Source organism: Takifugu flavidus, chromosome 14 (genome assembly GCF_003711565.1).
Source record: "Takifugu flavidus isolate HTHZ2018 chromosome 14, ASM371156v2, whole genome shotgun sequence".
In the NCBI taxonomy this organism is placed as follows: Eukaryota; Metazoa; Chordata; class Actinopteri; order Tetraodontiformes; family Tetraodontidae; genus Takifugu; species Takifugu flavidus.
In genome coordinates, this window is record NC_079533.1 from 3,922,478 (window position 1) to 4,063,796 (window position 141,319).

Genomic DNA, 141,319 nt, shown 5'->3' on the forward strand with positions numbered 1-141,319 from the left:
CGAGGCGAGTCCGTCATCAACATAGAAATTTCTGAAGATGAAATGCTTTGCATCCGTGCCATGTTCGGTCTCTCCCTGTTCTGCAGCTTTCCTCATCCCATATGTTGCTACAGCTGGGGACAGGCTGTTCCCAAACACGTGGACAGTCATCCAGTAGTCAATGATCTCCTTGTCTGGGTTGTTATCTTTGTACCACAGAAATCGAAGGAAATGGCGATGATCTTCTCTGACCTTGAACCCACAGAACATCTGTTCTACATCGGCAGTGACAGCTATTTGCTCCCTCCTGAACCGTAGTAGAACACCAATCAGTGTGTTGTTGAGGTTGGGTCCGCTGAGGAGTGCATCATTCAACGCTCCTTTATACTCAGCGCTGGAGTCAAAAACAACTCTTATTTTCCCAGGTTTCTGGTGGTGGTATACACCAAAGGTCGGCAAATACCAGCACTCCTGCCCTAGCTGTAGTTGAGGAGCTGGTTCTGCCTGGTGGTTGTCGATGACCTTCTGCATGAAGTCAAAGAAGTGTTCTTTCATGTCAGGTCTCTTTTTGAACGAGCGCTGGAGAGACAGAAGTCTCTGGAAGGCCTGTTCTCTATTATTTGGAAGGAGCTGACGGGGGGAACGAAAGGGTAACAGCGCCACCCAGTGGTTCTCATCATCCACGTATACTTCATTGTCCATAATTTTGAGAAAGTTATTGTCATCCACTGACATAGCTAGTTTGTCATCTTCAGCCATTTTTTGAAACACACTTTCCCCCAAACCATCTTTACAGGTCTCCTGAAAGATCTCCTTTACATGGATGTTGCTGGTGCATGGCTTGAGGAAAGAGGAGCGTCCATTTTGAAGGATATGAGTTTTATAGATATTGTCTGTGTAAATTCTCAGTCATCCAGGTCATTGTATCCAAGGTAGTTTTCTCTGTCAACTGGACTGGGTTTCTTCTTTTGAAGACGTTTCGCCTTCTATCCAGAAGGCTTCTTCAGTTCTGAAATCGCTGGGGAGAGAGCTTGAAAATATATAGCCCCTGTGGACCATTTGCATGCTAATGATCCGGGTGGTCACCTGAGAGTCGTTAGCAGGGTCGTTGGTCGGGTCGTTCACCTAGTTTCTGTTGAGGTGTCTCCCCTTTGTCTGCTGGGTCACATGGTGATGAGTCACTGGGTCTCCTGGAATGGTGTGAATGTTTGTTTTGCTGTTGGAAGGAGTGGAGGACTGCATTGTATGTGGGTGATAGGAAGTGCCTCAGGCCACCACCTCTGTTCAAGGATGGTTTCTCCAATTTAACATGGATAGCTTCCTTGACCCCCCTTTCAAACCAGCGGTCTTCTCTGGCCAGTATCCTTACTTGGCTGTCCTCGAAGGAGTGCCCACTCTCCTTTAAGTGTAAGTGGACTGCTGAATCCTGACCCGAAGAGGTGGCACGTCTGTGTTGTGCCATTCTTCTGTGGAGAGGTTGTTTGGTTTCCCCAATGTACAGTTCCTTGCATTCCTCCTGGCACTGTACAGCATAAACAACATTACTTTGTTTGGGTCTTGGTGTCTTGTCCTTTGGGTGTACTAACCTCTGTCTGAGAGTGTTGCTGGGTTTGAAATGAACCGGTATGTCGTGTTTCTGGAGGATCCTCCTAAACTTCTCCGAGACTCCAGACAGGTAGGGGATGGAAACGCTGCAGCGTTTGTTTCTCTCCTCCTCTCCTTTGCTGAGGTCTCGCTTTCTTGAGGTCCTGGTGAAGGCCCAGTCTGGGTAGCCACATGTTTTGAGAGCTGTCTTAATGTGGTCCTGTTCCTTCTTTCTGCCTTGGGATGTGGTGGGTATTTCTCTGGCCCGGTGTTGGAGAGTTCTGATCACTCCCAACTTGTGTTCCAGTGGGTGGTGAGAGTCAAACTGGAGGTACTGGTCAGTATGTGTAGGTTTTCTGTAGACTTCGATGGTGAGATTTCTGTCCTCAGTGATCTTGACCGCGCAGTCCAGAAAGGCCAGACTGTTTCCTTTTCCATCTTCCCGGGTGAATTTTACATGCTCGTCTGTTTTGTTGAGGTGATCGGAGAACGCTTCCAATTCTTGTGTTTGAATTTTGACCCAGGTGTCATCAACATACCTGAACCAGTGGCTTGGCACAGTTCCTGTGAAGGATGTCAGGGCCTGGGATTCCACCTTCTCCATGTATAGATTGGCAACTATAGGGGATACTGGTGAGCCCATGGCACAGCCATGTTTCTGCCTGTAGAAGCCTTCTCTGTACTGGAAATAGGTGGTGTTCAAACACAGGTCCAGCATGGTGCAGATTTGGGCTGGTGTTAAGGTTGTTCTTTCTGTAAGGTTCTTGTCCAATAGAAGGTGCTTGTGGATGGTGTCTATGGCGCTGGCGGTGGGGATGCACGTGAAGAGTGACGTGACATCATAAGATACCATAGTCTCTTCTGGAAGTAGTGTGAGTCCAACGACTTTTTGAGCAAAGTCTTGGGAGTTTTTGATGTGGTGTGGGGTGTTGCCAACCATGGGCGACAAGATGGAGGCCAAGTATTTGGAAATGTTGTAGGTTACAGAATTGATGCTGCTTACTATGGGTCTGAGAGGGGTCCCTGGTTTGTGGATCTTGGGCAATCCATAAATGCAAGGGATGGTTTCTCCTGGATATAGACGGTAGTATTGTGGTCTGTCAATGGCTTTATCCTTTTCCAGCTTCTGTAGTAACACAAGAATTGGAAGCGTTCTCCGATCACCTCAACAAAACAGACGAGCATGTAAAATTCACCCGGGAAGATGGAAAAGGAAACAGTCTGGCCTTTCTGGACTGCGCGGTCAAGATCACTGAGGACAGAAATCTCACCATCGAAGTCTACAGAAAACCTACACATACTGACCAGTACCTCCAGTTTGACTCTCACCACCCACTGGAACACAAGTTGGGAGTGATCAGAACTCTCCAACACCGGGCCAGAGAAATACCCACCACATCCCAAGGCAGAAAGAAGGAACAGGACCACATTAAGACAGCTCTCAAAACATGTGGCTACCCAGACTGGGCCTTCACCAGGACCTCAAGAAAGCGAGACCTCAGCAAAGGAGAGGAGGAGAGAAACAAACGCCGCAGCGTTTCCATCCCCTACCTGTCTGGAGTCTCGGAGAAGTTTAGGAGGATCCTCCAGAAACACGACATACCGGTTCATTTCAAACCCAGCAACACTCTCAGACAGAGGTTAGTACACCCAAAGGACAAGACACCAAGACCCAAACAAAGTAATGTTGTTTATGCTGTACAGTGCCAGGAGGAATGCAAGGAACTGTACATTGGGGAAACCAAACAACCTCTCCACAGAAGAATGGCACAACACAGACGTGCCACCTCTTCGGGTCAGGATTCAGCAGTCCACTTACACTTAAAGGAGAGTGGGCACTCCTTCGAGGACAGCCAAGTAAGGATACTGGCCAGAGAAGACCGCTGGTTTGAAAGGGGGGTCAAGGAAGCTATCCATGTTAAATTGGAGAAACCATCCTTGAACAGAGGTGGTGGCCTGAGGCACTTCCTATCACCCACATACAATGCAGTCCTCCACTCCTTCCAACAGCAAAACAAACATTCACACCATTCCAGGAGACCCAGTGACTCATCACCATGTGACCCAGCAGACAAAGGGGAGACACCTCAACAGAAACTAGGTGAACGACCCGACCAACGACCCTGCTAACGACTCTCAGGTGACCACCCGGATCATTAGCATGCAAATGGTCCACAGGGGCTATATATTTTCAAGCTCTCTCCCCAGCGATTTCAGAACTGAAGAAGCCTTCTGGATAGAAGGCGAAACGTCTTCAAAAGAAGAAACCCAGTCCAGTTTATAGATATTGACTTCCTCTGTCTTGTGAGCGCCGCCTAAGCATAACTCCCCGACAATGACCCAGCCAAGGTCAAGGCGCTGGGCGTATGGTGAGTTTTGGGGCCCGTTACGCTGTTCGCGTACCTTGTGCAAACTCAAAATGTCTCTGCCTAACAGAAGCAGGATGGGAGCACTGTCATCTAGTGGAGGGATCTTGTCAGCTACTGATTGGAGGTGAGGAAAATACTGGGTGCACTCGGGGGTTGGGATCTCAGATCTGTCATCAGGTAAGTAGTTGCACTCCAGTAAGGTGGGAAGTGTCACCTTGGTTTTCCCGTCGAGTGACTCCACTATGACGTTAGTTGCTTTCCTCCCTGAAGTCTCGACTGTGCCGGAGCATGTTTTTAGAGTGTAGGGGGATGCGACGCTGTCAATGTCCAAAAGACTGAAGAACTCTGATTTTACCAAAGACCGATTGCTTTGGTCATCGAGCACTGCGTAGGTTCAGACAACAACACTGCGGTGGAGCACAGCCTGCATGTGACACGTACTGTAGATGGCTTCTCAAAAACAAACTCGTGGTAGGTGTAATGCCCTAAGACGCCAGTGGGGGGTGCTAAACATAACACAAACACTGACAGGAGTCAGAACACCTGGTCTTGTTTCTTTTCTTGCTCACAGGATTTACACTTTGATGCCTGGTCTTGCCTCTTTTCTTGTTCACAGGATTTACACTTTATTACCTGGTCTTGCCTTAATGATCTCACAGGAATTCTTGTCGTAACCTGGTCTTATTTTAATAAATTCACAGGAATTCCTTTGATGTTTACTTATATTTGTAACCTGGTCTCATCTCAAAGGGCTCACAGGATTTTCGTATTTAATTAAGCTGTTTGGCAGCACTCGCCGGTTAGCAGAGTAAGGTTAGCGTCTATCCTACGCAGGAATTCGTTCCAAATATTAGGATAAATACATCTTACCAGTTTAAATTCAGCCATGGAATTCGAGGAATCCTATGACCGTCGATCGGGACCGACTGGGTCCTCCTCCTCCTTAAGATTGCGTGGTTTGAGGATGAATCGCCTTTGGTGGATTCAGGTGGCCAGCCCCTCGGTCGGGTCCCGACGGACGTACCAAGGATCCCACTTCTGACACCAAGTTTGTCGCGGAATTTTTAGCCATTTTGAGAAGTAAACAATGAATCTAAGTTACTGCATAGGAGATGGTTTTATTCCAGTCAGTCGGTCAGGATACACACATGGAAGCATGCGGAGAGATCTCTATTGAGTGTTCACAGTTCTGAACTTATATAGCCGAAGGCCCGCCTCTGAGGCGCGGACACAGGACATCTTCACAGCATGTGTGTGCTGCATGCACAGGACACAGGACGTCAACACAGTAGGTGTGCGCTGCATGCGCCGTAGGAGTTTGGTGCCTGTGTTCGGGCTGGTGCAAGAAGTTGAATGACTGAGAATGTCCCCCCCTCAGTCGTTTGACGCTGGTCTTCTTTGAACCTCAGGGCACCTTTGTTTCCTTGTAAATGAATGAGGAACCAAACGGACTTCATCTGCTCTCCTAAATTTCCATTTCAACCCTTCCTTTTGCACTCAGATAGTCCAAAACTGGTTGATGTTTTTTGAGTCCTCCTCCTTGGGTATCCGAACTCCCTCAGCACACCTCCACTGGTCGGCTACTGTCCCCCTTTGCCAGATCACTTTCAAGGCCTTCCACAGATGCCGGAGAATTTCTGGACAGCGCTTGTAGATGAGGTAAGGTACACCACTGGGGCCCGGGGAAGATGCAGAACGGGCTGCGTTGATGTCTTCTTCAACCTCCTTCAAACTAGGCTCTGCCAACTTGAACTCTGCCGATGGTCGGGCAGGGCTGATGTGCGCTCTGTTGGGTCCTAGGTCTTGACCCCTCAGTGGGTCGCTCATGGTGTTCTGGAGAAAGTGATTCACTTCCTCCCTTGAGCACTTAAGTCGGCCACTCCGCTTGTCCCCGAGCAGCTGTTTAGAAAACTGGAAGGGATTGGAAATGAAGGCTGCTCGCTTCCTTGCTCTCTCTCTCCCACGCCTTGAAATGGAATTTGATTGTGGAATGTAAATTGTATACAAAAGGAGGAAATTGAAATGGTATTCTATTGTGAAATGTAAATTGAGAACAAAAGGAAGGGTGTGATGGAGACTGGGAGAGCAGACGGAGTCCATTTGGTTCCTCATTCATTTACATGGAAACAAAGGTTGAAGGAAGACCAGCGTCAAAGGACTGGGGGGGGGACATCCTCAGTCATTCAACTTCTTGCGCCAGCCAGAACACCTGCTGTGAAGGCACCAAACTCCTGAGGTGCATACAGAGCACACCTACTGTGTTGGCGTCCTGTGTCCTGTGCATGCAGCAAACACATGCTGTGAAGACGTCTGCACCTCAGGGGCGGGCCTTCAACTATATAAGATCAGAACTGTATACACTGAGCAGAGATCTCTCTGCATGCTTCCGTGTGTGTATCCTGACCGACTGACTGGATTAAAACCATCTCCTACGCAGTAACTTAGATTAATAGTTCTTCTTCTCCAAACGGCTAAAAATTCCGCGACAGCCTCCTGTGCCACTCTGCTCTGCGGAGAGTTTTCATCTTCTTCCGCAGGATGTTATACAGCTCTTTTAAAGCTTGCTTGTCCCCATCAGCAGCTCTCTTGAACTGTTTCTTGAGGGTTCGCAGCTCCTTGCGCAGTTGGAGACCTGCGATTCATGGTGTAAGAGGTGATCCTCTCCTATCCTCTCCCCCTCCCCTCCTCTCCTCTCCTCTCCTCTCCTCTCCTCTCTCTTTACCCAGCCGGCCATCAGCAGGAGGGTCCCCCTACATGAGCCTGGTCCTGCTCAAGGTTTCTTCCTGTTAAAGGGGAGTTCCTTGCCACTGTTGCTTGTCTGGGGTTAGGCCCTGGGATTCTGGAAAGTGCCTTGAAACAATTTTGATTGTATAAGACGCTATATAAATAAAGATTGATTTGATTTGATCTCAGTGCTGCCCTTCTCGATCCGTCCAAATCTTTCTGAGCCATAGCTGACGATGATGGTACTTATTGCCTGGAGTCTGCTGTCGACATCTCCTTTGGCTATGGCTTGGATGATGTTGGACACGTCCTCATCAAACTGCAGCCACTCACTCCGTCTATTTGCTGGGGGCCACTTAATCCGCTGCTATTGAACTACTCTGTTAGGGTTGGAAGGCTCCGGTACGTGGAGGGACTGGGATCTGTGGGTTGCCTCCTGTCCGGGCTGCTCCTGCGTCTCACCAGGTCCAGGACCTGTGCGTTGCACCTCAACCTCCCGCTCCAGACATTTCATTTTGGCCTGATGGATCTTTAAGCCACGCTGGTTCTTGCACAGCTTGCTGCAGATACATGTCACTGTCGTAGTCATTTCCATTGCAGGGGTCATTAACATTAGGTTTGTCCGATTGGGGATCTCATCCTCCCCCCCTCTCGGGATCTCCTGGGGGTGTTTCTCTGTAGGGCTTTCTGTAGCTTGTTTGGGTTCCTTCTCGCGAAAGATACAGGCTGGGGTGCTAACCCATACTGTCCCGGGTGCCGTCTTTCCGAGCTGCCAAACTGTCTTTCCAGTAGTCGACCAAACTGTTCTTGGTTGTCACCTAGTCTTTCCTAGGGGTCACTGGCTAAATGTAAACTTAAAGATACATCTCCTGGATGCACTGCGACACATCATCAGTGATGTATCCTGGGTTCATAGGGTGTTTCGGGTCTCACAACATCGTACACCGTCTTTGGGAAGTAGCCCAAGCCTGTTCTTCCTGTTGCCACAGCCCCAACTAGTGCCTTTTGCCTTAGGCGTGACTCAGTCACCTCCACTGCCTTTTCTGCCTTCCACTTCCTTCCTGTCTTCACTTCAATCCCGGCTGATGACACCTTGCAGTCCCTGGAATCTCTGTACTGTAGGGCTTCTCTTGTGCGTGCTACCTTAAATTCTTCAGTGAGCCCACTGAAGGGTAGCTGCAGGGTGTTACTTGTCCCATACAGCACTGTTAAGGCTGCGAGGAACACCCAGCCATCTGCGCAGAAAGCTGCTGATCTTCCTTTCAAAGGATTCCACCGTTGTTACTGGGACTGCAAACACGAGGAGAGGCCACGGGACTCTGGGAAGGATGGAGTGCTGGTAGATTCAGGCTTTAAATCTACCAGGCAGGCCAGACTTGTCCACCTTAGTGAGCCACTCTCCAAGCTCTTCCGTAGACTTCTGGATAGCAGCAGTGTCCTTCAGGCTGGAGTCAAAGAGCTTTCCCAGGCTCTTGACTGGTTGCTCCGTGATCGATGGAATTACGGTTCCTGAGATTGAGAATCAGAATTTGTCCACCACTTTCCCCTTCTTCAGTACCACGGACCTTGACTTGGTGGGTTTGAAACTCACCCTGGGCATAGGATGAGTCTCTCCAAACCCTGCAAGATCCACCTACACCCTGGGACTGATGTTGTTGTGACAGTAGGGTCGTCCATGTAGGCTCTAATGGGGGGCTGTTGAACACCTGATCTGGATAGAGGCCCTCTGCACTCCACCTCAGCTGCCTTTACCACCATATTCACATTCTTCTTGCAGACGAACCTATCAACACCACTAAACTATGCTGTCCAGTTTTACGATGGGTGTTTAACACTTTCAGCCTGACTGTCTCCCCTGATTACAATTATCTAAACAACAGTCATGTCAAGGGAGGGTCACTGACTGCTTATCTTTATTACACTTGCTAGGAAGGGTCAACTGACTGCTCATCATTTTTACATTTGCTAATGATTATATTATCCCTAACTTCTAAACTAATTGTAACATAAAACAGAAACATTTACAAAATAAGCAGACAAAATTCTCTTCAACTTCCACTTCCTGTAGCCTCACCACCTGTAGGGAGTTCCATGAGGTGAAGGTGCAAAGTGGTTTGTCTGGCAGTCGTGGCAGGAGGCCCCGACGACCCGATCTTTGGGCTAAATCTTTGGCTATTGTCACAGTGTGTGTTTTGGGGATCATTTCACACATCTGCTCAGAATCAGCAATAAGCTCCTTTATCCTATTCCCTCTCTGCCAGATCGTCATCTAGCATTCATGCGAGTCATTCCAGCGTGTCCCTACGGATTGATCACCCGGTACCGACCCTGCCTGTTTTTGATCATCCTGCCTCACCTCTGTCCCGGTAAAAGACCTCCGCCTTCCGTCTCTGACACCAAGTTCATGGAGATCTCCTCTGGGTTCTGTTTGCTCGTGGCCGGCCAGTCTTCTTCTGCTTGGTTCGCTCCGCCGGCTCACCTGGATCACCTTCCTGAGCATGACATGTTTGGGTCTGATTGCTCTACCCATTTTCAGTACAATCTGGCCACTAAGAATGGATCCAGCGCATCGCCAGAGACTCGTCTGGAACTCATTGAGAAGACGATGCAGGAACACGAAGCTCGCTTTGCTATGGCTGCCGCAGAGATCCAACAGGCCATGACGTCGCAAGCCGAGGGATTGGCCGCATTAACGTCCCAGGTCCAACAGCTTATGGCGGCATTCAACACAGTCACTGCGGCCACCCTTCCGCCTCCACCAGCTCCAGCTCCAGCTCCAGCTCCGACACTGTCACCTCCGATTCTCAGTTCTGGCCCGGAGCCCTGGGTGGGCAATCCTAAGTGTTACGCTGGAGACCCGGAAGGCTGCAATTCATCCATTACGAACTGCTCCATCATTTACACTCTGCAGCCCCAGCCCTTTGCCTCTCTGTCATGCCAAGCTTCTTTTGCATAGCGGCTTGCACACATTGGCCACTTTCATTGACTCTGGCGCTGACATCAACCTCATCGATGAGGATTTAGCCCAGCAACTGGGAATCAATCAGATTCCTCTGTCCAATGCTTTCTCCGCCAGCACTCTGAATGGACATTTGCCGGGGACGGTCATCCACCTGACGGAGCCCATTCACTTGTTGCTGTCCGGGAACCACCACGAACCCATCCAATTCCACATCCTGCATTTTCCCCATCTACCACTGACTGTGGTTGCAAAACATAATCCACATGTAGACTAGGTCATGGGAGCCATCCTGTTGTGGGGTCCATCCTGCCATCAGGTTTGTCTGTGCAATGCTGTGGTTCCCCGACCATCTCTCGACTCTGGTGCTCCTCTGGACCTCACGGGAGTGCCTACTGAATATCGGGACTTCGCTGAGGAGTTCAGCAAGACAAAAGCTATGTACCTTCCACCACACCAGACGACTGTGCCATAGACCTCCTGCCCGGCACCTCCCCTCCACTGGGCCATTTGTACTCCCTGTCGGCTCCCGAAAGGAAGGCCATGGAGGATTATATTAACAACTCGCGGGTGGCAGGCATCATCCAGCCCTCATCATTACCAGCAGGAGTGGGGTTCTTCTTTGTGGAGAAAAAGGATAATTTACTGATTACCATGGCCTGAATGAGCTCACTATAAAGAACTGGTACCCTCTTCCTCTAATTTCCTGTTAAAGGAGAGTTTTTCCTTGCCACCGTTGCTTGTTTGGGGTTAGGCCCTGAGATTCTGTAAAGCGCCTAGAAACAATTTTGATTGTAAAAGACACTATATTAATAAAGACTGATTGATTGATTGATTGATTGATTGATTGGTTGATTGATTTCCTCGGCCTTCGAACTCCTGGATGGGGCCACAATATTCACGAAGCTGGACCTGCGCAACGCCTACCACCTGGTCCGTATTTGTGAGGGGGATGAGTGGAAGATGGCGTTCAATACTCCCACAGGACATTACGAGTACCTGGTCATGCCCTTTGGCCTCACCAATGCCCCAGCAGTTTTCCAGGTATTGGTCAATGACGTACTCCAGGACATGTTGAATCAGTTCGTGTTTGTATACCTAGATGACATCCTGATCTTCCGCACGAATAAGGATGAGCATATCCATCATGTTCAGACTGTCCTTGGAGACGCCTCTTGGAGAACTCACTCTTTGTCAAGGCCAACAAGTGCAAGTTCCATGCTCTTTCCGTCTCCTTCCTGGAATTCATTATGGGAGTGGGGAGCTTGCAGATGGACCCTGCCAAAGTTTCTGCCGTCACTTCCTGGCCCACACCCCCTGGTAAAACACCCTTCAACAGGTGTGTTGGGGTGGGATCTAAAAGACACGTGGTGGACTTGGATTTCTGAATTAGCGATGACGCCTCAGAAAAATATATAGGGCTGAAGGAGTTTAAGGGCTCATTGGAGAACCTGTATGTTCCCACAGTCAGCACATCTGGTGATGGTCCAGTTGTTGGGATGGTCTGGTTAGCTTTTTCTCTGATAGCCAGAACTTTATCAGTGAAGAAGCTCATGAAGTCTTCACCACTAAGGGAAGAAGGGAAACGTGGATCTAAAACACTGTCACTCTTGGTTAATTTGGCCACAGTGCTGAAAAGAAACCTGGGGTTGTTTTTATTTTCCTCAATTAAAGAAGAAAAATAAGCTGTTCTAGCCTTGCGAAGGGCCTTTTTGTAAACTAATAGACTGCCTTTCCAGGCTACATAATAGCTATCTATTTTACAAGAATGCCACTTCCTTTCTAGTCTGTGCGCTTTCTGCTTGAGGGTCCTAATGTGTGAACTATATCACAGGGCACACCTCCTCTGATTTACTATTTTCTTTTTCAGGGGGACAACAGAATCAAGCGTGATTCTCAGTGAGGTTGCTGCACCTTCCGCAATAGAGTCAACCTCAGCAGGGATAAGATTATAATGATTTATCCCTGGGGAAACACACGGTGGTCGACCCGTTGTATAGTGTATTTTTGTGTGTGTTTCTGTGCTCTGTGCCTCTCTCCTCTCCTCTCCTCTCCTCTCCTCTCCTCTCCTCTCCTTCTCCCCTCCTCTCCTCTCCTCTTCCCCCTCCCCCTCCTCTCCTTCTCCTTCTCCTTCTCCCCTCCTCTCCTCTCCTCTTCCCCCTCCCCCTCCTCTCCTCTCCTCTCCTCTCCTCTCCAAAAGATTGATTTGATTTGATTCCTTAAACTTAGCTACAGCATTATCTGAAAGACATCTGCTATAGTAAGACTGTGTTCTGAGGATAGAAGAATCCAAATTTAAAAGTGATCAAGGAATGGTCTGATTGGAGTGGGTTCTGAGGGAACACTGACAGATGTTCTACCTCAACACCATAAGTCAGAACTAGATCTAAGGTGTGGTTTAAGCTATGAGTTGGTTGGTTTATCTGCTGGAGGAAACCAACTGACTCAAGTAATGAAATGAAGCCATTTCTAAAGCTGTCATTTACAACGTCTACATGGATATTAAAGTCTCCAATGATAGTGACATTGTCCATTCTAAGCACCAAGTCAGATAAGAAATCAGAGAACTCGGAAAGAAACTCTGAATGTGGCCCAGCAGGTAGCCGATATACAACTACAAACAAAAGTGGCTTTTCTGTCTTCCAGTTCAGATGGGTGATGCCGAGAGTCAGGCTTTCAAATGAACTGGAGCCATGTTTTGGTCTGGGATTAATTCATAACTTGGAGTGATAGATTGCTGCCACTCCCCCTCCTCAACCAGTAATACGAGGAATATGATAATTAAGATGGGTAGGAGAAGTTGTTAGGTTCAAACTGTTCATATAACAATGCTGTAACTACTTATTATCACTCCTGACCAGAACCCTGACCTACTTTAGCTGATGTTCTATCACCTCAGGATAGCAGGAGACAACCTGAACGTCCATCCCCCATTTTCTCATATGTTCCTGTTGTATATATCATGCTTTGTTTTTCCTGTGATGCTTAATCATATGACACTTACGCTTATTGTAATCTTACATGTTTGTGTGCTAGTATAAGAATAAACCTCACCAGGGCCCACATTTGTAGCTCACACTGCAGACGTGTGGTTGCCCTTGCAGCAAGTGAACTGAAGTCTCATTCCTCTGATGGCAACAGCACGGGAAGAAAACTGATCACTTTCTCCCCAACATAAAAATATTCGTTTAAGCTAACATACTCCTCCTCCTGAAGCCAGGTCTCAGTAAGACAAAATAAATCAATGTGATGATCCGCTATCAGGTCGTGCACTAACAGGGATTTACACAAAAGAGATCTAATATTTAACAGTCCACACTTAATTGTGATATTAGTTTCCCCAACTTGTGCTTTGGTATTAATTTTAATAAGATTATGGTGATTGACCACTCCCCTGCTCTGTGCTTGGTGAACTTTTAACCGTGGAACAGAGACTACCTCTATAGTGTTAAATATATTATTTTTGGTGGATGAGGGTTCTATGGAAGCAGCAGAGAGGTGTGTAAGACTACAACTCTGCATCCTGGTCTGGACCCTGGATTGTCAGGTCACTTTGGGTCTAATAAAATTAGCCAAGTTACTATGAGAGAGGCACCATCCCGTGTGGGATGGACACTATCTCTCCTGATCAGACCAGGTTTTCCCCAAAAACTGCTCCAATTGTCTACAAAGGCCACCTGGTTTTCGGGGCACCACCGTGACAGCCAGCGACGAACCGACGACATGTGACTAAACATTTCATCGCTGGCCAGATTGGGGAGGGGACCAGAGAATGCTACGGAGTCCGACATCGTTTTTGCGTAGTTACACACCGATTCTATGTTAATTTTGGTGACCTCCGAGTGACGAAGCCGGGTGTCGTTTGCTCCGACCCGTGAATGATAACTTTACCAAATTTACATTTACTTCTCGCCAGCAGCTTTAGATTGGCTTCTATGTCGCCCACTCTGGCCCCCAGAATGCACTTAACTATGGTCGCTGGAGTCGGCTTCACGTAGCGCAAAAAAGAGTTGCCAATTACCAGGGTTGGTTTCTCAGTGAGTGTGTCGCTGAGTGGGGAAAAACGATTAGCCATGGGAAGCGGTGGTGCACCGTGGGCCTTTGGTTTGGGATACGCTTCCTGCGAACCGTCACCAGCCGCCCTGGCTAGCGGCCTGCTCGGCTGCTGCCAGGGGACCGCTAGCTGTAGCTACGCTAGGCGGCTCCGCAGCAGCTAGCTTCTCCTGGCTACCTGACGCAACTCCAGCTAACTCCAAGCTGCGGAACCGCGTCTCAAGCTCACTAAGTCTCGCCTCCATAGCTGTAAATAAACTACATTTTCTGCACCTATTCCCTTCACTAAAGGAGGCAGAGGAGTAACTAAACATTTCACACGCTGAACAGACAAAGACACCGGGTGAAATAGATGGTGAGGCCATGCTAACGCTGATAATCGGTGGAGCCTTGTATTTGTTTAATATGGGTTATTTCTCACTGTTATCAGGTGACTAGAATGTCCCAAGGTTTCAATTTTAAGTAAAGTGAATACAACACACCAAGTGTTCAATTTTAAGTAAAGTGAATATAACACACCGTGCACAGTGCAACCAATGAATGATTGAGAAGACAGGAAGTGACGCAATACGTTATGTGCTCACCCAAGCTCCACCACACCCTTCCTAATTTCCATTTCCACACCTTTCCTAATTTCCATTTCCACACCTTTCTTTTGCACTCAATTTCCATTATACCCTATCCTGACTATGCCGGACCCAGAGACAATTGGTCATGGAAGTAGATGTGTTACAGAACAGTCAAGGAGGCCAGGACCCAGATGCAGAGTAAAAAGTAAAAGGTTCGTTATTGATAACAACAATGCAAGGGGAAGCAGTTCACGGAACGAAGGTTCAATCGAAGTAGCAACAAAAACTCTAGAAAAGTAGCAACAAAAACAACGAACTAATAATCACCAAAAAATGGGGAAAAACCGTTGGGAAAAAGTTCAAACGAAGAACAGTGACAGGGCACTGGAAAAAACTCACAACACTGGGAGTAAAAGCTGGGAGTAAGCACGGGATAGCGCGAGGTGAAAAACTGGAGATCTCTGATGGTTGGTGCTAGGTGCTGCAGCAAGAACAACAATCCGGCACTAAAGGCAAAGAGAGGAGAGCTTAAGTAGACGCCGAGTTAGGGTAACGCGCTGCAGGTGCGCCAGAGGCTCAGCGCTCTTCAGAGATCGGTCCGCCCCTGACCCTGCAGGTGGAGGAGGAGGCGAGAAACCCGAGCCATGACCAGAAACCGAACCACAACAAGATGCCTCTGAGGTGGGAGTGGGGGCCGTGCTCTCTCAGCGATCGACAGAGAACCAGAAGCTGCATCCCTGTGCCTTTTTCTCTCGGAGACTCTTGCCTGCAGAGAGGAACTACGACATTGGCAACCGCGAGCTTCTGGCCGTCAAGTTGGCGTTGGAGGAGTGGCGTCACTGGTTGGAGGGGACCAAGCAGCTGTTCCTGGTGTGAACAGACCACAAGAATCTGGAATATGTCCGTACAGCCAAGAGACTTAACTTTCAATGCCCGGTGGTCCCTTTTCCTCACCAGGTTCAATTTTACCCTTGCCTACTGGCCAGTATCCCATAATATCGAGCATGACGCATTGTCCCATCAGTTCCTGAGGGACGAGGATATGGTCTCCGTCCTTTCCACATCGCATCTTTTCGCTCCTCTCAGGTGGGAGATAGAGGTCAAGACTGCACAGGAGGGTCAGCCGGGGCCCAGCGCATGACCAAAGAAGCGGCTCTTTGTTCCTCCTTCACTGCACTCAGACGTTATCTAGTGGGCCCACAATTCCCGGCTCACTTGCCATCCTGGATTCTGGTGGGGTTCCCTGAACGAAGACACCCGGGGCTTCGTCAAGGCTTGCCCCATCTGCAATTGCCCCAAGGCCTCCCACCAAGCTCCTTCAGGCCTCCTGCATCCCCTGCTGGTGCCCCATTGTACCTGGTCCCAGAGCTCACTGGACTTTGTCACTGGTCTGCCTCCGTCCTAGGGCCACACCATCATCCTGACAGTGGTGGACAGGTTCAGCAGGATGGCTCATTTCATGTCTCTGTCCAAGCTTCCCTCTTCCAAGGAGACCGTGGAGTTAACACTGACAAATGTTTTCCGCCTGCATGGGCTTCCGGTGGATTTGGTGTCAGACCGAGGGCACCAGTTCACATCCTTTGTATGGAAGGAGTTCTGTAACCTGGTGGGAGCCTCTGCTCGTCTGCCATTCGGGTTTTATCCCCAGTCCAACGGTCAAATAGAGAGGATGAACCAGAAGATGGAAACAGCTCTTCGCTGCATGGCTTCACAACCCCCGTCATCCCGGTCTCAACAGCTCCTGTGGGTAAAATACGCCCACAATACGTTGACCTACTCTGCCACCGGACTGTCCCCCTTTCAATGTGCCTATGGTTTCCAGCCCCCCCGTTCCCTGACCTGGAAGAGGAGATCTCTTGCCCGTCAGTCCAGGCCTTTCTCCACTGATGTCGTCAGACATGGGCTCGAGCCAGAGTTGCCATGCTCCTTTCCTCTGATTGGTACTTGGAGGCGGCCAATCGCCATTGCTCCCAAGCTCCCACTTACCAGGTGGGCCAAATGGGCTGTCCACCCGGGATCTACCCCTAAGAACTGAGGCCAAGAAGCTGGCGCCTCAGTTTGTTAGCCCATTTGAGATCCGGAAGATTATTAATCCTGTGGCTGTCAGGCTCACGCTCCCGAGATCCATACGCATCCACACTACGTTCCACATCTCAAGATTCAAGATTTACTTTATTCATCCCCATAGGGAAATTGAATTGTAGTAGCAGCCTATTTTAGTGTAGGTTTTGTATTTACAAAGTATAGAGATAAAATAAATAAAATACAAATAAGATTAGAACATTATAAGCATTATAAGCATATATACAGAATATATTATAAGCATATATATAAAATATACAGAATATAATATATACATATTATAAGCATTATAAGCATATATACATAAAAATAGAATAAAATATAAATAAAATTACAACATAAACATTAAACAATTATTGTTATTGAATGGGTTTGGATAAATGAATGGGTTTGGATGAATGAATGGGTTTAGATGAAATGATCTCCAGGATCAAACCAGTTTGTGAGAGCCCTCTTTGTCCTCTCCCACCCCCCCGCCACCGCCCCGCATCATTGATGGAGGTCCTGCATATTTCGTCCAACGCCTTCTGCGCTCCCGATGCTGAGGGAGGGGCGTCCAATATCTTGTCGACTGGGAGGGGTACAGTCCCGAGGACAGATCATGGGCCCCCACTCGTCACATCCTTGACAGCGGCCTCCTCAGTGACTTCCATCAATGTCACCCTGACGAACCATCCAAGCCTCTCGTCCCGGGCAACGGGACATCCGGCAGACTCTCTGCCAGGAGGGCTGGCTCAGAGTCTCCTGAGTACTAGCCCTCCTCCAGACCCCCGCCACTCTTCCAGTTTGGTGTGGAGTTTTTGGGACGTCTGGAGCCGTCCCTTGAGGAAAGGGGGTTCTGTCACAGTCTGTCTTCAGGGGATCATTTCACTCACCTGCTCGGAATCAGTAATTCAGCCTCCCATTCCCTCTCTGCCAGATTGTCTCCTGCATTCATGCAAGTCATTCCAGCATTTTCTTACGGGCTGATCACCTGGTACCGATCCTGCCTGTTATTAACCATCCTTCCTCACCTCTGTCCAGTGAGAATATTTATTCTATTATTATCGCCTAAATGCATTTGTCTGTTTAGCTGTTAGAATCATTATAATAAAGTAATCTAGACAAGTGGATAACTGATTATGGATTCAAAGGACAGCTACACTCGCAACAAATAACAGTCTTACAAGATAAAATAAAACAGCAAACTAAAAATAATCCGAAAAAGATGAAAAAATGTGGTTATGAGGATACCGAGTTTTGGCTGCAAACAGCATTAAAAAGAGAAAAGGGACATCGCAGTTCAAAAATAGAAACAAAATTAGAGGTGGAGGACTAAGACATTGGAGAGTTGATAGAAGAAATCTGCTAGTCCTGTGTTTATTATTTTGCTCATAAGAAAACAAAGTACTGGTGATCAAGGGACAAAGGATGGGTTTCATCCCTTAAAACTAACACCGCTGTTCAGATAGTGCACAGTAGAAGGCTGTGTTAGTGTCCTCTCTTTGACTGTGTGCCAGATAACTTTTCTGTGAGACCACATAGTACAAAATGCCGCTGTTTACGAAAAAGGATTTCCAACTTGAGGGGGATGTAAAGTTATGGAAGGATATGCAGAAGGTTCGGGGAAAAATAAGTCAAGAAAGGTGGAGAAGAAAGTTCAATTTTTCAGGCAAACTCTGCACTACAGATATTCTGGAGTTGCAGACAAACCTGAAAATTGAGGCATTAAGTATAGACAAAAAGAAGAAGAAAGAGAAACATGACAAACGCAAGGCAGAATATAAATTGTCTGATAAATGGTTGGAACAAAGTAAGTTGAGATATATAGCCAGACAAGGAAAGGCACAAAACAGGATGATGGAGAACCACATCACCGTCAAGAATTAGCTGAACAAACTGCAAAAAGTGATTTAAAAGATCAACCTTTAAAAACTGGAGCAGTTTTGTTTGTAGACGGCTCATCAAAGAAGATTGAGTTTGGTAAAACACAAACGGCTATGCAGTAGTAACACAAACAAATGTTAATAAAGCCTGCCATCAAATTATTCTGCACAAGCAGCAGAATTAGTGGCTCTTACCGAAGCATGCAAAGTAATGACGGGAAAAGATGTGACCATTTACACAGATAGCCAATATGCATTTGCTACAGTGCACATCTTTGCTCAGCACTGGAAAAACAGAGGAATGGTAACCTCAGAAGGAAAACCAGTAACTCATGCAGTACAACTGCCAAGACCAATAGCTATCTGTAAATGTGCAGCACATACATCAAAAACAGAAAATGTTTCACTAGGCAACGCATTTGCTGACAAAACCGCAAAAGCAGCAGCAGCAGGACAAGTTAAAGAACTCCTGCTCTCAGATCAAACCTCAGTGGACAGCGACACGCTTAAAGAAATGCAACAGCAAAGTCCACCTGTCACACCTGCGGGTTAAGTTGGCTTTTTTGTCCTGTCTCCATGTTGGTTTTGTGACTTCCTGTTTTATTTTGAAACTTACTCTCCTCTCGTTTCAGGCCACTCGCCCTTCCTGATGTGTCACCAGTCCAATTGTCTTCCCTGATTCCCGATTGTTTCCAGTTGTTCCCCATTACCCCCCATGTGCTTATAGTCCGGTGTCTCCCTTGGTCCTGTGCCAGTGTATCGCATCCCTTGTCTTGATCACCAGCTTGTCCTTCGTTGTCGCAAGACTTGAGACTTTCACCACCTTCGTTTGTCCGATCCTCGTAAGAGAGTGCATTTTGTTTGGCTTGCCCTATTTTTTGGATTACTTTAGTTGTTTCATCCCTCCTTGGAGGCGTTTTGAGTTTGAATAAAGACTGTTACTTCGTGAAAACTCTGCGCACGAGTCCTTCCAGTGAGTATTGTCACCACCTGTCGAAATAGATCTATGGATTAAAAACGGAGCAACCTTAAAATAAGACATCTATGTATGACCAGCAGGAAAACCTATCCTACCAAAAATTCTGTATAAATGGGCTGCTATATTGAGCCATGGTGTAACACATGTCTCAACAGGAGGGACGGTAGGACAGATACAGCAGCACTATACAGCCTATCAATTTAATTCTTATTCCAAAAATTTTTGTAGAACATGTCTGACATGTGCAAGACACAATTCACAAGGAAATCTGAGACCAAGGAGAAAATAATGTCCTGCTCCCCAATATCCATTCCAAACTATACATATGGACTTCATAGAATTAAATAAAAATGAAGGGAAAAAATACTGTCTGGTCATAATAGATGCATTCTCAAAATGGATAGAACTATTTCCAACAAAAAACCCATATGCGCTAACAGTTGCTAAAGCACTCTGCAAAGATATCATACCCAGATATGGTGTCCCAGAAAAAAATTACTGTGATAATGGTACTCATTTTGTAAACCAGGTTGTTAAAAAGATCAGTGTTATGTTTCACATTGACTACATGATGGGTCACCGTCTGATGACCCATTACAACACATAGTGTGGTATCACTGGTCAGTTAAGCAGCATTCACTATGACCTCACTTAGACAGATCTGGATGGACAAGATTTTAACATACACTCATGAAGGGATCAATATTGCAGATGGTATGGGAGAGGGCAAACCACATAGATGTGAGGAGAAAGTGAAGAAAGTGAAAAAATCAAAGTAGATCTCAAGGCGGAGCCGTTAAAGGATCCAGATGAAATACTATACTGCTCACAAAAATTAAAGGAGCACTTTAAAGAAACACATTAGATACATCAGATCTCAATATGAAGTTGGATATCTATACAAATAACGACAGGGCAGTGTCTTGGGAACAAAAGGATGCCAAGTCTTTTAATGGAAATAAAAGTTTTCAGCCTACAGAGGGCTCAATTGTGTAGACACCATAAAATCAGAGTGAAATGAAGATGTGGCAGGCTAGTCCATTTTTTCCAAAACTTAATTTCTGCAAATCAAAATGCTTTTCAGTATCTTGTGTGGCCCCCACAAGCTTGTATGCATGCTTGACAACGTCGCGGCATGCTCCTAATGAGACGACGGATGGTGTCTTGTGGCATTTCCTCCCAGATCTGTGTGAGGGCATCCCTGAGCTGTTGTACAGTCTGAGGAGCAACCTGGCGGCGCCTAATGGACCGAAACATAATGTCCCATAGATGTTCTATTGGGTTTAAGTCAGGGGATCATGAAGGCCATTGAATTGTTTCCTTCATCCTCCAGGTACTGCCTGCATACTCTTGCCACGTGAGGCCGGGCATTGTCATGCATTAGGAGGAAACCAGGACCTACTGCACCAGCGTAGGGTCTGACAATGGGTTCAAGGATTTCATCTCGATACCTTATGGCAGTCAGAGCACCATTTCCTCAGCAATAGAGGTCTGTGCGTCCCTCCATGGATATGCCTCCCCAGACCATCACTGACCCACCACCAAACCTGTCATGTTGAACGACGTTGCAGGCAGCATAACGTTCTCCTTGTCTTCTCCAGACTCTTTCACGTCTATCACAGGTGCTCAGGGTGAACCTGCTCTCGTCTGTGAAAAGTACAGGGCGCCAGTGGCGGACTTGCCAATTCTGGTGTTCTTGAGCAAATGCCAGTCGAGCTCCACGGTGCTGGGCAGTGAGCACAGGGCCCACTACAGGACGTGAAGTCTGTTCCTGATTGTTTGGGTAGAGACATTCACACCAGTGGCCCTCTGGAGGTCATTCTGTAGGGCACGAGCAGTGCTCAGCCTGTTCCGCCTTGCACAAAGGAGCAGGTATCGGTCCTGCTGAGGGGTCAAGGAACTTCTACGGCCCTGTCCAGCTCTCCGAGAATAACCACCAGTCTCCTGAAATCTCCTCCATGTTCTGGAGATTGTGCTGGGAGACACATTAAACCTTCTTGCTGCAGTACGTGTGGATGTGCCATCCTGGAGAAGTTGGACAACCTGTGCAACTTCTGTAGGGTTAAGGAATCGCCTCATACTGCCAGTAGAGATAATTACGCAAGCCAAAATCAGCACGAGTGGAAAACCAGCCAAAAAAGATCAAGAGGGAGAAACTTGAAATGACCTCCACATGTAAAACCAGTCCTGTTTTGAGGGTTTTCTAATTGTTGCCACTGAAGTGCACCAGTTGTTAATTCCATGAACAGCAATACAGCTGAAATTGATTAACGAGGCCCTCAGCTGCTTAACCAACCAGAAAATTATCCAGACAGGTTTAATTCAATTCATGCCAGGCCCAATAAAAAAAAGTGTTCCTTTAATTTTTGTGAGCAGTGTATATACCCGGGGTGGCCAACCAGTCAGAGCCCAAGAGCCACATTTTTTACTGCGTTACCGCAAAGAGCCACATCATACACATGGGCACACATGAACATCACCTCATCCCTTCCTCACACACACAGACCTCTGCTTAGCCAGATTTATTGTAAATGTCACACACCAACATGATAATGACAGAATTTGACTTCTACAGACCACGGGCAAGTCATTTTCAACAATGAACATTGTGTGCACTGTCTCACACACACAAACTCTCAATTTAACTAAGTCCACAAACAAAAGTAGAATAATTAAAATATCTTTTTTTTCTCTTACTCTGCATGTTGCTTAGTGGGACTTCTGGCATTCCTTGCTTTGAACAATCCTCTTCAAATCTGGCTTGTATTCAGTTGTTGCCAGGCGAAGCAACTCTTTCACATGGGTGTCAGTCAGAACAGATCGATGCTTTGGTTTCACATGTTTTAGGGTAGAAAACACAGACTCGCAGACGTATGTTGACCCAAATATTGACAGTATCTTAAGCGCAGCCCGTTTAATATTGGGGTATTTTTCTATTGGCACACTTTTCCAGAACTTAATGGCCCCTTCCCTTATAGCAGGTTTCAGTTGGTCCTCCTCACAAAGATCAATAATCTCCAACTCAGCTGCAGCCTCATCTGTGACTAATGGGGCTTTCCAACAGTGTGTCTCCACATTAAAAGGGGCAACGAGGAATGCAATCTGTGGCCTTTTCAGTTGTAGATCACGGAACCAAGTCACGAAGCTTTCGTGCAGGTTTTCTCGTTTGGCTGTGCATTTTTTCCCTGCCATTTTGAAGGCGAACTTGACACTAATTGTATACTCATACTGAGAAACTTTGCGGTATTTTCATCTAACGCGTATGCGAACACGCACATTAAAAAAACACAAAACTTCGATATGAACATTAGAGCCGCATGAAACCAGGCAAAGAGCCGCGGGTTGGCCAGGCCTGCTATATACAGACGGCTGTTGTTTCAGACACCCACAGGAGGGGCTGAAAGCTGCCTATGCAATAGGCAACGAGACCATCCTTGATCCAGAGTGCGTGTTGGGCAAGGTCTACTGGCAAGTGGAGGCGGAAGTACAGGGAGCTCTCCAGGGACAGTCGGTCCCAGACGGATGCCCGCTGGGCCGGCTGTTTGTCCCGCAGTCTGCCCGGTCGTCAGTGCTCACATGGGGGCACACCTCCTGGATAGCCTGCCACCAAGGAGTTCACCGCACACTGGCCCTCATCCAGCAGCGCTTCTGGTGGCCATCCATGGCGGCGGACGTTCGGACCTTTGTCGCTGCGTGCTCCGAGTGCATGCGCAGCAAGCCCTCACACAGGCTCCCCGCAGGACTCCTGCAGCCTTTACCCATTCCCCCTCGTCCCTGGTCCCATATCGCTTTGGACTTCATTACCGGTCTGCCCCCCTCCGAAGGTAATGACACAGTACTGACAGTGGTCGATCGCTTCTCCAAGGCGGTACATTTTGTTCCCCTCCCCAAACTTCCCACCGCCTTGGAGACGGCAAACCTCCTGGTCCAGCATGTTTTTCGTTTACAGGGAATCCCTCAGGATATTGTGTCTGACCGCGGACCCCAGTTCACTTCGCAGGTGTGGAAGGCGTTCTGTCAGGCCCTGGGAACCACCTCCAGTCTCACTTCAGGTTACCATCCCCAGTCCAATGGGCAGACAGAGCGGGCGAACCAGAGTCTGGAGTCCTCTCTGCGCTGTGTGGCCTCCCGCCTCCCAGGCCTCACACCTGCCCTGGGTAGCATACGCCCACAACTCCCTCATCAGCTCAGCTACCGGTCTATCACCTTTTATGGTTAACCATGGTTACCAACCTCCGTTGTTCCCTAGCCGAGAATCCGATGCTGCGGTACCCTCTGTCCGCTCCCAGTTCCGCCGGATCAGACAAGTGTGGCGGGACACCCGGGCTGCACTGGGAAGGACGGCAGAGCGTAACAGACGTCTGGCGGACCGCCACCGAGCACCGGCCCCCAACTACCAGGTGGGCCAGCAAGTGTGGCTCTCATCCCATGACCTCCCCCTCCAGATGGAGTCCAGAAAACTCGCCCCTCGGCCCTTATTCCGTGGTAAAAATCATTAACCCCAGTGCAGTTCGTCTCCGTCTCCCAGCCTCCCTGAACGTCCACCCAGTGTTCCACGTCTCCCTCCTCAAACCGGTTACGGAAAGCCCCCACCAGCCTCCTGCACCACCACCCCCCCCCCCCCCCCCCCCCCATTAGCTCCAGCTCCAGCTCCCTGAGATCGCCTGTCCTTCGCCTCATTGTTCTCTAGTTTTGTGAGTTTTTTCCTGTGCCTTATCACCTTTTTCAGTCGTTTTTTCCCCCATTTTGAATGGTGATTTTTTGTTCGCTCTTTCAGTTGATACTTTTCCTGATTTTGTTGTTACTTTGTTTGATCTTCTTGGATATTGTGCCAATAAAGAACCTTTTGCTTGCACTCTGCGTCTGGGTCCTGGCCTGCCAAACCGTTCCGTAACAGTAATCATAGTATTCCTGATAATCATAATAGTTATACAAAGTCTCCAACTCAGTTGAAACCAAATAAGTTTAAATGACTCCCAAGTGACTACAGAGTGCAATTAAATGGTGGGGAGCGTCTGTTTTCTTCATATGCGTGTTTTATTTGTATGGTACCTTTGGAAACCCCCAGGTCTAAGATTGAACATTACCAAAATACGTCATGACAAGCGAAGCGTAAATAACAACCTAAAGGACCAATGTGGCAACAGCAGCGTTCCTTCGATAGCACCACAGGTGTGTCTGCCATCAAATGCAAGCACAACCGTAACAATTCCTTTCACCAGCCTTAGCAGACCTAGCATCTTTGGTAAAAACTAACTACCAGCAGGTCAGCTCTTATGCTGTATTTGACCTGTAAGCTTTTCATTCACCTGAAGCTCACCAGCTCCATTATTTCAGTTTCACTTCTTTAACACCTCTTTAATTGCTTGTTCATTCTGAAAGTAGTTGTGATACAATTTTCAATGCAAAATGAAAAACTGTTCTTACTGTAAAATGATATATTTTTTATTTGTTGGACAGTTCAGCTGCACCCTGCATGCATTATAAGGTTCTGAAGTTGTGTCTCTGTTATTTATTTTATTTCTGGTAGTGGTGTGGGGATGAGGGACTGTTTGATACATTGCCTATGAGAGTTACAGGACTATGTGCTTTGGTAACACTTCTCATGCCAATTTCCCTACGTCAGCTGATCAATTACTCATTCACACGCATTGTAATAAAAGATCTGCATGACAATCTCAAAATGATTCTACATATATTGACGCCATCGGTGTGCCACATAGTGTTCCAGATGAGTATAAATTAGTGGATCAAATAGCTGCTGGCTTTGAATGTTCTATTTGTTGGTGGTGTACAATAAATAAGAACGTAGACAGAATCAACTAAATCCATTACAATGTTCATTGTTTAGAAAATTGGACTCCAAGAACGGTTTTGAAGCTGTTCACAGACAACTGTCAGCAACTTCCCTTGTGGCATTCCAGAACAGAATCGCAGTGGATATGTTGTTAGCAGAGAAAGGTTATGTGTGCGCTGTGTTCGGAGATCAATGTTGCACCTTCATTCCTAACAACACTGCGTCGGATGGTAATCTCACACTGGCCATAGAAGGCCTTCGCACACTGAATAGCAAAATGAAAGAGCAATCAGGAGTAAATACTGCGATGTGGGACGAATGGAAGAATGTGTTTGGGAAGTATAAAGCATTAGTTACATCTATCCTGCTTTCTGTAGCTGTTTTTGCTGCAATCCTTACTTTGTGTGGATGTTGTTGTATTCCCTGCCTGCGTCCTCTTATTACCCGTCTTATTACCACAGCTATCGCTCCCATGGAAAACTGTATGGCCGAGTTGTATCCCTTAATCGACAGACAAGAGCTGGACTTGAATACAGACTCTGAAGACTATGAGGGAATTGAGCTAACTTTCCTCTGAGTGTAAATGTATTTGTGTTCTATACATGACTTTGAAACCAAAAATCTACTGGAAGAAGTTGTTAAATGACTATGAGAATTTGAAGCAAATATGTGATAAACAGGATAGAAATGTTAGAATAATTATAATAAAGTTATCTCTTATTTGCTTTTACCTTATTATATTCTTTATTCTTGTTATATTGTTTCTCATTACTTAATGTTTCTTATTATTTGCTAATGGTTAATGTTCGTGATGCTTGATGTGTGAACTCGTACCCCTCTGTTCAAGGACGACAGAAATGCAGCTGCCGTAAGGAGCGTTAGGAAGTAACATTGACTGGAGATAGAGCTGCAGAGCATGACGCAGGAGGTGTTCTTCTTTTCATCTGTCTGATATGGAAGACTGTGGTGTGTGTGAACCAAGCTAATCAAATCAGTGAAGATCTACGCATATTCTCACCATTATGGTTTACGGTCTTTGCTTTGTATGGGACCTGCTATCTTGTGTTTCCCCCTCCCTTTAGGCACATTTGAATTCTGTGTAACTAGGGACCCCCTAATCTCAATAAAAGAAGGATGGTGGAAGATGTGCCTCAGGACGTGTTGGAGATCTGTAACTGAGCACATCTCTCCGTCTTACTTGCTGCAAGTAAAACTTAAAGCTGTTTTCTTTGCCTCATTTGTTTCTCTCATGTTTTAGGTCGTTCAAACCTAACATTAGCACCTAAGCAGATGAAGAAGAAACAGAGTTTCACTTTTCTTGATTCAATACACTTGTTCAGAATACCAGATATATTGTGAGACTGCTTATCTGAAACCTTGAGAATGTCTAGGGAGTGGGTGAAATACCACAAAGTGATAACAAGCTGATGTGAATAAATGGAGGACGTTTGCAGCTGAGCAGCAGAATGACGGAGGGGGTTCCAGAGTGAACTGCTGCTTGTTCTCCCTTGCAAGGTTACCCGTGTGTCTGTGTCTTTTGTTTATTCATGCAGGGTTTTGCTGAATTGCTCTGTTTCAACTCTAACATAATTTGGTCTTTCGAGCCAGAGTCCAACATCTGTGAGAGAATCTCGTCAACGGGATGTCGACCACCGAAGAGCACAGCCAGAACCCACCAACGGCGATTTTGCATCAAAGACCATCCATCCATCCATCCATCCTCTACTGCTTATCCGAGGTCGGGTCGCGGGGGCAGCAGCCAAAGAAGAAAAGCCCAGACTTTCCTCTCCCCAGCTACTTCCTCTAGCTCGTGCGGGGGTATCCCCAGGAGTTCCAAGACCAGTCGAGAGACATAGTCTCTCCAATGTGTCCTGGGTCTTCCCCGGAGGGACATGCCCTGAACATCTCACCAGGGGGCATCCTAACTAGATGCCCAAGCCACCCGATCTGGCTCCTCTCAATGCGGAGGAGCAGCGGCTCTAACTCATGCTCCTCGCAGATGGCAGAGCTTCTCACCCTATCTCTAAGGGAGAGCCCAGCCACCCTACGGAGGAAGCTCATTTCGGCCACTTGTACCCGTGATCTTGTTCTTTCGGTCATTACCCAAAGCTCATGACCATAGGTGAGGGTAGGAACGAAGATCGACCGGTAAATCGAGAGCTTCGCCTTTTGGCTCAACTCTCTCTTCACCACTACGGACCGGTTCAGAGTCCGAATTACAGCGGACGACGCACCGATCCGCCTGTCGATATCTTGCTCCATTCTTCCTTCACTCGTGAACAAGACCCCGAGGTACTTGAACTCCTCCACCTTGACCCGGAGAAGGCACTCCACCTTTTTCCGGTTGAGAACCATGGCCTCGGATTTGGAGGTGCTGATTTTAATCCCAGCTGCTTCACACGCAGCGGCGAACCAATCCGGTGATCGTTGGAGGTCACGCCAACTGGACCACATCATCTGCAAAGAGCAGAGACCCGATCCTGAGGTCACCAAACCGGACCCTCTCAACACCATGTCTGAAATTCTGTCCATAAAAATTATGAACAGAATTGGTGACAAAGGGCAGCCCTGGAGGAGACCAACCCTCACCGGAAACGAGTTCGACTTACTGCCAGCAAGGTGGACCAAACTCTGACACCGATCGTACAGGGAGCGGACGGCCCGTATCAGGGGGCCCGACACCCCATATTCTCGGAGGACCCCCCACAGGACCTCCCGAGGGACACAATCGAATGGCTTCTCTACAAAACACATGCAAACTGGTTGGGCAAACTCCCATGCACCCTCAAAAACCTGCTGAGGGGGTAGAGCTGGTCCACCGTTCCACATCCAGGATGAAAACCACATTGCTCCTCCTGAATCCGAGGTTCGACTATCCGGCGGACCCTCCTCTCCAGTACCCCTGAGGAGACTTTACCAGGGAGGCTGAGGAGTGTGATCCCCCTATTGTTGGAACACATCCTCCGGTCCCCCTTCTTAAAAAGAGGGACTACCACCCCAGTCTGCCAATCCAGCGGCACCACCCCCGATGTCCATGTGATGTTGCAGAGTTGAGTCAACCATGACAGCTCTACAACATCCAGAGCCTTGCATCAAAGACCTCAGTCATGAATTCGGTGCAAGGCAGTCGGGCGGCCCCCTCCTGGGCTACCACCTTATCGTGGTGGAGGGGTTTGCATTTCCCAATGATCCTAGGAGCTCTGTTGTCTGGGGCTATATGCCCCTGGTAGGGCCACCCATGGCAAAGAGGTCCTAGGTGAGGGATCAGACAAAGCGTAGCCCAGGACCCCTCATAATGAAAAACAACATTGGTGCCAAGTTTCCCTTGCCTGGATGCAGGTCACTGGGGCCCCCTCCTGGAGTCAGGGCTGGGGGTGTGGCACGTTGGCAAGCACCTGGTGGTGAGTTGGCTCCGATGGTGGGGAAGGATGCCGGACAGACCCAGTAGGCCCAAACGTGGTGTGAGGGTCTGCTGGGAACGCAGAGTTTCCTGTCAGAAGGAGCTTCAACTCACACCTCCGGGAGAGCTTTGACCATGTCCCGGGGGAGGCGGGGGACATTGAGTCCGAGTGGACCATGTTCCGTGCTTCCATTGTTGAGGCGGCGACCGGTGCTGTGGCCGCAAGGTGGTTGGTGCCTGTCGTGGCGGCAATGCCCGAACCCGCTGGTTGACACCAGTGAGGGATGCCGTCAAGCTGAAGAAGGAGTCGTATCGGACCTTACTGGCCTGTGGGACTCCTGAGGCAGCAGATAGGTACCGACAGGCCAAGCAGAGTGTAGCTACGGCTTTTGCCAAGGCAAAGACCCAGGCATGGGAAGAGTTTGGTGAGGCCATGGAGAACGACTTTCGGATGAACTCGAAAAGGTTCTGGACCACCATCAGGCGTCTGAGGAAGGGGAAGCAGTGCACTCTCAACACTGTGTATAGTGGTGATGGTGTGCTGCTGACCTCAACTCGGGATGTTGTGGATCGGTGGAAGGAATACTTCGTAGACCTCCTCAATCCCACCAACATGCCTTCCAGTGAGGAAGTAGGGCCTGGGGACCTGGGGCTAGGCTCTCATATCTCCGGAACTGAAGTTGCCGAGGTAGTCAAAAAACTCCTCAGTGGCAAGGCCCCGGGGGTGGATGAGATCCGCCCAGAGTTCCTTAATGCTCTGGATGTTGTAGGGCTGTCGTGGTGACTCGACTCTGTCTGCATCGCGTGGACATCGGGGGCAGTGCTGCTGGATTGGCAGACCGGGGTGGTAGTCCCTCTTTTTAAGAAGGGGGACCAGAGGGTGTGTTCCAACTAGGGGGATCAAATCAAATCAAATCAATCTTTATTTATATAGCGTCTTATACAATCAAATTGTTTCAAGGCGCTTTCCAGAATCCCAGGGCCTAACCCCAGAAGCAACAGTGGCAAGGACTCCCCTTTAACAGGAAGAACCTTGAGCAGGACCAGGCTCATGTAGGGGGACCCTCCTGCTGATGGCTGGCTGGGTAAAGAGAGAGGAGAGGAGAGGAGAGGAGAGGAGAGGAGAGGAGAGGAGAGGAGAGGAGAGGAGGAGGAGAAGGAGAAGAGGGGGAGGGAGAGAGAGAGGAGAGGAGAGGAGAGGAGAGGAGAAGGGAGAGAGGGGAGAAGGAGAAGGAGAAGGAGAGGAGAGGAGAGGAGAGAGAGGAGAGGAGAGGATCACACTCCTCAGCCTCCCTGGTAAGGTCTATGTGTTTTGTGGACTTGGAGAAGGCATTCGACCGTGGGGGTGTCGGGCCCGCTGATACGGGCCGTCTGCTCCCTGTACAATCGGTGTCAGAGTTTGGTCCGCATTGCTGGCAGTAAGTCGAACTCGTTTCCGGTGAGGGTTGGTCTCCGCCAGGGCTGCCCTTTGTCACCGATTCTGTTCATAATTTTTATGGAACACAGTCATGGTGTTGAGGGGGTCCGGTTTGGTGACCTCAGGATCGGGTCTCTGCTTTTTGCAGATGATGTGGTCCTGTTGGCGTCACTGCATGTGAAGCGGCTGGGATGAAAAACAGCACCTCCAAATCCGAGGCCATGGTTCTCAACCGGAAAAAGGTGGAGTGCCTTCTCCGGGTCAAGGAGGAGATCCTGCCCCAAGTACTCTCAATTTACCGGTCAATCTTTGTTCCTACCCTCACCTATGGTCATGAGCTTTGGGTAATGACCGAAAGAACAAGATCACGGGTACAAGCGGCCGAAATGAGCTTCCTCCGCAGGGTGGCTGGGCTCTCCCTTAGAGATAGGGTGAGAAGCTCTGCCATCCGGGAGGAGCTTGGAGTAGAGCCACTGCTCCTCCGCGTTGAGAGGAGCCAGATGAGGTGGCTTGGGCATCTAGTTAGGATGCCCCCTGGAAGCCTCCCTGGTGAGGTGTTCAGGGCATGTCCCTCCGGTAGGAGACCCCCGGGAAGACCCAGGACACGTTGGAGAGACTATGTCTCTCGATTGCTCTGGGAACACCTGGGGATCCCTCCGGATGAGCTGGAAGAAGTAGTTGGGGAGAGGGAAGTAGGGCTTCTCTTCTTAGGCTGCTGCCCCCGCGACCCGACCCCGGATAAGCGGTAGAGGATGGATGGATGGATGGTCTTTGATGCAAAACCGCCGTTGATGGGTTCTGGCTGTGCAGTCTTCAATGGCCGACATCCCGTTCACGAGATTCCCTCACAGATGTTGGACTCTGGCTCTGGCCGGGCGGCCTCCTCGGATGAGAAGTCCTCTGGTGACGGAGTCAGAACCACATTCTGGTGAAACAATGACACAGATGGGTAAGGAGCGTTCCCACAATTGACCAAGGTTCATTCGGAGGGAACCAAGACCCATCAGGGGTCTTGACAAAATTGTTGTGGGGATCCTATTCTATCCTCCTGAGTTGGAAGCAGAGGCAAGACTTGTCCGCCTCATTGAGGTAGAAGCCTGACAAGTACAAACAAAGGATTTTAAAAGGAAGTATAGAAGTCTGAGATTATACATCCTGTAGGCAATTACATAACTCAGAATGGGACAAGGACAGGCAAAAGACCAGTTCGAAATCCCTCCATGTTGCAAATACATGGAACAAATTATATCCAGGGTCAACAAATTTTGTCAAAATATGGCATGATAAATTTGGATTTGGTGGACAATTGGATAAACCAGAGAAATTAAGGCCGTGATGAAAGAAATAAATAAAAGAAAAAGGCAGAATCTGATCCCAAAAAAGAGGATAAATATGGCCTCCATTTTGCCAAAGTCTGGTACGATGAGTCTGTTAAAAGACAAAAAGGTCACAATAAAGGAAAGAAATCATTAGAAAAAGTGGAGGAAGGACCAACACCTTATTCTTGTCTTCCTCAATGTATATATCCTTCGTTAACCGCCTATGCAAGACCCTAAGACGATGAGACGGGCGTTTCCGGGCAAATACACAGAATGGCAAATGTACCTGCGTAGAAACCACTTGCACCCACACCACATAGTTCTATGACTGACACCCTTCAAGGGACAGAAGGAGGAATCAGTCATAATCCTTTCCTCCAAGAAGGACATGACACACCTCAATTAGGACCCAATACACGTTCACAATATGACATGAGTAATATGAATTGGAGTAGACATATTCCTGGGGCATTCAGTCCAGGACCCCCAATAGGCTATGGTGATTCGTTCATTGCAGTAGCAGAACCAAAACCTGGTGTCAAAGATGTTTTCCTAATGATAGAAGTCGCCAATCCAAATAGTGGTGTAGGACCTCAACCCCCCACAATACTAGTGTACAGGACCTGGATGCCAGGGGATTGCAAAAAAGCTTGTGCTGAAATTCCTAAGCCTGACGCAGATGTCAAAGCTTGTATAGAGGGAATAAATGTGTTAATGAGAAGTTACCAGATAAATGGGGCAGAAACACAACAAATACTGATAAGTGTCTTAGGCCCTAAATGGTCAATTCAGAGGAAAATGGACTCCTATAGATCAGGCAACAGGACGGCCCTGGGCCCATGACACAAATGATCTCAGAACTCAAATTGATGGTGTATTTGGGAGAATGAGAGGTAAATTCACACACCATGCTGATTATAGTGCCAAAGGAAGGTGCAAGCAGATAGAAAATGAACCAACTGAAGAATATTTGCATAGAATGAGTGATGTTGATACAGTCCTTCTTCTCCATTATCTTCCCAGGTGGCCAGATCAAAGTTCCCATTCTTCTTGCAAATAAGATCATCAGCCCCACCCTGATGCCCCTTTTATGATGGGTGTTTAACACCCCCTGCCTGACTGGCTCCTGAGATTACAATGGAACAACAACAACAATCCTGTGAAAGGAATGTCTCTAATCTTTGTTACATTAGCTAATGAGTCTACCATGCCTAACTTCTAAGAGAAGACAGGAACATATGGCAAACACAGCAAGATAAAGACAATTCTCAACAAGAAGAACATGATAGGATTCTCTACAGCATCTGTAAATGAATATGAAAACCATGCCATGCATGCAGGAAGGCACATGAATAAGAAGAAAAGGGGGAAAGAAAAAGTAGTGAAATATTTCTAGAAGATGAAGTCGAAGCATATTACCACGAACGAAGAGGAAGAGGTCGTGGCAGAGGCCATGGCAGAGGCAGAGAAAGAGGTCAAGGTGGATAGAGTAGAGACAGTTGTCATCATTGTCACAAGCCAAGTCACTGGGCAAGAGATTGCAGGAAAAGGAAGGCGGATGAGGAAAGACAGAGAAGAGAGAATAAGGGGGATTATAAATCTCATCCATGGGACACATGACTAGATGAGGAGGTAGAAGTAAATCTTGAGATTTTCAGTGTAAATATTAAAAGACCAGAAATTCAGTTGGAAGTTAAAGGAGTTTTGTTATGGTTTCCTGTGGACACTGGGGCAGGAAAGGCAGTTGTATAAGATGCTGTTCCGCACATTAGGAACTCAACAAACACAATGGGAGTGAGATCAGCAAATGGAGTTGTAAATAAAGCAAGACTGTCAGAAGATGTAAATATTATAGACCCGGTGTCAGGGTTACAAGCTAAGACTCAAGCTATTCTGTGATTCTCACAATGTCCAGTCAATCTATTAAGACGTGAGTTAACCTCTCAGTTGAGGATTGCATTGTTACCAGGGAAGAAAGGACAAATTAAAATCCACCACATGACTACAGAATTAAATGTGTTGGAAGGCCTGGATGAGCCAGTACCCTATTGGACCTTAGATGTCGTAGAAAATGCCGGTCCAGCAAATTTCGTCAGATTTGTAAAAGACAAAATATGTGAGCTTGTGCTAGACACAGCCGAATGGCACAATCCACATACACTACATGTAACCATGCGATATGGTGGACCGCCAGATCCAAAGTACGACAATAAGTTTGCTCAGCTGCTAAAGACAGTTACGGGTGTGGCACAAGATGTCTATGTTCATGAAGAAACTGCAGTGATAATGGTAAGCTGCCTGCCGTCATCGTCAACAGCTTTGTATCGCGTTCCAGGCTCGGTCACACACATATCGGTAGCTAAGCCAAAAGATGGTATGTGAAAACAATTAGGACATCAAACCAAAATGTGGTCAGCCTTGACTGATTGGAAACAGGAGGGTTCCGACAGATGGTACAACAGTAGATACAGAGTGTGGAAGGTCACGTTGAAACAAAGAGTGGCTTTCACACCCTCGCAACATCTCAGTATTGAGCATGAACAAGCATGAGGTTTGTTTTTGCTAACAGAAAAAGAGGAAGAGAATCTAAGTTCACCTCCTAAAATGTGGTCAGAAGGACCTGCAGATGTAGGAAGAAATATGTATAGATGGGCAGCTATTGTAAGCCGTGGGCCTAGCCATGTCTCAACAGGAGGAATGGTGAAGGTAGTACAATCACAGTTCTATGCAATAGGATTTCAATCTTAATCTAAAAATATTTGTTTAGCGTGTCCAATTCTTTTGAAGCATAGTCCTCAGGGAGGTATTAAGCCACAGAAAGGTAAAACACCTATACCATTCTATCCTTTTCACACAATTTTTACAATTTTACATTGATCTTGATCCCTGTGAAGGAAAGAAATATTGCTTAGTGTTAATAGATCCTTTTACCAGATGGACTGAACTTTCCCTACAGTAAAAGCAGATGCAGTAACAGTAGCAAAAGTGCTATGTAGAGAAATAATACCTAGATTTGGAATTTCAAAAGGCATTAGGAGTGACAATGGATTACACTTTGTAAATTAAATAATTGACAGGGTAGGACAAAGAAGATAACAGCGTTGGTGTAGGAGACTACATGTGGGTGAAGTGCATTCAAGATTCAAGATGTACTTTATTATCTCCGTAGGGAAATTGAATTGTAGTAGCAGCCTAACGTGGATTAATATAACTGTAGTGTAGGTTTTGTATTTACAAAGTATAGAAATAGAATAAATAAAATACAAATAAGATTAGAACATTATAAGCATATATACATAAATGTAGAATAAAATAGAAATAAAATTACAACATAAACATAAAACAATTATTGTTATTGAATGGGTTTGGATGAATTATAGAGTCTGATGGTGGATGGCAGGAATGACTTCCTGTACCGTTCCTTAGAGCAGCAAGGCTGCAGGAGTCTGTTGCTGAAGCTGCTTCTCAGTTTGTCCACAGTGTTATGGAGTGGGTGAGAGGGATTGTCCATGATTGTCCGCAATTTCAACACCATCCTGTCCCTCACCACTTCATCCAAGTTTGCAATTTTACAGCCAACAACAGACCCTGCCTTTTTAATGAGTGTGTTGAGTCTGTTGGCATCCTTAGCTTTAATGCCTGCTCCCCAGCACACTACAGCAAAGAAGATGGTGCTAGCCATGACAGACTGATAAAACATGTGGAGTATCCTGCTGCAAACACTGAAGGACCCGAGTCTCCTGAGAAAGTAGAGTCTGCACATGGCCTTCTTGTAGACAGCATCGGTGTTTGTGGACCACTCCAGTTTATTGTCCAGCTGAACACCCAGGAACCTGTAAGATGGGACTATTTCCACATCTTTCCCACTAATGCAGACTGGGGAGGGTGGGGACTTGCTTTTACTGAAATCCACCACCATCTCCTTTGTTTTGGACACATTGAGCTGCAGGTGGTTCTCCCTGCTCCACCTAACAAAACTATGACTGTGTCATCCAAAGAGACAAGTGGACTGATCCATGCTGGGAAGGTCTGTTCCAGATTCTGTTTAAGACACCTACAGCGGTGCGGATAGCGGAACGACCCTCGTGGGTACACCTTTATCACTGTAAGAAACAACGGACACTTCCAGGTGAAAATGAGGGAGCAGTGACGGTTTGTCCGTAAATGGCTGACGGCCTGTATAGGTCCAGCACAGCTGAACCCCGTCAGAAGTTGAGAAGGAGAAGAAAAAAAAGAAATGACATTGTTCTTCCTGATTGTGATGAGTGCTGTGGCAGTGGGACTTGTGGGTTTCGGCCTTTGGAACTTCCAACAGGAGGGAGGTAATCAGGGACAGAATATTACTTTAGAATGAAACAGCCAACATGCACATCCAAAACGTACAGTAGTCAACCACTTAGAACATTCATGGTTACATCCCAGTAGAGAGTCGTCACATACTTACAGCTTGAAGACATGCTGGTGTGATGCTAACTTCAGAGTGCGCACCCAAAACAATTCAAATTGATATGTATGCTCAATGCTACCGGTCTCCGTACACAACCCACGGGTAACCGCCAAACCAAGGAAGGACCCGGAAAGGTGTTGTTTTGTTTACGTAGGAGTGGGCATTTTGGGAGTGTATAAGATTCAATTAAGCAATGGAACACAGTACATGCGTAAAAATTGTACCCAAGAACCCGAGAGAAATGGCAGGAAAGATTGAGCAACACAAAATCCCTGTGCAGATCATGGGTAATCACAGATACTGTTATGCGCAAGAAGGTCAGATACAACTAGGATCGCTACATGCTGACACTTGCAGGATCATCTATATGCCCTGCGAGGTAAGAAAAGATCCAGATTGGGAACGATTTACCGACCGTCCTGTCTAATGCGAACCAACTACAATTATACAGCCCAAGATTGTCATTGTGATTCCTATATGTTTAACAAGACTACGCCATTGTGCCCAAGTGGCTATAATTGCACTTGCACTTATTCACAAGGTGCACCAGAACAGAATAGCACTTATTTGATCAACAACGATTGGTGGCTTTGTGGACACAACACATATGCTCACTTACCAGCAAACTGGTCGGGAGTGTGCGCTGCAGTCCACCTCAATGATCACACAGTCATAATTTATGCTGTCCCTGCTACAACCGTTCCACAGTCCACAGTTCCACGCAGGAGAGACTTAAATATAGATTTCAAACCATATGACTCAGTGTGGGGAACAGATGTACCGCAAGAGTTTAAACACTGGACCGAAGGAGAAAAGGTTGCTATCAGTCTGTTCCCTTGGGTAGGTGTGGCAAAGAACATATTGAGATTAGAAACGGTTGATTACAGACTGAAAGTGTTTACTAATTTGACAAAGGTTGCTCTTACATGAGTTAAAGAAGAACTGGCTGTGATGAGACTAATAACTATGCAGAATAGGATGGCCTTAGATCTTTTGACAGCATCTAGAGGAGGAGTTTGCGCGATGGTAGGAGATTACTGTTGCACATTTATCCCGGAAAATGATGCAGATGGCCATTTGATAGATAATAGGGATAGTACTGATAGTTTTTGTTTTGTTTTCTCCCACTTATCCGGATCCAAGTCACAGGGGCAGCAGCTTCAGGAGGGATGCCCAGACAGCCCCCTCCCTGGCCACATCCATCAGCTCCTCCGAGGGGACCCCCAGCCGCTCCCAAGCCAGGCGAGAGATGTAATCTCTCCACCTAGTCCTGGGGCGGCCACGAGGCCTCCTCCCGGTGGGACATGTCCGGAACACCTCTAAAGGGAGGCATCCGGAAGGCATCCTAGCCAGATGCCTGAGCCACCCCAGCTGACTCCTTTCAATGTGGAGAAGCAGCGGTTCTACTCTGAGCTCCTCCTGGATGTCCGAGCTTCTCCCTATCTCTAAGGCTGAGCGCAGCCACCCTGCGGAGGAAACTCATTTCAGCCACTTGTATCCGCGATCTCGTTCTTTCAGTCATCCCCCAACGTTGATGGCCATAGGTGAGGAGTGGGACGTAGATCGACCAGTAAATCGACAGTTGAGCCTTCCGAATAATTATTATATTGTTATCATTTAAATGCATTGGTATGTTTAGCACCTAAGTACATGAAGAAGAAACAGAGTGTTTTTCACCTCCCTTGATTTAGTACACTTGTCCAGAGCACCAGATTTACTGGTATCTGAAACCCTAAAATCATCTTGGGAGCAGGTGAAAATTCCACATGGATAATGAGCTGATGTGAATAAAGAAAGGAGGTTTGCAGAGCAGCAGCAGAGCGACGGAGGGTGTTCCAGAGTGAACTGCTGCTCGCTCTCCCTTGCAAGGCTACCTGTGTTTGTGTCTTTTGTTGATTCACACAGGGTTTTACTGGGTTGCTCTGTTTCAACTCTAACACTACCTCGGCAACTTCTGCTCCGGAAATTGGATGGTCCACCTCCTGGTCTTCCGATTCTGTTCCTCCTTGAGGATACATGTTGGTAGGATTGAGGAGCTCCTGGAAGTATTCCTTCCACCGCCGGATAATTGCCCCAGAAAAACTGTTTGAAACGTCTTAAGTTGCACCCACATTGAACTCTGAGTGTAAGAAATGTATTATGTTTAGGAAAATGAAGTAATACATTTAAAGTTCATAAAAGTGAAAAGATGTATTATGGATGATGAAAATCTAGATGCATTCAACGATAAACAGGAGGGAAATGTGAGAATAATTATTCTATTATTATCACTTAAATGCATTTATATGTTTAGTTCCTAAGCAGATGAAGAAGAAACAGAGTATTTTCACTTTTCTTGATTTAATACACTTACCAGATTTATTGTGATACTACTTATCTGAAACCTTGAGATTGTCTAGGGAGGGGGTGAATTAACAGAAAATGATAACAATCTGATGTGAATAAATGGAGGAGTTTGCAGCAGAGCAGCAGAATGATGGAGGGTGTTCCAGAGTGAACTGCTGCTTGTTCTCCCTTTGCAAGGTTACCCGTGTGTCTGTGCCTTTTTTTGATTCACACAAGGTTTTGCCGAGTTGCTCTGTTTAAACTCTAACAGTCCCGGTAAAGACCTCTGCCTTCTGTCGTCGACCACGAGTTTCGTGCCAATCCCTTCTAGGTTCCGTTTGTTTGTGGCCAGCCAGTCTTTTGTTGCTCGGTTTGCTCCGCCAGCTCACCTGGATCACCTTCCTGAGTATGCCGCGTTTAAGTCCAATTGCTCTGCCCATTTCACTGGGAGACCCAAATGTATTGTGAGGGTCTGTTGGGAATGTCTATCTGAGCCCTCTGCCAAGGAGATCTTCAACTCACACATCTGGAAGACCTTCACTCAGATCCTGAGGGAGGCTGGGGACATTGAGCCAGAGTGGACGATGTTCTGTGCCTCCATTGCTGATGCAGCAGCTTCGAGCTGTGGACGAAAGGTCTCTGGTGCCAGTTGTGGCGGCAGGCCTTGAACATGGTGGTGGACACCAAAAGTAAAGGATGCTGTCAAGCTGAAGAATGAGTTCTATCAAGCCATGTTGGCCCATAGAACTCTCTAAACAGTAGACAGGTACCAGCAGGCCAAGCAGGTTGTAGCTCGGGCTGTCCAGATGGAAAAAACTCAGGTCTAGAAGGAGTTCAAGGAAGCCATGGAGAAAGGCTTTTGGTCAGCCTGGAAAAGATTCTGGCAGTCTGGCACCTTAGGAGGGGAAAGCAGTGCTCCGCAAGCACTCTCTATGGTGCGGTCGTGGACCTTCTAACTTCAACTGGGGATATTGTTGAACGGCGAAAGGAATATTTTGAGGAGCGCCTCAGTTATGTTGCCATGCCTTCCACTGAGGAAGTAGAAGCTAGGAATTCTGAGAAGGACTCTGTCATCACCCAAACCAAGGTCACCAAGGGAGTTAGTAAGGTACTTGGTGGCAGGGCGTCAGGGTTGGATGCAATCCGCCCTGAGTACCTCAAGTTGTTGGATGTTGTAGGGCTGTCCTGGCTGACATGCATCTGCAACATCGTGTGGAAGTCAGGGACAGTGCCGCTGGAGTAGCCGACTGGGGTCATGGTTTCCTCTCCTCTCCTTTCCTCCTCCTCATCAAGCAGACTAGTTATGCTGATTCCTGTCTAGTTTTTCTGTTTCTCCTTCCCCCCCTTCTCTATTCATTTACAGGTATTGCCGCCTTCGGAGCTGCATGACGACCTCCGGCCCCGCTGACCCGCTGTATAAATAGTGTATTTTTGTGTGTGTTTCTGTGCTCTGTGCCCGTCCTCTCCTCTCCTCCCCTCTCCCATCCGTCTCCCTCTCCTCTCCCTCTCCTTTTCCCTCTCCTCTCCTATCCCCCTCCCTCTCCTCTCCTGTCCTCTCCTCTCCCTCTCATACTCCTTCTCCCTCTTCTCTCCTCTCCTCTCCTTCTCCCTCTCCTCTCCCTCTTCTTCTCCCTCTCCTCTCCTTCTCCCTCTTCTCTCCTCTCCTCTCTCTATACCCAGCCGGCCATCAGCAGGAGGGTCCCCCTACATGAGCCTGGTCCTGCTCAAGGTTTCTTCCTGTTAAAGGGGAGTTCCTTGCCACTGTTGCTTGTCTGGGGTTAGGCCCTGGGATTCTGGAAAGCGCCTTGAAACAATTTTGATTGTATAAGACACTATATAAATAAAGATTGATTTGATTTGATTTGGTACATCTTTTAAAAAGGGGGACTGAAGTGTGTGTTCCAACTATACAGGGATCACACTCCTTAGCTTCCCTGGCAAGGTCTATACCAGAGTACTGGAGAGGAGAATTTGGCCGATATCCGAACCCCGGCTGGCTGTGGAACACTGGACCAGCTCTATACCCTCTGCAGTGGTCTTGAGGGTTCATGGGAGTTTGCCCAACCTGTCAACATGTGTTTTGTTGATCTGGAAAAGGCAATCAACTGTGTCCCTTGGGGAATTCTGTGGGGATGCTCCACGATTACAGGGTGCGAGGGCCTCCATTAATGACCGTTTGTCTCTGTACCACCAGAGCAGTTCGGTTTGCATTGTCGGCAGCAGGTTAGACCTGTTTCCTGTGTATGTTGGACTTCAGTAGGGCTGTCCATTGTCAGCAGTTCTGTTCATAACCCTTATGGACAGAATTTCTAGGTGTAGCCAAGGACTGGATAGAGTCTGGTTTGGGAACCACAGGATTTCATCCTTGCTTTTTGCAGATGATGTTGTCCTGTTGGCCTCCTCAAACCAGGACCTCCAACATGTACTGGGGTGGATTGCTACTGAGTGCAATGCAGCTGGGATGATAATTAACACTTACAAATCTAAGGCCATGATTCTCGACCAGAAAGGTGGTTTGCCCACTCCAGGTTGGTGGTTTTGCCTCAGGTGGAGGAGTTCAGGTATCTGGGGGTCTCGTGTACTAGTGAGGGAAGGATGGTGAGATTGACAGGCGGATCGGTACAACTTCTGCAGTTATGCAGTTATAAATTGAGAGCTTCGCCACAAGGTCAGTCCATGCTCCTTCTGTCATCTATGGTCATGAACTTTGGGCAATGACCAAAAGAACAAGATGGCGGATACAAGCAGCTGAAAAGAGTTTCCTCAGCAGTGTGGCAGGATGCTCCCTTAGAGAGTGGGTAAGCTCAGTCACTCGGGAAGAGCTCAGAGTAGAGCTGGCTGCTTCTTTGTGTCGAAAGGAGTCAGCTGTGGTTGCTCAGGCATCTGTTTCAGATGCCCCCTGGACACCTCCCTAGGGAGGTGCTCCAGGCAAGTCTCACTGGGATGAGGCTCCAAGGCAGTCCCAGGACATGCTGGAGAGATTATGTCTCTCAGCTGGCCTGGGAGCGCCTCAGAATACTTCCCCAAGAGGTGGAGTCTGTTGAGAGGGAAGTCTGGGCATCTCTGCTTAGGCTGCTTCCCCTACTACCTGGTCCCGGATAAAGCGGTGAAGATGAGATGATGCTACATCAGAATTTTCTGAAATTTAATTCTGAGTATCTTGGGGTGGAGGCTGGAATCTTTGAGCAATAGCTAACATCCCCCCCCCCCCCCCAAAAAAAAAAAAATGAGGTAATTTCCATTTTTGAGTGAGGTTTATTTTGAAATGCTACATCGGAATTTTCTGAAATTCTGTACAGAGTGTCCTGGCGTCCAGTACTATCAGCCTTCCTAAAATGAAATATGAATGTTCCTAAAATATTTCATCGTTCCCAAAATTGCTTATTAAGAAAGTATTTTTTCACTCTGGTATACATATTTATTGTTCCGATTAATATACCATGAAGAGCTTCAGAATTACCGAACGAATTAAATTCAAGAGAAAGCCGCTTCCTCCTCTCTATGCCGTTCACTAATCATTTACCGTAATGCCTAGTATACACACACACACACAAGTGGAATTCGATTGCTTGCTGGTTGTTCTGCTTCTGCTTAAGTGTTGGTTGGCTTGACCGCTGTAAAGGGCCGTTACTATTTGAGGGGTAGCCTTGGTGAGTGCCAGAGGCAGCAGATTATCGACTGTGATTCTGATTAGACCATCAACACTTCAACAAAGATCCGATTCCTTCAATAGAGGTTGCTGAATTTAAGAGTGAGGCCACCAGTAGGAGAGGACATAGTAGTGGGCAATAATAGACATTGCATAACATTACAACTCAGACTGTTCAAAATAATAGTGTTTAAAAAAGTGAATAAAGCACAAAATATAAAAGCTTCTAAATTCATTCATGAAAATCCTTTTACAAATGAAGAGGAATAATAAAATGTATTATTTTACAGAAAAGAGAAGTCAAGACTGTTCAAAACACCACCAATGTACCCATTTTTCATTAAAAACTCAAACGATGACTGTAAAATGAAAATGCTTGAAGATTTCATTTTTCTACAAATCACTTAATACCCATTTCTCACAACTCCGGTTTCCATGGAGATGACACCAGAACAGATATTCCATCCCAGGACAACATTCCACAATTCATCTCCTTTTGTCTGAGAAAGTGTTTTATTTTTTTGTTTGTTTGTTTGTTTTTTAAATGTCTTCACACATTTTCGATGGGCTTAAAGTCTGCCTGCTGGCCTGGCCATTCCATAACATTAATCCTGTTGGTTTGGAACCACGGTGCTGCTCGCTCGGCATGCTTGGGGTCATTGTCTTGTTGAAACACTTATGATGGCATTCCTCTTTGGAATAATGAAACATGATCCCTTCAAATATTTGTATTTACATTACACCATGCTATGTGAAAAACAGGCGCAACATAACAGTATACGAAAGAGCCCCAGCTCACAGTGCATTTAACAATGTGCTTGACGTCTTCACCGTGGTTTGACTTGAGTGTTGTCTGACAAACTGTCCATATTTGCCCCATTCATAAAATTAATAATTTGTATTTGTGTGACAATACATTTAAATTGTATTGAATGATATTGCTGTAACAAATTCCACATCCCATTCAGGTCATTTTGATTGACTTTATCACTGAAACATGTATGAGACAACTCTGGATTGTAACCTGTTTTAAGTGTTACCTGCAGGAATATTGGTAGGAACCAATAAGTGGAACTAATGTGCCGATGTTGGTAACTACTGGTAACGCCCATTCCTCTCTTGGCGGTATGTTTTACGTGCTTGCTGAGTACCCATGTGTGATTAAAGCAATAGAAAGGATACACTCGTCTTGTCTCTCAGAGATATATACAAAGTATAGAGAATTGCGACATCACCTTTGACAACAGGTCACACCTACATAATTGAGTCAGAGCTCTTGACTGCCCTATGTATATGTAATTCTTGGTTTTATTTCAGATCATAATCTGTGCAAAACAAAAAAAAAAAACATTTGTTCATCTTATTTGCAGTCAACTCATTTTGGTTTCTGCATGAACCCAAGTATGTTTACATTAGTTCAATCACATAGCTTTCGTCATTAGATTTTCTAGGAGTATCAAAGCTACAAAAGAACTGGGATACAACCGATCACTTGAGGCACCGAGGTGCCTTTAAATATTGCTTATTTTCAATTTCACCCAGAAACCCATTATTTTGCAGTTATTCCAATAAATACATCATTGCGATTGGAAAATTGACTCAATTTAACATTTTATTCAAGCAAACAAAATTTGGTCATGTTTCAGGTCGACAGGTCGAAACAATATAGTATGCAGCTTTATGGAACCATCAAGGTAAATATTAAAGAACAATTCTATTGACCACCCCTCAGACGCAGGACAAGGTGGAGGGTGGACTCCTTCTGGATGTTGTAGTCGGAGAGGGTGCGGCCATCTTCCAGCTGCTTGCCAGCAAAGATCAGCCTCTGCTGATCAGGGGGAATGCCTTCCTTGTCCTGGATCTTGGCCTTCACGTTCTCAATGGTGTCGCTGGGCTCCACCTCAAGAGTGATGGTCTTGCCAGTCAGGGTTTTTACAAAGATCTGCATGCCCCCCCTCAGACGCAGGACAAGGTGGAGGGTGGACTCCTTCTGGATGTTGTAGTCGGAGAGGGTGCGGCCATCTTCCAGCTGCTTGCCAGCAAAGATCAGCCTCTGCTGATCAGGGGGAATGCCTTCCTTGTCCTGGATCTTGGCCTTCACGTTCTCAATGGTGTCGCTGGGCTCCACCTCAAGAGTGATGGTCTTGCCAGTCAGGGTTTTTACAAAGATCTGCATGCCCCCCCTCAGACGCAGGACAAGGTGGAGGGTGGACTCCTTCTGGATGTTGTAGTCGGAGAGGGTGCGGCCATCTTCCAGCTGCTTGCCAGCAAAGATCAGCCTCTGCTGATCAGGGGGAATGCCTTCCTTGTCCTGGATCTTGGCCTTCACGTTCTCAATGGTGTCGCTGGGCTCCACCTCAAGAGTGATGGTCTTGCCAGTCAGGGTTTTTACAAAGATCTGCATGCCCCCCCTCAGACGCAGGACAAGGTGGAGGGTGGACTCCTTCTGGATGTTGTAGTCGGAGAGGGTGCGGCCATCTTCCAGCTGCTTGCCAGCAAAGATCAGCCTCTGCTGATCAGGGGGAATGCCTTCCTTGTCCTGGATCTTGGCCTTCACGTTCTCAATGGTGTCGCTGGGCTCCACCTCAAGAGTGATGGTCTTGCCAGTCAGGGTTTTTACAAAGATCTGCATGCCCCCCCTCAGACGCAGGACAAGGTGGAGGGTGGACTCCTTCTGGATGTTGTAGTCGGAGAGGGTGCGGCCATCTTCCAGCTGCTTGCCAGCAAAGATCAGCCTCTGCTGATCAGGGGGAATGCCTTCCTTGTCCTGGATCTTGGCCTTCACGTTCTCAATGGTGTCGCTGGGCTCCACCTCAAGAGTGATGGTCTTGCCAGTCAGGGTTTTTACAAAGATCTGCATGCCCCCCCTCAGACGCAGGACAAGGTGGAGGGTGGACTCCTTCTGGATGTTGTAGTCGGAGAGGGTGCGGCCATCTTCCAGCTGCTTGCCAGCAAAGATCAGCCTCTGCTGATCAGGGGGAATGCCTTCCTTGTCCTGGATCTTGGCCTTCACGTTCTCAATGGTGTCGCTGGGCTCCACCTCAAGAGTGATGGTCTTGCCAGTCAGGGTTTTTACAAAGATCTGCATGCCCCCCCTCAGACGCAGGACAAGGTGGAGGGTGGACTCCTTCTGGATGTTGTAGTCGGAGAGGGTGCGGCCATCTTCCAGCTGCTTGCCAGCAAAGATCAGCCTCTGCTGATCAGGGGGAATGCCTTCCTGTCCTGGATCTTGGCCTTCACATTCTCAATGGTGTCACTGGGCTCCACCTCAAGAGTGATGGTCTTGCCAGTCAGGGTTTTTACAAAGATCTGCATGCCCCCCCTCAGACGCAGGACAAGGTGGAGGGTGGACTCCTTCTGGATGTTGTAGTCGGAGAGGGTGCGGCCATCTTCCAGCTGCTTGCCAGCAAAGATCAGCCTCTGCTGATCAGGGGGAATGCCTTCCTTGTCCTGGATCTTGGCCTTCACGTTCTCAATGGTGTCACTGGGCTCCACCTCAAGAGTGATGGTCTTGCCAGTCAGGGTTTTTACAAAGATCTGCATGCCCCCCCTCAGACGCAGGACAAGGTGGAGGGTGGACTCCTTCTGGATGTTGTAGTCGGAGAGGGTGCGGCCATCTTCCAGCTGCTTGCCAGCAAAGATCAGCCTCTGCTGATCAGGGGGAATGCCTTCCTTGTCCTGGATCTTGGCCTTCACATTCTCAATGGTGTCGCTGGGCTCCACCTCAAGAGTGATGGTCTTGCCAGTCAGGGTTTTTACAAAGATCTGCATGTTCTACCTATGAAAACCCAGATGTTTCACAAATAAGTTAAAGTGTGAGTTTAAAATGCATTCCTCATCATAGGACATATGAATTAAACATTATACATTTCCTCAATTGGTTGGAAAACTAGAGTCCAGATAAATTGGGACTACAATAAGTCACTGGTAAAAAAAAAAAACCCCACTACATTTAGCTTAAACTGTTCAAGTGAAAAGAGTGCTATTTGCAGATTATAAAGTATGCTTCAAGAAACAGAACAAAGATCCAAAGAGTCTTACATTAAAGAAGGTTACTAAACATCAGTGTGAAATTAATCACTATTAGTATAGTACATAGTAGCAGGCAGTGGTAATACAAGGTTGAATAATCAAAGCCTCTTTTTCTTGAGCCTTGGAAGATGAAGGAACGGCTCATCTAGCAATAACCCCATTTTGATCGTGGCATTTGTCGTTTGCCCTCATTTCTGCGTGAGGCCAGGCTTAGATTGAGTTACTCAAGCAGTTTTCAACAGCAGTTTGAAACCAGTAGGTGGTGCTCTTGTACTTTAGCCAGTAGGGCTTTCTCTTGTGTACTATGCGCAGCCAATCCAGTGCTGCTTGAGCCGCCATTTTGAGATACACTGCTTTTCCTTTTGTTCAGCACGCTAACCGCAAATGGACGACACTGAAAATGTTGAGTCACCCCTATTCATTTCCGAGAAAAATCACAATTCCACAACGAATGGCTAGATTAACGCAAAATTCATTAAAAGAAAAAAATGGAGGTACATTCATTAGTCGATTAATGTTGGTCTCTAACCCAAATTTTTGATAGTTGTTCATTACTAATAAAACGTATAATGCCAATACGAAACAGAACAGCTACCGCAAATAAGAAACATCCATAAACAAAGGTAGGCTTACGTTTAAGCGTCGCTGGTAATTCTCGAGAAAAGACGTGGACTTCTTTCAGTGTCGAAGAAATTCTAACAGTTGCTTGGTCAAAGTCCCTATTTATCTACCAGCCATACGTCATTTGCTCGTATCCATCCGCCACTTAAATTTGGTAGTTCCTAGTGATACAAAGCCAAGTGTTTAAATGTTGAATTTAAATTATGTCGTGTTGTGATTTATCGCTATAACGTAACACGTAAAATAAACAAACGGTCATAAATTATATATATATATGAAATGATACGTAAATAAATCTTCAGTGGCGGAAGGATACGGCAACCCATTGCCTTTAGAATTTGCTGGAATCAACTTAGCAACAGGGCCCTTCCCTTAGCGTCTGATTGGATTATACAGATGTTTGTTTGATCAGCGATTGGTCGCTGTCTAATGATACGTCATCATTATAACATGGACATTTTCGAGAACGCCAATGACCCAGAAAACCAAAATTTTAGTTTAATTATTGATTAAATCGATGAAAATAAAAATGAAGAATACATGGCTTTTAAAATACCAATAGCTAACATCTTTGATTTACGGTAACCTACTGAATGAGAATTCATTTTTTTGTTTTCAAAAGACGGTTTTTCAAAAAACGGAACTTGCAAATCCGAAAAGGTGTCAGCAGTTTTGGACACAAGGGTAAAGTACTGTGACAAGAAATGATAGTTGTGACTTAAATGACTTCTCCGCTTTATTATTCATAATAAATCGATGACAAGTTATTGGTTGCGATTCAGCTTAGACACGTGAGGTCCAGCTTTCTGGGTGTGTAAATATGAATATCCTTGGCATGAAATATTTAATGATCCAGTTGTCCAGCGATAAAAAGCAGCTCACATGGTGGATCGTGATCTACTGGCTTCTATATTGGGATCCTAGATATGATAAGGTAGTGATAGTCCTAATATAAATGTAGGTCGCAACATTTCAGCAGCAGCACCCTGTCATATGACACCCATGATTCACCACATGCTCATCAGAGCATGTGAAGGCGAGTTCACCCCGTGAGGAATGTGTTTTTCCCAAGTCTGACTGTACTTTGCCCTGCCTCCTGCTCATAAGGATCTTGAATTGTGTTGGAATGTTCCAGGAAAATCTCTCATTCGGGCAGGATATAGCGGAGCCCTGCGTCGGCAGACCTATCTTAACAAACATGTGTTCCCAGCCCGGTCACGTAAATTACAACTCGGTTTCTTTTGTTAAAGTCGCTCAACTTTTCTATACACATATCTTGCATCTGGGTCAAATGCTTAAATAACAAAAAGGTTTATAAAGCATGTGATTATTCAAACGATCTTTGGCCTGGGTCATGACAGATTGATAGGGCGGTTACCAAGTCAGCAGGTTTCATAAACGCATCACACTGTTGCACAGCAACAGCCTGCAGGTCAGGTTCATTCCATTGTACTTGAACTTGAGGAAGTAAATCTTCATGCACTGACAAAACTGTTAGTCATGCTCCTGTGAAACGATCACGTCTGTCTCTGTTTGATTTACAGATGGAGCTTGTAAAACATGTGGGTGGATGTCACTGTGGCGCCATTAGATTTGAAGTCTGGAATTCTCCTGACCTTCTTGTTTTTAACTGCAAGTATGTATGACAATAATTGATATACCACTGTGTCATAGCTGATATTTGTACTTTACAGAAACCATCAAAAATATGTTACAATACAGTAAAACTGTACACTAAACCCTAAACAATATTAAAGACAATATATATAAACTGTTTTCTAGCTGTAGCATTTGTACGAAGAAACAAAACCATCACTTCATTGTTCCAGGAAAGTACTTCAAGCTCTTGCAGGTAAACCAAATACTTAATTCAATTAAATGATGAAAGCATTTCATGCCATTTACCATGCCATGATTTGTTTTTCCTTTCTCCCAGGGGTCAGATAATCTGACCACATACACGTTTAACACTCACATTGCGAAACACACGTTCTGTAAGACGTGTGGGGTTCAAAGTTTCTACACACCTCGCTCTAACCCCGATGGATACGGTATGATAATCTATTCTAGTCTCTACTTTAGGCATGAAACAGCTTACACCATACTCCACACCAACTTCTGTGTTTAATCTACTGCATAATGTCCATTATTTTTATTTATAGTACTATCTGTTGAAAACAGTAGTTCTCTTAGTATTTTACATCACTGCCATATAAGAGGTTCATGTTTATTGGTGAACTGCGCCACTTTGTTTCTGCAGGCATTTCTCCACAGTGTTTGGAGCCAGGGACTGTCCGCAGTGTCATAGTGGAGGAGTTTGGTGGGGACAACTGGGAAGAAAGCATGAAGGCTCACAAGAGTATCAAAAACATGTCTGTGGCAGCAGCTGACATATAGCAGAATAATAGTGAATAAAGACATTGATACAAATATCAGGTCTGTTTAATCAGCAGTAGGTCACAAATATTGTGGAGGTTTAACATGCAATGGAAGTATAAAATCATGACCTAATCAATCAAGATTTAAATAATTCATTTCAGCTGAAAATAAGATTTTTTTTCTTAGTTCCCACAAGAAGGCCACAATGGTTAAAGGTATTTTAGCTTCAAACACAGAATTCAAGTTGTCAAACAGCAGAGCATCATTTATTTAAAAGAAGTTAATCCAAAGATAAAAAAAAATGTAATACATTTTTTTTTACATCTGCTCAATTCTACCATTTGTCTTCTGCAAAAGGCTTTGATTACGAATGCTACAGTGCTATTTTTCCATAAGGCTCTAAAAATGAAGATGAGTTTCATTTGATATTTAATCTCTTCATTAATAGATCTTCAGATTCCTTGGTGCTTGTGGGATGCTTTGGAATGTGTTTACGTACATGTACCGAGAGAAAGTGACGTAGAGGTAACGAAACCAGAGGAGCTGAGTGCGATGGCAAAACATGGCCTCCTGAAACCAGAAAGGATTTCCATCAAATAACAAGACAAACTACGCACACCCTTTTTGATAGAAGATGCTTCGTGAAAACTTACTTTGGCGAGCCTGTAGCCATGAAGGCCCACGCAACAGAAGAGAGAAGAGGGCATTAGCCAGCTCAGAGGAAGTTCCAGAAAAGACATGTACTTCCTAAAGAGGCCCACAGTCACCAATTTGAGAAAGCAGCAGTCTGGAAGAACAGAGACCTAATTAGCTCACTGCAGCAGCAGACGAATAACTAGGGCACCCTTTTGAGTCGTCCAGTAATTAATGTTTCTGTTGTAAAACAGTCCATCTGATCAAAACATTACAAAACCAGTGCACCTTTTGAAGAAAGAGATTATGGTGCATCAGGTTACACTGTTGACATATTGCAGCAGCCCTCTGCTATAAACTAAAAGCAGCAGAAGTTTGTATGCACAAGAGGATTAGGCCAACTACCGGTACTAATTAGCAGTCTTGATACAGCCAGGTGGGAAGACTATTCAGTCCTGTTTGGCCTCATTCTTTGCTGCCTTGCTGAGAGGCTATAGTCAGACCAGTTAGACGAGTACATGCATGGAAATAGCATGTTTCATGTCACAACTGTTTTTGAGCTTAACATTCAAATTGTCACCATAAACAAAATAATTTTGGCTGTGGCCTCAATGTTTGGAAGGTCATATGCCTCCTTTGTTTAATTGTACTGTACACCCACCCAGATGACAGATAGGATAAACTACAGACATGTCCTGCTTATTTCTTATCTTGGTTTCCACTCAAATATTTACATGGGTGTGATTCATATTTGTGTCACCAACAGAGCAAGACACACCATAGCCTGTCATAATGCACTACGCAACATCAGTGCCTGTTATAACACCCTCCACTCTGACCTTTTCCTTATCATATTACGGAAACTTATAAAATGACCACAATGAGGTAATCAAAAATCTCATCTCAGTCTTTATTCCAGAAAACCGACGCTAAAAAAAAGACTTGTGTAAATCGATTTAAGCAAACCTCTGCATTTTGCTGTGATGTAGTTACCCTCATGCTGCCACCAGGCTAAAAAATGGGGAAAGAAATCAGCCTTAATGCAGCCTGAACAGAAGAGGGCACTGTACATCAACATAAACTCCCCAGTCTGAGTCAGCACTCAACAGACTTTGCAGGACTTTTCTACACAGCCATTGCAGTGGTTCACCTGCCAGGACACTATTTCTGTATGTCTGATTCCATAATCTGTATCTGGATTTTAAAACCCATTAACATGTGGTAGAACTGAGGGTAGACATCTTACATATGAATAAAACAACACAAAATTTTGCTGTGTCAAACTTACCATTGGGTACTTGTCCAGTTAAAGCAAGGTGGCTGCAAAGAATAATAATATTAAAATGTAGACAAGATATTTATTGTAATGAATAACCGAAACACTTCCAGATGTGACTTTTTGTCACTTAAGCTACTGTAAGGTATGATGTGATAGTTCAACCTTCCACTGTGTTTCCCAGATTAGAGCATTACAGTAGCTCTAATTTATAAAGAAAGAAAGAAAATCTACAGCTGCCATTTCATGTGTCTGGTAGGTCTGTCACAAAAAGAGCTTGGGACTTGGGAAGGAAGCAAAAATACCCCACTGCACTGCAGACTGTTTCAGCATGGGGGCACAAGTGCACAGCTTTCTCAAGGTTCTGTTCTAATGGAAATCATGTGTTTTGATGCAGAGAGATCCAGGTGCAACAGCAGTTGAGGTCGACAAATGAAGAGGGAGAGAGGGAGAGAGAGAGAGAGAGAGATACAGACTCAGTGAGACCATGACTAATGTTATAGACAATAAAGGCCTCAGTGCAACATGGGGTCAGTGGCACACATCATTTAGAAAAAAGCAACCCAAGAACCCCCAGAAGTCTGATGCAATGCGATTGGCTGGCCAGTCTAAGCGAGAACTGCCCCCCATCCCCATCCCCATCCCCACCCCCACCCCCCATACCACTTCAGGGACAGGATTTACTGCTGCAGCTCCCTGGGAGCAGACCCAAGTGCCTCCTGTGTTTGGATGACCTCTCAGCTATGCAACAGTGCGTGTGTCATTGTGGGGGAAACATTTAGAAAGACGAATAATGATGATGATATGTGTCCTGTATGATTTTGGAATGGGCTCACTTCAACGTGTGGATAAAAGCCACATAGCAGGAATGTACAATTGGGTTTAAGGGTGGGAAAAAACAAATGAAATCTTAAAACTACTATCAGTACCTGACAGCTTTATGGATGGCTATGTGATTGGCATGACTGCTCACTCCTCTTCCATCGAAGGTCAGCACCTGAAACAACAAAATATTGTATTATGTGAGTGAAAAGCAAGAATCCACAAGAAAAAAAAAATCTAACTTAACAGAGAGAAAGGCAGAGGGAGAGGCAGTGGTTTGGCAGCTGACAACTGATATTTAAAAATCTCTCTATTTGCCTGTTTAAACTCCGGGGGAGGGGGGAAGAGAGAAAATAAAGCTCAACTTGAAAACTTGCACTGGTCACACATTTTCAAAGTGTTCTTGGAATAAAGCATAAATTTAAGCACATGCTCCAAACTGCGACATAATAAGTTACTTATAATCCTTCAGTTTTTGGAGGGCTTAGAGAGGAATACATTTTAACTGGAACAACAGTAAATAAATGTTCTTATATATGGATGTATTGGCTGTGGCCACATTGGCATGAAAACAAGTGAGAAGACTGCAATGACTGAGTAGAGGTAGATGGACACATTCCATTACTGTTTACTTGTACTTTGGCAGTCCCAGTTTCTCTCCACTGATGTTTACAACAGTGTGTTCATTTGATCATTTTTGCAAGCAGAACTTCAGTCCATGTTCTTAGTTACATTCCATTCACTGATTACTGCTGCTTAGTCTAAAGGTAGTTTAGACTGCTGAGCCTTACAGGATAGGAAGAGACGTTTGTGTTCTCTGATTAAATGACACAACAGAAGAACAAAGCTTCTTTCATTTTGAAAAAAAAAATTCTTGCTGCCTTGTCTATGAGGCTTTTTGTGCTTCTTGAGATACACTGAGGAGGGAGGATCAAATTTCTTGCTGCATTCCCATCTGCTAAAATTGCAGAACTGCAGTGTAGCAGATAAAAATCATCACATTAACAAAGGAACTAAATCCAAACATTGCAGAGGCCATTTCATACCATTCAAAAATTACCTTCCTACTACCAGTAAATTACTGTCTACACTTGGACAAAAAAAGAGCCACTTGGAGCTGTCTGGACTGCTAAAGGGACCATATCAAAAGGCAGAATAGTAGCTAGAAAGCAAGGCCAAAACATATGGTGAAAAAAAACCAAAATGTGCTTTGTGCACACAACTACAGAGACATAACATGTTAGCATCAAACACAAAATGACAGGGGAAAACCTTGAGCGTGTGTTTTGTGCAAAGCTGAGCATACCAAGTTGAAAGCATGAGATTCAATGTGGTTCATGATTACAGTAGAGACCAGAGAGATATTCCATTCTGCTTTGGGATCATCTGGAAAACTCCTGGAAAGCAGAGAGTGGATATAGGGAGTGTTAAATCTATAAAAATGAAAAGATAGATATAAGATACAAGAACACATTGTTTTGAAGGCTGAACAAAAGATATCCACTAAAATATGTTGTAGAAGAGGAGGAAGAGCAGTAAAATCTGAAATCAAAAGGTCAGACTGGACACTGCGTCCTGTTCATCTGCAGCCTAGAAACTGCACGCATCAATAAACACACTTTACCAGCCTGAGCTTTCAGCCTAACAACACATGCACAAACCCCCAGAAGTAACAGCTGAATGTTCACCACCACTTCACAAAGCTGTGTATGCATCCTTGTCGGCCCCGCTGCACACAATGAGCCAGGACAGATGAGCCATCAGCTGGAAGTGATGGATTAAGCCACAAATCTATTGGCTGCAACTGATGTCAGGGTCGGAACAAGGGGTGATGGGTGGGTAAGTGGGTTTGTCAGCGATACCACTGGGTTGAGGTGCAGTCAGCTTGGAGTTCATAGATTAAAACTCTCTGTCACGGACTGAAAAGACTGCTGTGACGGTGTGAAAACCTTTAAACAATTCTAAATGCTGCTATTTTTATCTGGTGTCTACTTCACTAGGTAACAAATAAAATCACTACATTAGAGAAAACCGGCAAGTGCATTAATAAGGAATACTATTTTTTTCTAAATGGATTTGAATGTATATGTATGTAAAAGTTTTTCTTCCTTACTGAAGTATTTATTCATGTCATAATTGTAGCTGTAAAGATTAAGAATGCAAAATCTGTGATATTTAAACTTTTTAAGTAGGGTTGTGGCTAAAACTCAACAAAATGTTCTAAAGTTACCTCCACAGCCCCCCTTTTTTGCTTTCCATGTGCACATCTAATTGCTTGCAGGCATCTGTATGCAGTTGTTGAACTTTGGCCGAGTAATGGGATTTTTTTGTGAGTGTGTGTTTGTGTGTGTTTGTGTGTGTTTGTGTGTGTATGAGAGAAAGAGTGAGAGGGAAGGAAAAAGAGAGAGAGGGCTTGTTTAGTCTGGCCACACGAACTAGAGATTTTGTGTCCCTCTGCACTGTGACATGACTAACAAATTCAGCAGCAGAATCCAGCTGTAATAAGACGTTATGATATAACTATAATACTAATTAATAATTTATGGCTGTGTATGCTGGAAGGAGGAAGAAGACATGAAATTAATTTTGTTAACATTGTAAAATACATGGCGGTTAGTGTGACAAAATTATAGATGGCTGCTAGCGGCTGCCAGGAGGGGCCTGCGAGCTGGTGACAAATGTATCTGGAATAAAAGCACAGTCAGAGGCAAGGACATCCCACAATTCTTTAACGCAGGCTCCAACTACCATGTGCATATAAAGCAGATGGGGAAATTCACCCCACTGCTGCTGGTTTAACTATGACAACTATAAAATGATGGAAGCATTTTGTGTGACTTACTGATATACAATCAAAACCAAAAAGTTCGAGTCAAATGGTTTCAGACAAACACACTAAGGGTTGAGAGAGAGTGTGGCTTTGCATTGGAAAACGGGTGGATTTCTGCATTAAGCAGACCAAGGTCAGCAGGGGCAGCAGAGATCAAGCTTGACCACAAAGGTCTCAACATTCATCGGGGCCCCAGATACTGTCAACAAAATTGTCCTATTCTGTTTATGTTTGACAGCAAATTCTGAGGTTGTGTCCTTGGCATTACATACTTTGTTGTTGTGAATTCAGTGCAAACAAGAAATAAAATAAATTCAGTGAATGTGATGATTGAGACAGCGGTGGAGAATTACTTGGTTCATCCTTTCCCAAATGGGTTGCCAGCAAGCAAAAAGGAAATTTACATTTACACTTCCTTGACCACAAAAACTTGTGACTGTGATGTACCACCTTGTGGGCTCTTTTTATTACATGGTGATAAGGCCTATATTTAGCTTGTCACGGATAGTAGCGGTACATGTAAGTCACTGATGCATAATGCATGAACTCAGTTTCATAAGAGAAGTGAACATGTTGCTTTCTCACTGCACTGTGCGAGTCAAATCAACAGCAAGAAAAAGGAAGAGAGGTCAGGTCACGGAAGTTAATCTGGACATTTTTGGGCAGAGAAGCTTAAGAGCAAAGCCAAATTATAGGCAGCCATGCACAAGCACACAAAAAGTAAAACAGTTTGGAATGACCTACATTCACTGTGCTCAAAGTCTTGCCAAATCTATCCCACAGTCTTTGTCAGTTGGCTTCAGCAGACACACAGGGAGGAGGGGTGAAAAGGAGTGAAAGAGAGAGAGGAAAAGATAGAGCAAGACAGAGAAATAGAGAGTGAGAGAGAGAAGAGAGAGAGACTCTCAAAGCGCTGATTCGGTGTGCATTGGGGCAAACAACAGAATACACAGAAAGAGAAAATGGGCTTCACTCCAGTTCATCAGAAGTGCAGACAGTACTGAGAGCAAAGTTCAGCAATATCCTGAGTGCACAAGTTGATAAAACTGTGATGTGTGTGCGTGCATGTATGCATGTGTGCACCACACAGTGTTCCCTAGGGCAGACAGCAGACTTACTACTGTGAGTTTCATGTTCTTCCAGCTCGCATGGAACAGACATTTGAACAGACATACATGTAAGCTGCCCTGTGGTTGTTAGAAAACACTTTCAGGTTTCAAAACCTTGAGTCTAAAATATGGCAGCAATAAAATGGGAAAAAATAAATAGATTACTGCTTTACATAAAACAGTTTACAGTTCCAGCTGCCAGTCCTCTTTGAATGTGAAATCACAATTTTAATACTTGTTTGCATTCTAGTGATGAATAAATAAAATAGTATAAAAATGTTATTAAGTTAAGGAATTAATATTTTTACATTTATTTTTCTTTTCACTTAAAGAAAATGACATTCTTTCTAATTTAATCCATATTTTGGTAATTGAAGTCAGAACAATGTGTGAAGTATATGTCAGTGATAAACATTAAGTAATGTTGTTGGCCCTAGAGCCATTCATAGTTACCATAGCAGTGACTTACAGTACAGCGGCTAAAATAACCAATGAATAGATGCTATACTGCTCAGTGTATGCTCGTGTTATATTTAAAACTGAAGTTTCACTAGTGAGAAATGAGAGGATCAATTTAATAAAATGACTCTCTTGAATTCATCACAAATTGTTGATATTAAAGTATACTTACATGTATGTGAACTGTCATATAATGAGCTGATCAATGCTCAGTCCACAAATATACATTAAGTTAATTGGAGAGTAAATTTTGTGAGCCATTAGTGTGTGTGTGTGCGTGTGTGACTGTGTCCTGTAACGGACAGTCGATCTGACCAGGTTGTAATGACAGTTGCACAATTTGTAGAGAACTGGGCTGGGACCACCTGAGCACTGATGAAGCGTTGTTGAGCAGTGGACCTAGAGACACAAAAACTCAGAACACCAGTCTAGTGCAACTTATTCACTCTCTCCCTCAATGGTATTCATGTGTTCTTTGTATTATCATGTAAAATAATGTGTGTTAATTACTGTCGGATTCCTAAACTCATTTAATCCTGTTAAGTAAAGAACTGTCAAGTCAGGGTAAAAGACTTTAATGAGGTCATTTATTTTTGACTTTTTTTCCTTATTCAAACCCTGAAATCAAGTGTATTTCCAAACAATGTTTCTTTATATTCCTCAGATATTATATATGATAAAAAAAAATCCTACAATGGAACAATATTATGTTTCAAGGATATCAATCAATCAATCTTTATTTATATAGTTTCTGTTACAATCAAGTGCTTTGGTTTAGTATGATTTAAATTTTAATCTTATATGGGAGGCTAAGAGGCTAATAAGTTATGAAAATGTAAAGGAATGTGTGGATTTTTATGGATTATTTTTATGTTACAGGAGCCACAGGGTATCATCATTAATGTGCATGTTTTTGCTATGCGTGTTCAAAGTCAACAATAAGCCTCCATAATGTGTTACAAACATACTTTGTACAAATGTGCACAGCTCAAATTCCAAATTCCATGAGGTTAGATGCTTACCTATGGTCTAGTATGGTGATTTTGAAGTCAGGTATTCCCAAGAGGGCACAGCTCCTTAGAAGCTCTTGTTTACGCAGAGCTCCTTGATTGTAGTAATTGCCTGCATGTTAGAAACAGAAGAACTGAAAATATCGACCATCATTATATTTTACATTGGTCAAATAATGCAGAACACGGTGAAGCATTCACAATAAAAAATAAGAACATTAGCGGCATATTGTTTTATGTTACATATATTCACATTATAACATTCTTCTGAGAAATACATGCAAATTACACTGGAATAAACACAGTAAATCTGTCCAATAAACTGTGGACGTTAGAGAAACCGGTGGTGTTACCCGTCGGCTTGAAAATCCATTTTGCATGCGCTTCTAAATATGCGCACGTGGGTTTGCTGTCGCCATACCTTGGGATAAGCACAGTAAATGAACGTTGGCATTTAATGCAACCAGTTGAATGATGGTCGGTGCGAAGAACATACATTCGTCATCCGGATGCGCAGTAACAATAAGAGCTCTTATGCCAGCGCCCTTTGTTTCACTGCTCAATGAAGCATTTATTAAATGTTTTATCGACTTCAAAAGGTTTCGTCGATTTCGACTGTAGATACATCTTATACAAACAAAATAAAAGAACGCTGAGAGGACAGCAAGGTACAGGCTCATTATTTTGACCGCCACCGTAAACAAACCGGAAAGAAACAAAAGTCTACCTTATAAAAGGTTCCACATAAAGTACCATACTGACGTTACTCACGCGCGTGCGCGCGCACACACTCACACATTATGCGTCATTAATTCAACAAACAACCAGATACAATTTACTATAATTATCATTTTAGTTATTTTGTTATATTGTCTCTTACATTGGTCTTGTTGTGAGATTAGTTTGATGATTAAGCAAAAAAACGAATATTGGTTCATTTGATTACGGCCCAAAACACCGTTGATAAAAATATGAATGCAAAAGTAGTTTTTTTTAAAAGAGAAAATTACAAGCGTCGGAAACATTACCGTGTCAGAGGGGCCTATTAAGATGTGACACAGCATAATCCTTGCAGGGATATAAAATCTTAAATGGCGTTTTTATTTATGCATCAAGTAATTGCACCATAGTCTAACTTAATGGTTACTATATACATTACGGTTGTATGTGCCCATACATAAATTTTGAAATGAAACGGCATCCCGCGGATTCCACTAAGGAAGAGAAATTTGTTTTGTCCTGCCAGGACATCGAGCGACAAATGCGTCGCAGCCTTCAGCCTGCCTAGTCGTCCACTGTTCGCAACCCGCGGATTTACGTTAAACAATTGATATACAATTCTACACAGCGATACGCTTCTTTCACATCTGTATACCTTAGAAATATGAGGTGAGTACACCTAAAAAGTATGTAGCAAATACAGATGTCTAATAAACATGCTACTTAAACGCCCCGGTTTACACTAAAATCTGCCTTGCAAGATGGCGACGCGGTAGAGAATTCAAAGGTGAAATACGGGCTAAGTTAGCTAGCTAGCGGCGATAACAACAACAACATCTTGCACGTCGTGTTGCTGTACAAGATTGTTATTTATAGATATATTCACTAAGGTAAACGTATTTGCTTTGGTGCACGTGAGGGAAATTAATACCGCGGAGATACGCCCACTCCTCTAAATATGAAATACATTTAACTGCATTTAATTGACTGTAGTGGGTTAAAATACAATAACAACATAGAATAGCATCATTTTGCACTGCAAGGTTTATTACAGTGACGCTGTGAACGACAACAGTTTAATCCCGACATTTCCCACTGCTTTGTAAAGTTAACTCTTTGGTATAGCTTAAAAAGAACCAAGACACACAAGCAACATATATTATGGTTTTAAAATTCTTTAAATGAGTTGGGGGGGGGGGGGGGGGGGGGTCTTCTGCACAACAGATAATACAATACAACAATCAATAAGATTGAAACTTTGAAGCTACTGTCTGTTATACATTGAAACTCTGCTACTGAAGTAACTGCCTACAGATGGCAAAGCTCCAACGGAATTATGTATTCAATTTCATTAAAATAATCCTACAATTATTAGAGAAAGTAGATAAAAGAACAACAGAGTTTGCTAACTTTGGCCTGTAGATTGATTTCAATACTTTAATGACTACCATAATGGACTCCACTGCTCACTGGATGATGAAGACTTTTGAAAATATATATTGGGAGTTGAGATTTGGCATTTTATACAGTGCTTCACTCACTTTAAACCAAGTAGCGGTAAGATATTTTAGTAGTGTAGCCTCACCTTAACAATGAGAGTCCTCCAGAGTTACCAGGACAAGTTTGAATTCCCATTCCTAGCAGCAAATACCTGGAAGCACAATTTTAACAATATCTGACAACTCACAGTACATTGCAAGTTTGTAAACCCCTTTTTTCCCCTGGAAAGGGTATATCAGTGACTGGCCTTATATTTTTTTCCTATCCCTTTAGCTTAGACAAGACAATGTCCCAGGAGCAAAGCAGATGTTCATAAGTCTAAAAACAGAAAATAATCAGAAATGTTTCAGGACTGTTTACCAATTTTTTTTAACATCTTATTTGCTCCTTGTCATTATACTTACTGCTCACTTTTTATTTTTTTATTTTTTTATTTTTTTATTTATTTATTTTTTTAAAGTCAGTAGGTGCTGCTGAGGATCATGGAAAATTCCTATACTCTGAAGAACCTAATCCAAGACCTGTCTACTGCTACTTTTGCATAGAATCCATTGTGAAATAACCTTGTCTATGCTTTTATTGATTAAAAGTAATATCCCCAAGACAGAATTCCACAAAGTAAATTGTGACAATAGACACAGCCCTGGTTAAACAAGGTGCACAGCTGCTTTGACAGAAGCCGAAAGGGATACAAGTCAGTTTTTAAAACACTGTTGATATTTTTTAGTATATCTGAAAATGTGAGTGTAAAGGCCATTTTGGTGAGTTACCTTTTTCCCTTTAGACTTTTAACCTTGGCAGAGGTCTGCCCTCTTAGAGTTCTAGTTTTATTCTTTTATTAGAAAATGCTTACAGTGTATTGTCATGTCTGTAATACAATGTGTCCCTCTCAGTTCAGTGCAAACCTAACATGTTTGAATTACGATCCTTAAAAGGTGTGTTAATGTTAAGGAAATGTAAAACTGAATCTGAGTTTCTCCTCTATACATTCTTGCTAGCCTTGGCTGTGTCATTTCCGCTGCTCAACTTCTTGACAGGATTGTCTGTTGCTCATGTTAATTTGCATCATTTTATATCATTTAAACTTTGAATGATCAAATTGCAAGTGCTGTGTTTGGCAATAGATAGATAAACTCCATGGTAGTCATTTATATTTCCAGCAATTAGGTAATTGATGCATGTTGACTCATTAAGGAGTGTTTTTGTCATTTTCATCAAGAGCGAAGTTGAACAAATATAACCACAGTAATACAGGCAAAACACATGTGGCATATGTATGTTGTCATCGAAATGGTTTGTTTCCAAATGCAAACATAAATTAGGCTAATATCCTTACAATCCGGCTGATCTAGTCTCTGTGATCAGAAACCTGCCTTTGACAGTCAAACACAGATTGTATGTAATCTAATGTTTAACCATGTCCTGTACAAAAGAAACTTTGACATATTGTCTTCGTTTGTGTCTTGCTGCAGGTGATTTATGTCTCTGAAGATGGTCTAGCCAACATCTCTGGACTGGAATAGCTGCAGTTGGCTAGTGCTGTGCCAGAATGTCCAGTAGCTCAGGCTACCCCCACAGCCAGGGGACCTTCAGCAGTGAGCAGAACCGATACCCACCACATTCTGTCCAGTATACTTTCACAAGCACACGCCACCAACAGGTAAATATATATTTAGTCATCAAACATTTGGAAATTGTTTAATGTTTTGTCAGCAATCATGCCTTATGGAACATGTCGATGTAGATGGGTCTCATGCCAAGAATTACCGTAGATCAGCTTTACAACAGGCTAATGGAGAAACACAGCTTCTGATTAGGCCTCAGAAGTGAGACTTTTATTTTTCTTACTAATGAACTGTATTCTAAATTATGCCTTTCATGTCAGACATATTAGTGCCCATCTTTCCTCCTGTCCCATGGGCATTTTTCTGACCACCCTTGCTCACGCTCTCCCAATTCAGCACAAGTGATCTTAAAAGTGCCTCTAGGTTTATTTTCTGGTGCAAGACTGTGGATTGGCCTAATCTCGATGCCTACTCTCTATCAAGATTTCTTTGTTAAGAATTGGGAAAAAAATGGGCGCTTTTGTTTTAGATTTGCATAGTTCCCTCTGTTTGAAGGGAATGCCCTACGTGAATTGGAAAGGTAAAAAACTCCTGCCTCTAATAACCAAAGAATTAAAGAGCAGTGAATCATATTATGCTACAATAAAATATCCTTTTAAGTCCCCCACCCCCTCCTTAAATGGCAGAGTAAAAGACATTTAATTCCAGAGAACCATATTGCTGATTAACCTTACTTTTGACTTCACAGCACTCTTTTTAGGTAAGACTCAGAAAGCAGGTCACATCAGGACATGGCAATATTCCAAGCTCCAAATCTGTCACATTGCTAGTGTGTTTTCTGTGTCCCGCCCTCCTCACATCACACCACACCACACATTTCCAACTGATGTCGGACCTGGGCTCTGGCTGAGCTAAACTTTTAATGTGCTTCTGGTGAAGCCACGTTTTGATTGATGTATATGCTCGTTACTGTGCCGAGAGTTGCAATTTCTTGACAACTTCATGTTTCTGCTTGAAGTGTTAAGGTTTGTGCCAAACTTGAAACTGATTTGGAAGGCTTGATATATACCTCCACCTTGACTCAGGACATTAGCTGAAGACAAAACTCATTAGGATGATGCTGCCACCACTACGCTTGACTTTGGGTTTGTTGTTCTTTTAGTGTTGTTTTTGTGCCAAATGTATTGGAACTATGACCAAAAATTTCAACCTTGTTTATTTAGAGCACAACACATTTTCCTGTGTGCTCTTGAGAAACACTATGCATGATTTTTTTAAATTTAGCCAGGCTTGGATGTGTTTCATTGTAAGAAAATGGCTTCTCTCTTGGCACCCTACCCCATATCCCAACAATGTAAAGAATATGGGAGATTCTTTTTACATGTAGTACACAGCCACTACTTGGCAGAAATTTCTGCATTGTAGGTCATGTTAAAGGTAGAAACTAATGTGTGTTAACTTAGTAGTCCTATAATTAGCCAGTTGATGAGTAGTAGTAGTAAGAGTGCCCTCTGGTCTTAAGATAAAGAAATCCAATTTAGAAAAGCTGATATTGCGGTCTGCTGCACAGAGCTTTGAGTCTACACTGTAGCTCTTTGTTGTTAATTCATTCTATTTTAATTTCTTGTATGGAACACAAGGGGATTTGGCTTATATTATTCCTGTTTGGTGCAAGCATTCCACTTTTTGAAACATTTGTGCTGTGTAAACAAAGAAGGATGAAGAGTCAAACCAAGTAAAGCCAATTTGGTTCAGATCTGCAAGGCACCCTTCGAGGTGAGTGGAATGCTCTGTGGGAAATTAGGAGATGCCAATTATGACCTGCACATGCATGTTTTCTGTTGGGTTTGCAAATGTCTGTTTTGAGATCTGCAAATTACTGAAATTTCCAGTTGTGTCGAACGTGTAGCATGTTATCTGGCTACATCACTATGTTCGATATCAATTTGTCACAAGCATTGCTTCAACTTTTTATAGTTGATAACTTATTCACTGTTAAGGTTATGTACACTATTGACTCAAAATTGCACCATATTGACACTTATATTGTTTTACCTGATAAGGTTCTTCGAAAGGTATTTCACAGAAAATTGCCAGTGGGGCATTTCTGGGCATTTGGATTGTTTATTTAAATCTGGGAATACATGGAAGTTTTCCTGTAACTGCATTTGCGCGTTCATGTTTGTTCAGACATCAGGCTGAGCTGATAACATTTTTGCATTGGTTACCAATAGCTTAATTAACATATTTAAGACTGTATTTTAAGTTCATCTGGGGAGTTGTCTCTTTTACAGCATTGCAGGAGTTGCAATACGCGATTCGGACTTTTCCTCAACGTGAATAAAAGGGGGAAGTTGCAATTAAAGGGACATTAGAAAAAAAGCCCTCAGGCCTTCAGGATATCCTTCAGACAAGAGTTAATGGCCCAGTAAATAGTTGCTGCAGCTAATAAAGGGCGTTGCGGGGACCTCAGCGTTGTGTACTGTTGTTGTGTTGTTGACTACAATATAAGTAAGAGTTCTCTTGTATGATTTTTTTTTTCTTTTTTCTAAAGCTGTTTGACTTCCTGTCTTCCAGGATTATACTTCTTCAGATTACCGGACTCATATTCAAGATCCACTAGGTCGAAGAAGACCATCTTTACTGTCTGAATTCCACCCTGGAACTGAAAGGTAACTTATCCATTTTCCTGCATAAATCATTTCCATTTTGGACTCAACAATGAATCAAAGAAATGCACATCTGTAGTTTCTGATATATGTGTAAGTTTCTTGTTTGTTTCTTTTTCATCAGGCCTCCAGAGAGACGCCATGGTTACGAACAGCAGTTTCACTCCATCACAGCTCAGTCTGAGCATGAGGCCTTGGAGGCGAAACGCCCTCGCATGGAGACCGTTGCTGAGGCCCATATTTCCCGCACCCCTCCCACAGCTGGAGGTATTGTTCTGCCTATAACACATACAGTACAGGACAGCCTGAGAGCCACAGTGGAGGTCAAAAAGGTGGGCCCTGTACCTCTATTTAATTTATTAAATGCAAAATAACACACTTTTTTTGTTTGTTTTTCCCTCGTTTCTGGTTCAGTACATTGATAGCTCCCCTCTCTCTGATTTGTAGTCTGTGGTTAGTCTATATAATGTTTGTAGACTTTGCACAATTGTCCTCATTGTCACTACCTGGTCTGCAGCATATTTTTTGGGTTCGCAGCAAAGTCCTTATGAATGTGTTCATTGCATATTTCCTTATTATCAGGAAACTCCATTCACTGTCAAAGTAGAGTCCCTGTCCCCTGGAGGACATACATTACACATTGGGGAAGACCAGGACACCTCTCCATCTAAGCTTTCTAAGGAGGAGTTGATCCAGAGCATGGACCGTGTGGACAGGGAGATTGCTAAAGTGGAACAGCAAATTTTAAAGTTGAAGAAAAAGCAGGTTGGTCCCTTAAACATTTTATCTTGAAATTCTTTTTTCTTTCCACCCACAGTTAGACCAGACTTTGTCTCTGGGATTCCTTTGGCCTTTTTAAATTTTTTAACTATTCCATTAATGAAGGGGGAAGAAGTTACCAACATGTAAAGTTCTCCTTTCTCATTGATTTCCTTCCCAGTTGGAGTGTATTTTGTCCATTTCAACCATTCAGTGGAAACATAAGCACCCATTCCACCATTTTTACAGGAAATCTTATTAATCTGTGTGGTTTGCATTTCTTTTGTACCTTAATCAGACTGATGATGTCTTACAATCTTATAATTTTCTTTAATTTTCTTCACCGTTGTTTAATTAGATTCAGCTTTTTGGCTGTTGCTTCATTTTCTCAGTTGTTTTAAGTCACTGGGCAATTTAGTTCAACACAACCAAGACCTCCCAGCTCATGTAGCTTATCTTCTTTGACTCTGTTTTCCAAATGGTCAAAGGACAAATGAAATGAAGCTTATAGAAATTAAATAAACAAGTTTTCAGGTTTCACTGGGTTATACAATGCAGGTGCATTGAAGAATGTTGCAAGCATGTTCCAGTGATCAGCGTTCTTTGGCACACAGCCTTGTCTGTCAAGAATTCTTGGAAATCTGAATAGTCCTATGCCCTAATGGTACCCTTTTAAGGTAATTTCAGGGTTGGGAGAAACTTGTTTTTGGGGTAATTTTGACAGAAACTCTCAAAGCGTTTTCAAATCCTGAATAAATGATCAAATTTCCTGTGACAGTGAAGAGGACAAGCCTGAATTTCAGATTTGCTTTACACTTTGGCAGACAATACTGTGTGTTGTTTTTTTCTCTTGATTTTTTTCCCCCCCAAATCCATTGCAAACTGTTTATTTGCTAGTGCACAACACAGTAGGACAGAGAAAATATGACCCTATAAAGTACATGTGTGTGAGACCAGATGTCCTTCATATTCCCCTGCCTAGCTGAGACAAACAAAACCCAGTTTTTGATTCCCTTCCTATTACTTTAATTTCTTTTAAATATTCCTTTTACCTACACCTCAACTCCATTTAACTTTGTTTTTGACAATACATAACAGGCTATTCAATATTAATACATAATCGAATACCTTTTTAAGGTAATCTGTAGTTCTGCTATTACACCATACATTGGTCATGAGCCATGCCCCACTGACATTTTGGTCATGGTCAACCTTAAATTAGTGGACTCATGACAAGAGTCACAAGGGAGTGTTGCAGTATTTAATTCATATTAGTAGTATGTTAATATTGTTAAACACTATTAGAATTATTATGCGGAATTTACCTGGCCTTACCAAGTGCTTTTCACAAAGCATTTGCAATGCAGCACCAGGAACCTATTTATTTGGTATGAATATTTGGCAAAACAGTAAAAAATAAAGTTGTTCCCTAAATTTTTAAGTTGTTGAACAGATCTATGCATCGTTATTGAGTCATACTACATATCATCACGTACTGGTGACAGGAAGTTGTCTGCTTTGAGATACTGGTACACTTGAAATAAAAGTTGTAAAACTTTGTACGATATTAGAACTGGTGGTCAGCAGATGTTTTAACTGTGCAACCTGCCATTTTTATTACTAAACAATTGCTAAATAGCCATATAAATTATTTACATCTAAATAGTAATATTTTTAAAAAAAGAACTAAACAATGTGCATAAAATCAAATATCAGATATAAATACATCTGGGTTTACAATACATACAGTAAATTTTAAACCCAGTGTAGTTTTTTGATCTGATCTTGCCAGCTTTTCATATGCAATTTCCTAGCCAGTGACCAGCTTATGGCTCAGCTCACTGCCACTCACATTGCCTGTAAAGTATGCCCACTCATTGAAATACACACTGCTATAAAGCGTCATCGCTGACTTGCTCACATTGAATGTGCGCCATTGTGCCTTAACGACCCAACTAGCATCAGTCAACTGTATGTTTCTGTATGGCGCTCTGTGCTTTTTGCAAATGTGTAGTGTTTACAATACAGACAGTGCAATGTTACATTTTTCATGCAGCAGTGATCCAGGTCTTTTCTGCCGGATTCTGATCCTTAAAAAATGAGCTGATCAGAAATCGTGTGATTTTTATATTCCTGATATATCTTTTGATTTGAGGAAAGCTGACAGATTATGTAAACCTGGCTTTTTCGGAAAGTTAATCATGACAAACACAATCAAATACTGAATGAGATTTTGTGTATTTTTTTAAAAAAATTTTTTTACTTGCTTTTGTTACTTAGCAACAACTGGAGGAGGAAGCAGCAAAGCCAATGGAGCCGGAAAAGCCTGTGACCCCTCCCCCTGTGGAACACAAGCATCGCAGCATAGTCCAGATCATCTATGATGAGAACAGGGTTAGTAATTTCATCTTTTGGCTTTTCATCTGCAGTGAATGACCACATAATGTTTACCTTATTGCTAAACATGCAGTTTTGTACCTGCTGCTTTGGTCCAGTGTTTGCGCTTTATACAATGCTCATGCCCAGCATGCTTTTAGAATCATGGTTGATTGGAAGAGGTAATATTTAAAGTGTTATGGTTAAACATGCATGATGCACAGCAGGATGTGACCTTTTGTTTTCTCAATGACTTCACAACACTGACATTAAAGAGTTGACACAGGGCAGATGCAGAACGATACTTAACTTACTAATTTCCAACTTGGTAACACACTTCTGCTGAACCAAACCATGTTTATTGATGATGGAATGACACCCATTTTCGGGTGGTGACCTCTCAGGTACTGTTACACCTGCATGTGAATGTTCACTGTAGAGACTAAGTGCATTTTTGCAACATTTTAATAAAATTTGATTTAACTGTAAACTGGTGCACTTTAGCCGTATTTAAAAGCATTGACTGTAATGTAGATCCACATTTCCTGCTGTTGGCTAACATTTGATATGAATAAAATATTAAAAGTTCATTTTCCTTTCCAGTTTCCCAGCATGTTAAATAATGATGTTCTGAGAAATTTAAACCGGAAAATTATTGTCAGAATTGGCAGCCAACCAAATGACTTAAAACCTTTTAAATCCCAGTGTAGTTTTTTGAATAGAAATTGCTCATACTAATTTCACTTAAAACCTTAAAGGAAAAGTTGGGTCCCATTATCTGTATTTCAGCTGAACAATAAGGAAGTCAATGTGTATTTTTGAAGGTCACTGTAGTTCATGGCTGTCAGACATTGTTATGTTAGGGGAGTGCTGAGCCACGCCTTCTTTCTCCGTTTGCTGGGGAGTTAACCCTTTATCCTGCAATGTTGCTTTGTGTAAAGGCTCAAAACTGTAGTAGCTTTTGTTGTCATGGTGTACTTTGAAAACAACCCTCTGGTCCAGGGCAACGGTTCACATCTGCATATCAGAAATGTGGTTCTTAAAAGTAATGCCTTTTCACAATGATAGATAATTTACCAAACATTTACTTTAACTTCTCTTTATTCTGTAGATTTACTTTTAGCTTTTTAACATGATTACATGCCTTAAAAACATCTTATCCATCTAGTTTTTGGATAACTTGTAAATATGACAAACTTTTGCTGTTCTTTAATTTTCCAGAAAAAAGCAGAAGAGGCTCATAAAATCCTCGAAGGTCTTGGTCCAAAAGTGGAGTTGGTATGTGATTTAATGATTCATAATAATAATAGTATTAATAATAGTTGTGCTCTTGTTTGAGCTTTAAATGAGGCGAGGCTTTGAGATCATTGCTTGCCCAGCAGGTAATAATTAATACACTACTTGTTATGGATCTTTTTTCTCTGCAGCCCCTTTACAATCAGCCATCAGACACAAAGGTTTACCATGATAACATTAAGACGTAAGTTCCAAGAGATACAATACTTGAACATCTGTTAAATACAAATAGTATGACAGAGCTAATGCTTTAAAAAAATCCCAGAAACTTGAGAAACAATTATGCAAAGTTTTGAAGGTTGCAAAAATGTATTTAGTGAAACCATACTGGATTTGTTCTTTGAATAAGTGGTGTTTTCGTTTTAGTAACCAAGTCATGAGGAAGAAGCTGATTTTGTTTTTCAAGAGGAGGAATCATGCACGAAAACAACGGGTAAGTGCCTCTTTTCTTTGGAAAGTATTGTATTAGGCAACCAAAATTTGAACAGATTTTGATGAAAGTTTGAGGAATTGTTAATATTAGGCAAAGGAAGAGCTTGTTAAATTTTGGTGATATTCCAGTATCCAAAGAACTTTTGACCCATGATCTTCTAAACCTTGAAGATTGCAATTCACTTTCCAATTTTCATAAGGTGTAAGATATGAAGGGGTCATTGAAGTCTCAGATTTGCTGCCATGAATTAAGAAACTATATAAACAAATATGACTTCATTTCTTGACCTGGCTTGTTCGCACAGCTTAAGAAAGAAGCCTGTGTATATACGGTACAATATATGCTTTAATTTCCTTTCTTTTCCTTTACTCCTGTACTTTAAGCATTTTAGAATCAAAATGATTGAAATCCTTTAGCTCTTAATTCTGTTGTAGTGGCTCAGGAAAACCCAACTCCAGTTTTTTTTTATTGCAGTCATAGAATCCTTTGACAGTACATTACATTTGAGGTACAGTACAGTGCCACAAATGCCACTTACAACTGAAGTATGCTGAAAAGCGTCTCTGAAATTGAGTTACTAGTCCACAGGATCCCTTGAAGTGGACAGGAGATCATTGCATGAACTGGATAAATTTTGTCTACATTTCCATGATTGATAAAGGGATTGAATGATCCATCCTGATACAAGATCTGAGTCTGCTGTTTGTTTGAGGGATTTTGATGGTACATATGGGTTCCTTAATCTTATCTAGGTATCAAACTCCTGCAGGCTAGCTGCACATTATTGCTGACCTTGTCTGTGATCACAGGGTGTTGGCCATCTTTCTGCTTCAGCAGCATTAATATTCATGTCACTGATCTCACATTAGGTTTGTTGATCACAAATCACTGATCACAATCTTTGTGAAATCTTTCCAAAAGCAGAATGTGTAGTCAAATCCAAATCAAATCAATCTTTATTTATATAGCGTCTTTTACAATCAAAATTGTTTCAAGTGACTTTCCAGAATCCCAGGGCCTAACCCCCAACAAGCAACAATGGCAAGGAAAAACTCCCCTTTAACAGGAAGAAACCTTGAGCAGAACCAGACTCATGTAAGGGGACCCTCCTGCTGATGGCCGGCTGGGTAGATAGAGAGGAGAGGGGGGAGGACAGGTAGATGATAGAATAGAGAGGAGAGGAGAGGCACAGAGCACAGAAACACATACAAAAATACACTATTTATGCAAGCTATTTATGTAGTGAATGTTATTGATTGTTGATGGTATACACTTGATGTATGAATTCTTTTTACTTTGAAAATATGAATAAAAACGATATACTATTTTTCCCTCCTTTTTTAGGTTACCGTAATATATTTATTCTTATGTTTTTCATACAGGAACAAAAGATCTGCCAGCGCTATGACCAGCTAATGGAAGCGTGGGAAAAGAAAGTGGAGCGAATGGAGAATAATCCAAGACGTAAAGCCAAGGAAAGCAGGACGCGGGAGTACTATGAAAGGCAATTTCCAGAAATCCGCAAGCAGAGAGAGCAGCAGGAACGCTTTCAGAGGTACCATGCGCTTTACCCATCACTGGTCAGAATCATCCTATTGTTGATGCGCTACAATACAATGTATGTTTTCTTGTGCTGGTCTCTGGCTCCACACACCTGCAGTACGTGATACATTTCAGCATTTTTTAAGGCATTTTTTGTGTAGTATTGATACATTTTCTCTTTTGTTCTGATATTATTTCTCTCTAACAGTCTTTTGCCACACAGGTTCTGTATAGGTTTTGCGTTTTATTTTCAGTTTGCTGCACTGCTTACCACACTCATCAGAAAGTCTTGTTTCTAGAAAAACAAGAGGAAAATGTCAAACCAAATATCATTAGGTCAGATATTATGAATTGGAAGTGCTCAGTCAGTTAAGAGCAAAATATCAAGCAGAAACTTGAAGCCAATGGAATATCAAACTCATGAGACCTGCTTATAATGAAATAATTCGTAAAAACTGATGTTTAAAGAAAAGGCCAGACTGATAATTTAAGTTTTTTTTAAAAGTTAAACATTATAGGGCCTATTGTCCATCTGCATAGCCTTTCAGCAATATTATCTTTTTTCTACGGGCATGGGGGTTTGCCATTTATACTTCAGTGGACTGTCACTATGTTCACTATGCAACTTCCTGCCCAAACGATCAGAAGTGTGGCATTTTTAGTGGAGTTGCGTCTGCTTTCAGAATTTAGAGAGTAAGCACAAAGGGGAAACATTCATTAATTATACATTTATAGCCAGTCACTTTGGTTTGAAAGTCTTTTGTTAGCAAGCACCACACAATTACAGTGCCTCTGCGCATGGTCTGCAGTCCCTCTCTGCCCAGTTACAATATTTTGGAGATGTGCTGCGCATCTCTGCAGAGGTTGCTAAGGGCTTGCAAATGACGCAATCCCTACACAAACAGCCTGTGAGCAACGCAGAGGGGTTAGCATAAAGTAAGGTTTAAAGGTGTGGGAGGACTATGTGGGGTAGAAATGTATGCTGTTGTCACTGCTGGAAATGGTTGAAGGGTCTGTGCAACTACTACCTTTAGGGGTGATCAGCAGTACAATCATTATGTCAATCATAATTTGTTTAATTTCATCCAGCAGTTTTTGCAGTGCTTTAATTTATTTAGCATAACTTAATTCATGTCTCATGTCAGCCAGTTTGGCTCAGGCTTTGCTTGGAATAGACGCAATTCTGAATATATCAAGAAAGCTCGGAAGTTTGATTTCATCTCCAAATTAAGAAACCTACTTTGCTTTCTGCTGAGAAGACAAAACTCACTGTTGCCTCAGAGGCAATATCAACAGCTGTGACATTTGGAAAGATTCTTCTCTGCAGAGTCGGACAAAGAGGAACTGGTCTCTCTGCAACAATCGCAAGAAGTGAACATGAGATTTCTGAAATCATAGATGGTCTCTCTGAACAGGAGGTGGGTACTCTTATATTACATTGTAGACATGAAATCACTGTTTCAGTATTTCCATGAGATAAAAGTGGTGTGCTTGTTTAAGCAAATGGACTAAATGTTGGCACCTCATCTGGTATTTTTTTATAGAACAATGAAAAACAGATGAGACAGCTCTCAGTGATCCCTCCCATGATGTATGACTCTGAACAGAGGCGTGTGAAGTTCATCAACATGAATGGTCTTATGGATGACCCAATGAAAGTGTACAAAGCTCGACAGTTTATGAATGTTTGGACTGAGCATGAAAAGGAGATATTTAAGGAGAAGTGTGTTTTCCTTTGCACATTTTTTTAATGTCCTTGAGTAGGTTTTTTTTTGATAAATAACGAAAACACAAGTTTTTTCCCAGGTTTGTCCAACATCCGAAAAATTTTGGATTGATTGCATCCTATCTGGAAAGAAAGGTAAATGATGCCTCTGGATAAATGAAACTGTTCATTCAAGTATTCATTTTGGATTTAAGAACTTTAAACTCTATGTGAACTTAAATAACCTATACAAACAAGTAAATGTTTTGTTTCAGTGTGTTGCTGACTGTGTCCTTTACTACTACTTGACCAAGAAGAACAACAACTACAAGACGCTGGTTAGGCGAAACTATGGAAAGCGGAGAGGAAGGAACCAGGTACACATTGTGATTGTGATTTTCTGCTGCTGAGAATTTAATTTTTATCAGCAGAGCATACAACTAATCTGAATGACTCCCCTACACCTGATGGAGACATGTTTTATGTACAAAACTTCAATTCGCTTTAATTATTATGAATGACACTGAGCTTAACAGATCATTCAATCTTTAATTACCACTGCAATTTCTTAAAATAATCTTTAACCGTTTTCAGGTGCACTGAAATAGTCAAAAAGTTGCTGGAACAAGTAGAGCCATCACAGAGGAAAGGAAATAGAGAAATGATAGAGCAACAGAAGTCAAATGTAGGGGTGATTCTTAAAAATTAAGAAAGTAAAAAATTATTTCTATTTGGAATATGTCAGTTGAGCCGCTGTATTAAATATTTTCATTTTATTTTCGTTCTCTCTCATCAAGAGAGAAAAAGACAGAAAGCGACAGTGAGGGAAAAAAGGAGACAACAATAGTTACCCCTATGGTAAATGACCAAGATGGTACAGCCCAGCCATCTGACAGGTCCAAAGCACTCGCTCTGCTGCTGTGAGTGCCAATCAAAGAGGAGTGCTCAACAGGGATTACCTTGAGTGACCCTGCATAGATTAGTGTGTGCATGTGAGATGGACAATTCTTCAGGCGGCTTAAGCGGCCCGATGACATGCTTTCCTAGAATATGTGTGGTGGTGCTGTGGCCCAGCAGCCCTTCTAAGGAGCTCTGCTATGGTGCTGTCCTGCCTCTCTACTGCTTCTCTTTTGAACACTATGGACGGACTAAAGGCTAAATACACATTAACTCCACCAGTAAGCTGTGGCTCACAGCAAACAAAAGCGTTTTTTGTGTTCAGCAAATGAGGCTACAGGTATGCGACAAGATTTTAAATCAATATGTGCGTTTATCGACTGCTCACATGATTGGTGTAGTGATGCTTTTAACGTTCCCTTCGATGTTTCAGAATTGGACTTGAGGTTTGGAGGAAGTCATACTATTTAGGGTTTTTTTTCAAGGACTTGCAGACATTGTCATCAAACTGTGGTAACATGTGCCAATGTATTTTTGTTATGGGAAAATATATTGTATTTTTAGTTTGGTGCACATTTCCTTTTGGCAAACCCAAGGGACTTTTCAGGTCACTTAGATTCTTGCTCTTTCTAAATAAGTTTCATTTAAGACAAAGACAAAGATCATATATGTCATATAGAACTACATATTGTCAAGATCTTCACCAGTGAACATGACTCAATTTTATATCAGTCTGATCCAATGTTGTGTGTGTGCACACACATATGTGTATATATGTATGTATGTGTGTGTGTGTGTGTGTGTGTGTGTGTGTGTGTATATATACATATGTCATATTATCAATAATACCCCTAAATCAGATAAATTTTTACTGTAACCTGTGTTTAGTAATAAGTAAATGTTTCCAGTTAAACATGTATTAATCATGTAATAGAGTTTTCATGAACAAAAGACACAATGTATTATTCAGTACTTTGAAATGTTTTACAATGAAGTTAAATTGTTTAGTAAATGTCCCTTTTAGACACTGTTATGATAGCATTGAAAAGTCCTTACAGCAATGAAATGCAGTGCACAACAATGATGCTTCAAGTTAAAATTCCCCTCAGAATTACTTAACTTTCTGATTAATACTATAGATTTTACTATATCATTGAAGTAACCCAGTCCTGTCAAAAAATCCTCAAAAAGTTATGAACAGATTTGAAAAAAAATTTCAGGAAATGTTGATAATTGGTAAAGGGAGAGCAAGGAAGAGGAAAAGCCATAGGGCTTTGATCATAAAGTAGCCTAACTACCGTACTATGTTATGTAACGTTTTACTGCTATATATACTATACTATGGGTGTCAGTCACAATATGTTGGGAAATGAGCTGCTTGGTGGAGGTCCGCGCTCTCCGAGTGCTTTTTTATAATTTGCATATGGAATAAACAAATTATTGAATTTTAGGAAAAGAAAAAAACAGTTTCTTGCTCTGTCTACCATAAAGTATCTGAAGTATCCACTTCTTGAGCTTAAGTGCCCTGGTGGTGTTTGAAAGTTGTCATTAGTAAGTGAACTGCCTCTACAGTAGCATAATAAATTCAGCTAATTTATAATGTATTCCATCTGCATTAAGATAATTATTGTATTTACTGATCAAATGAAAAACTGCCATTTTATAATGAAATGAATGACATCTTTTAAACTGCATGCACATCAATGCCTATTGCCTATATTCACAAAATCATATTTCTATTTTGTCCATACGTGATTAAAATGCCATGGCTGGATGGCCGCGCATAGATTTGTTCTGTATGATATGTAGGTTTCTTTGAAGCACTGTACATTTGTTTTTGTAGTAGTTATGTAGGGCCAAATTTAGAACAGCATTGCTGACTGTATTAGCTTACGGTCTGCAAGCTAAGAAGGCCATTGTGAATGTTTTACAGGGTTGTCGGGGACTTCTGTGTCCCATTTCATGACATGCTGCGGCAGTAAGATCCACATTGTGCTAAAATTTACAGCCACAACTTTTACTTTTTTTTTTCTGCACCAAAATTAAGTGTTTGATTAACTTTTGTGTTAAACTTTTTATTTCCTTAATTTTCACCTCTTATTTTTTCAGCCAACTAGCTAAATGAGCTGTTGTTTAATTTTTGTCAGTATGAATTACCCGTAATTATTTTGATAATAATCATTTTGGACATTTTTTAGCGACACAGTAATTGTCATACATTATAAATGATATGTGATAAATCGTGAAAAGACCCTGGAATTATACTAAATTTATTTATTGGAACATAACCCAGCTTAATTTGTTTTTTCCACTTTAACTTAAAACCTTTGAAAAGCTGGTAATCATATGCCCTTGCTAGACCGTGTAGTTGGTGTCATTTTTAATTTAAAAACCTAATAACCTAAACCATTTCTTAATGACCCTTGGAACTTAAATATTATTTTCATGATCCTTTTTTGTCTTCAGCAAATAACTCGTCCCTCACAAGAAGAGAAGTCAGACGACAAAAACGAGGACGACAAATCTGAGAAATCTGAGAAAAAAGAGGACGACGAAAAGAAGGACGAGGAAGAGAAAGATGAAAAGGAGGATTCTAGGTCAGTGCACCTTACGTCTTATCAATTTTTAGGGTTTGTAAACTTTAGGGATTTTTTAGTAGGATTGGGTAAAATATGGTAAACAGTAGATTTTACTTCTATAGACACCGCTTCAATATGTAAACTCCTCTAACAAGCTAAGTATCAATATACAGAGGATGTATAGCTGTATACTTTTATACCTTCACATTACATACACTTTATATAATGTATAATACACACTAGAAGAGCTGTGATTAGTTTACGTGTTCTTAATAATTTGTACTTTGCATTTCACCTGAATTCGCTCCACCTATGGAACATCCTGAGGAAATATTGGTTGACTGAGTTTGCAAGGGACATTTTGATTAAAACTTCACTACGGCTAAAAATTATTCTTTATAGTGGCTTGGTTTATTTGAGTTAATGTCAAAGTTATGAGGACTCATTTCCTGGTGGTTTAAAGCTGTGTTGTCACTCTATACTTCAGAGAAATTAGTAAAGACAAAGATAAGTGTGACGGTGGGGAAGACGAGGAGGGAAAGGAGCACAACACGCCGCGTGGCAGGAAGACTGCCAACAGCCAGGGCCGCCGTAAGGGAAGGATCACCACACGTTCCATGGCCATTGAAGCTGCATCTGTGGCTGCTGACGAGGCACCCCCCACTGCCACAGACCCCTCCTTGTCAGATCCTCCACAACTTTCTAAGTCCGATTCAGCCCAAAAGGCTATTAAGGAACCTGTGAAACCACAGATTCCAATAGCTTCTTTGGACGCAAATAAAGGTACTGGTATCCTTTTGCCTAAGCAAGATTCCATTCCTTTTACTTCCTGCACCATGTGGATACATGATATAGCACACTTCTTATTTAGGAGCTGCTTTGCACCTTGTTGTGAATCTTTTTTCCAGCACATTCACAAATACTGTCAGGATTGTCATATTTTAGGCTAGTGGGTTTTTAAGTACAAACAACATTTTAAAGTGGTCCTCAGGTACACTGGCATTTTCACCCTCAATGGAGTATACACTGTTGTTTGTCCATATTGTTCCGTTGGTTTTTGGATATTAATATTATGGTTTTTTTTAAATATTTGTACATGTATCAAGAGGAGCAGTTTAGACTTAATGGGTAATCAAGACAAATATGTGTATTTTATGCCAGCCTTCTCCAGTGTGCATTTGTAGCAGTATTAAATCAGTTGTCTTAATTCTAATTCATGCATTTCCTGTTCAAGCTTGTCACAAAAGCTCAGGTTATCAGGGCAAGTCTGAGTGCTAATCTGTATCATGATTCAATTTTGTGCTGCATTCACACCATCTGCTCCCTCTTCTGCCTCTTGAGCTCTACTTCAGGTACTCAGAGTCTGCCTTATAATGTGATTAACTAGCAATTTGCTGTCTGTCACTCCATTGTCTTAATCTCTCAATACCTTGGCACTGTTCTATGCACGTCATGCTTTATAAAGGACTAATCTTCCTTGGGAAACTGCATTTGTGAGATTGTAGTTACAGTTCTAAGAAGACTGACATTTAATTATTAATGTGTAATGAAAAGAATAATAACACAGCCAAAAGAACATTCAATTAAAAAAACAAGTTGTGTAAATTGTCCACACATAAAATTTTTCTCCTGATCAGTAAAAGCAAACAGGCGCACACAATTTTGCAGGTTTTCTTTCCAAGAATTGAACTTCCAGTGGACAAGATTCTAATAATTTTCCAAATAATTTGTCAAATTCATATATTATTAGCATATTTTCTAAACATTGAATGGAATGAGTTCGTTCATTGTTTGTGTGAGACTCACTTTGATTAATAACTGCCTTGTAGGGTTCTTAACTATCAGAGGGCAGAAAGTTTTGTCAGTGTAGTTATGTTTAACTTAATCTAGTGACTATGCAGTTAGGGAACCATTGCTTGGTATTGTCTGAACAGTGAGAAAATCCTTATCTGTGTGTGTGTGTTGGGGTGGTGTACTTGGGGTAGTGTGACTGGTCGTAATGTCAAGGGTATAGTACTTGCTATATTAGTCCAAATGTTTACACTGTCTCTGTGGGTGACATGAGGGAGAGTGGGCTCATGTTCACTAAGGTACCCCCTACACAAACACAAAAGCACCAGTACTTCTGTAATTTTTTTGTGGGTGGTATAAAGGTTTAGCCAAACCAGAACAAGTTGGAGTTGTGTGTCTGTTTGAGACGGCATTGGAGTATCACAGTAAAAGGGGTGGGAGGGTTTGAGTCTGGCTGTTCTATCTGTCTGTTTGTCTCCATCCAAGGCCATTTCCCAAATAGGGAGGCAGGGCTCTCAACTCCTCCACTGTCTGGCCCTACATCAGCTGACCAAAGCCCCCCCCTTCTTGATTTGAGCAAAGGAAAGCTTGGTGATAGCAAAGAGAGAGATAGAGAGTGTATGAACGTGCATTTTTGTGTGTGCATAAGAGAGAGGGAGAGGGCGGGGCGTGTAAGCGCAGTTCTCGGCCGCCTCTGAATGTAAACACATTATTAGATTAGTTGCCATGAGATGGAGAGGGCTGAAAAGAGGACTGTCACTCTCCCTCTGTTGTTCTTAATTTTCTCTCTTTCTCACCGCTGATGGGACTGTATCATTTTTTTCTGTGATTTAGCTGCTGCTAGTGAAACCGGAGAAACTTCTCGCTGGACCGAGGAGGAGATGGAAGTCGCCAAAAAAGGTAGCGTTTCATTGCTCTTGTCATTCGGTCATCTTTTCTTTTTTTTGCGTACTTCCTCCATCGTGGTGTTGCTGCTCTCCTTTTAAAATATTCCTTTCCTATCCCCTACTTTCATGTCATTATGATTTCTTGTTATCTAAAGATGCATCACCCTGCTCATTTCTGATGTGCACTGAAGAAAAAAATTTGAATGCTCATGATTTCACACAGCTTAAAACTGGAAAATGCAAATGCGTAAATGGACACTTAAATGCTTATATCAACAAATTTTGCTTCAGCTCCACTTCTGTGAATTTTTTTAGGGTGTAGATACATGTTTTTCATGTATTGTGCCCAATTAAACAAAAACACTACAGGCGTTTGTTTATTCATTCATTTCAGAAATAGTGAAGGAAATAACTTTGGTTTTAAGAACATTCTCCCCAACCCTGATTTGGGCTATAATGCCCTTACTTCAGTTGGATATGAATGTTTTTCTAAAGCATTATTGACAAATTCTAAAACAATTTAAGATTAAATTACTCTTGGTCGATAAAGAACAGATTTTTTTGAACTTAGTAAATTTATTTTTGCTGACTTTCTGTTTTAGTGTTGGCGCTTTTATTCATTAATTTGCTCAGTGGTTGGGCACTGTGTCATCGGAGTCTTGAATACCCTTTATCATTTCAGTAAATCTGAAGGTGAAAAAATGATGTTTCCAAATAAAGATCTCTTTTCACACTGATCTCTTCCTGCTACGTTTGATTCTAATTGGGACACTACCTTTAAAAAAACACTCAGAACCACACAAGATCCTTGGCTAGCAAACACACCTCAAGACATTTAAGTGAAGTTGTCACAAGTTGTGTGTTGTCCCGTGCTCAGTTTGGCTACGAAATATTCAGGAGCAAACCTCTGTCGGCTTTGTGCTGGTTCTTCCAGCTGCTAGTTGCATATGAGAGCCTTTTATTGCTGCTAAGCAAAGTTGTTGTAGTGGTCAGACCATCAAAGAACATGACAATATTAGAGCTGCCTTCTTTTATGTTTACAATGTTATATTTATGGTATATCACAGACGGTTTGTCAGTCTTTCTGCCTGACATTTTGTAACTGTCTGAAAGTATAAGCAAAATTACTATGATGGCCACTGAGTCCCAGTGACCACATTCCCTCTATAATTGGAGCAGTAATAAGGCTTTGTATTGAAATCTGTGGTTTCTTGTCAAACTGTCAGCATTCTTCATCTCAGCAAGACTGGGAAGTCAGGGAGGTCACAAGGGTTATGCAATCTAAAGAGGAGACACTCTAATGTCAAAGGTAAATAGCAGTCTTCCAGGTCACTACAGCTTAGATTAAGAGTGTAAAGAGACAGTGGTGAGTCTTTTACAGGATAAAAGAAAACTAGCAGAAAGCCTTAGCAACAGCGAACCCTCGGGGTTTACTTGACATTCCAAGATATGGAGGGACCACTTTTTAATAAATAGTTAGCAGAGTGGAATTGTTAATATGGATGAAGGCACAAACTTAGCACACTGATACATTTCAAATCAAAACTATTTTGTAACTTTTTGCCTGGCCACCTGTGCTTTTGATAAGCTACATATGTAATTTGCTTGCCTAAAATTAAGAAAGCTGTTTAAAAGAGACTGTAAATAATTCAGAGTAGGGCACTGAAAACAGCATATGAAGATTGTTTATCAAGTCAAAGTGGTTGGTTATACCACAATGTATAGCTGTATGACCATTTGTTATCAAAGAGAAATGATTTTAAAACCTGCAAATACCAGACACCTGTTTTTTATCCTTTTGCCCTCTAGGGCTCGTTGAGCATGGCCGAAACTGGACAGCCATTGCCAAAATGGTGGGCACCAAAAGTGAGGCACAGTGCAAAAACTTTTATTTTAACTACAAGAGGCGTCATAACCTGGATAACCTGCTCCAGCAACATAAGCAGGTAAGCCGCTTTTTAGCCCCAGTCTGCTGTTGCACTGCTGTGTGACTGCGGCTAATGAATAGTGCTGCTGTGTGCTTCCCAGGATACACGGCGGGCTCGTGCTGATAGATCTCAAGGTGAAGGCCAAGCCACACCATCACCAGATGATGATGATGAAGACAATGCAGACGACAGTGAAGGTCAGATAAAAGATAAAAAGCATATGCTCGTGTCTAAATAACTTGTGCACCCAAACAAATTTCTTTTTCACTAATTTATCTGAAGGCAGGGCATTTCGTATGGTTCGTAATGTCAAATATTTTTCATGCCATAGGTGGTGACAACAGCTCTGATACTGAGAGTGCCCCCTCCCCTTCTCACTGTGTTTTTGAACCATTTACAGTTGATATATAAGAGTTGCGCAAAAATCACCATCCGATGCAGAGTGCTTAATTTGGAACGTGTTTCATGTAGTGCGTTCACTTGACTTAAAATAATTGTTAAACAGGATTTGTGCTTTAAAAGTCCAATCTTTGAACTGAAAAGTGCTGGTCCACTGGTTTGATGCAGTAATTTGCCCCACATCTTTGTGGTCTCCAAATCATGTTAACTTTTCTGCTCTTACATCGAGAATAGAGATCATTAAAATTACATCCTGAAATATTGCCTAAAATCAGTGATGTATTACCGGTATTTGTTTTGGAAGTGGCTTTGTGATTCCTACAGCCTGCCATTCACAAGATCGCAGCGGTAACTCAAGGTGTTGGCAAGATTTCATATTTGTTTGGATTTCTTGTCCCAGCAAAACCCAAACTGGAGTCCTAATTATTAAATTGCACTCATAAAAACAATTACTAACCATTTAACATTGCTGATTGCTGAAGTTTATTATTACTTTTACTTTAATTATAATTAAGTTTCTTATTTTTTTAGGGGGCATATCAAGCAACAATAATAGATCCTTTAGGTTCTTAATAATTTCCGAAAATGTGATTTTGCTAATATGATTTGTTCATTCTTTTGTCTTATTCATGTTATACTTGATTCTTAAATCAAATTATTGAAGGGATGTCAGTTTTGTGACTGTAGTTTAGTAGACTTTAGTAACTTAATGTGTTAGCGACTATGTGGCCGGGGAACATTTGGTTGATATTGTCTGAACAGTGAGGAACTCCTTTTCTGGGTGTGGCTGTGTGCGCACGCGCGTGCCCTATTTGAATTAAAATGGTTTTGTTTATGTCAAATATTTTTCATGCCATAGGTGGTGACAACAGCTCTGATACTGAGAGTGCCCCCTCCCCTTCTCAAGCTGATTCCTCAAAGTCTGGTGACTCCAAGAGGGTAGACAGCAGAGCAGGAGATTCTCAGTGCCCTGACCAAGACAGATCTCAGGCATGCAGCGGAAAAGCTTTGGAGCCTTCTTACAGTGAGCTCAGAGTCAAAGAAGAGAAAAGCCCAGAGAGTGAGACACAATCTCAGGAGGCCAAGGTGGCCTCATTTACTGGCTCGATACATCCCAAAACTGAACCACAGGATATGGACATGAAGGCTGGAGAGGTTCAGGTCAAACTGGAGCCTGAGATCAAGGAGCGAGGAGAAAAGGCAGAACATGGTGGGAGGGATCATCACTCTGATAATGACTCCAGCGCCACCTGCAGTGCTGATGAGGATGTGGAAGCAGAACCTGAGAGGAGGTGTGCTTTTATAACGGCTGCATGCATTGTTTTATTGTTTACAGGTGAAGTGTGTGTTTGATTAATTTCTCTTTGGTTCTGCAGAATATTGGTTGAAAAGCCTTCTTTACTTAACCCTCCTGGCACAGTGTTGATGTCCTCACCCAAACAAGCCCAACTCAACATCCAGCAATTGCAAAAACGGGCAGCTGCAGTCCCACCAATGGTTAGTTAGTAGTACTTCCTTTGTTTCACCCAGTTCTAAAGAATTTTTTTAAATTCCGTCATTGGCTGAAATTCAAATTGATCTTGATCAGTGCCTGTTTACCTTCTCCAGGTGCCTGGTCCTTGTGGTCCTGGTGCGGTGCCCATCAGTGGCTTTGCCATGTTGCAGCACCAGATAAAAGCAGTACACGAGTCAGCTCACCAAGAAGAGAAGCAGAGGCTGGATCGAGGAGATTTGGAGCGCAGATCACTCTTCAACAGTCACAGCCCCACCATAATAGATAGAGATGGTATGACAACAAAAGCAGCTGTTATACTGTTCTCTTCTCTGCTCTGTTCATGTGCTGGTACATTTAGCACCTTTCACATTCAATTCAGTAAATGGAAGAGCAGCTCAGCTACTTAGCCCTCACATAAGTTTTACGGAATGTGAGTCTGCGATGTGACTCTGTAGATGCAGCATTATTGTACCTTAGCTCAGTCTTTACTGTATTATGATGATGGGTATATTTCTTTGTACTTATACCTTATTCTGCAGGTAAGCCTCATGGCAGAAACTTGGCTCTGGACCAAGAGCTTTGCTCTGGTGAGCCAGGCTTTCCCTCATGGAACTAAAAGTCTGAGACAGACTGATTAGTGAAGCATATGCTTTTAATCACTACCAAGTGGATATGTCCTATTTGGCTGGAGATTAGATCTAAAATTTATTGTAGTCTGAAAAGAATTGTTTTTTTTAGTTGTGAGAGGGATTTATTGTATACTAGACTTGATTTTTACCATACATTCAGTAGGTGGTTTGTCTACTCAGAGCGGTAAAGTTTCTTGATTCCTGGACAGCACCTAAATTGGTGAAACCATTCAGCCCGAGGGTTGTAATTCATTTTATTGCAAACTTTTGAGAGTGCTGTTTTTATATCTACAAACACAAGTGGTTATGGTTTTGAAATTGTCATGTCACGTCGTACTTTTCATAATGTCACAGTTTACATATTTGGTGAGCTCACTAGTGTTTTTGGGAATTTGGAGTAATTACTTATGATCTTATATATACACCCTCACACCCTTGACATGAGTTGTGTACTGATTAGTTAGTGTGAGGCTGACATGAGAAATCAATTTGAAATGATTTCTGTTTTAGAGGTTTAGACAAGCAAATATGGTTTCATGCTAAAGAACAGTATGATCAAGTAGATTTTGCCTAAAGCTTTATATTATTAGCAAACCATGAGTTACAAGCTGAAAAACATTTAAATGTTATCTTCAGCATTTCACCATTTGTTGAGATGGATTAATGGAGTTATTTTATTGAGGGAAGTTGTAGTGTTTCCACCTGTATTGAATTTGCTCTTTAAAGTTTTTAATCCCCAAATGTATTGATTATAAATTTTGTTGTTCTATATTACTAGCAGTGCTCCACCCAGTCTCCAACCAGCTGGTCCAGGGTATACCAGATGGAGTCAGGGTGACCTTCAGCCGACCTAGTCGTCCAGCCAACATTCCCTCTCCTCCTCCACTCATTCCAACCACAAAGCCCACAGACAAACCCTCCTTCATCCAAGGTGGATCCATCTCCCAGGTAAAGCAGCCAAAGGTATTGTTTTCATGGATGATTCATTCAGATGAGTCTGCTTACTGCAAAGTCAGTCAAATCCTACTTATGTTTCCAGTAGAGTTTATTTTAGCTCAAAATAGTGCATATGGGAATATAACATGTTGTCTATTTTATCTTTTTTTCTTGACCACTCGATCTTTTTCGGGTCATGGGGAGGGTGTTGGAGCCTATCACAGCCTCACCCTCATCCTCTCAGTGCAGCCCTCTACAGACTGAGCTGCTGATGTCTCTTTTGTCAGTAGATTTTGGTACATTTTATTGTAAATAATATGTCACAACAGTTTGTCACATCATTTGGGTTTTGAGGGTGCATTGGCAGTGCTCTGAAGTGGTTCTGATACCTCCACAATGCAAAAAAAAATTCTATATATGTTTGCGTGTGTGTATATGTATTTTATTATTACTTTTTAATTGTTTATTTTTATATATGTGCACTTATTGCATTCATTTTTGCTGTCTGTCTGTTTGAAAACTGGATGAGATAATCTATATTTTATCTGTAAAAAAAAGAATCAGAATCAAAAACTAGTAACTGGAGGATTTTAAATTACTTTTCTTTGTGTTTTTGGTTTTTGTAGGGTACTCCTGGTACTTACCTGCCACCCCATGCTGTTTATGGGCCAGAGGGAAGCAAGAGCACTGTGGGCTCCATCTCTCTGGGCTTACCTCGACAGCAGGATCTTAATAAGTCTGGTATGATTCCAGATTATCATGACACTATTTTAAAGTGTGCATTATAGGTACAACTGTAATAAAATACAAAATACAGCTGTAGTGTTTAGGTCTTTTTGACATCGGTTTGGCGCTTTATGCCATAATTGTTGTTTATAACACTCCTACAACACTAAGCAGTTATTACAAAAATGTATTAAACATTTGTTTTAGGTGAGTGATCCTGTTAATGAAAAACTGATGTACCTTTAATATATGCTTTTCAACTGTCAGTAGAAATGAAACCTTGATGCCAAAGATATGTTTTCATTACTAGTTTAGGAATGTTCATCTTTACATGTGAAACATTATCACTACCAAACATAATGGTCCAACTGCTAGCAACATTAAAAATTAACTTTACTGACCGTTTTTTTTTTTTTTAAACTGTAGGAACAATTCCAGCCATACAGGATTGCAGAGGCAATCCAGCAAAGCTAGGCGAGGCCCTGACTTTCAGAGGATCAATTACTCAGGTAATTAGATTTTTTTAATGATTTGGGTTTCTTTTTAATTTGTGTAGAATGAATAAACTGAGACTGAATATTAAATTTAAATAAACATTTTCTTTTCGGTTTTATTTTACAGGGCACACCAGCTTTGGCCCAGTCAAGCATTGCTGCTGACCTCCTCAAAGGCACAATCACAAAACTTTCCACAGAGGACATGACCAGTCCAGACAAGAGCAGAGGAGAACAGATGGCTAAAGCTCACGTCATCTATGAAGGGAAGAGTGGTCACATCCTATCCTATGATGGTATGTTCTTTAAGTATATGGCATTTTAATTTGTTTCTGACTGTTTTTGTAGAAACATTGTATAACATCTTCATTTATTATGTGGTATATTTCTCCAAAAGCCATCAAGAATTCAAGAGAAAACACACTAAAACGCACCTATGAAATGATAGAAGGACCCATGAGCAGGGCACATTCTGGCAGAGAAGGAGCCCCATTTGAGGGTAATTGTTTCAGGCTTTCAAGAGTGTGAACCAAACTTTGGTTAAGTTCTTTTTTTAAGAGAGTGATAATGTTTGTATATCTTTTAGGGCTGATCAGCAGAGCGTTGCCCAGAGATGGTTTGCATGGAGATTCTCAAGAAAGACCCTTGATTACAGGGTCCATCATGCAAGGTAATGCACTTGCGTGCAGGAATTAAGGTGTCTAATGCTGACACAAATCTGAAATACTTTTATTCTTTTCTAGGCACACCTAGAACGACTGCAGAGAGCTATGAAGAAGCCTTAAAATATGGAAAACAGATAAAGCGTGAAAGCCCACCAATACGCTCCTTTGAAGGAGGTATTAGCAAGGGTAAACCCTATGAGGGGGTCAATACCATCAAAGAATTGGGACGCTCCATTCACGAGATCCCTCGACAGGATCCATCTGGTCAGGACCTACGCAAGACTCCTGAACTGTCAGATAGAAGAGTCATGGAGAGCTCGCTGTCTCAGGTATAACGGTTTGAGCAGAGTTAGATTTAAAATTTACAGCACTTACTCAAATCTGATGCTATGTGATTGATAACTGCTGCTTTGTTTTTTAAAAATACCAGATTCACAGTCTCAGCCAGCCTACTATCAAGCACAATGTTAAGTCCCTAATCACTAGTCCAAATAAGCTCCCTCACAGCATGCCCCAGCTGGAGGCCATGGAGCGTGTCAAATATGAGGAGAATAAACCAGTACGCCATACCTCTGTGGTTAATTCCACCACTTCTGTCCTGCGCTCCACCCATCAAGAGGCTGGCAGAGCCCAGCACAGCCCAGGCATGTATGAGGACTCAAACTCTCGCAGGACACCTGTTAACTACAGCACCAATCCTGTGTCCAGAGGATCTCCCATGCTGGGACGTGCATCAGACGGTAATTTTCATAAGATCACTGAATTGAGGGTGTTAATTTGGATAAAAAACAATCATTATCAACAGTCATTACAGAGGTATAATGATTTAACAATAAGTATATTGATTGTTTAACAAATGATTGTAAAACTATCATGCTTAAATTCTTTATTTCTATATTTTCATTTATGTACCTCAAACCTGTTTTATAATTTCTGCACCATTCACAGCTTTCAAAGTTAGTACTGGTAGTATTTATGCCAGATGCATAATGTATACTTAAAGACAAACATTCTTTTATATCATGTACTCACACCTAGCTAAAGGGCAGTTGGGGTTTTAGGGCGCTTGTACCATATTTGGGCATGGCACAGAAGATCACACACGCCCACAAGCATGGCTATAAATGGGCAATTTGGTCATTATATATGAACAATGCAAATCACTGCCTTATGTAGTCAGCAAAAGTGACCATTGGTGAGGGCAGACTATCTTAAAAAAATGACAAAAAATAAAATAAAATCATTAATGCATGAAATGTGACTGGGCTGCTGCAACTGCATGTATACAATATCTTACTTAATGATGGATTTAAAGCATGTGTATGTCTTATTGTCATGATGATCTAGGTGTTGGAGGCATCTGTTCTTTCTACAGTTTGCTAATGTAATGTGAATTGTTGACCAATGGTGGACAGGGAAGGGTAGTGTATCTTAGAACACAGTGGCAAAAACAAAGGATGTGAAGTGTATTTTTACTTGTTTTAATATTCCTAATAACGCACGGTTATGTTTGCGAGTAATTTTTTTTAAGCAAGTATTGAGACATTCTGGTTTGAAGTAAAACTGCAAATACATGTTAGATTGAAAAAATACATTGTCCTGCTGCATGCAGGACAAAGGCAAAGCTCAGATATCACTAAGATTGGCTTCTTTTGTCAGTAATACATCTTATCTTTATTGTAAAATTAAATGACTACAGAGAATTTTACTCTTAGTTGTGTTCCATGCTTGGAAATACTAGTAAAATACTTCTTTTTTTTTTTTTTAAATCATTGGCTAATTAAATGGGTCGTATGTGTTTGTCATCTCTAAAAGGCTCTTCAAAATCTTCAGCACACGAAAGGAAGAGTACCATGACCCCAACTCAGAGGGAAAGTGTCCCTGCCAAGTCACCTGTTTTAGGGGGCGACTCTGTTGCCTCTCATAGCCCCTTCGACCCCCACCACCGACCTGTTGTTTCTGGAGAAGTGTACCGAGCCCACTTATCTCCACACCTTGACCCTACGCTTGCCTACCACAGAGTCCTTGATCCTGGTACAGTGGTTAAATCTTGCATCATAATGACATTATTCAATGAAAACACACCATGCATAGGTAACATAAAATGGTCTCCCAGCTATTGATGTCACCAATTGCGATCACTATCTCTGCACCTTCTGTTAATATTCTGTTTTTCACCGTTGTTCTTCTTTTTCTCTGCTATAGCGTTCATGTTCCCCAGGCAGCCATCGCCGACAGGCTACCACAACACCTACCAACTATATACCATGGAGAACACGAGACAGACCATACTTAATGATTATATCACTTCCCAGCAGATGCAAGTCATTCCCCGACCTGACATGGCCCGTGGCTTGTCACCACGGGAACAGCCTGTCACTATCCCTTATGCACCTGGAGCTCGAGGTATGGCCTTTCGCCAGCTAAACCCCCTCCGTCTTAGGCAGGGAAGAGACTGCGGGTGGGAGGGGGCTGTATTATGCAGACTGTGTGCATGTGAAGTAGTCGCTACCTTTTCCAGACGCCCAGAAGCAAATGACCTAGTCAAATTCTGCTGATTTGCTCTTTAGACTGGGGCTGCAACTGATTCGGCTGCCTCTCAATTTCTTAATGGTCTGAGGTCATTCAAATTTCCATTTGCTGAGTGGTTGCCTTTTACAAGTTGACCACTATTCCACTGTATTTGCAGCCCTATTGCTTACTGATCAATCTGTATTTGGAAGCATTGACAGATGTAGGCAATGGGTTAAGTATATACGGTATTCATACATTCAGAAATTGATGAATCGGTTTTTGTTGTTCAACGTTGGCCCTTTGCTTCTGTCTGTAAAAGGGATTATTGATCTAGCCCAGATGCCTCCAACTATCCTGTTGCCTCACCCTGGGGGAACAGGTACTCCCACTTTGGAACGCATCGCCTACCTCCCTGGAGCTCAGCCCCCTTTCCCTCCTAGGGGTTTCAACCCAACCTCCATATCACCAGGTGAGGATCCCTCCTGACCCAACCCCCTCCCCTCTTTATCCCACACTTTCCCTGCCACAGACTTCGTGTGCCATTACACCTCTCTCAGTGCACCCCTGCTCTTGCACACGGTGTTAAAGGTCAGTTTTTTTCATCCAAGTGGAGCATTTCAACTTATACTGATGTATAATTGTTTTTCTGTGGTTCAGCTTTCTTCTATAACAAAAGATTTTTTGCTGAATTATTTGCTAGCATGAGTTCTATGACTATAGACTGCACCTGATTAAAAGCTGCATAATCTAATTTTAGAGAGAAAATCAAGCACCTGTCTAGAAGCCGCATGAAACATAGGTTGCGGGAGAATTCAGACGCAGACCAGCTTATTCTGCAGTTTGACTGCAGAAAGAGTCACTTTATTAAACACTGAACGGAAGACACATCAACGAAGGGAGGTCTTCAGTCACACACATAACCTGGCTTATGGTGTGCAGGTGCAAACAGTAATTAAAACAGTAATTAAATACATCAACAACCAGAACTCAATAAATAGAACACTAACATTGAAAGTTGCAAAAGATAACATTTACAACGAACAAAAACAGGGGTAACACCAACCTGAACCCACAGACACACTGTTACAAAGCATGCTGGGAAATTCCCACACTGACCCTCCCCAACACGCTACACTACCTTTTCTTTTCAAACTGCCTGTGATGCGGCAGTAACACAGCACTAACAGGGCTGGTTAATAAAACATTCCGGTAAAAGTCACTCAGACGCGGCAGTAACATAACATAACAGCAACACGGTAGCACAGCACCAACAGGGCTGGTTAAAAAAAAGTCACCGAGAGCTGTCTTCATCTTCCTCCTGTGTACTGAAACCATGGAAGTCTTCCTCCTCAGTGTCGGATTGGAATATGATCCTGCTTTTATTACCTCTGAAAGCTTTTTTTGTCTTTTTACATTGCTCTAGTTCTTCCCGCTGCCGTTTCCAGCATCTCACCATCGATTCATTTATGTTAAGTTTACGTGCAGCAGCTCTGTTTCCTTCTTTATCAGCCAGCTCGATTGCTTTTAACTTGAAAGCTGTGTCATATGCATTTCTTCTTGCATTTTCCATGATGAGGGTCTATTTATGCTAATTTTATTCATACAAAAAGCACGAAGTTACATTAAACTAGTCTTCCTCGACACATATATTCCACCTGTCTCACTCTTACCTTTTCTGCTCGAGCGCCCCTAGCGGCCGATAGAAAAAAAACATAAATATGCCGCACCGTAGGATAAGCCGCAGTGTTTAAAGTGTAGGAAAAAAGTAGCGGCTTATAGTCCGGAAATTACGGTATATGTGTGTGTGCATGCATGCGTTTGTTCCCCGCACATTCCTGTAATTTAAACTATTTCTTATATCTGCTCTTTGAACACTCCTAGATTTCGCAACCACACGATTTTAACATTTAACTGAAATTTGTATACTTTGTCTGTTCCACATGACTTTTTGAATCACTGCAGTAATGCAGACAAACATCTTCAGCAATGCTTTCTTTAATGCCAATTAATGCAACTTTTATACGAATTTCTTGTATTTTAATCTAAGTTGCTTTTTCTTTTATTGAAAAATATTTTCCTCTCATTTCTTTGCAATAATTAAAAAAAAAAAAGCACACTCGGAATAGTTATAAATAGGACAGTTGCAAGGCATGTTAGTTGCAAAAAGTAAAAATGATTGATAGACCAAATTGTCCAATTTTATCTTAAAACATTTTAGAAGAATTGCTTTGGTCAACATTGTATTTTTTTTTAACAGGTTTAAGTAAAAAAGATTACTTACCGTATTTTTCGCACCATAAGGCACACCAGATTGTAAGGCGCAGTCTCAATTACAGGGTTTATTTCTGTACTTAAGCCATGCATAAGGCGCACCGTATTATTCGGCGCATACTAGAACAAGGTAACAGAAGCAAAACAGTGAGTTTGGTTGAACATTATTCCACTATGTATTTAAAAATACACACACTATTTTTTGATCAATCTTTTGTCACAAATCCATCAAAGTCCTCATCTTCTGTTTCTGAATTGAACAGCTGGGTAATTTTGCCATCAAACATGCCGGGTTCCCTCTCGTCGTTGTTGTAGTCAGTCTCGTTGTCGGGTGGCTGTTCAGCAATGATGCTGGCTTTTGCGAAAGCTCAGACAACAGTCAAAACAGATACCTTAGCCCAGGCATCCACAATCCATCCACAAATGGTGGCGTAACTCCCCCACTGCTGCCTCCTAGTCTTATTAAAGGTGTGTTTGCCGTCTGAACGCCCTGTTTACACCAATGTCCAACAGTTGGAGTTCTTTTGTTAATCCTCCTGGAATTATGGCAAGCTCCGAATTCATGTGCTTCACTTAGTTTTTCACAGTAGTAGTGATATGAGCGCATGGAATCGCAGATCAACATAGAAACAGTGATTCGTGGAAAAAAACATCAGGTCTCTTTACATACACCTCTCTTAGCCACTCTCTCATTTTCTGACTCCGGCTGGAAATTCTTCTTTTGGCAGCGTCTTCCTCTTAAAAATGACTATAGGTGGTAGTTTCTGGTCCGACATTCAATCAAGCAGGGTGCTTACTAAGCTAGCACAACATTTTTACAGATTTTGGAACTCATTGCACACATAAGTTGCATTGGGTCAAAAGGCGCACTGTCTGTTTTTGAGAAAATTAAAGTCTTTTAAGTGTGCCTTATAGTGCGGAAAATACGGTACTAAAAGTACTAGAGTACCATTGCAAGTATATGTGTAGCTCAACCAGCTACATAGAGAAAACATTTACTTTCAGTTACTTAAAAGTGTCTTTCATGTTTCAGGATTTTGGTTCATCATAAAGACAATCTCACATTCCCGGCTGAAACCTCATGGAGATAACAGTGTGCAAAACCTGACCATGTCTGTTTTTGATGTGTATCGCTCTTGTTCTTAGGCCACCCAGCCCATCTTGCAGCTGCTGCTGCTGCCGCCAGCGAGAGGGAGAGGGAGCGTGAGAGGGAGCGTGACCGGGAACAGCAGGAGAAAGAGAGAGAAAGGGAGCAGCGAGAGAGGGAACGAGAACGGGAGAGAGAGCGGGAATTGCGAGAAAGAGAGCGGGAAAGAGCAAATGAATATATTCGTGGGGGTGAGGAATTGTTTTATAAATTTACAAAATTATTTAAGACACAAGCAGACAAATACATACATTTAGTGAAAAACCAGAGTATGTTCACAGGCTAGTGTATTTTAATGTTGATTTCAGTGCTCTGTGATTTTATTTCTTGTCAGGTGGGCCAGAACAGCCAGGTCGGCCTGTGAGTCGAGGTTATCTCCACTCTCCTTCCCCTTCACTAAGGACGCAGGACGTGGTGGTCCAGCAGCGACCTAGCATCTTCCAGGGCAAAAGTGTCATCACCTCTCTAATGTATGCCTTTGTCTGTGTTTCTAGTCATGTTCAATTTTTATGTTTCTCGTGAGCAGTGACTGCTCTAGACATCCAGCTCACATCAAAATCTTGTCTTGTGATTGAAGATGTGGTTGATGATTTTATCACTTTATTGCCTCTCAGGCCCAGTTCGGCAGCAGCTACCACTGCGGTCCAGAGTAGCTCTCGCTTCAGTACTGCAGCTGATGCCCTGGCTGCTCTTGTGGATGCAGCGGCCTCTGCCCCACAGATCGATGTAACAAAGGTGAAGGAGAACAAACACGAACGTGAAGATGATATGTCTGTCCGTCGAGCTGCCACTATCACAGAACACCAGCAACAAGAAACAGAAAGGAGATCTATGCAGTCACCTTATGGTGCAATGTCTCTGCCTGGGGGTAAACCCCATGCACCCCACGCTGAAGGCCCTGGGACCAAGGATAAGGCTCCTCAAACCTCAAAGTCTCGCATTGAGGAAGAGCTTCGGACCCGTGGAAAAACAACCATCACAGCAGCGAACTTCATTGATGTCATCATAACACGGCAAATTGCTTCAGATAAAGACTCACGGGACCGAGGCTCTCAGAGCTCTGACTCTTCTAGCAGCTGTGAGTGTGTTTAATACACATGATTAAGAGGTATTTCCTGTCAATTCAAATTTGAGTGAGCATGCAATTAATGTTTGTTCTGCAGTGCCATCAAATCGATATGATAACACTGGTGGAGGGGCAATTGAGGTGATCAGTCCTGCTGGTTCTCCAGTCCAGCCCCAACAGGAAAAACCAGACGAAGGGCAGCAGCAGATGGGTATGGGAGCATCAGTGCCAGATTTATGAAACAAGTGAAAATGTGTAATATTCATCAAAGAGTTTTTTGATTTTTGCACACTGTACAATATTTTGCTGTGTAGCAGGTTTGACTATATCAGCTGAAAATAGTTGTGCTAGTTATGTGTCAACTTGAACAACTCCTCAAATCAGGCTCTAAAATTCTGAAATTTTACTTCCATTATTCTTGGTCCTGGCCATCCACCTTTACTCACCGATAAACAATTCTCTGTTCCTTTTAAATCTCCCACCAGCTGGCATGCGGGCCTATGATATGAGTTGTTACCGGCCATCAGGAGAGCCAGCACAGCCAACTACTCAGCAACCCCCTTTTTCTCAACCTGACAGCTACTCCCAGGTCCCCAAGACTCATCGGGTCATGACATTAGCAGACCATATTTCTGTAAGAAATGTTGAAAACATCTGAAAACAATGTTGCGCATCCTTCATTTACCATGATAACAAATGGGCTGATTTGGCATTTCCATTTCATACAGCATATTATAACCCAGGACTTTGCCCGAAATCAAGACCCCCCCCCAGTCCCTTCAACAGCTTCAGCCACATTCCAGACTACGATGCCACCAGCATCCACTTCAAGTCGAGTCAAATTGCCCAGCCGCTACAGTCCCGAGAACCAAGGCCAGGGCCCACAGCACCAGAGACCGTCAAGCAGAGTTTCTCCAGAGAATGCCCCTGAGAAGCCTAGACCCAGGTACATGAACCAGCCATTCAACTCAGAATGAGTTAAATGTTAGTTTTGGTCTAATCATTGTTTCTGTTTTCCTGCTGTCCAGACCAGGTAAATCTCCAGACCGTGGTGGTAGGGCAATGGAGAACTATGAACCCATCTCTCCACCACATAACTACCAAGTGATGGACAAGCAGGATCCTGGTGGGCCTGCATCACAGAGGAGAGAGGCTGAGTCAGAGATCCGGTATGAGGTCCACACAGTTTCAAGGTCAATGGGGCATGCAACCCTGTTCTGTATTAGAATAAGGGCAACCAGATAAGAATATCAAATTGCTCTAGAATTTGACAGTCATGTTAAAAAGTATTCAGATACTTAGATACTTATATAAAAAAAAAATCCGACTTTGTTCATTAGTCCAAAGTTGATTTTGTCTCTATTAATTGTGAAATATTAATGAATAAAGAAAATATTAATGAATGATAGATAACTAGTTGATAGATACTGACTGAACCTTGGCTCAGAAGGTACCAGGTCCTTGTAGTTCTAACTCTTACACCGACTCTGTCTTTTTAAAGGACTGACTCGCGGTCTCCAGGAAGTGTCAGCTATTTGCCTTCCTTCTTCACAAAGCTTGAGAATACATCGCCAATGGTTAAATCCAAGAAGCAAGAGATCTTCCGTAAATTGAATTCAACTTCTGGTGTCAGTGATTCTGATGTTGGTAAGTATGTTACTTTTCATGGTATTTCTTTAGAGTACCATATACCGTATTTTCACGACTATAAGGCGCACCTAAAACACTGAGATTTTCTCAAAAATTGACGGTGCGCCTTATAATATGGTGCGCCTTGTGTGTGGACTGAGTTCCAAAATCTGCTGTGCACCTTTGGCGGGTGCACTACGGTAAACGCTCCGCCAATCAATTAGCGGCACACCTACGCGTAAGGATCCCCTAAAATGGCGCCGGTCAAGCGAGATGCGTATGAATGAGGCTTACTTTAAACTGCAGGCCATCGAATATGTGGCTGAAAATGGCAATCGAGCAATCTTAGTGTTTTCGCTTTATGAGGAGGCGGCATCTCTCCATACGTGCGAGGACAACTGTTGCGCAGCGGCTGCCCGTGGATTACCAGGAGAGGGTGGCCATCTTCCGCACCTACTGCCGCGACAAGATAACCGCGCCCAGCCACATCACCAACATGTATGAGATCCCTCTGACTTTTAACATCCCTTTGACCCACAAAGTGGAGAAAAAGGGACCAGCACGGTGGCGATACGCACAATGGGGCACGAGAAGTCATTGTTCACCGTGGTTCTCGGCTGCCACAGAAACGGACAGAGCGCTGGATGACGGAAGGCGAACACTCCTTCACAAAGACTATGAGGCAGCGGCGGGCAAGTTATGCCACCATATGCGGGTGGATTATAGACTCATGGGCCGTCTATGATACCGTCTTCATGTATTGGAAGAGCTTTCACAAAATCAATGCTGAACCGGAACCGGTCGGTGAGTCCGATTCAGATGATTAAGAAGAAGAATATGGGATATTGGACATTGAAATAGTGCAGCTGTTTAATTCAGATACAGAAGGTGAAAACTTTGATGGTTTTGTGGCGGAAGAATGAATATTTTGTTCAATAAATGTGTCAAAACTCACTGTTTTACTTCCTTTGTCATTTTTTACTGTATGTTTCAGCATGCGCCTAATAATACGGTGCGTCTTATGTATGTTTTACGGTATATATATATTAGTTGACGGGAAACATTCCATATACCGTTGACATATATATATATACCTATGTTTAATATATGTATAATAATTTATTGCCAGCAGACAGGCATCTAGGCAGTCGCTGGGAATTAACAGTTTTTATTTTTTAACTCCTTAAAATTTCCTTCTGAAAAAGAATTACATTTTCTTGCAGGAAATGCACAACCAGGCACGGAAATCTTCAATTTACCCGCTGTGACCAGCTCCAGTAAGTAGTAGTAAAAATTGCACAGTTGACAGTCTTCTAGAAGGTGCCATTTCTTTTTCTTCCTCAAAAATGTATAGGTGTCATTAACCCCCGGAATCAGTCCTTTAATGACCCAGCCAATAATTTAGGCCTAGAAGATATAATCCGCAAAGCCTTGATGGGCAACTTGGAGGAGAGACAGGAGGAGCACCAGGGAGGTGTTGGAGCTCAGTGTGCCACCAGTAACACCAGTGGCACTGGTGGTGATAGTTGCCAGGAGATGAACTCATCGCCAAGCATGGGTAGGCATTTATGCATATTCATAAAACAAACATACAGCACATATGATATTTTTAGTTGAACTTGTTACTGCGTATTCATTGTTTCTGCCTGACACTACAGGGAAACATAAACAGGGCAAAAGTAATAGTCGGAAGTCAAAGTCTCCTAACCTGGGTCAGGCCTATTCTGCAGGAGAGCGTCCCTCTTCAGTGTCCTCCGTCCACTCTGAGGGAGATTACCACAGACAAGCTCAAGCCCAGTGGAGCTGGGATGACAGGCCCTCATCCACAGGTGAGCTGTCCCCAGCTCTGTCAGAAATATCCCAGTGCACTCTTGATTGTCACTAAAGTTCTCTGTGTGCTCTCACCTCTGTTGTAACCAATGTCTCTTCTATATTAAATGGTTGACACTCATACATTTTTTTACCTAACCATTACATTTCTTTTTTTTGTTCTCTGTCCAGGATCTATGCAATTCCCTTACAACCCACTTACCATGCGTATACTGAGCAACACCCCACCCACCTCTATAGCATCTCCTGCCATTCAAAGCCAACAGCAGCAACAGCCTCCTCCAACTGCAGCTCCGATGGGTCAGCAGCGCGTGTGGCAGTCGCTGCTGTCGGAGCAATATGAAACCTTGTCAGACAGTGATGATTGAGCCCTGCTTTTCACACCCTCGATAACAAGAAGAGGCCTGAGGCTTTGTCTGTTTACGCCCTGATCTTGCTCACTGATGAGTGTGACAAGTAAAGTGGGATGATTTATCCTTTTTTGGTGCTATTGGGCCCCTTGACTCTTTCCCAAGAGTAAGCTACAGCCCAAAAGGCAGGGCTCTCCAGAACGGGACTGGTTTTGGTCTAGAGGCACTCACTTAGCTTGCAGGGGGACAGAAGCTGAGGGAACGATTTGAGCTATTGTGAAAATGAAGTACTTAATGTGTAAAAATAAACATGAGAGCCTATTTCTGAACTATGTTTGGTCTCTGTAAAGATGTATCTTGTCTTTAAGAAAATAAGTGTTTGTAAATAGAGTAATCTTTTGCAGTGTTTTTCTTAACTTGATAATTTCTCATTTTAATTTTACTTTTAAAATGATCCACTTTAAATGGAAACAGTAGGTATGTAAACTCCTTCGCCACCTCCAACCCAGTGTCATCTGACATTGGCGCTTACATTTTTATCATGGCAATGCAAAGAGAAGACTGGTTTTCTGGTTTGATTTGACTGCAAGTGCAGCACTGAGAACGTGCAACCCTGCCCGCCATCTACCAAGTCACCACCCTAGGTTGCCATGAACAATTGAGGATGATGAATACTTTCAAAACACCACTGATATTTTTATCTCTCTTTGCCACATAATGGAAATGAAGCATCGATTCAAGAAGTCAGAAGACAGAGGCAACTTCACAGGAGAAAGTCAAAAAGTCTCATATAAGCTTTTTTTTTCTCCAGAAGCATGTCCATATGGTTACTCTTAGACCCCTTTGAATGATCAGTGAGCCAATCTCTGACATTAATTTCAGTGGAGCCTTGGTGTGTACACATATAGATGTCACCAGTTTCCACCATGTCCAGATGAATCTGCTCTACACCGTTCTCTTGGCAAAATGAGTCAGGTTTTGCCATGCCTTGTGACTTGAGAAAGAAGGCAGCTTTAATAATTTTCTCAGAGATATACAGTGATATTTGGTGTTTATATTTGTTTTCTGTTTGTGTTTTCCTTTTTTTTTTTTGATAGTGTCCTGACATAAATCTGAACTCTGTAAATTGTCTTTTAATCACACAAAAGACAGAACTAACCAAATGTAAAGAATGGTCTACACCATTGTTGCACTTTGTTTGTAGCTTTTGACATAAAAGGCATACTACCTGCTGTGTAACTTATTCAGTCTCCAGCACAGGAGTATACTATGATGTGCTTTAAGTTTTTTGCCCATCACTCAATGAATTTTGGGTGTTTTCATTTCATGTCTTTTCTTCTAGCTGGTAAATGTTTGTCACATGAGAATTACATCACAGTTACAGTTTTAAGTGTAAAATACCATTAAATGTTTAGGAGTTTTGTCATGGTGATTCAGTTCAATGTTCAATACCATGACCACTTAATCTCTGCTGTCATTGTGTCAGTTAACCAGCTTCAAGCTTTGAACTTCAATTATAGTAGGTCAATTTCACTGACATGAATACATATACAATTTACTATCCTCACTACGATCCTCACTTTCACTTTACTCAATTCACAAATCCTTTCTGCTCTATACTTGGTATTTCCTTTGTTCTTATTTTGAGTTTGAATCATCATAGCACATGTTGATATTTTTAAATTTGTCCTTTCACCATACCCTGTTAAGATGGGATATAATGTGTTTACAAAGGCAATGAAAAAAGTTTACAGACTTGAATCTTAAAGAAATCTGAGATGAAGCCAAAAAAAAAAATTGAATTGAAGCTTCAGCTCTCCATCAGACACCCAGTGGTGACTATTTTTTGTCTTTTGAAATTGAAACTTGAAAATCTGTGTATCCTTATTTTGAAATGCAATGTTTGTATCGCACAATGTCTTTTAGTAGGCTATTACAAGAGTTCAGACCAATCAAATAAAGTGGTTCAGTTCAATGCTGAGTAATGTGTCGGTCCTTTTAAAAAGTGGTGGAATTGATGTGTAAATCATGCAGGTTCTAATAAGTGAGGAGGGCCAAAACATGATGAATTGGAATGTAAATTATTTGTAAAAGAATTAAATGGTCTTAACTAAATTATCACCACCGAAACCATCATTTGGGGCATTTTTAATGGCATGAAAATATTTCTAGATGCTGAGATATTTCAGCATTAGCTATTGCTAGAAGGTCAAAATCTCCAAAAGTTAAACCTGAAACCTGGAACAGCTGTCCCACCTGCCTCTGTGCAAGGTGTTGCATTATAATATGTTGCTGCCAAATGACCCTCCTACAGGAAGAGCCATTTCCACTACTGACAGCAGTATTGACAGCTCTACTTCAAATGTTTCAGTAGGTAGACAGATTACACCAAAATGGAATTCTTTGTTGCCAGGACTTCCCAAAATATATGGCTTTATTCACCTTTTCTGTAAGTGACCCACATCTGAAAAGGCCTGTTCCAGATTTGTTGATTAAAACTATGAGTTAAAACACCTTTTTAAGTGCATATTACACCTCTTTTCCTCAAATATAATAGTAATAAAAAGCTATAAACAAGAAATGCAGTTCCTTGTATACAACAGGTCAGGGGTAACTAAATCTGTTGAAAAGTAAAACCCATATTGTATTTAGGGGTAGTACAGTACGTACGAAGTACGAAAGCGCTCCTTTAACCGGAAGTTGTAACATTTTGCTTTATCTCATTGGTCAACAAATCCGATCAATTCCGGAGGGTCTTCAAGAGAAATGCCCTCGATTTTGCCAGCGGTGGCTGAGCAGCTTTTTCGAGACGTCGAAAAAATATACCGGGAAACATCTCAGAGTAAGAAAAATGGCACCGTAGCATTATGAGCTTGTGGTCGGTCGGTCACAGCAAAATGGGACAAACACTTTCATTTCCGAACATTCTTCACATGAACTTATTTTCACAAATCAAAGTGTATTTTCTGAATTGGAGCTCTATAGTGACGCAGTGTTCGCATGTACTTAATTCATTCCTGTTATATTTCGATTGTTTCCCTACTGATGTAATTTAGTATTTGACCTACATGTGGCGCTGTTGCCCAGCAGTATGACCCCAAGGCTGAGCAGCAGTTGTCGCTTGTCCGCCTCTGTCTCAATCTTTTCTAATTTAAGTTTATCAAATAATAGATTACTAATTATTATCGATCTTATCGTACCTGTTATGTTATCCCCACCTTGAGTACTTGAGCTTCTGAATGATGGATGGATTAGTCCCATTTTATTTACACATCTGTTTGTCTGACTTTATTTCTAAAGTTACTCCATCCTAGTCAAAAGCACAAGGCTCCAGATGTTGGGTTTCTGCAACAGCGTCTGTCTCCACTTTTAGTCTCATCAGTCCAAAGAACTTTTTCGCTTGACTTCTGGGTTTGCTATGTTTCTTCTCAAGATTTAAGCCATGACAACAGTTGCCTTATACAGAATTTCTGTCATCTTATTGACTAAATATATAAGCTCCTCTATTATAGCCAAAGGTGTCCTATTGGTATTTTGTCTCAATCTTAACTCAAATGGATGTTCAGTGACTTGGAACAACTTTGGATCATTGACAGTTTCGTAATTATTGTGTAATTGTAATAATAATTTTTAAAAAAAACGATTATGATTATCTACTAGAATCAGCTTAATTCACTGTGGTGATCTCCAGTTCACTGTGAAAGAAATCAACATTGTCTCTTTTGTTCTAAGATTGGTTGTGGAAGACTATTTTGTAACGCTTATTTTGCATACTGTATAAAAGCAGATGTATTATTGTGACCTGTTTGTTAATATCATGATGAGGATTCCATTAAACCTCAACAGACATACAGAATGTATAGCTGCTTTTTTATTTGGTGGAAAAGTTTCAGTTTTTTTATTTATCTTATTAGCTCTGTAAATCTAATTTTTCATATAAAATGTATCTTTAAAAATGAAAAAGTTTAAGCCCCCCCTCTCTGTCTGCTAACAGTTCCTGATGACCTGCTCATCGCGTGAGTATTCATCCACACATTCTTGTCGAGTACAGCAGCATTCAGCAATGTAAATCACATCGATGGAGGGGAAAAAAGACATCTGTAGAATCTGGATTTGAAAACGCGAAGCACTGAGACACAGAGTCAGGATGCTGCAGCGTTTCCTGGCACTGAGTCTTGCTCCGGGTCAGGACGACCACATATTCACTTGTCACATGAAGCATCAGTTGGGATGTAAACATCACGGCTGAAGCTTCACTGCTCAACACAATGCAACAGCATGAAATGATGTTAGAAAGTCAGTTGAAGCTAGAAATATAAGTTCTTCCAACTGAAAATGACCCCATTGTTGCAGTACTGGTAGAACACAAACAATTCAGACAGATATTTCATTGAAAACCCTTATCACACACATATGATTACTCAACAAACACATACCACACACAAATATTCAGATATTTTATTACATTTCTCTGTGCTGTACAAGAAATAAATCTTTATTTGCTGAATATACAAAGTGGAATGCAGATGCAACAACTATGTTATCTTGTTTTCCAGTCTAAAGTTTGTCTTTGGACCATGTGCACTGCAGGCTCTGGACCTGGTTGACCAGCAGTCAGTGAACTGTCTTACATCTCCCAGCGGACGCAGCGTTTTCCAGGTGTGTCATGTTACAGCAGAACCAGATGTACACTTCTGTAAATGTTGTAATGTAGTGAACCCAAAGCTAACTAATCTTCTGTTTTAGTCTTCTGTTTTTCTTTAGAAAAGGAAGTCACACTTTTGAACAGACACACACACACCTATATGCTGGAACATATAAACAGTTCATTTGACATGTATTTCAGGATGTTTGTCAGCTGGTCGCTGTGTTCCTCCGTTGGCTTGTTTTTGTCAAGTCATAATGGCTTTTTTTTCCCCTTAAAAGCCATTTTTTATGCTAGTAAGACGCCCGGCGGCGGAGCTCCGGGAGCGGATAAGATCCGCCCGGGGTATCTTAAGGCTCTGGATGTTGTAGGGCTGTCCTGGTTGACACGCCTCTGCAGCATTGCGTGGACATCGGGGGCAGTGCCCTTGGACTGGCAGACCGGGGTGGTGGTCCCTATTTTTAAGAGTGGGGACCAGAGGTTGTGTTCCAACTATAGGGGCATCACACTCCTCAGCCTCCCTGGGAAAGTCTATGCCAGGGTGCTGGAAAAGAGGATTAGACTAATAGTCAAACCTCTGATCGAGGAGGAACAATGCGGGTTTTGCCCCGGTCGTGGAACCACGGATCAGCTCTTTATCCTTGCTGGGGTACTTGAGGGGAGTTGGGAGTTTGCCCAACCAGTCCACATGTGCTTTGTGGACTTGGAAAAGGCTTATGACCGGGTCACCAGGAGCATCCTGTGGGGGATGCTCTGGGAGTATGGGGTGGAAGGTCCCTTGATAAGGGCCGTCCAGTCCCTGTACTAAAGGAGCAGGATAGCCGGTTGTAAGTCGGGCTCGTTCCCAGTGAGGGTTGGACTCCGCCAGGGCTGCCCTTTGTCAGCGGTTCTGTTCATAACTTTTATGGACAGAATTTCTAGGCGCAGCCGGGGAGTGGAGGGTGTTGAGTTCGGTGGGCGGAAGATCTCGTCGCTGCTTTTTGCGGATGACGTAGTTCTTCTGGCGCCATTGAACAGGGACCTCCAACAAATGCTGGGACGGTTTGCGACCGAGTGTGAAGCGGCAGGGATGCGGATCAGCACCTCCAAGTCAGAGTCCATGGTCCTCACTCGGAAAAAGGTAGAGTGCCTTCTCCGGGCGGGGGAGGAGGTCCTGCCCCAGGTGGAGGAGTTCAAGTATCTCGGGATCTTGTTCACGAGTGAGGGTAGGATGGAACAGGAGATCGACAGCCGGAGCGAAGCGGCGTCAGCAGTGATGCGGGTGCTTAACCGATCTCTCGTGGTGAAGAAGGAGCTGAGCTGGAAGGCAAAGCTCGCGATTTAACGGTCGATCTACGTCCCAGTCCTCACCTATGGCCATCAACGCTGGGTGATGACCGAAAGAATGAGATTGCGGTTACAAGCGGCTGAAATGAGTTTCCTCCGCAGGGTGGCTGGGCTCAGCCTTAGAGATAGGGTGAGAAGCTTGGACATCCGGGAGGGGCTCGGAGTAGAACCGCTGGTTCTCCACATCAAGAGGAGTCAGTTGGGGTGGCTCGGGCATCTGGCTAGGATGTCTTCCGAACTCCTCCCTTTAGAGGTGTTCTGGACATGTCCCACCGGGAGGCGGCCTTGTGGCCGGCCCAGGATGAGGTGGAGAGATTACATCTCTCGCCTGGCTTGGGAGCGGCTGGGGGTTTCCCCAGAGGAGCTGATGGAAGTGGCCGGGGAGAGGGCTGTCTGGGCATCCCTCCTGAAGCTGTTGCCCCCGCGACCCGGATCCGAATAAGCGGGAGAAAACAAAACGAAACACTGCTTCTGCACTGCTTCAAGGCTTTTTAAAATAGTTATGTATTTTATTTTTATTTTTGGCATAAAAGGTGTTCTCTCTTTCTCATCTGAGAAGTGATTCCTCTTATAAGCCTGTCATGTGTGGCCTGTTTCAGACCACCTGTCCTTCCTGCCTGTCAATAAGTTTCTGTTATTTGGGCTTTTCTACCAAACTTTTTTTTTCATTTTCTTGATCGCTTTATCCCTTTAGGGGTCACAGGGAGGTTGCTGGAGCCTGTTCCAGCAGCATATGGGTGAAGGCAGGCTCTACATCTGGATGAGTCGCCAGTTAATCGCAGGGCCCTATGTGAGCAATTGTGGGTTTGGTGCCTTGCTCAAGGTTACCTCTGCATTGCTCTGAAGGTGTTCTGGCACTCCCCCCATATCAGAACACCTCCCAAGTGTTACCCATACTTGAACCAAGGACCCTCCGCTTCAGTCCTTAAACTTATTTTCACTTTGTCTAAAGAGGAAGCCACTGTGGATGGTAGATTTTGAATTTCACCACATTTTTATTGGAATTAAATAAAACAATAACCTCTTACAAACCTCTATGAAATTCCTGTTCAGAGTGATCATCTGTCCTTGGTCATTGTGACCCACAGCCATGTTCGGATTCCTGTTTAAAAAACCAATACAATGTTTCTAAATAAGGATGCAGGCTGTATTCTGTTGGGATGCTTTCAACATGCATTCAACATTCTTTTGTTGCTGTACTGGGAAGGTCCAGGATGTGTGATGTTTATTTACCAGAGATTATGTGACTGGTTTTTAATTTTAATTATTATTTTCCTCCTTTTTCAAACATTATCCTGTCTGCTGTTGTTTTGAGGTTGAGACAGGAATCCCTTAAATTATGCAAACCACTCAAAGATCTTAAAGATTTTGAGAATTTATCCACAGTTATTAGGAGTGACAGACACGAACTGAACCCCAAAAAGCAGACACACACAGGACCGAGTAGATTGACTAGACTTTACTGAAAAGGTGGCAGCAATCCCACAAAGGACCAAAGTTATAAAATTCCTCATTGGAGCAGGTTGGGCAGGACAAACAGACATCTGAATGGGCAATCACAGAGGGTTGAACACCAAATTGTTAAAGATGGAAGCATGGACCAGTCTTTTAAAACAGGAGGCAGGTGTAGAAGATTATCTGGAGATGAGTTGCAGGAGTGTAGATCGCATGATGGGAGTGAACCAGGAAGCAGCCCTGGAAACAGATAAAGGGAAACACAGACAAGGAACAGAAGGGGAGGAGGAGAGGGAAAACACTAGGGAAAACTCCTAACAATTATACTTCCAAAACCATTTTTGGAGTTTAGAAAACATTCTGACAGCAGGTCTTAAACAAATCTTGTTTTATAGATTTTGGCAATCAACAAACCAATTGGCCTGTTTAGAACATAACTGATTCCCTGAAAATAACTGATAAGGTTTGTTTGGTAAAAAAAAATTTGCGGAGTGGAAATGGCTTTTTTGTGGGAATGTCACATGTTCCTCCCTCTGAGATCTACTTCATTGCTCCACTGTTCACTGACTGATCTCAGACACTTTGATGTCACTCACACTTCATGTGTTACCTAATATGACACTTTTTTTTTTTACCTTGCTGCATCAGTCAATGAATAAAAGAAATGGATGCTTTGGGATCAATAACGATTAGTCAGATTGTTTGTAAAAATCTAAATAATGTCAACGGTTTCTTATAACAAGAACAAAAATGGAATGTTTCATCCATGGTTGAAACATAATTGAGTTTAAGAGGAAAAGTTGACAACAATATTAAAAGATTAGAGTGTCTTTGCTGATGTTTTTACATGTATCTGCAGGAAACAGACTTCTCTTTTGGGAAAAACCAATATTACATCACGTGGTACTTCAGATGACATCAATGGAGCCTTTTCCAACATTAACAACACATCCTTTATTTTTATTCTTAATCTCAAATCTGCAAAGCCGGGGTTTATTTTCTTGCATTCGATTAAGTAACATTCCTCCTTTGATTGTGGCAGGTTGTATGTAATGTTGTAACTTGCCAATGCATTCAGGCACAATTTACGCATATTTAGCATGAATCTGCAAACTCGCTCAAGATCTCCTTGTTAATCTGCGATGTGAGATATGATAGAATAAAATAATTAATCAGGTCAAAGAACAAGTAGAAGAAAAGATTTTCAGGCTGTTTTGGCAAACTACATGCATTGCATGCACACATTGCTGTAAATGTTAGGGACTGTTATGGGACTCTGTTGTTTGGGGGGGGGGGGGGGGCGTTGAAAAAGCTTTAATTTCGACCTAATTGGTTATAATTAGTTAAGGGAAACTGATATGTGAGGAATTTGCTGGAAATGATGCGTTGGAAGGGGTAATTGGCTGTTTTGGGTCATTTAATCTTAAATTCCTCTAGTTGTGCTGCCTCTAAGTTCCTGCTTAGACAACTATGACAACTATCACACAATAGTCCACTTCAGAGCTTGTAAGTAGCAATTTGGGCTGAAATTATAAATCTATATTTGGAGGCTCTTTAAAGAAATACATACAAAGACGGTAAATAAAACATGTTTTTAATCTTCACCAGACTACCTTCAGCTCATTGAAAAATACTGGTTGTTTTCTACATACTTGAATAGAAATCAGAAATACAGAATAACAAATATAGATTACCAGGACCTGACCCCAACAAGCAACAATGGCAGGAAAAACTCCCCTTTAACAGAAAGACACCTTGAGCAGGACCAGGATGATATGGAGGGGCCCTTCTGCTGATGGCCGGCTGGGTAGAGAGGGAGGAGAAGGGGGAGGACAAGTAGAGCAGAGAATAGATATAAATTGTGCAAAAACATTAATTGCAACAAGCTATCAGTATAATAGTTGAGTGGGACAGTGGGGTCAAAGATCACAGGTCATTGCACAGCTATGAAGTTGGTGATACGAGGTGAGGAGAGGCGAGGCATGACCCAGTGGGGTGACAGAGGCCTGTCAGGTAATCACGTTTTAGCAGCATAACTAAGATCTTAACCTAGTAATTAGAGGACCCTCTGAATATGATAATATGACTGTAACTACAATAATTACAGTAACTACAGAACTAGATAATTACACAGAAATTGTGAGGGTGTGCCTCACCCTCTGGCTAGTCCCTGCTCCCCATGTCTGCCTGTTGCCCCCCCACCAAGCCAATTGAGTTCATGTTGTGCAGCGCCATGTTGTGCACCGTCTGCACAATGCCTGCGAGCAGCTCCTCCTGTCCCCACTGCCTGTGAGCTGCTCCACTTCCCCCCCCCCCTCCCCCCCCACACACAGAGATTCATGATGAGAACCACCCGTTGTCAAAGGCCAATTTGGACCGCTTAACGACGTCCAATTCTATCGACTCTGGGTTCGTTAGAACCGCAAGACTTTGGAAATACATTTGAGATTTTTGATCTGAATTTTTCTGCTGCTCTGTTCTAGGTCACGTGGTCTCCCGCTCTAACTTGAGCTGAAAACTTGAGGGCTTTTTAATAATACATTTTCTCTAAGTTGACATCACTGCATCTTCTACAAACCTATGATTTTTGTGTTCATGCTCCACAAGCATGTTCCTTTGTGTTCTTTAGCATGATTATCAATCAATCAATCATTTAATCAATCAATCAATCAATCAATCATTTAATCAATCAATCTTTATTTATATAGCATCTGTTACAATCAGAATTGTTTCTAGGCGATTTACAGAATCCCAGGGCCTGACCCCCAACAAGAAACAGTGGCAGGGAAAAACTCCCCTTTAAAAGGAAGAAACCTTGAGCAGGACCAGGCTCATAAGGGGACCCTCCTGCTGATGGCTGGCTGGGTAGAGAGAGAGGACAAGGAGGTGGACAGGTAAAGGAAAGAATAGGTAGAACATAGAAATACATTAGATAATACAATCAAAATAAGCTGCCGGTAGATTTGGGTTGGGTGGGTCAGCGGAGGTCAGTAGGTGAGCATACGCCTATGAAGGCGGCGATACCTGTAGATGAATACAGGAGGGGGAAGGGCGGGGCAGAAAAACTACACAAGAAATAGTCACTAGTCTACTTGGGGAGGAGGAGAGGAGAGGAGAGGAGAGGAGAGGAGAGAAGACCATGACCCAGTGGGGTGACAGAGGCCTGTCAGGTGATCATGTTTCTGGACCCCGGCAGCCTCGGTCTATAGCAGCATAACTAAGATGTTAACCTAATAATTAGACAACCCCATAAGTATGATAATATGTCTGTCTAGAATACTAACTGGAACTACAAAATTAGTAATAATAAGCTTTTTCAAAGAGGAAGGTTTTAAGTCTAATCTTAAAAGTAGAGATGGAGTCAGCCTCCTGTACCTGGACAGGGAGCTGGTTCTACAGCAGGGGGGCCTGGTGGCTAAATGCTCGGTCCCCCATTCTACCCCTAGAGACACGTAGACCAGCATTCTGAGAGTGGAGTGGTCTATTTGGATGATAAGGTGACACTAGCTCCTCCAGGTAGGATGGAGCTAGGCCTCTGAGGACCTTGTATTTAAAAAATTAAAATTCTAAATTTAATGGGCAGCCAATGAAGAGACGCCAGTGAAGGAGTTGTGTGATCTGTTTTGTCAATACCTGTCAGAACTCTAGCTGCAGCAGTTTGGATCACCTGGAGGCATCTTAAAGAGTTGTTTGGACACCCTGATAATAAAGAATTACAATAGTCCAGCCTGGAAGTAACAAATGCATGGACTAACTTTTTAGCATCAGTAGTTTCCTGATCTTTGCAATGTTTCTCAGGTGAAAAAAGGCACTTCTACAGACTATTTTAATGTGTGAGGTAAAAGACAGATTTTGTTTAGAAGTTACTCCAAGATTCCGCACAGAGAGACTAGATGCTAGAGAAATATCATCTAGAGTGATCATGTGATCTAATCTATCCCTGAGAGGTCCAGGACCAAACACCATGACCTCAGTTTTTCCAGAGTTAAGGAAAAACTGCAGAAGTTTTAATGAAGCCTTGCTGGAGGATGCAAAGATCAAAGAACAGATCAAGTGGTTTGATGCTCCATCTGTGCTGATGGACTTGACTACATATAAATGTATAAAAAAGTGTACTTTATTTAAATCTATTATAAATACAAATCCACTTATCACATGTTACTGTGACTTAATTGCAGATGCTTCCTGAAGTCTAAAGTCCTGCTGGAGTTTTAAATAAACTAAATCCACAACTTTTGCTCTTTACTGGTAATATTCTGTTTCCATGGAACTTGGTTGTTGTGGTTGATATTTGGTTTTCTAAATAGCGTCAATAAATCAAGAGGGTGTAGAATTTGCATACTACTGGATTTTTCACCTTTTCTCCGTCCTGATATTGAGTTGAATTTCCACAACTGTTAAGAAATATTCTTCTCTAAGTGGTTTCCGTAGAACATCACCACTGTATTTTTGTGCACCATCGCTGGTCTGATCTGTTTGCCTGTGGCCATCCCAGCAACCACTCATGTGGATACTGTGCTAATGTGAGTCTCTCAGCCATTGTGTCACCCAAATGGTGTCCGGATTGGAATGTGGAACAGACAAATGTGGCTCAGAGGAAGCAGCTTTTAACACTGCAAGCTCTTCAGCTGTTTGTGCATTAAGAAGCAGCACTATTCAGCTGTGAGTTGCAACCGTAGATCTAGTATACAGAGTGAGTTCGCATGTGCTACCAATGCTCTAATTTTCCATGCAAACTGCTTTTTGGGGTGGAACCAACCTCGAAACCTCCTTCCTGTATTGGAGTATTCCTGTGAGAGCCATGATTTCAGACTAACCGTCCTCTGACTTTAGCTCCCTCTACTCTGACTCAGCCTTCATGTAAACGGGTGTATTGAGCGATCTGAGATCTCTGCCTGGCGCAGATGCTTCTGTGTGTGGTTTGCTGCCAAACTTTGCTGCATCAAGGCAACATGAGAGTAACAACACAAAAAGACCTGCACATGACTTGGTGTTTAATCAGCCTGGCTCTTCAGGAGCAGTGAACAGTGCTTTCTTCATCTTTACTGAAGCCCATGTAACGCTCTCTTCTGTGCCTTATTTACAAATGTCACTTTAAAAAAATTAGAGGTCACAGGAAGAGGTGATTTGTCTAAACTGGAGAATAATGAAGCCTGCTCTACAGGCTCAGAAGGAATTTGTTATTTGGAAGAGTCAAGCTAATTCCGCAGCCTAATGTCCTCCAGCATCATGATGATGAGGTTTAAATCACCATCTTCAACCAGGAGAGGCTGTTCATCAAACAGGCCATTGGAACCATCTTTTCCACGTGGAATGATGAAGTAGCTACTTTTGACATATAGTCTTAGAATCACGTTTGCAGTCGTGATATTATCTAAAGTTACACTGTCTAAACCAGCCTGTTGAAGGGTTGTAGCCAATGTGTCTGTAGTCTTTAAGTTTTATCACATTGATTTCCCACCAATAGCTCCCGGAGGCCAGCAGAACAGCGCAACTGGTCTCCTCCGTTTGCCCAGAAATGCCCATTATCGAGTATTTTAATGTGCTTTGCATGTCCTTCCCAGGTGACAGGAGCCTCCGGTCGTTTGTACACTTGCTTCGTGTCCTGTCACTACTGCCCGTGTCCAGCCTTCACCTACACCGTGCTGCACAGGAACATTGGCCTTCTGGTAAGTCTCACTTGTGTCTGCCATATTAAAAACTTGTCTAATGTGACCATGAGAGAAGAAAAAAGAAATCCATATTCGCCCGTTCAAACATGGTCCCCAATCAGACAAAACAATATTGTGGAATGTGAGCAGCACATGGTAACCAAGAGGCAGTTTTGCTGCAGCTTGAATTTTCTTTTGCTCTGAGCGACCTTCTCCGGTCCTGATCTAAGCATCAGGAAGACCCGGGTTCCCTAGAGGATGCTGCTAAAACCAGTGTGAGAAACTGAGCAGTGCAAGGAGCCCTGGTGATATCAGGAGCAGAAATGATGAAGCTTTTACTATCTTGAGGAAGCTGCTGCTGAGTATTTATTGTACGTGTGAAGTGCCAAGATTTCAAATGTGAATTTTGTGTTGTTGAAGTATCTCCCCACTTTTAAAGGGAAAATATGACCCTCCCCAGAGACACAATTAGGGCCACACTCTGACAGGGAGGTCAGAGGGTAAATAAAGCTACCAGACCAACATCTATACTTTATTTAAGCATAATTTGAATGTGGCTTTTTTTAAATCTAAACCACCAATTTACAGCCTTATTGCTAGGGAGGAACACTTTTTTATGAAGTTTTGAATATTGTTGAAGAGGAAAAGATGCTGCTGATAACCATCATTATGGATCTCAACACAACCAAGCCTCATTCTGTTGAGTTTGGGTTTGAAATATTTAGACAGTAACACACTCTTCAGGGTCTGTGCTCTGTGTCCCATTACTATCGGATTAGAAAGGAAACAACTGAAATGGAAACAAAGTGCAGACCTTCAGGTTTAACCCTCCACTGTGGGTTACATGATTCTTCTCTCTACTCTTACCACATCTTCCTGGAGCAGATCAATCTTTGTTTCAGCTATATAAAGCACGCTTCTCCGGGATAGCTTTCTTACAGTTTTTTTGACAGTGTACCTTTTCAATTTTGGTGGCTGTTCAATGTTTTCTCTTCTCCTGGAGAGTCTTGGGTGGATGTTGTAAAGGGACCTTTCCAGGGTGAAGGAAACTTCACCCTGGAAAGCACCCTGGAATGTCCCACCACTGTTGCTCTCTCTCGTGGACCACCAGGCCATTTTCAGTTCCTGAATAACAAACTGTTGATTTCAGCACATTTCTGCCTGAAGGATTCAGATGGATTCCTTCCTTTTTCAACATCAGGATGGACTGTTAATGGATGGATGAATAAATGAAGGAATAGCGCATGAAATGGCATCAGTTGTCCAAGAAAAAAAGGTGGCTAGTAGCCAATTCCTGAACCCTTTGCCCAGTTTTGATATGAATACCCTCAAATTACAGCTGAGAGTCTTCAGTTTGAGCCCATTCTGGTTATATAACTCTGTATATGAACATTCTGGTGATTAGCTTAAAAAATAAAACTTGTCATTGGCCAAATATACATAAAGTTAACCCTATGTTATGTTGAATCCATGTCCAACTGCAGAATAACAGAAATTTCCCCAAAGGAAAGTATGTTTCTTCAGTTTCCTTTGTCCTCCAAAATTAAGAGTGAGTGAAGTCAGTGACTCGACCATGATGACCCACAAGTGAGACAGTCTTAAAAATAATATTTAAACAAGAATAACAAGAATAAAATATTTTAAGCATATGGACAACACACGGGGAAGGGGGGTGGGGGCTTGAACGTATCATCAAGCATCATGTCTGTGCTCTTCTCTTCCCTCCCAGTGCAAACACCTCCTGGCCATTTATCTGTGTGGTGCCATGGCTGTTACTCAGCAGGAGAGCGTGTCTGATCAGCAGATGACTGTCATTCTTAGCGGGGCCCACGCTTCCTGACACCAGATGCATCAAGCCACAGGTAGACCAGCCCGCTGTTCATCAGAGAGAGGGCAGGAACATGGGATCAGTGTGGAGATTTGCTTCATCTTTGAAAGAGACGCCACATTGCTTTCTTTGTTTTTCCTTTAGGAAGATTCTAGTTCATTTCCAAGGAAACAACATTTGCTCAAGGGGCTTTGTCTTGATTTTGATCTGCTTGGTCAGAAGCAGCATCAATTAAAGAATTTCCCCTTCGTATCCAAAAATAAACAGCAATATTAACAATATAAACATTGCCTTTATTAACAAAATAATTCACCATACAGACAGATTGTATTCTGTTAAATAATACTGCAGTTTTTATCAAATGAAAGAAAGGACAACTTCTATGAAGGCTAAACATCAATGTTAACCACAGCGAGCATTTTTCCTTCCCGATTAGTAACAATCTGATAACAGTAGGAAGGAAGGAGGAGTGTTCAATGAGACCAACTTCTCACTGTCAGTCTTACCTTTAATTTCACACAAAATGCAACAGTTTGACATCAATCTGCAGCTTGTAGCAGGCCAAACACCTACAATTCTTGTTTAAACACGTCACAACATTACAGTGCAGTTACAGTAAAGATGTCTCCGTTGGAATGCAGTAAGACTTTGGAATATTCCTGTTTTGTAGCCCTTAAATTCATTCCAAGGTGGAACACCACAAAAGCAGTTGAGGCATCTGAGGAACACGAATGAAACACCACAAAAGAAGAAAATCATGGAGAATATCAGTGCAGTGTGTTCTCATTTGTGTAATAATGGTGTCCAATGAGTAGATTCCACATTACGTTAAAACACCCTAAACTTTTTGTAGTTCATCCACTGTGTCCATGCTTGAGTTGCGCTTTAATGTGAATCATCAGTACAGTATTTGACGGGTTTGACCATCACCACGCCAGAGGAGAGCCTCAGGATCCAGGCCTGAAGCAGGTGTGCAGAGACCTTGTGAGCATGTTACCAGCTTAGAGGAATTTAACATTGATTTAAAATTTCCTTCAAATACAGCCAATGTTTGATGTGGAGTTTAAAGGGTCATACAGAAATGTGATTATTTTATTCACAGTCGCTTCCCCATCTCTCTTATTTTGATTTGTTGGCATTGAAACAGTTACAGCACACCTACAGGTGTGTTTCTGCTTCTGGAAAACTAAAGATGTCTCCTCCGGCTTATGTTGTGTCCCACGATGTTCTAAAAAAAAATTATTAATAGTATCCTATTTGTGCATTTCCCATCTTTCCTCCTGATGTTTCTCAGATACTTCCGAGCCCCTGTAGAATCTTGTGTCCCACTGCCTGAAGTGGATTTAGAAATGCAGAGACAGGAACCCCTTTAACAGCAGTTGAAGAACATTTGTCAGGTCATTAAAAGAAAACCTGTACTTCTTTGTTTTTTAAAGGGTCTTGGGCCAAAATAAGAGACTGGTACCTCTCTCGGCTCTTTTCGGTTCAGTAGAGCTCGAGACACAGTGTTTTTTTTAAATTTATCTTTACATTTTTGAAGATACGATTTGTAATAAATAAATAGAAGCTGGACCTAAATGTCAATATAAAAGAGCACAGCATAAAAAGAATGGTTTAGGGCCACAACAGTGTGGATTCAGAAGGATAAATAACTTTTTTTTATGTGGTCGTGTTTGAATCTTGTTTGGAACCTCACAGATCTAGTTAGCTTCAACACATTTACAGCAAAAACTCCATCACAGTACAACAGTTGAGACCCTACTGTTGACCTATGATTGACTGAGTTTGCCACAGTCATGAATATCAGTCGGTCTCCACATCTCTCAAGCCTGTTCTGTAAACATCTGAGGGCCATTGAGCTCCTGCTGGTGGCTTCTATAACAGGGGGTCGATGGTCATATGGACCTGATCTCTGTTGCGTCTGCTGCCATTCGAGTTGCGATACAGCTCCTCCTTGTGACACAGAAAGTGCTGCGCCAGGATCTTGCGGAAGGTGTTCCTAAAGTCCTGAATACGGTAGGCGTAAATGATGGGGTTGACTGCAGAGTTAGCATGAGACATAATAATAGCGATGTACATGACAATTTCCGGCTTCTTCAGCTCGTTGTAGAAAAGCGTGAGGCAGTTGAGGATGTGAACGGGCAGCCAGCAGATGGCGAACAGTCCGACAATGATGGACAGGGACTTTGCAGCCCGGATCTCCTTCTGCAGCAGGCTGTGATGGCTGTCCGCATTGCTGATGCTCTTGAGCTGAATCTGGATCATCTGCTCCCTGGCCACAGTGAAGATCTTCAGGTAGATGCCAAGCATGATGAAGAGTGGAGGCAACACGCAAATGAAGAAGTTAAAGTAGACCATGTACTGCATGTTGACCACACTCTCAAAGAAGCAGAGGAGCTCGCAGCTCTGTAGTAATTCTTCCCCTCTGAGCCCCTCGATGAGGTCAGTGGTGGTTGTGTTGTCCCCAGAAGGCCTGTTGTTCCTGCAGCTCTGGTGCTTCCGATTCCAGCCGAAGAAGGGGATGAGACCAATGATGAAGGATAAGATCCATAAAATGGCGATGATTTCTCTGGCTGTCTTCCCCGTCATTAACTCCTTGTACCTGGAGGGAACAGCAGATGTTATTGTCGTGGTTTGTCACATGATTGCTCTGATGGGTGCTGTTCTGTTGTGATGTTACAGAGGTGTTCTTTTCATTTGTGGAAAAGAAAACTGGGCCTTAGTATATTTAGAGCTTTAAATCAGGGACTTTGTGCTAGTCCCACCTGAACTATAGCTGGAGCTTTACCTCCTATACTCATGTTTCCATGGGTCTGAGAACAGTATTAGTCACTGTAAGAGTTATAAAGCCTGTTGAGGCAGTTCTCATTGTGGTTTTGGCCTGTTTAAATAAAACGGCCCCGTGAATCTTTGGTCTCTTTAATTTGATGCACAAATGCAGCTCTCTGATCCTCCAGCACTATAGAGCAGTGAGAATGATGGATGAATAGTATTGAATTGGTGCATTCAGTCTCTTATAGAAATATCATTCTTCCACATGTTTATTTTACAAAGGAAGACGTCCTATATGTAGGATCTGAAGGCTTTAGTGCAAATGGACCAAAGCAGCCCATCTTTGCTCCTGAAATGATAAAGATGAACATGTGTAGAAAATATTTTTTAAATGTTAACATGATTATCCCTGCTGCCTCTTCAGAATAACAGGCTCCTTCTTAGCACATTGTCTGCTGCCTCGTCTGCTGCTCTATGCACGTATCTCACTTCTGCCTTCCCAGACCACCGTGAGGCCACGGCTGGAAGCCCAAATGTGCGGCCATGGCATGCGTCCAGTGTCAGATGGACACATCGTCACTGGGACCTGGCCACACTCTCACCTGCCTTCTCTGGAAATCATTCACCTCATCTGTGCTCATTTCCACTAGCTGTATTGAGATGTGCATTAAACTGAGTTGCACTGAATCAGCATGTCTGACTCACAGCAGCATCAGCCAAACTGTCCCTTCGAATGAACTTCACTCATTTCCTTTAAAGTGATTAAGACCCAGGGCCACAAGATGGTGACTCAAATAAACACTGACACGACAGAAGCAGAGCCGGATTAACCACAATCTCCAGCTCCTGATGAGGCGCAACTTTTATAAAAGTTAAATAATAATCTGTCTAGACCATAGGTGGGCATCGAGGGCCGTATCCAAGCCAGACTTTCTGTCCTACAGGTAAACACTTTCACCTGGGGTTCCATTTACCTTGGTGAAAGCGGTTTCTCCCTGGTAGGATGCAAAACCTGGCTGGATTCCAGCCTTCATGGATTGGACTTGCCCATCAGAGAAGGTCAAATCCATTCCTCGAGGGTTGAATTCAAGCCTGCCTACCAGGCAGGAAATGCTTTCACCAAGGTAAATGAAACCCCAAGTGAAAGTGTTTACCTGTAGGACAGAAAGTCTGGCTTGGATACGGCCCTCGATGCCCACTCCTGCTCTAGAGGATGTGGAAATTTTTAATTTCCAAGTTCTTCTTCAATGTCATAGAGAACAGCAACAGATCAACATCAGATCTTTTATTAAATGTAGCCTCTGGCTACTCTTTCACAGTCATTCACAAAGTAACAGACACTAAAACACAGAACCATTACAGACTCGGTTCCCTCATTACAGTTTGGCATAGGGGAGAGGCGTCTACTGGTGTTATGTAAAGTAGTAGAGAAATGTTGTGGTTCAGCTTCAATGAAAATGTTGATGTAGGAGATATAAATAGCACAAGATAATCTGGGAAAAAACCATATCTTCTGCTTTATCTCTTCTTAGTCATCGCACCTCTGAGTCATCTGAGTACAATCCCCTGATAGATTCAGCTCGTCATGGAATCAGAATTAGATTTAATATCTACAATATATCCAAGTTTGATGCTAACCTGCCATTTTTGTATTCCCGTAGTGTCCATGAGCCTGAGAGCACGATTGAACTGCACGATGAGGTCCAAATCTTTGATGATTGTCGTCGCAATTTTCAACTTTCCTCAGCTGGATGGTGAATAGAACGCACATATATCACAGATATTCAGCCATGTTTTATTACTGTTTATACATTTACACGTATGTAAGTCGTTCAAAAGCACAATAAATATGTCCACTTTATTTATATCTCTTCTAATGATAAAAGGCAAAAACAAACAAATTAAACTCTTTTTTTCTGTGCTACATCTGAGTAAACTCATATTTTAGGACAAATTAGTTTCCTACAGTGAAGGGAAGCCATGCCTGAACATGTGTGAATACTGTAATGGGTGGGTTCCGCCCCCACACTCCAGTCCTATGTGTGCAAGCGAATAGGTCACCACAATGTCCATGAATCTGCACGCCCCACCACCAGCGACCCACCCACCCACTCTTTTTGGGGGAGCCAAAGCAGGCGAATGGATTATCTGTGGCATGACGACACCACGCTGGCATCCATCTCTTTTTTGCTTTTTTTACTCTGCATTATTCGGCATACATCCCTCCTCTCTGGTGCATCGCTGTGCTTCCTGCCCGAGGACAGGGATGTCCGCCAGGCCACACACACACACACACACACACACCACACACACACACACACACACACACACACAATCTAGGCCCTGATCCAAACACAATGTAACAGGTGGTCGTTCACACTGACAACACTCAAGTTTTATTAAGAAATTATATCAAGGGACAGATCACCCAGAAGCAAACCTCCGTATTTCTGTTAGTTCAGGTTAAAGGTGTACGGTAATTAAGACCTCAAATTCAATACAATTTTTTATCTCCAACTATAGTTCAGGATTGTTGTTTTAAAGCACGAATGTTGCAGTGCAGCTGAACACAAAGTGCCTCGAGTGTTTGTTGACTAGGTGGAAGTTTAAAAATTCTTCTGAAGGTTCATATTCAGTCTTAGCTAAGCTTGCTGGTCGCATGTTTGGACAGAGGAAGGAAAGGTGAACACACAAGCTTATCTAACGGAACATGATTTCCCAGAGTGCACCTTGCTGTTAAGTGTCATTTAGCACATGTGCTCTCGTAACTAATCTGTTCTAGAGCATAAAACACAGTGTATCCTTTATGTTTGGGTTTTTCAGACAAAATGGAGGCTGTGAGCAACTTGATTTCACTGATGTATAAAGGCAATCACATCCAGGGCCATTTTAACCCTGAAACTCCTACATCATGTCTGAGGGCACAGCATGGAACCACATCAGAAGGCTCTCTTTTCACTGATGCTTCACAAGCACTAAGGCAATCATGTTGCATCTAACAACAGCATCCACTGATATCAGACACGCCTGGAAAGAATAAACACAGTGCACAGGCCAGCTGAGAGGGGCACGGACACCAAATCCAGGAAGTGCAACAGGCAAAAAATAATCATGGGCTCAAAGCAAAATAATGAAATGGCTCACACAGCTACTTCATCATCATCAGTGATGAAGATCCACTGTAAATTAGCTGTTCTTCATATCTTTAGCACTTGTGGGAGCTTCTACACACAAGTCCACCTGTCAGGAGGCTGGAAACAGCTCTCCTGAAGTGAAAAATACTCAAATACAAAAACAAGCAGCATGAGAATCCATATCTAAGAAGTGTACAGACAGAGTATATGGGTGGTGTGTGTGTGTGTGTAGCTCTGTCCTCTTGTGGGATTTGAAACATCTGGCTTTTGCCTCTCATTTCCAATCAAACCTTCTGAGAAAACTTTCACCTGTGAGAGAATCAGCCCGAAAGTGACCACAGTCACACTCTAACTCATCGCTGTGAACATACACACACACACACACACACACACACACACACACACACACACACACACACACACACACACACACACACACACACACACAGTGGTCTCGTGGAGATTGTGGCCAGAAATTGCAGAGAACCTATAAAAGGTGACATTGACATTCGTTTCCTTGCTCACTCTATGTGGAATAAAGCTTTCTGTCCAGGTTTGCAGGTTCGTCCCAGACAATCAAACTGTCCTCACGTAGGATAGATTGACTTTAAAGGAAAGGACAGCACCTCCTAGCACCCCTCACCCCAACCCCCACATGTGACCATCTCATAATCAGAGATTCACAGTAGCATCAACACCATGGAATTTCTCCTGCAAACTGAAAATATTACTGTGAAATGTGCTATTATTACTCTGTTTACACACAAAAAAAACATGACTAATGTTTTTTATGCTGAAATGAGTCCATCAAAAAGGTGTTCCATATAATTTGGTTGGTTATTAAATTTCCAGCTGATCTGACATCTTCACCCATCTGGATTCTTTAAATGTCTCTCTTAAGCTGCGGATGAAATAAATGATCTAGTAATGACTAATGGATCCTCAACTGATCCCCAACTTGGCTGTGGTTGGTTATTGATCTGTAGCTCCTTCTGCACTAGAGACAGAAGGAAACCAATTTAGATATTCCTCATTTTCAGGGAATTTTCCCAGAAACTCCAGCCGGAGTTGAAGCTAAGCGTGAACTCCTGCAGTTATTAAGGATCCAACTCAAAGTGCCTGATGTTGTCTCTGCTTCCCTTGTGTTTAGAGGTCTTATCTGGATGTTACACCAGATGAACAATGTGAGCTGCAGCGAATAGTTTAATGTAATCACAGAGATAACAAAGGCTCCAGTTGATGGACGGGACCAAGCCTGCTTTTCATTTATTCTGACACATTTACAGAGTAGACATCTCTGAGGTCTTGAAAAGTCACTTAATCATCTGTCCCAACTTGTCTCTGCCAACAGTGATCAGTTGAACACCAAGCACACACTTAAACAACAACTCACCTGAGGTGGATTTTGACTGCCAGGTATCTGTCGATGGCAATAGCCAGAAGGCTGAAGATGGAGCTCTGAGTCAGGACCAGGACAAAACACGCCAGGAAGAGACACCCATAGAAGTCCAGACGTATCCCGAGACTGATGGTTATGGCGAAGGGGATGGCGAGGCAACCAACCAGAATATCGGCCACAGCCAGAGACACCAGAAAGTAGTTGGTGGCGTTCTTCAAAGTGGTGTTAATCGCGACTGCCCAGCACACTAATACGTTGCCAGAAATTGAGAGAAGTGCGATGATGATTTCAATCACGATGTAGAAGTAATTCATCTCAGCGGAGTGTTGGAGGAGCGAAACCTGGGGGCTGTTCAGAGAAAACGGCGCTCCTAGTCCTGGAGGACAAGAAGGGACTTTCTTCTGTCATCCAGGAATATTCCACAAGTGGGAGCTGAGCTGACAGCCATCTGCGGGAAAAGCAGCGAGTAGTTACATGAACGCGGCAAGTTCACGATCCCCGCATCGTGAAGTTGACAAAAGCGCCGCAGAGGAACTTGGAGCAGTAACGGATCAGTTCTGTTGGCGGTCTGCAGAAGTGTGCAACAGCAGCAGAAAGTCGTTTAACATCGCTGCACAGGATTTGTGGCTGTTCTTACATCGACGGCGGCTCATCTGGGCGACATCCAACCCGCGTCTGCGGACGCGAAGCCACGGCCGGACACAAATTGGCCGACAGGCGGGCCAAACTGCAGGGTGAAACGTAAGAAAAAGGGGGGAAATCGATTTCTGAGAAAGCCACGCCCCGATTACACCCACAAATGCACGCAAACACATTCGCGCAATTAAAAACCCCGTCGCGCTGAGAGGAATCCCCGTCCGATGTGCGTAATTACGCGCCTACCAGACACCATCATCGAGTTCTGCCTTCGTTGCGCTACTCTTGATTTTCATAACGCCTCGAGCGCGCGCATAGACGCTTTTGGCGTCAGTCTGCTGAGACAACCGAATTATTTATAAAGTATTAATTATTATTATGAACTTTACGGCTTATATTACAGCGTTGGATACAAATTCCTAACTTCCTATTTGATGATCAGATCACAGGAGAGGGTTTTACGTTTTACTACTACTAATAAATAATAGGAAGAAGAAGAATGGCGGAAATTACAAGCAAGTTATAAAATACGAAAGGAGTCAGTCCTTTATTGAGTCGTACAACATTCTGTAAAGTATAAACTGCATCCTTATTAATCAATACACGTCACACTGAATGTAAATAACGTCTTCAAACTTCAATCAATCCTAAACTTATTGAAATCATTAGACCCCTCATCTTTGTCTCAGATTGAACATGCAAAATGCAATTGAATATTACAAAAGCAACTGGTTTTGTCTGGATAGAAGATGAAGTGTGATTATCTGTTTCAAGTGGTTCTGCAGTCAACAACAAAGAGATCAATTTTCATGTAAATATTCCTACAAAACTAGCCACTCAACAGAATTGGGGGGGGGGGGGGGGGGTAAATATCTATGACATACGATGATGGAAAATATAAAGAATTCTGCTGAAACTCCTGAAGTTCTGATACGAGGGATGATTCACTCAACATGGCTTCTATGGAACTGTTGACCTGCAGCTCCTTATCAGGTCTCAAAGTACTTGTATATCTTAGACGTACAACATGACGCTCTGCCAGTCTGGCCGGTCTGTCCTCATCAGCTCCTCCATGTCCTGTTTGTAACAGAGCAACAGTTCAGAAAGGTTGTTCAATTGTAGTGTGGAACCTTTCACACAGCGCCCCCATCAGGAAAAGACAGGACATAGCATGAATGTCTGCTACATTACTGAAAAAGTAGACAATACAGAGTCTAAATAGTTAAATACACAACCAATGTCAGTAGATTTAGAGTGTTGGGAGGGGCTTTTACATTCAATGTTGTGTAGATTGAATAATGGTTAATATGTACTTTTCCTCACCTTTTCTGAACTTTGTCGAACAATGTCATGTTCAATGTGTTTTTCTCTTACACTACCATGACAGCATTTTTGCATTTCTGTAACTGCTTTGAATTATTCCCACATCCCATAATTCTTCACACTGTGATCACAGGGAAATTAATTTTTAAAAAGCCATGGCTGGTTGTGCAGATTCAGAGACATGTAAAATTAATTAAGTCTAACTTGTGAAACTTTAAGCCAACTTTAAGTAGTTATTTATGTTAACTTACAATTGCATTCATCACTTTACATTTATTTTCCTCCTACAGTCTGGGATGCAAATTAAAGTAAGGAGATACCATCATCTACAGTTCCCTAAACAACCACTGGCCTGTTAAATCCAGACAGAATGGGATGATCTGGGCTGTTCCAGCCAGGACACTTGTCAAAACAAGAGTAACAGTTTCATAGAAATAGTGTTGATTTAAAGTCCCTAAAAAAGGTTCCAGTAGTGCAGACACATTTTAATCACATAAAGTAATAATTAAGAGAGTCCCAGGAAAGTTAATTAAATTCAAGCAAAAAGGTTGTTTTATTTCAGCATTGGTTTGTTTTACATTTCCAGTTCAGCAATTTGGTGCCGAAATTGTCCGGGTCACCAGCCAGGTCCATATTAGTTCATATTCAGCACTTCTCACTGAACAAAGAGTTTTGCATATTCAGCATTTTCTATAGTCAGAAAAAGTACCTGAAACTGTAGGAAAGCACAACTTTAATTTTCCAGATCTACTGGCCAAAACTTTCATTTTTCAAGGGAAATCAGGTCCAAGAAGGTGTCTGGATATTCAGGCTGACGTTCAGCACAGCGCTGTCCACCAGCAAGATGACTTGGTCCATTGGGGGAAGTCAGCGGTTTTTTATACATGATCTCAGATTTACAGCGCTACCTGTCCCTATACGCAGAACTACACTAGGGCCCCACAGTTTGGGGGGGGGCATTTTTAGCAAATATGTGTAAACTGATGCATACTGCTGGCAATATGAGTGGGAGACCAAGCTAGTGACAGCTTTAACATGATGCCGCAAACACAGTCACAACAATCATCAACAATTAACATCAGCAGTCAAAGGCTGCAGAAATGGAGAACAACAGGAGTCCAAAACGAAAAAGACATGAAAACAGTGAGAAGCTCTGGCTTTGTAGTATGTTTTAATGGAGTGATGTAACTTACCAACGTGGAAAATCTAAACCATAACAGCCACAGCTGTTGAGTGTTAATAGAATACAAATGTGTGTAGCCAATACGTTTGATGAAACACACATAAGGGTCATCAATTAGTTTGTGTCCCCCATAATAATAATAATAATAATATAATAATAATAATAATAAGAGTGAAGACAGCATATTTGAAGATTATTATCAGAACCTAAACCTTTTTCTTAGGGCCCCTGTTTAAGCATTTATATTGTCATATTTTTGCTCAGCCAGGCTCCAGTATACATCAGCTCCACTCCCACTTCCATTTTTAGACAAGGTGGACTTTAGATCTAGTCTGATGAAATCAAGTTGTTGACATTCAGCGTCTGGTTTAATGAGCGGTGTAATGCTGTAAAGTGTTAGTTCCTCAAAACACAAAGTGCTCATCTTGAGCAACAAACTGCTGCTTCTGCTGCTGACTCACTCGCTGATACTTCAATGTTTGCAAGTTTGGACATGAAAAACTTTTAGATTTAGTACTTTTATTAGTTTTAATCCTGTTTGGTATAATAAGTGTACACAGCTCCAGAGAAAGCAGGTCAAAGAAATAAAACTGCCAATTAGGACACATCAGTCCCATAAACGCTAGTTTCTGTTATCTGTACGACAGAACAGTAAAACAGTATGATTAAAAAACAGGTGGTCAGCAGCTCAGAGGTCACGTTTGAACAGAAGATACTTGCAGAGGGTGAATTAACCAGCATCTTGTTACTATCACTGAAAGACCCTGAAAAACCTTCACACTAATCTTGTTGCTAACAGCAACAGGGACTTACACCGCTGGGTTTTGAAAAGATTTGGTTGAGTATGTGGAAGATTCCTGAGTTGATGTTGTGAATGAGGCTCAATTCAGTTATTTTGTGCGCTGAACTGCACCAAACTGCTCAAAGTGTGTGATGATAATCACTGCTGATTAAAGTTTGCACTGTTGTCACTTTGCTGTCAATCACATCCAAAACCAAGACTGCCATTTAGTCAAATGAGCATTTGAAATTTTCTGTTAATGCAGATTAACTCAAATATCTGAGGACAATTTCAGGTTTGATAAACCATAAATGTGTTATCAAAGAGCATGTGAGGCAGATGAACTCACCAGGGATGGCCTGATGCCGATGCTCTCGGCTGCCTGGAAAGCTAGGGTCAGATTCCGCATTTGAAGGAACACAGACCACGCGTGGAATATGAAACACATAAATATATTTAAATGTTAGGATGTGGAGGTCAGATTTATTTTTGCTTTGTTCCACTGCTCTGTTTTTTGTGCTCATTTCCCTCATCTGTGCAAGCTGGATGTGGCAGGCAGATTTCTTTGACCCCCTCCTCCGGAGTTTCTCACCTGCTGCTTGTCAGCTCATCAGGAGCAGCAGTATTTGTCTCCAGCTCATCCTCCCATGCTCTGCCAGTTTGTCGCTTAAACTCTGAGTGGTAATTATGCTCTCTCTAATTGAAAGAAGCTAGTTGCTTGGAGTTCTTGTTCCCTGATCGCCTTTTGTTTTTGCTTCCGGCCTCACCTGCTACATTCAATCTCGTTTCATGGATCCAGCCCGCTCTCGTTTGGGCCACACCTGCAAGTTTTGCTTGGTGCTCTTTTTGTTCCAAATAAACCATCTTTGGGAAAGGACTTTTCTGGTCATGGTCTGCTTTGTGGGTTCAGTGTCCTGTCGGGCTTCTGCCATAATATTAGAGAAATATAAAGATACGGTTGTATACTGTGGAAGTCTCCCTGTGAGGTGAACAATCTCTTCTGTTTGTGCGATTAGAGTAAAAATACAAAAGGTCAAGTCTCTTCAGATGTACTGTATGTTTAGATGGAGCTCACGTTTTTAATTGTTCAGCCCACCACGACCATCAGACAAAAATGGGATTAACAGGAGACAAACACATATTACAAGCCATGATTTCCACCACAATTCCTAAAAATAATTAGTAATTACAGTTAAATAATGTGAATATAGCAGAGTGATATCTAATGAGATACAAAAGTAAAAATTAAGTTTAACAAAGGAGGACAGTAATGGGATCATTGGATAGACAGATTAAACCTGGACCAGATTGTGTGTTTGGGCCTCAGGGAAGGTCACTTAGCAAGATTTATTAAAGCCAACATGAGTATATTGAGTGATTCAGGAAGATAAGCCACCTCATCACCTCATTTTAGTGCATGCGCACACACACACACGTGCGCGCAGGGCACAGTGTACTGTACTGTCTGCAGGGATGAACCCAGGCCAACACCAACACATACAGTATATATCTGTATGTTAACTATGACACAGAGCTATCAGCACCACACTATAGAGCTGCTGTAGCTGCAATGGCCTTTCATTATGACAGACAGCATGCACACTGCTAAGTAAAGGAAGCCAGAAATGTGGGGAAAAATTAGTTGGAGAGGGGGAGAAGCCTTAAAGCAAAGGAAATAGTGCAGTTTCCTTTTCAAAATGTATAAAGCTATGCTTCAAAAAGTGACAATTTATGAATGAATTCATTTTTTCGACATCAAAATTCTTTTTCTGACACAACTCCCACACGATAATAGACTTTGAAATGAAAAGGAGAGCATGTGTGTGCACTAGAGACATATGTGTGCGTGAGTGTGCGTATGGGTTGTGTGAGAGGGTGTGTTCCTGTAATTTATTACCTTATCTTGACTGATGAGCTCCTGATACGGAATGTGGGCTGGTAGATATGTGTGCAGGAGGGCACAGAAAGCCAGGCCATCACTCCAGCTGCTGCTAAAGTTGGTCACATCAATATTCTGGGTGAAAGAAAGAAACAAGGAGAGAGATAGAGAAAAGAGAGAGAGAGTGCATGTCAAAAATGAACAAAGAAACTTGTAGGAATATAATGTTGAAAATGAGCTCATAATTTGGGTGAGTCAACTAATATCATGAAGAGCCATGAAAAAAGCCATTAAAACAGGAAACATTCACAACAAATGCATTTAAAACTGGTGTTGTGCTGCAGTTGCTCTTTGAAACACCCACTAATGCCTGGCAGTATTTTTACAAAAGACTTGTCTGATATTCTATTTAAATTCTGTGATCAGTCCTTTGGGTGAAGAACATGAATAGAAGCACGTCCAGTCTGCTGTGCTGTGTGTGTGTATGTGTGTGTAATTCACATCATTGTCACCTCCTACAAACTATACTGCGTCCTTGGGGTCTGATAACAGTAGAGCGTTTGGAGGAAAGACTTCTTCCGCTTCATTGTTTGCTGTTAAAGGCTCCCCATTGAAGAGTTATTTAGAGTGTTTTCCTCTTTTATCCCCCCTCCTCAACATTGCGGCTGTTGGTTTAAAGGAAGGGAGACCCTCAATGAGAGTCTGGCTGTGAGGCCTCAAAGGGCTCCAACTTCAACACCAGTGGAAACATGTCCACCAGATCAGCGTTAACTGGCGTTAGTAGGTGGAAAATGGAACATAATGTTTGTAATTTTTGCAGGTCATTCAGGAAAAACCTGCATATGAAATACTGCTGAGTACATCTGTGTGTTTGCACACTCACACACACACACACACACACACACACACACACACACATTATGTTTATTGTCACTCTGAGGCACTGGCCTTTATCATAGGCCAAGAGAGCCAGACCATTTTAACCAGTGACTGATCCATACGAGCGATGTCGGGTGAATGTAATTTATTATGTGATTGATAGAAAAAGAGCTGTACTCCAGGCCTAGAGGACAGAATTTTAAACCATGGCTCCAGGCTGCCACATTAATGAATTACCTCTGAGTTCAGAGACAGAATATTTTTCTGATTTAATGTAGTTGGATGAGTTAATCTCAAATCGACCCTGTTGTGATGTCATTGTAATGGGATCAACAGTGTCATGAGTAGTGGTGCATAAATCCATGTCAAACAACTCAGTGCGGAACTTAGGACAATGTACAGAACAGCAGACACTGCAGAATTCCACCATTGTTTTGTTTGGATACCATTATTATTGGATAGATTATGACCAAACCTGACATAAAGATGAGAAAAACCCCTACAGATGAGTGATAACCTCAACCTTTGGATGTGAGCATCTCCACCATCACTCACAGCCAATCTATCTGCCGAGCCAGTGTGTGTGTGTGTGTGTGTGTGTTCGTATGGGTGTGTGCAGACCTGTGCTGTCATGTTAGCTCACATTCCTCTCATAGCCCTCCACAGTTGGCTCGGCACCAGCATTATTTACACTGTGGAACACGTTTAGACTGAAACACTCCAACAGTGATAGCAGAAAGGTCGGACCCCTGAGACTCAGAGAAATGTATACAACAAATAATTTAATCCCAGAGTTTGTGGGGGGGGGGGTTCTGTATGTATGACTGGGAGCCCAAATACGTGGTAAGTAGATATGTTGGAGTACGTGAGTGAGAGGGGAAAAGGAGGGCAGAAAGAGGGGGAGAGGCGTGAATGCTAAAAGAGCAGTGGACATCAGCAGCTCTTTGGGAGCTGGCGCAGAAAAGAAAACACAACATCAAGCGACAGGAAGTGGCTCGCTCATCACAAAGCCAGAGCCTTTGAAAGCTCAGAAAGTGTGAGCAATGGTGAGAAGCACAGAGAGAGAGAGACATGGAGAGGGAGAGAGAGAGACATGGAGAGAGAGAGACATGGAGAGAGGAAGAGAGAGAGTGACATGGGGAGGGAGAGACAGACAGAGAGACAGACCGAAACACAGAGATATAATACAATATAATACAATATACAGACACAATCATCATTACATCATAAAAAAGTATTAAAAATAACTTTAATGTAAAGCTACACCTTTGCCCAGTTTAAGCCAGCCCCAACTTTGACCTTTACCTACTGTGTCACAAAAGGACACAGTAGGTGGATGACAAAAGGGTGAAAACCTTCACTTGTGCTGCCTAAAAAAATGCTCCACAAGGTCAGAAGCACAACTCTTCAGCAGGACACAGAGGTTGCAAAGATTTGTAACTGCTGCAGAAAATTGCCTGGCCAACCAATCCTCTGCTGTGAACCATTTACTGACTGATGCATAGAGATTAATGAGAACAGGCACTACAGCATAGGCTCCATGTGTAAGCTCATAGGGAAGGTAGTCTGCTGGCTGGTGTCAAGAAACAAATGTCCTCTGGTGTCACACATGACACCCACCCACCTATCTTCACCTTAATTGAATGGTAAAAGTAATAGGGAAGCAAAGCAAGCTGCAAAACTCATGTGCAAAACTGGAACACACAGAAAAGAATGTAAAGTTAGGAAGAATGGGACTAGGAGGACATGTGTGTGTAAATTAATCATGGCGAAGGAGAAGCTAAAAGCCCCAGCAGCCAGGAGGGTGAAAATAAAGAAAAGAGCGCCAGGGTATGTCAAAGATCTGGAGCGGAGGGCCTCTGCTCAGTGATTCAACCTCCACAAAACGTATGTTTAATGGACCACAAACTGCACGAGATGGAGCAGTGATGGATGGGAACAAATGACAACCAGAAAAACATGCAGGTCAACTCAACCTGTGAATTATGAGCATGTTCACTTGAAAAGGGCTAGTGAGGCATTAAAAAAGATCCTTATGAGGGTGACAAAAATCAAGGCTACAGTGGTAAAAATGGGAAAGTCCACAGCTTTGTTAGAGTCCAAGAACAAAACAAAAGTGAATACTGAGAATTTAGGATTAACTTTTTTTTAAAATAACTTACACACTGAATTTTATTCAACTGTGTATCAATGTCAACCCATTCACAGCAGTGGGCTAAAAAGGATCCTGAATGGTTCTGAGCCTTGAAACAGCATGATTGGCATAAAGTTTGGCAAACTATCCTGATGTTTACTGTCACGACCCTATTACTAGGGTGTCATTATGGACCCAAATCTCTGTGGAATGTTTCCAACACCTTGATTAAAGTATGCCACGAGGAAATGAGGCAGTTGTGAAGATGTTGTGAAGTGGGTTCAACCTTTTACTAGCGAGATGTACCAAATAAAATGACTGTTGAGTGTATAGTCATTCTTTTTTTAACTACTATGATTTTCCTTTAGTCTGATCCCTATTTCACCCTGGCATTGGGACTTATTCCTGTCACTTCAATGGCTCTGTGTGAGTGCGTGTGTGTGTGTGTGTGTGTGTGTGTGTATGTGTGTGTGTATGTGTGTGTGTATGCGTGTGTGTCTGTGTGTTTGTGTCTGTGAGAGTTTCCCAGGCAAGGCCGGATGAGCCATGCTCTGTCAGGACCATCTGAACCTAATGTTCAGAGGCTTTGGTCATTGTTCCCATCCTGAACAAACAGCGCTTTTATTTTTGTTTGGCTTCTATGGTTAATTGAGAAAAAAAAGTTAAAAACAGGGTCTGGAACTGTTGATAAATATACAGTAGGTGTTTTCCAGCAAGCCTGTGTCTGTAATACTGCAGGCACAACACATAAAACTGGCAAAATTTAAAATTTTGGTGTTAAGCACTAAACAACAAACAAGAAACATGTGATGGATGGATCATTAACAGTGTCTTAATAAAAATCATGACAGAAGTGGCACGAAAGCTGTTCTGTGTTTCATACGTGATTCCCCACACAAGCGCAGGACACGCCCGTGTGAATATAGATTTCCTGTGGGAGGCCCCTACAGTCTCTCCCAAAGGGCAGAGTCAATCAGAGCCAACCGAAGGTCCTAACAGATCGATCTTTGCTTCCTAGAATCTGACATTTAAGTTGTCTGAGCTCACATCTCAGCCTCTGCTCAGAGTTTAATATAATCTGCTGTGAGGCACAGGTATGGAGGCAGCTGCCAGGTACAAACACCCTGTCGCACTCTAAATTCTCCCTGAGGGGGTCACAGGCTTTTCACCATGGTAATGTTACGTCACCTGGTTCTGCTTGTGTTTATATGCATGTCAGTTGCTATGTTGTCCCCTTTCCTTTGCTGGACTCATTGGTTTGGTTCGAGACCAGATCAAAATGGAAGACGTATGTTCACACTAACATACATGCATCCTCAAGGACACCCTTGGCTCCAGCAGGGTATGAGCTAAAGCAAGTACCAAAATTACAATAAACACCACATTAACATCGACCTTCTACGTTAAAAATGAGAAAAAACCTTCAACGTACATGAGAGATTAGTTGGTTTTAAGAGGCCCAAATCTCCTCAGTATCCTTTTAATTTTTAATAAGCTGAAGAGTGTATCCACCAAGATTGTTTACCCAGGAGCCCAAGTATTTCATTAAAATCACTAAAAGAGCAACCAGTGATGGATTCACCCAGTGATGATTCATATAATCACTGTACATTAGTAGAGTCTAGATCATGTCTATTGCAGTAGTTGTTTTTTTTTTGAAGACTCTGATTCTAATACCAGATGACACTGACACCATAATAAAGAGCACATTTTTCAATCTTCTCTATTTGTTAGTGATATCCTCTAAATGAGCAGGTGACAGATCTGTTCCGATGTAGCATCTGCTGCTATGTTGAGCATATCCTGGGCTTAACAGTAAAATTTTCATCCCTGCAGACACATCCCTGTGAACCTGTATTTATCGAGAGACCAGGCTAATTATATGTGTCACTCACATCTCTTTGTCCACCTTGACAAATAAACAAAGTGCAATGTGGGGGTTTGTTTAGTCAAATACTCATCATGTGTGCCACCAAAAACTACATCACCTTAATTGGAACAAAACACTATCTGACCTTAGTATGCAATGGTCTGCATTAACATTTCCAGAGGAGGACACCAGCATGCGTGATTACCACAGTCATCATGCTTCGCTCAATCCTCAATCTCAATTAGTCTCTCTGATCATTAGCCCTGTAATTAGCGGTTTGCATGTCGACATAATATCCTGACCTTTCACCAAATATATGACGTTCAACACATTCTTCGATAGTACCGTATTGGCCCGAATATAAGACGACCCTGATTATAAGACGACCCCCTCTTTTTCAGTCTTATTTCAACGCAAAAAACACCGTCTTATATTCGGGCCAATACGGTAACCTTTTTTCTCCACCTGCCAGAAAACTCAAATGGAAGGCCTGCGGTCCCAAATGGGCTGGTTCAATGCACTCAGCTGGGACTTGATTACTGTAACTGATCTACTATATTTTACTACTACTATATTTCATGCACACAATCACACGTACAACATATACATGTAAGTCAGAGAGCACAAATGAGATTATCCACCAGCAGTGAGAGGGGGAAAAAGGAGGGATTGCAAAAACTCAAACACACTTTGTTAGCATCTCAGTCAGCTGAGATGTATATTGGTATAAAAACATACTGAATGAGAGAGTTTGACATTATCACCGGGCTATACGACTCGTTCCTCTACATGTTGTCTGGGCAGCAAAAACACACAAAATGAGACAAATGGCACATGACCATTTCTGATACATCAACTTTAAGATATGGGAATCTATGTCTGATTCATCCATGTTGGCTGAATCAACTCTGTGTTAGATATTTGTACCACACAGCAAAGCCTGGGAAAGGAGGCGTTACAAAAGATCATTCTGGACAAAAAGAAAGATAATGCACTGCTCTGTAGGCATACAAGCCTGAGGCAGGAGCTCATGTTTAGCTGTTGGACCGTTTAGCTGGAGGAATTAAATGCACAAACATGAACAGGTGCTGCTTGAAACAAGAAGAGTTATTGGAGAGGTATGATTGTTTCTTAGACTGCAAACATTTTAAACATCCAAATCTTCTTAAATACATTCCTGATACTTTCATATAATCACACTTTCCGGTGCATGTGTGCTAAGCTCCTTCAGAATGGAGATCAGAGGTTACAGTTCTGTTTGAATAAGACTTGTGGGCTGCAGAACCAAGCTGTCCTGAGGTGAACTGCTGTTTCCAGCCCATCTGGTGTTAGGAAAGCAATAATGGTTCAGATTTATAATGAATAAAAGCAGTTTTTATTTAACATTTTTGCAAGTGATTATAATGCTGTAATTCTACCTGGAATATCCTACATTAGTACATTAGTAGTCCCATCCTGGGCAACCACCTTATCGTGGTGGAGGGGTTTGCGTGTCCCAATGATCCTAGGAGCTCCGTTGTCTGGGGCTTTATGCCCCTGGTAGGGCCACCCATGGCAAACAGGTCCTAGGTGAGGGACCAGACAAAGCGTAGCCCAAGACCCCCTAATGATGGAAAACAACATTGGTCCTATGTTTCCCTTGCCTGGATGCAGGTCACCGGGGCCCCCTCCTGGAGCCAGGCCTGGGGGTGGGGCACGCTGGCGTGTGCCTGGTGGCCAGACCTCTGCCCATGGAGTCCGGCCGGGCACAGCCCAACGAGGCAACATGGGACCCCCTTCCGTGGGCTCACCACCTGCAGGAGGGGCCAAGGGGATCGGGTCCATTGTGTGTTGAGTAGCGGCCGAAGGCAGGGACCTTGGCGGTCTGATCCCCGGCTGCATAAACTGGCTCTAGGGACATGGAATGTCACCTCTCTGGTGGGAAAGGAGCCTGAGCTGATGCGCGAGGTTGAGAAGTTCTGACTAGATATAGTCGGCCTCACCTCGACGCATGGCAAGGGCTCTGGAACCAGTCTTCTCGAGAGGGGTTGGACTCTCTACCACTCTGGAGTTGCCGATGGTGAGAGGCGACGGGCTGGGGTGGCAATTCTCGTTGCTCCCCAGCTCAGTGCCTGTATATTGGAGTTTACCCTGGTGGATGAGAGGGCAGCCTCCCTTCGCCTTCGGGTGGGGGGACGGATCCTGACTGTTGTTTGTGCCTATGGCCCAAACAGCAGTTCAGTGTATCCACCCTTTTTGGAGTCCTTAGAGGGAGTGCTGGAGAGTGCTCATTCTGGGGGCTCCCTCGTCCTCCTGGGTGACTTCAATGCTCACGTTGGCAGCGACAGTGTGACCTGGAGAGGTGTGATTGAAATGAACGCCCCCCCTGATTTGAACCCAAGTGGTGTTTTGTTATTGGACTTCCGTGCTCATCTCAGATTGTCCATAACAAACACCTTGTTCAGGCATAAAGGCGTCCACGTGTGCACTTGGCACCAGGACGCCTTAGGCCGCAGATCGATGATCGACTTTGTGGTCGTGTCATTGGATTTGCGGCCGCATGTTCTGGACACCTGGGTGAAGAGAGGGGCAAAGCTGTCAACTGATCACCACCTGGTGGTGAGTTGGCTCCGATGGTGGGGAAGGATGCCGGACAGACCCAGTAGGCCCAAACGTGGTGTGAGGGTCTGCTGGGAACGCAGAGTCTCCTGTCAGAAGGAGCTTCAACTCACACCTCCGGGAGAGCTTTGACCATGTCCCGGGGAGGCAGGGGACATTGAGTCCGAGTGGACCATGTTCCGTGCCTCCATTGTTGAGGCGGCTGACCGGTGCTGTGGCCGCAAGGTGGTTGGTACCTGTCGTGGCAGCAATGTGAGGGATGCCATCAGGCTGAAGAAGGCCTTAGTGGCCTGTGGGACTCCTGAGGCAGCAGATAGGTACCGGCAGGCCAAGTGGAGTGCAGCTACGGCGGTTGCCGAGGCAAAGACCCGGGCATGGGAAGAGTTCGGTGAGGCCATGGAGAACGACTTCCAGACAGCTTCGAAAAGGTTCTGGACCACCATCCGGCACCTGAGGAAGGGGAAGCAGTGCACTGTCAACACTGTATAGTGGCGATGGTGTGCTGCTGACCTCAACTCGGGATGTTGTGGATCGGTGGAAGGAATACTTTGAGGACCTCCTCAATCCTACCAACGCACCTTCCAGTGAGGAAGCAGGGCCTGGGGACAGGCTCTCATATCTCCGGAGCTGAAGCTGCCGAGGTAGTCAAAAAACTCCTCGGTGGCAAGGCCCTGGGGGTGGATGAGATCCGCCCGGAGCTCCATAAGGCTCTGGATGTTGTAGGGCTGTCGTGCTTGACTCGACTCTGTAACATCGTGTGGACATCGGGGTCGGTGCCGCTGGATTGGCAGACCGGGGTGGTAGTCCCTCTTTTTAAGAAGGGGGACTGGAGGGTGTGTTCCAACTATAGGGGATCACACTCCTCCGCCTCCCTGGTAAGGTCTATTCAGGAGTACTGGAGAGGAGGGTCCGCCGGATAGTCGAACCTCGGATTCAGGAGGAGAAATGTGGTTTTCGTCCTGGGTGTAGAATGGTGGATCAGCTCTACATCCTCAGCAGGGTCTTCAAGGGTGCATGGGAGTTTGCCCAACCAGTCCACATGTGTTTTGTGGAGTTGGAGAAGGCATTCGACCGTGTCCCTCGGGGGTCCTGTGGGGGGGGGTCCTCCGAGAGTATGGGGTGTCGGGCCCCCTGATACGGGCCGCCCACTCCCTGTATAATCGGTGTCAGAGTTTTGTCCGCATTGCTGACAGTAAGTCGAACTCGTTTCCAGTGGGGGTTGGTCTCCGCCAGGGCTGCCCTTTCTGCCCGATTCTGTCCGTGACTTTTATGGACAGAATTTCTAGGTGCAGTCATGGTGTTGAGAGGGTCCGGTTTGGTGACCTCAGGATCGGGTCTCTGCTCTTTGCAGATGATGTGGTCCAGTTGGCGTGACCTCCAACGATCACTGGATCGGTTAGCCGCCACGTGTGAAGCGGCTGGGATGAAAATCAGCACCTCCAAATCCGAGGCCATGGTTCTCAACCGGAAAAAGGTGGAGTGCCTTCTCCGGGTCAAGGAGGAGATCCTGCCCCAAGTGGAGGAGTTCAAATACCTTGGGGTCTTGTTCACGAATGGGGGAAGAATGGAGCAGGAGATCGACAGGCGGATCGGTGCGGCATCCGCAGTAATGTGGACTCTGCACCGGTCCGTAGTGGTGAAGAGAGAGCTGAGCCAAAAGGCGAAGCTCTCAATTTACCGGTCGATCTTCGTTCCTACCCTCACCTATGGTTATGAGCTTTGGGTAATGACCGAAAGAAGAAGATCACAGGTACAAGCGGCCGAAATGAGCTTCCTCCATAGGGTGGCTGGGCTCTCCCTTAGAGATAGGGTGAGAAGCTCTGCCATTTGGGAGGAGCTCGGAGTAGAGCCGCTGCTCCTCCGTGTTGAGAGGAGCCAGATGAAGTGGCTTGGGCCCTGAACACCTCACCAGGGAGGCGTCCAGGGCATGTCCCTCCGGTAGGAGGCCCCCGGGAAGACCCAGGACATGTTGGAGAGACTATGTCTCTCGACTGGTCTGGGAACACCTAGGTATCCCCCTGGATGAGCTGGAAGAAGTAGCTGGGGAGAGGGAAGTCTGGGCTTCTCTTCTTAGGCTGCGGCCCCCGCAACCTGACCCCAGATAAGCGGTAGAGGATGGATGGATAGTACATTAGTGGGCTGTCATTATATTACGTCTTTTTAAAAGTGGTCTTGGAAGAGTTTGCATGTTCATTATCAAATTTTTATTTAGGGACAGAAGCGGTGACCAGAATCCATATATCTCAGATATGTGTATAAAAACTGTTAGGATATGGAGGTCAGATTTGTTTTTGCTTTGAGCCACTGCTCCGTTTTTTGTGCTCATTTCCCTCATCTGTGCAGGCTGGGTGTGGCAGGCAGATTTCTCTGACCCCTCTTGAGTTTCTCACCTAGTGCTTGTCAGCTCATCAGGTTCGGCCGTATTTAACTCTGGTTCGTCCCCCCATGCACTGCCAGTTCGCCGTTAAAACGTTAAGTGGTAATTGTGTACCAGCTCCCGCATTTTCTGAAAGAAGCAAGTTGAATGAATTTCTGTTTTTCTGATTGCTGTTTGCTTCCAGCCTAGCTTAGTCTCGTCTCGCTAATCCAGCCTGCTCTTGACTGGACTACACCTAGATTTGCTTGGTGTTCTTTTCGTTTTAAATAACCCTCCTTTTTGAAAAGACTTTTCTAGTTGTGGTCTGCATTGTGGGTTCAGTGTCCTGTCTGGCATCCGCCACATCATAAACATTTTGAGCCACAGTAGTATACAAGCCCAGAATGCTGTTGGTGACATCATCAGAAATCAGTTTTATCTAATGGCATATTGCTGGCGTATTTCCATCAGAGGATCAGATACGCATGTTTGTTTTTTTATTTGCTATACTTTTTGTTTGCTAATTTCAAAACTAATGGACAATCATTGATCATATGACCATCCAGCAGTCAACCTCAGGTGGGAGAGTGACTGCAAATCAACAATAATAATAATTCCTGAGAAAACAGGAATCAGCTATGAGACAGTATTAGTTGTTTAGGCTCACACCTTCTCCTTCCTGCTGTTGAGCAAAACTTTGCAGGCTGGGTCCAGCATGCTGACTGACATAGAGGATAACTGCATGGGCAAATCTCTAATTCTCAGGTATTAAATGGGCTCCTTATACCGGGTATTGGGGAGGCAACCAAGCCAGGCGATTGTAAGCACTTGACTGCATGGACACAGATATGGCTATACAGTAATGCATAAATAGGTAGGCAGGTACTTATGCAAATAAGGCTTAATAATGTCTGCTCAGTGTTTCCTTTAGTTCTAGAGTGCAGTGCCCTCACATCTAAGATAGCAAATTGATGAAAAGTGTGTGCAAACACTGATGTGCAGCAACAGTTTAACACCTGCAAAAGAGAGAAGTGAGTGCAATTCACAAGACCACCAGGAGTGTGAGACTAAAAGTGGAGGAAAACAAGTGTTGAAATGAATGGAGCCAGTTTTGTTTGCGAGAGCGCTCTGCGGTCCCTACCGGATAGCCTTCTGTTTTCTTCTGGCACCACTTCAGTGGAGCATTTCTCTTAGACCCTCCGTACTTTCAAGCCAGTGCAGCCAAAGGGTCTTTTCTTTCCACACTGCCACCAGGGAAACACAAACCACAGTCAAAAAGAGGGGGGCAGTTACAGAATAAGGAGTTTGGAAGGTGTAGTGTCTGTTCAACACGACACAAACTGCTACTATCATTAAATCCACATAGAGACCTTAAGACACCCCACACAGAGTGTGTCCCATTACCTGGATCAGTTTTCATTCAACCACAAAGTCTTTATATGGTTTGTAATATAGGGTTTTAGATTACATGGGAAATAGGGAAAAACAGTTAATTTAATATCTCTAACAATTTATCTTTAAATAAGATAAGCCACCATGTCTGAATTTACACACGTGTGCAAACCAATATTAAATTAATTTAAGGTTTTAGAGAACTGACATGTTTTCAAATGAAAGGCTGACGCCTTTAAAAGACATTGTAGGAGAAGACAAGAATTTGGGGAGGGCATACGATTTTTCTTTTCCATGAACCACAGTGAGTACTACAGTTAAATCTTGAACTATCATTTTAAGTGTATTGCCGCTAAGTGCTGTTTATTTGTGCTAGCCTCAGCAGCTATGCTTTATGATTTACTCTGGATCTAAGCCAAGTTAAAGCTGTGTGCCTTGGCTCCCAGCTTCTTTTTTTGTGGCATTCCAAATCTACGATTAGAAGTTAAACTGCATTGTACTTTGCAAAATAATAAAGCATTAATTAAAAGAGGAAAGGACAGGTGTCTGAATGCATTCCTGCAGTATCGTTTAGATAGTTTGCTCCCTGGGGCTAACGCTGGAGCTGAGGTCATGGGAAGAGCACGAGTCAAGTTCATTGCTCTGGGTGTTGTTAACTGTTCACACGTCACAGCTCTGCTGTTATATTCATTATTTGTCTGTGTGACAAAGCACAATGCAAATGATCCTGTCCAAACAACTGCTGCAGAGGGAACAGTACAAGCATGTATGAGCAGCTATATCACTATCCGAGACAATACCAAACACAGTAATGAGGAGCCGTTGATCTACGCCTTATGAGGGGAGGCTTGCCTGAAAGTCATCAGCATGTTTTCCCATCAAATGAATAATGAATGTACAGTGTAAAACTATCATTCTTAAAAGGACTAATAGCACTGTGTATGAAATCTATTTCAGGCTAGTCATGCTAGTATGATGCCACGCCTTTTAACTCCCATAGAAAATGCCCTTTTTTCACTATATTGATATGTAACCTGTGACTTAGCAACCTAAAAAATCAATCAGCTGTAGTTTACTTTACTCCTAATGAAATAGAGGGGCCAGAGAGGAGGAGACTGAGGGGGAACAAAGTGTCAGCAAATAAAAGCATGTTTGCTTAACATCTGTCTCTGTGACCTGACTGACAATAGGACCAATCAATTTACTGTGATTGAAGGCATCTGTGTCACAGTCACTTCAAGTTGTGCAAATGCAGAGCTTATAACCTGAAATTTTAGAATGTTATTTTTTAGATTTATATACTAAGAGGATCAGAGGATCCCATTGCTTTGGAAGACATCCTGCCTGGTCCCGGTGCCGAAGAAGACCCATCCTGTGGCACCGAGTGACTACAGGCCAATAGCACTGACCTCCCACATTATGAAGGTCATGGAGTGGCTAGTGCTGTCACACCTCAGACCTCTGGTGAGCCCCTTTCAGGACCCTCTGCAGTTTGCCTATCAGCCCAAGGTGGGGGTTGATGACACAGTGATATACCTGCTACAGAGGGCTTACTCCTCCTTGGACAGACTAAACACCACAGTGCGGGTCATGTTCTTCGACTTCTCTTCTGCCTTCAAAACCATCCAGCCAAGACTGCTGAGGGCTAAGTTAGAGAACATGCAGATGGATGCTCCCCTTGTTCCTTGGATCGAGGACTACCTGACAGGTCGACCACAGTTTGTGAGACGCGGAGCTGTGTGTCCGACCCCCTGATGAGCAACACAGGAGCTCCTCAAGGAACTGTGCTCTCCCCCTTTCTGTTCACCACCTACACAGCTGACTTCCAGTACCACTCTGAGACATGTCACCTCCAGAAGTACTCGGATGACACAGTCATAGTCGGGTGTGTGGAGAATGAACAGGAGGATGAATACAGGGACCTTGTGGAGAGTTTTGTCAGGTGGAGCAGGGAGAACCTTCTGCAGCTCAACGTGACCAAGACGAAGGAGATGGTGGTGGATTTTTGAAAAAGCAAGTCCCCTCCCTCCCCAATCTGCATTAGTGGGAAGGATGTGGAAATAGTCTCATCTTACAGGTTCCTGGGTGTTCAGCTGGACAATAAACTGGAGTGGTCCACAAACACTGATGCTGTTTACAAGAAGGCCATGAGCAGACTCTATTTCCTCAGGAGACTCAGGTCCTTCAGTGTTTGCAGCAGGATGCTCCACATGTTCTACCAGTCTGTCATGGCTAGCACCATCTTCTTTGCTGCAGTGTGCTGGGGTGCAGGCATTGAAGCTAAGGATGCCAACAGACTCAACACACTCATTAAAAAGGCAGGGTCTGTTGTTGGCTGTAGACTGGCAAACTTGGACGAGGTGGTGAGGGACAGGATGGTGTTGAAACTGCGGACAATCATGGACAATCCCTCCCACCCCCTCCATAACACTGTGGACAAATTGAGAAGCAGCTTCAGCAGCAGACTCCTGCAGCCTCGCTTCTCTAAGGAACGCTACAGGAAGTCATTCCTGCCGTCCGCTATCAGACTGTATAACTCATCCAAACCCAGCCAATAACAATAATTGTGTAATGTTTATGTTGTAATTTTATTTCTATTTTATTCTTTATTTATGTATATATGCTTATAATATGTGTGTATATATATATATATATATATAAATCTCTTCCTCACCCTCCTGGGCGGTGCCTCCTTCCTTCAGACTCGGGTCCTCTACCAGAGGCCTGGGAGTCTGAGGGTTCTGCGCAGGATCTTAGCTGTTCCTAGGACTGCGCTCTTCTGGACAGAGATCTCTGGTGTGGTTCCTGGTATCTGTTGGAGCCATCTACTCAGGTTGGATGTTACTGCCCCTCGTGTCCCGATCACCACTGGGACCACTGTTGCCTTCATCCCCCACATTCTCTCCATCTCCTCCTTCAGCCCTTGGTACTTCTCCAGCTTCTCGTGTTCCTTCTTCCTGATGTTGCTATCACTCGGGATTGCTACATCTATCACCACCACTGTCTTCCGGTGTTTATCCACCACCACTATGTCAGGCTGGTTGGCCACCACCATCTTGTCAGTCTGGATCTGGAAGTCCCACAGGATCTTGGCCTGCTCGTTCTCCACCACTTTCGGAGGTGTCTCCCACCTGGTCCCTGGGACCTCCAGCCCATACTCAGTGCAGATGTTTCTGTATACTATGCCAGCCACCTGGTTATGCCGTTCCATGTATGCCTTGCCTGCCAGCATCTTGCACCCTGCTGTGATGTGCTGGACTGTCTCAGGGGCATCTCCACACAGTCTGCACCTGGGGTCTTGTCTGGTATGGTAGACCCTGGCCTCTATTGCTCTGGTGCTCAGGGCCTGTTCTTGTGCAGCCATGGTTAGTGCCTCTGTGCTGTCTTTCAGTCCGGCCTTTGTCAGCCACTGGTATGTTTTCTCGATATCAGCCACTTCCTCAATTTGTCGGTGGTACATTCCATGCATGGGCTTGTCCTTCCATGATAGCCCCTCAGGTTCCTCCTCCTTGGTGGGCTTTTGTTGCCTGAGGCATTCACTCAGCAGTGGGTCAGTGGGGGCCATCTTCTTGATGTATTTTTGGAGGCTTGTTGTTTCCTCCTGGACAGTAGTTCGGACACTTACTAGTCCTCGGCTCCCTTCCTTTCGCTTTGTGTACAGCCTCAGGACACTGGACTTAGGGTGAAACCCTCCGTGCATGGTGAGGAGCTTCCTTGTCTTGATGTCAGTGGCTTGTATCTCTTCCAGTGGCCAGGGTATTATGCCAGCAGGGTATCTGATTACTGGCAGGGCGTAGGTGTTTATGGCCTGGATCTTGTGCTTACCATTCAGCTGACTTTTCAGGACCTGTCTTAACCTCTGCAGGTATTTGGCTGTGGCTGACCTCCTAGCTGCCTCCTCGTGGTTACCATTTGCCTGTGGGATCCCCAGGTATTTGTAACTGTCCTGCACATCTGTGATGTTCCCTTCAGGTAGTTCAACCCTGTCAGTTGCGATCACCTTTCCCCTTCTAGATATCATCCGCCCACATTTGTCTAGCCCGAATGACATCCCGATGTCTTTGCTGTAGATCCTAGTGAGGTGAATCAGGGAGTCGATGTCACGCTCGTTCTTGGCATACAGCTTGATGTCGTCCATGTAGAGGAGGTGGCTGACGGTTGTTCCACTCCGGAACTGGTACCCATAGCCACTCTTGGTGATGATCTGGCTGAGGGGGTTTAGGCCTATGCAGAACAGCAGGGGGGACAGAGCATCTCCTTGATATATGCCACATCTGATGCTCACCTGCGCGATTGGCTTTGAGTTGGCCTCCAGAGTCGTGTTCCACAGCTTCATGGAGTTCTGGATGAACTATATATATATATATATATATATATATTATATATATATATATATATATATATATGCTTATAATATATGCTGTATATATGCTTATAACGTTCTAATCTTATCTGTATTTATTTATTCTGTTTCTATACTTTGTATAGGGTGCAATAACAATTCAATTTCCCCACGGGGATGAATAAAGTTCATCTTAATCTTAATCTTAACAATTGTCTTCATTTGTGTGAGGAGAGAAAGACCAGAATACAGTAAACCTTGTCTCATCTGAATTTAACCTTTGGGGGGGGCTACATGGCTGCTAAAGGAGGGGGTGCTTTTAATGACAGACTCCAGAGAAGAGGGGCTCTTCCTCATTAGGCTGGTAGGTTTTAGGTCATCGCTGCAGCCTGACAATTTATCTGAGGGAATAAGGCAGAGAAGATGAGTCTTAAAAGACTAACAGAATCTGACATTTGAGAAAAATACTGGTCTGATAGCACAGTATGATCATGATTCTTTATCAATGCATTGTTTAGTTGTTCTTGAGTTCTTGCTCAGCTTGGAGGAATGGCTGATGAGAGGCTGGTTTTCCTGATGGTCCAGACTCCCTCAGATAATGATGAAGAAAAATATAACTAAAACACATATGTGCTGCTCCTTGGTCCCAAAGCTACAACATTCATATTTGTGTCACTGATTCACTCTTCTGTTCCACCAGGTGTCACAATGTTCACATTCACCATTTTCTTTTAAAAAAAAAAATCTAAATTACGTACTGTACTGATGTGAGAATTCGGCACGATGAATCCTTTTTTCCAGTGTTTTTGCCGACGGTTTGATGGATGTTCTCTACATGAATGGAAGAGGGAGGACATCATTTCAGAGTTAATTACACAGATAAATGAAGAGTCTGGGCGTATACCTGCATAGGGGAGACAGTGGCAGCAGGGAGGGCACGTACGGGGATCCCACTCAGGGGGCTCCGAGCAGTGGAATGCATGCGAACCGATGGTCCATCTCAAAGAGCAACAATCAAATCAAGAGATACAATAGTCAAAATTAGAAATAAAGCATTATTTTCCTCCTTTTTCAGATTTCTTATAATATAATAATATTATTACCCCTCAGAGATGCAGGTCAATGTGAAGGACTTAAAAGGTCATAAAATCCCACATACAACTTTACATATGTACCTCCAAAGAAGTAAAATATTAAATACTGTTGTTTGAGTCACAATCAGAAATGACTGTAGTCTGAGAATCAAGTTGTGTCGATACTCATGTCTTTTCTAGAAGAATGTTGGTGTGTCAATAAATACAACAATTGGCGCATAGAGTTGGACCATCCTCAGTCAGGTCAGCTGAGGACACCACAGTCCAGAGAAACGACATTTATTTATATAGGGAGCAGCTGTCCCCCATAGTTACACTGTTGTCTGGGCTGATCAAATCAAATCAATCTTTATTTATATAGCGTCTTTTACAGTCAAAATTGTTTCAAGGCGCTTTTAGACAAGCAACAGTGGCAAGGAAAAACTCCCCTTTAACAGGAAGAAACCTTGAGCAGGACCAGGCTCATGTAGGGGGACCCTCCTGCTGATGGCCGGCTGGGTAGGGGTAGGGGTAGGGGTAGAGAGAGAGAGAGAGAGAGGAGAGAGAGAGAGAGAGAGAGAGAGAGAGAGAGAGAGAGAGAGAGAGAGAGGAGAGAGAGAGAGAGAGAGAGAGAGAGAGAGAGAGAGAGAGAGAGAGGAGAGGAGAGTCTCTTCTCTTCTCTTCTCTTCTCTTCTCTTCTCTTCTCTTCTCTTCTCTTCTCTTCTCTTCTCTTCCCCCATGACCCAGTGGGGTGACAGAGGCCTGTCAGGTGATCATGTTTCCGGACCCCGGCAGCCTTGGCCTATAACAGCACAGCTAAGATGTTAACCTAATGATTAGATGACCCCCTAAGTATGATAATTTGTCTGTCTATAATAGTAACTGGAACTACAGAATTAGTAACAAAGAGGTAGGTTTTAAGTCTGATCTTAAAAGTAGCGATGGAGTCAGCCTCCCATACCTGGACAGGGAGCTGGTTCCATAGCAGTGGGGCCTGGTAGCTAAATGCTCGGTCCCCCATTCTACTCCTAGAAACTCTGGGAACCACAAGTAGACCAGCATTCTGAGAGCGGAGCGGTCTATTGGGCTAGTAAGGTATCACTAGCTCCTCCAGGTAGGATGGAGCTAGGACTCTGAGGACCTTGTAGGTCAAAAGAAGGGTTTTAAAAATTATTCT

The 141,319-nt window shown here is 43.2% G+C and overlaps 6 protein-coding genes across 21 annotated transcripts; 3 read left to right on the forward strand and 3 right to left on the reverse strand.

Annotated features, from left to right (window-relative positions):
• Window positions 1-43,111: 43,111 nt before the first annotated feature.
• Window positions 43,112-46,347, reverse strand: ubb (ubiquitin B). Its single transcript, XM_057053636.1, is given in 3 exon segments — window positions 43,112-44,736; window positions 44,739-45,295; window positions 46,183-46,347. Coding segments are annotated over 2 exon segments (2,055 nt in total). The 5' UTR covers window positions 45,289-45,295; window positions 46,183-46,347; the 3' UTR covers window positions 43,112-43,231.
• Window positions 46,348-46,587: 240 nt separating this feature from the next.
• On the forward strand, window positions 46,588-48,600 carry cenpv (centromere protein V). 3 transcript variants are annotated; one of them, XM_057053650.1, is made up of 5 exons: window positions 46,588-46,854; window positions 47,715-47,806; window positions 47,953-48,022; window positions 48,107-48,221; window positions 48,431-48,600. In XM_057053650.1, exons 2-5 carry the CDS (start codon window positions 47,715-47,717, stop codon window positions 48,565-48,567), a joined length of 414 nt encoding a protein of 137 aa, XP_056909630.1. In that variant the 5' UTR covers window positions 46,588-46,854; the 3' UTR covers window positions 48,568-48,600. The 3 variants fall into 3 exon arrangements, with proteins under 3 accessions (XP_056909630.1, XP_056909631.1, XP_056909629.1); XM_057053651.1 differs by having other exon boundaries at window positions 46,592-46,751; XM_057053649.1 differs by lacking the exon at window positions 46,588-46,854 and adding an exon at window positions 46,862-47,104.
• Window positions 47,839-57,752, reverse strand: pigl (phosphatidylinositol glycan anchor biosynthesis, class L). Of its 8 annotated transcripts, none has more exons than XM_057053640.1 (9): window positions 57,110-57,549; window positions 56,701-56,800; window positions 55,994-56,077; window positions 52,587-52,677; window positions 51,388-51,455; window positions 50,471-50,502; window positions 49,203-49,336; window positions 49,049-49,119; window positions 47,839-48,500 (listed from the first exon to the last, which is right to left on the reverse strand). In XM_057053640.1, the coding sequence occupies exons 1-9, from the start codon at window positions 57,366-57,368 to the stop codon at window positions 48,473-48,475; spliced, it is 867 nt and encodes a 288-aa protein (XP_056909620.1). In that variant the 5' UTR covers window positions 57,369-57,549; the 3' UTR covers window positions 47,839-48,472. The 8 variants fall into 8 exon arrangements, with proteins under 8 accessions (XP_056909620.1, XP_056909625.1, XP_056909621.1 ...); XM_057053645.1 differs by lacking the exons at window positions 47,839-48,500; window positions 57,110-57,549 and adding exons at window positions 57,042-57,109; window positions 57,569-57,716 and having other exon boundaries at window positions 48,595-49,119; XM_057053641.1 differs by lacking the exons at window positions 47,839-48,500; window positions 57,110-57,549 and adding an exon at window positions 57,569-57,752 and having other exon boundaries at window positions 48,595-49,119.
• A 94-nt stretch (window positions 57,753-57,846) lies between these two features.
• Window positions 57,847-97,461, forward strand: ncor1 (nuclear receptor corepressor 1). 4 transcript variants are annotated; one of them, XM_057053628.1, is made up of 45 exons: window positions 57,847-58,077; window positions 60,381-60,568; window positions 63,051-63,145; window positions 63,267-63,474; window positions 63,725-63,907; window positions 66,182-66,295; window positions 67,499-67,555; window positions 67,705-67,757; window positions 67,940-68,006; window positions 69,389-69,561; window positions 70,876-70,966; window positions 71,093-71,271; window positions 71,355-71,409; window positions 71,529-71,630; window positions 74,617-74,747; window positions 75,217-75,512; window positions 77,355-77,420; window positions 79,217-79,353; window positions 79,436-79,532; window positions 80,594-81,026; window positions 81,111-81,231; window positions 81,343-81,520; window positions 82,637-82,806; window positions 83,421-83,535; window positions 83,947-84,029; window positions 84,142-84,310; window positions 84,412-84,513; window positions 84,601-84,684; window positions 84,758-85,008; window positions 85,110-85,419; window positions 86,495-86,713; window positions 86,885-87,085; window positions 87,513-87,662; window positions 90,611-90,802; window positions 90,946-91,081; window positions 91,226-91,689; window positions 91,775-91,888; window positions 92,163-92,311; window positions 92,406-92,623; window positions 92,706-92,846; window positions 93,179-93,324; window positions 94,530-94,583; window positions 94,661-94,864; window positions 94,965-95,135; window positions 95,308-97,461. In XM_057053628.1, the coding sequence occupies exons 2-45, from the start codon at window positions 60,458-60,460 to the stop codon at window positions 95,502-95,504; spliced, it is 6,987 nt and encodes a 2,328-aa protein (XP_056909608.1). In that variant the 5' UTR covers window positions 57,847-58,077; window positions 60,381-60,457; the 3' UTR covers window positions 95,505-97,461. The 4 variants fall into 4 exon arrangements, with proteins under 4 accessions (XP_056909608.1, XP_056909609.1, XP_056909610.1 ...); XM_057053629.1 differs by having other exon boundaries at window positions 82,640-82,806; XM_057053630.1 differs by lacking the exon at window positions 57,847-58,077 and having other exon boundaries at window positions 60,388-60,568; window positions 63,267-63,409.
• A 720-nt stretch (window positions 97,462-98,181) lies between these two features.
• On the forward strand, window positions 98,182-117,861 carry zswim7 (zinc finger, SWIM-type containing 7). Of its 4 annotated transcripts, XR_008953557.1 has the most exons (7): window positions 98,184-98,328; window positions 99,481-99,502; window positions 100,043-100,145; window positions 108,477-108,581; window positions 110,293-110,425; window positions 114,825-114,917; window positions 117,649-117,861. XR_008953557.1 is itself a non-coding variant. In XM_057053654.1 (6 exons), the coding sequence occupies exons 1-5, from the start codon at window positions 98,253-98,255 to the stop codon at window positions 110,401-110,403; spliced, it is 417 nt and encodes a 138-aa protein (XP_056909634.1). In that variant the 5' UTR covers window positions 98,182-98,252; the 3' UTR covers window positions 110,404-110,425; window positions 113,667-114,815. The 4 variants fall into 4 exon arrangements, 3 of the variants coding, with proteins under 3 accessions (XP_056909634.1, XP_056909633.1, XP_056909632.1); XM_057053654.1 differs by lacking the exons at window positions 114,825-114,917; window positions 117,649-117,861 and adding an exon at window positions 113,667-114,815 and having other exon boundaries at window positions 98,182-98,328; XM_057053653.1 differs by lacking the exons at window positions 114,825-114,917; window positions 117,649-117,861 and adding an exon at window positions 110,536-110,686 and having other exon boundaries at window positions 98,182-98,328.
• Window positions 110,664-118,010, reverse strand: adora2b (adenosine A2b receptor). The gene is made up of 2 exons (XM_057053638.1): window positions 117,691-118,010; window positions 110,664-112,993 (listed from the first exon to the last, which is right to left on the reverse strand). Exons 1-2 carry the CDS (start codon window positions 118,008-118,010, stop codon window positions 112,267-112,269), a joined length of 1,047 nt encoding a protein of 348 aa, XP_056909618.1. The 3' UTR covers window positions 110,664-112,266.
• Between the last annotated feature and the right edge of the window lie 23,309 nt (window positions 118,011-141,319).

Excerpts from the sequence above, each read along its gene's own strand:
- cenpv (XM_057053649.1), top strand. The coding sequence starts at position 46,991 with ATGAATATCCTTGGCATGAAATATTTAATGATCCAGTTGTCCAGCGAT. Across the intron at positions 47,105-47,714 it reads GGGATCCTAGATATGATAAG|ATGGAGCTTGTAAAACATGT; the intron begins GTAGTGATAGTC and ends TTTGATTTACAG. Across the intron at positions 48,222-48,430 it reads CTCTAACCCCGATGGATACG|GCATTTCTCCACAGTGTTTG; the intron begins GTATGATAATCT and ends TTGTTTCTGCAG.
- pigl (XM_057053639.1), bottom strand. The coding sequence starts at position 57,368 with ATGAGCCTGTACCTTGCTGTCCTCTCAGCGTTCTTTTATTTTGTTTGT. Across the intron at positions 52,678-55,993 it reads GCAACTGTCATTACAACCTG|GAGTTTTCCAGATGATCCCA; the intron begins GTCAGATCGACT and ends TCTGCTTTCCAG. Across the intron at positions 49,120-49,202 it reads ATGGCTACAGGCTCGCCAAA|GAGGCCATGTTTTGCCATCG; the intron begins GTAAGTTTTCAC and ends TTCTGGTTTCAG.
- ncor1 (XM_057053628.1), top strand. The coding sequence starts at position 60,458 with ATGTCCAGTAGCTCAGGCTACCCCCACAGCCAGGGGACCTTCAGCAGT. Across the intron at positions 63,908-66,181 it reads TAAAGTTGAAGAAAAAGCAG|CAACAACTGGAGGAGGAAGC; the intron begins GTTGGTCCCTTA and ends TTTGTTACTTAG. Across the intron at positions 71,410-71,528 it reads CATCCTATCTGGAAAGAAAG|TGTGTTGCTGACTGTGTCCT; the intron begins GTAAATGATGCC and ends GTTTTGTTTCAG.
- zswim7 (XM_057053654.1), top strand. The coding sequence starts at position 98,253 with ATGCCCTCGATTTTGCCAGCGGTGGCTGAGCAGCTTTTTCGAGACGTC. Across the intron at positions 99,503-100,042 it reads CCTGATGACCTGCTCATCGC|TCTAAAGTTTGTCTTTGGAC; the intron begins GTGAGTATTCAT and ends CTTGTTTTCCAG. Across the intron at positions 100,146-108,476 it reads GCGGACGCAGCGTTTTCCAG|GTGACAGGAGCCTCCGGTCG; the intron begins GTGTGTCATGTT and ends TGTCCTTCCCAG.
- adora2b (XM_057053638.1), bottom strand. The coding sequence starts at position 118,010 with ATGAATTACTTCTACATCGTGATTGAAATCATCATCGCACTTCTCTCA. Across the intron at positions 112,994-117,690 it reads GCAGTCAAAATCCACCTCAG|GTACAAGGAGTTAATGACGG; the intron begins GTGAGTTGTTGT and ends TGTTCCCTCCAG.